The sequence below is a fragment of the Tiliqua scincoides genome, chromosome 7 (genome assembly GCF_035046505.1).
Source record: "Tiliqua scincoides isolate rTilSci1 chromosome 7, rTilSci1.hap2, whole genome shotgun sequence".
In the NCBI taxonomy this organism is placed as follows: Eukaryota; Metazoa; Chordata; class Lepidosauria; order Squamata; family Scincidae; genus Tiliqua; species Tiliqua scincoides.
Window position 1 is genome coordinate 7,252,674 of NC_089827.1, and position 144,179 is coordinate 7,396,852.

The window sequence follows — 144,179 nt, forward strand, 5'->3', positions numbered from 1 at the left end:
ACTGTGCCCTCAGGTGCCATTGCAAACTCACAGGGGTGCCATGCGATATTCCCAGTACTCTTTTCCAGGCACCACCATCTTGGATCATGTGAGTTCTTGCACAATCCAAGATGGCAGTACCCACCTTTTCGGCTCTCGTGGACACTACCATCTTGGGTCATGTGAGATCTTGCATGAGTCGCATGAGATTTTATGCAATCCAAGATGGCAGTGCCTGGGGGAGCCAGGGGCTGCTGCAGAAGAAGGGCAGCATGACTGTGATAAGGTTGGGAACCACTGACCTAGGGATTTAGGTTTGGCAATCTTAGAGCCCAGTCTTATCCGACTTTCTAGTACTTATGCAGCCATGCTAGTCAGAGATGCATTGCATTGCAGTGGGGCAGCCATGGAAGCCTCCTCAAATAAGGGAACATTTGTTCCCTTGCTGCAGGACTGCATTGGTGCTGGAAAGTGGGATAGGATTGGGCTATTAATATTGGTGCTTGTCTGAAGACACCTCTTTATAGGGTTCTTGGAGACTCTGGGCTGATCCTGGAGGGGTTGACAACCCCATGCCCAAGTCATATCTGCTGCAGTTTCTTATAGACAGAGGCTACCACACAAACCTATACGAGCTATGCATACAAGTACAAAAGCCCTGCTGGATTGTTGCCAGTATGTCAACGGGAGAATAAGTTTTGCCCAGCTGGGCTTTCTACCTAATTTGCAAAGTCAGATTCTATTTCCTGGTAGAGGAGGAAGGAAAGTGTTTGTCTTCCTTCTCCGGACAGTTAAAAAGTACTTGAAATATTTGCTGGAAGGCATTGAAAGTATATTCATTTTCAATTTGCATTTCAAACACCTTCGTTTGCGTTGCACGTGTGTGAGATGTACATTAAACAAAAATGAGCGGGGCAATATATTTTCTGCAGTGTCCCACCCCGCCACAGAATCACCAATAATCTGACCCACTGTATGTTTTCTGGTGATCTTTTCCTTATGTCTCTTGTAAACATTCCATTAAAGTAGATGGTGATACAACATTGACATGCTCAGTATTTATCCCAAAGCTGCAGCCCCAGAAGTGGAACAGGGGTGAGAACCACGGAACTCGGTCTACTTTAATTAAACATGGGCAAGACACGTGGAGCGAGGGTCACGTGTTGAAGCCAATACATAGTTTGGACCACTGTAGAAAGAAGGTCAATCAGTTCCTAGAGATGGCAGTATCAGCACAACCATTGTGGACATCTTTCCCATATTACAATCACATTGTCATCAATTTTGACATATCTGTGGGAAGCATGCATTAATGTGCCAAAAGAAAAGTTGGCTGACTCGATTCATTGTCTCGAACACAGAATGTGCTGGGAATTGAATCTAGAGCTCTTAATTCTCAAGGTTCTCAATACGGAGTTCATCCCCCATTAATCAGCTGTTTGGCCAAGAGCAAACACAGAGCAAGATCATTAGGAGAAGCAAAGCCGACCAATATAGAAAAGTTTTGCTGTAGTACAATGAGGGAGACTTACTTTATTGTGATTTATGGCAACTTCTTGAGTCTATGTAGTATCCTACGCTGGGAGATGTTTAAAAATGCCCCCCCCCAACACATTCTGTGCTCTCATTTTACAAAAAGAAAATATTTAAGGATCAATACAGGTGGTGCCTTTGTATCTGTGGGGGATCTGTTCCCAGACCCCCAACAGATACAAAAAATCTGCAGATAAAGAGGCCCCACCTATGCAGCCATAAATTGGGCCACTCACAACCGCTTGTTTGAAAACTCCTATACATCTTGTGACTTCTGCTAGAACCAATGGGAGCTTTTTTGCACTGGTAAATACTAGCCACGGGGCCCTGATCCACTTCAGGATTAAGACGAGTTAAACTGCACCTCTCCCCCCCACAAGCTCTATCAGAAAGGAGCCCAACCCAATAGTATTTACCAAAAAAAATGCTTTAGGACAAATTACACCTTTAACGTCATACCGTCTCTGGCCCTTACGCAATGGTCTTTTCCAAGATGAGACATAAACCCGATTTGCAAGCCAGGATAAAAACACCACATTTCAAATTTTTGGCCCACATTTAAGTGACACCCCCAGAACAAACCTAAACATACTGCTGTAAAGCACACGTGGAACCTCACAAGTAAGCCGCACCAGTGGTAAGGCCTGCACTTTCCTGCCAGCACTCAATCCAGGAGCACCACCCTACAATGGAGGAAAGCTCCTGCTGAAGAGTGCAGGGAGGGCAGAACAGAGGTGGGGAGGGGTATAACAGGGGAAGGCAGAGGGGGCAGTTCAAACCTGGGAAGGGGAGAATCAGCAGCACTGGCCTATGCCAAATTCTGTTCTCCCTCCCGGGCATGAAAGCCTGACATGGGGCTTCTCATACTTCACTGGCACAGATTCTAGCCCCATTAAGCAGACGGGGCTCTACATGTGGTAAAAGAAGGGTTAGGATTGGGCTGCCTATCTCCTAGCTATAAGAAGATTAAGTGTCCAAATAACCCGAATCGTTCAAGGCTGGTCAATGTTGTTACAAAGCTATAGTGATGTCAACACAAGTCCTATTCATCAAACACCCATTCATTCCTGTACCACCTCAAGGATCTCTCCCCAAGATCAGTCCATGATCATGGGGAGACCAGAGGGTTGCTGCACAAGCACCAGCAAGCCCTACCTTCACTGATGAGGGGCAACTGCCCTGCCTCATGTTGACAGCTGTGCTTTTCAGACACATGTTAACATGCACACACAGGACAAATCTTTTACATGTACTGGGACCTTGGGTAGTGGACCATGTCACAGCTCAATGGATCAGTGGGAAGACACAAATTTGGCAGGAAAATGGGGCAGGAAAAAAATTTTTTATGTGGGGATGATTTACAAATGTAGGGAAGAGGAATCAGGAACACACAAGGGATCATTGTGAAGAGGGCTATAGCAGCACTAGAAGGACAACAAACAAGGTGCTTCCTTATAAAACTGGGATAAGGAAAGACATCCAAAAGGTCACCTTCCTAGACCTTTGCTCTGATTTGTACTTCCACCTGTTACGAGTATTGTAAACACCTAAACTATGGCCAGAGTCCAAAGAAGCAATATGAGCCTGAGAAAAACCATATACTGTATATTCCTTCCCTGTCAGTTGCTGAAGAAAGGAAGCGTTTATTTTTTAAATGAACAGTGGCTTGATTCTTCAGCCATGGGATCTGCTGCTGCAGAGACAGTCACATCTCCTGCTGTAAGGACACTCCTCTTCCCCTGTGTACCTATCACTTTTTGAACTGCATCCCACATGATGCAGGAAATTTCCAGAGATGCAGTGGAGACTTTCCAGAGTTTTAGATACAGGCATTCCCTGGCATCCGCTGATCTGGTATCAAGAGCAGATGCTCTGCTTGCCATGCCAGTCTCCCAAACACCTCCCAGATCCTGGCTGCAGTAAGCAGGCGATCCACTTGCCGCCCCAGTGCAGGGGGCCCTAAAGCGCAGAGGTCGATTTTGTCCCATTGGTTAAATCAGCTTAACGCTGGCCCTGCAGCTAAACTATATATAGCCAAGCTTAAGCTGCATTATTGAAACTCAAACAGCCCACCAACCATGAAGAAGCTTGGACAAAGGACAGAATTAAACACAGCCTCTCTGTATTAAGAGCACTTAGTTGTACACACAAGGAAGTAAATAAAACCCATAAAAACACTCTCCGTGAAAGATAGAACTCCATTTAAAAGAAGCACTGTTCTAAAATAAACAAGATGATGAAGTTTACTGGACAGGCTTGCCTGTTGCTGGAAGGATATGCAAAGTGCTCAAGGGTACACCTGTTCTAGGGTTCTTGTCAGGTTCAGATTTGCAGACACTTCACATTTCATCTCCATAGACAGGGCCTCTGGGAAGAATTTTATCAGGGCCTACAAAGTTTCTTTTGGGCCCCTTCTCCATTGGATCGTAATCTCATATGATCATGCGATCATAATTTCTACAAATTATGAGATAGAAAACTAAGTAGAGCTACACAAAATGTGAATGCTAACTTCCACACAATACATGCAAACATTTTCGGGTATCCCAGGAAACTTCCCCACCTTTGAATCCCAGGTCCCCTTTTTGACCCTGCACCAAAGTTCGGTGTACCCCCTGTGCCCCCCTTTCATGGGCCCTGTCCATAGATACATAACTAGTGTACAAATTCTTCATACCTGAACCCCTGTTAGTTTCCCCAGCTACCCAAGAAAAACTAAATATACCTACTGTGCGCAGCTACAGCTATAGGGATAGCAACTGCACTGGGCAACAAGCTTTTTTGGGGGGGGGGAGAATCAACCCGAGCTTGACACTAGCGGCCAAAATTGTGAAACCCTTGGTATTTTCAAGTACCATCAAGTTATAAACCATTCAACACTGAATTTAATACAGAATGCAATGAAACAAACCGCATCACAATCTCTATTCTATCAAAAGTTATAGCCAAGTATCCAGAAAAGGAAAACATAACTGCCTTATGTCACAAAAACTGGCTTTCCTTCACTCACAACTGATCAATGAAACTGAGGGCTCAATCCTATCCTGCACTGGAACAGGCAAGCCAGGAGGCTTGCGCTGTATCCAGCGCAGGAAAGGGGCTAAAAGCAGCTCATCCAGAGGCAAGGAGAAACGTTTCCCCCTTACCGCTGGGTAAGGACCGCTGGCCCCTATGGGTCTTCTTGGACTTGCACCACCTCTTGAGGTGGTACAAGTCCGAGAGCGAAGTGGCTTTGAGTGACTCCGTTCTCCCCAGGAACAGGGGTTGGGATCCGGCATAACTGCCGGATCCCAGCCCCACCTCCTGCTCCCCGCCCACAGGGCAGCCCACCGCCTGCCCTCCCCTCTCCCAGGAACGCCTCCGTCCCACCTCCTCCCAGCCCCCCCACCTACCCCAGAACCTTGCATCAGCGCAGCCAGGCTGACAAAAGATGCTTGGAGGAAGCCACCCCTGAGGCTTGCGTCAGCCTCCGCAGGCTGGCGCTTTTCTGAGCACTGGCCTGGCTTCCTCCCAAGGAGGTGCAAACAAGCCTTACGGCACATTTGCAACCCTCCTGGCCCAGCACAAGGGACTTGTGCCAGCCCAAGTCAACAGCTGGATTGTGCCCTGACTGGCTCTTGGAACAATTAGGTGCTATTATGATACAGTAGGGAACCAATAAGTTGTGAATATGGGGGAGCCTGGTGGGAGGTGGCAGAGCAAGTGGGCAGCAAGCTGCTGGGGGGTGGGGAAGGATGTAGATTTTCCCCATTTTCACTTTTTTAAAAGCCCATGTGTGATGTCACTTCCGGGGCATCATTTTGAGCTCTACACCAGGCTACACAATCATTCACTACGCCACGGTGTGATGGGACTTGTGTGGTGGGACATACATGCTTGATTTTTCTAATGCATGTAGCACACACAGGAGAGGGATATGAATTGGGGCTGTGGTGGAAACAAAAAAGTCTTCCTCCCAAGGTCATGATTCAGATCCCAACCACACGTACTATGCTTATTAGGAAAAAGAAAAAAAAAATCAAGCATTCTTGCCCCAATTACGCAATAAGCGTTTCACCTTGTTTGGCCTGAAGTCACGCATTCTAAAGGAGCGGCACGTCCCTTAGAGCAGAACACTGCTCAAAGCGCTCACCAGCTTTCCCATTCATTCTGCTTTGCATTTCCTGCTTCTTTTCTTGCACTTTCATTCTAGCAAAAAAAACACCAGGGTAGCAGTTTGAGATCTGGATGCCTTAAGGCAGGGGTCCCCAACCATACCTGGGTCACGACAGGCCTGACAGCCTCTTCTTCCTGGCCGAGCCAGGCACCACCATCTTGGATGTCATGAGGTCCAAAATAGTGGTACCCGATGGAGCAGGTAGGAGGGAAGACCAGGGATATCCTGGTGTGTCCCTCTGAACGTGCTGTGACGCCACAAGACATCACAATATACACCTTGGGAACCCCTACCTTAAGGTCTATTGTCACCCGTGTATGCCTTCCTACATGTTCCAGTTTTCATCTAGGCCCCTTGTGCCTTCTGAGAAACAATGTGCCCATTACGAGCAGTTGCACCCAACTGTGAAACACTTACTCACCTGTAGAGCAGCAATTTTCAGCCTCTCTCATCTAAGGGCACACTGACAAGGCACTAAGTTTTCAAGGGACACCATGAGGTTGACAACTGACAAGACATACCACACTGCCAGCAGGGGGCTCAAACCCCCAATGGCCCTACTAATAAGTGACCCTCCCGTAAACCCCCACAGCACACCTGTGGATCACACTGGTTGTGAATCGCTGCTATAAAGATTCAGTAGGCCCCTATTCGTCACTCTCTCCGGTATTGTGCAACTTCTTCATTCTGCTTTGGAGGGAAACCGATGCTTCGGCTGGTTAGGTGGTTTCACTGGGACAGTCGTGGACTGCGGTTTGGTCTCAGCTGCCTTGTTAAAGTGGATTTATTTATTTATTGCTTATTGCTTTATTTAATTGGTTTGCTTTTGCTTGTGAGCCTTAAGTCACCTTTGGCAAGAAGGCAGGGTAGAAACGTTTTAAAGCAAAACTAAATCAATAAATACTAGGCATTCCTTTGTTGACATGGATGTGTGACTTGATTGGTCATCGATTCCACCGGAAGAGAAATTGCACCTTAAAATAACTAACTTTTCACTCTGGGAGAATGAGCATGCGGCAATTGTGAGCATGGGATGCCAAGTGCCCCTCCCTGGCGACCCAATGTGAATTTGCGGCCTCAGAGTACATATGATTTGCCTCCTCTGCTGCACGATTATAAATAAATACCATGACTCCAAGGCTCTGTCTTCCAGAAGTGATCAAACCTGGGTAGCCCGGCCTCTGCAACTCCTGAAGGTTGTTGGCAACCTTCAGTCCCAAAAGACTATGGTATCACACTCTGAATGGTGGTTCTGGAACAGCGTCTAGTGTGGCTGAAAAGGCCAATTCGGGAGTGACAATCCCTTCCACACTGGGAGCAAGTGCAGTCTGTCCCTGGTCTGTCTCCCTGGCCATGGGCCTTCCTTCTTTGCCTCTTAGCCTCAGACTGTTGGCCAAGTGTCTCTTCAAACTGGGAAAGGCCATGCTGCACAGCCTGCCTCCAAGCGGGCCGCTCAGAGGCCAGGGTTTCCCACCTGTTGAGGTCCACTCCTAAGGCCTTCAGATCCCTCTTGCAGATGTCCTTGTATCACAGCTGTGGTCTACCTGTAGGGCGCTTTCCTTGCACAAGTTCTCCATAGAGGAGATCCTTTGGGATCCGGCCATCATACATGGTTTGGAACTTTGGAACTCCTGATCACTTAATCACAAATATTTCTTAACACAAAGGAAAGAATAAGCTTCTTGGGAAGACATACAGTTAGGTTAGCAAGCAAAGAAGTGTGCTGCCTTCTTGAACGGAAGACATAAACACATGAAGGACCCAATCCTATCCAATTCGGTGCTGATGTAGCCATGTCAACAGGTTGTGTGCTGCATTTTGGGGGGCCTCCCACAATGTTCCCTTACTGTGGGATTGCATTGCAACTGCATTGGCACCGGAAAGTTGGATAGGATTGGGTCCAAATGGCCTTACCAGCATATAGGTATTCATTGACCATATAATAGTAGCAATAAAATATAACCATACTATAACATCAATAAATATAAATCATAATAGAACATATAATGGGCCCTGTGGGCTCAGCATCTGTGGATTTGAATATCGGCAGATGCTGACCCCGCAGCTGGAGGGCCTCAAAGGACCTCTGGGATGTGACCAGTAGTCTTCCGAGGCATGGGGAGGTCACGTGGGACCTCCTTGTGGTTCAGAAGGCTCCTTGATGCTTCTGAAAGGCACTGCCAGCACAGCAGCACCGCCTCCCAGATTTCATTATCCACAAAATTTGGTATCTGCAGGATGCTCTGGAAAGGACCCCCAAGGATACCAAAAGCCCACTGTACAAGCAAATTTGTCATTTACCCAAGGCTTCTAGGGAAGACTGACTAGTGGCTGGTTTGGGCACCACAATGCCACTTTTTCTGCGGTTATCTTCTTGCAGTTTGCAAGCAAGAGCTTGGTGTTTTTTTGCTTTGGCTGACTGGATCCAGGAAGAAATGCTTGCTTGGTAGTGACTGGTAACTATTTCTCCTCTAAATTGCTTGAGGAAGAAAGTCTAATGAATGGCAATAACTCTCCCTTTTGTGATCTATACAGGGCTAGTTTAGACAAGGAGTCATTGTTATACTGGGTTCAGAACAAAGAGGAAGTGGAGAAAAATAAATAATAAAAGGAGGCTCCCTTTATGCCTGTTTAGATGACAAAGAGGGAAATGAAATTCAGGAGGTTTGAATAGGACTGAGAGAATTCCAGCCCTACTTCCTCAGGGGTGTTTCACAGAAAGATGACAGGCACATACACACAACTGCTTTGTCATTCAAAGAGCCCAAAAAGGGCAAGTAAGGGCAATGCCAAGGAATCCTTTACCCCAGAACTAGGTGTGACTTCAGAGAGTTCAAGCCAAAGGAAATAAAAATACTTTTCCTTGGAGCTAGACAGTCGCAGGTCATCCCCAAAATATGGATCACTTGCAAAGTACAAGGCGAATGGCCAAAGGACTACGTCAGGGGCGTGGAGGGGCTCTGATGAGGTAAATTCCAATGCATATCATCACAGGTCACGTGTATTCCTTTCTCCCTCCTGGCAGGTCTGCATAGTTGCGTGTCCAATAGACACAAAAGTCAACCATGATCTCACCAGAGCTTTGATTGCATATGTTAGGCCCATTAGAAAGGGGGTGCAGGAGCAGGCCTTATTAACCCATGGCCAGTCCCCTAGGCTTTCAGGTATTTGGAGCCCGCTCCAGCACTTACATAGGTACTAGGCTGCAGTAAATAGCACTATATCGGTTTTGAGGGTCTCCCGATGAATCCTACTCATCAGTAAGCAACATGACATTAATGTACAGGTGGTGCCCGGTTATCTGTGAGGGATCCATTTTCGGACCCTGCCGTGGATAATGAAATTCATTGTTTCAACACCTTTAAACCTGCCAGAGGGTTTCCCTGGGCCTCAGAATGTCTTACAAGGGCAAAAAAAAAAAAATCACTTCTGGTTTCCAGAGAAAAAACAGAAGTTGTGATTTTTCACACTCCAGGGCTATTCTGGAGGCCACAGGTGGACATGCACAGCCTCTGTGGGCTTCAGAAAACCCTTTGGAGGGCTCAGGCGGAGCCGAGTCTGGCTCAATGTGGGTCCGGGGGATGAAAAAATCTGTGGATAAACATGCTCTACCTGTAAATAAATAGCATACGTATGAGAGTACACTTATGGAAAAATATATATGTGCACATATTGCTATGGTACAGAGTGAAAAGTGCCTTTAACCATAGGAGCCCTAGGGTGGAAGTAACAGTGCCTTAGCAAAAAAATGAAGGGCCCCTAGTCTCTGCAGGGCCTCCCTAGGCTCCAGCCTAATAAATAATACTGTCCTCTGCAGGAGGTAATTTGTTCCCAGGCCCAGGGTCAAAAATGGTGGTCCAGGAGCCAAAGTAGGGGTCCTGGAAATTTCCGGGTTTCTTTCATTTTCTGATCTCACCCAGACTCATTGCCGGCACAGGATCCTGGGGGCACTATTGTGGATGTACAGTGGCAGCTTCTGTCACAAGCCATATGTGCCAGGCCGAGGAACGCATACATGATACTCTGTAACACAGTGTCAAATCTGAAAGAAAACTGGCCTGCTGCATTAGCTCTTTTGCTTGTGGATCTGCTTCCTGTTCTGCCCGCCCCCATCACCACCCTCCGGGCCCCATTTCATCCTCTCCCTCCCCTTTCTAGGAAGGGGTTCAAACGAAACGTTGTACCTCCTGAAAAAAAATTCCTTTTGGAGGTCTCTATATGTACAGGATAGACAAGAACGAAACAAGCCTAGCTATGGGCATAAGTGATTCTTAGGGTTGCCACTTTGCCCAAGATGGCCTTCTTTCTCCATCCAAGTTTGCGTTTTTTGCAGGCTCGTGGGTAGAGGAGGTTGATCTCGGGCCATTTTTGCATGTCTGCTAGGCTCATCCTCTTCACTGCTGAGCTCTATCCTGGTACAAGTTTCTGGAGCTACAGGGTGCTAAGAAACTCCTGGAAATGGAAGATCTGTGTGTAGAGTTTATTTCGTATAGGACCAGCATTCCCTGTACATAGTGCACTGGGTGCTATTGGAGCCACTGGCATTGAGGATTTGGGGTGGGTCAATCCAACTGTGTGGGCCCTTAGCCAGTCCAACAGGGCTGATCCCCAAGGTCACCCTTGCATTATGTTTCACTGCAAAGTCCTTAGACAACCCTGCCTCAATGTCTAGTAACCGACAGGTTGGCTCAGATGCTTGTATGAACTTCAGCCCCCATTACTTTGGGACCCTAATTGCCCCCCCCTTAGGATGCTAGGTCACAATGCTGCAGTAACAGGAGAAGCCATAATTGAAGGGATCCTCTTGCCCCCTTGCCCTCCCTCAGGCTGCAGCCTTCAACTCTTCAAACTTCTTTGCAAGAAGTAACCCATTAGAGCAGGCGTGTCAAATACAACGGGGCCAAATAGCATTCATGATGCCTGCCGAGGACCAGAAGTGATGTCATTAAGCAGGTCATGAGCAGAAATAAGCAGTTTTTTTCCCCCTCACTTTAGGAACTCAGTGGCAATACACAAATCTGGATCATATTTTCAGGATATGGGACAGCCCAATCATCATGAGGGCCACCCTTTTAGCAGTGACACCTCAGCCCAGCTCAGCAGCTGTTGGTAGTCCTGGGAGAGTCCGAGTGCTGGTTAAAGAGCCTTATGTTTGACACCCCTGCTTTAGAGAGAAGGGAGCAAAAAAGAGGGCTCTCTGCTTTAGCAAGGAAAGGTCTACAGGGAGGTGCAAAGCTGAACATGGAACAACTGGGAAGAACGAGACACTATCTGGGAAATCTTGCAAGTTTAATCTTGGGAATGAAAGCAGGCTGGTGTGCAACCTGGTTATTTTTCCATTCACATGAAGACATTGCTTGGGAAAGAGTACAGCAGGGCACTTAAAAGCCCAATCCAGTGCAAATTCCCCCATGCTGATGCACGGTCCCATCTCAGAAACCTCAGGTGTTGTTTTTTTTTAATGCTTTCAATCTGGCAAGCCTACAATTAACAGTCTCCGAGACGTGCGAGGCATGATCTTGAACTGCAGCACATGATTACAGAACCCTAGATCATTTGAATACAGCGGCTTTCCGGAGGTGTTTTTATATGGCAAGAATGAACACACAGGTTACTAGGGTGAACTGTATTAAAGGTTAAGAAGCTGCTGTCTTATCAGATAGAGAGCGAACTCCCGCGTGATTCATTGGCTGTTTTATAATAACCTTTCCTCTGGCAGGGAAATCCCAGCTGAGAAGCTACTGTTTCCTCCTTAAGATAGTTCACAAGCGGGAAAGGGGGGGGAAGGGAAATCAGTATGCATTTTGGATCAATATTTTTCCATTTTCAGTATCTAGGAAATCCTCGGTTTTTATTCTCTGTAGAGCAGAATAGGGTCAAAACTCAGGCTGGTTCAACACAGACAGAACTGCCACAGGAGTGAATTGCAAGACATTGCACAAGGATATAAATTCAAATTAGGGAATTCCCCTGCAAGTCCCATTTATGAAGAGCATTAGGTAACGGAGCTAATTAACTTGCCCTAGAACTCACGTAGCTTGTTAACCACAACTTTTAAAAAGAGGCTGGATGCCAGTTTTCGCAGGTCTTATTTTAAGTTATGTGTGTCAGTTACAAAAAATGAAGACTCTGTTGAAGCAAAGGGGGTTGATGCTCAGCCCTGTGGTAAAACCACTGTAGCAGGATGGAAGGGCGCATGTTTGCATGCAGAAGGTTCAACCCCAGGTCAGTCTCCAAGTAGGGCTGTGTAGGATCCCCATTCGGATTACTGGAGATCTACTGCTGGTCAGTGTGGACATCACTGAAACAGAAGCCCCATGTTGAGTCAGACCATTGAGCCAACTTGCAGGGGTTCACATATGTTCAGAAATTGGCTGCATAATCATCTTTTTTATTCAAGATAAATTATGTGTTTAGCGTGATACCCAACCCTACTGAACAGTGGTGCTGGCACGGTGCTACTGCACCAGTGCTGGGTGTTGTAAAAACGCCGTAAAATGCTTTTTGACACTGCACAAGTAAGCAGTGCCAATGGAAGACCTGAGCCATTCCACTGACGCTGTATCCAGCCAGATGACCACTGGGGCAGGTAAGTGCTACACTGAGTGGCAGAGGGTTGGGGGTTGAATGGAGGCAAAGCGAGGGCATTTTGGGCCAGGGAGGGGGCAGTTCAGGCCCAGGAGCGGGGAAGGGCTGGCTTAGGAGGCCTCCACATCATCCTATCCGCCATCCCAGCCCTACAATGGGCTACTCGGTTCTGCTCCAACAATTTAGCCGGCACAGAACCCCCTAGACTGCGGTTCTAGACAAGATAAAGGTACAAGTGTTCCCTTACTCCGAGAAGACCCCCTCTCTGCTCAACTTCAGTGCTAGGTACAGTATGGGCCCTGAAGCGCCACCACCGGAAAGGATTGGGCTGTTGATCATTCACTAGAAATAATTGTGATTTCATCTTGATTTCTAGCTGAATAATTTCATCTAGAAATCAAAACCACAGATCATTCTAGCTTAAGAATTTCCCATTTAAGAAGAAATGGGAGATGTCTGTAGCACACAGTGTTGCCTGTCTGACATCAGTGTTGGACAAGCCAACAGCATCATTTCAGCTGTAGATGGAGGGGGAAAAAATCTGTTGATTGTTTAATGAGTGGCTTAATCATGTTGACATATATCTTACAACTGCGGACTGAAATCAAAGATGAATATCTCCCAATATTCTTCTGCCAAGGGAACCGCCCAGCATGTTATACTTGGGTGCAAAGACTGTATACCCTTAAGGTATTTTTGCACATAGCTTAAACAATTTAATTAATTTTAATTAATTAATTAATCTTCCCTGTTTTATCCCATATGTGGCAACCATAATTCAATAAAGACTCCAGACTCATGGGTGCATTTGAAGGTGGATTTACCTCAAAATTGCATTAAGTATATACCAAATACGTTTTGAGCATAGGAAGTATGACTGTAACAACACAGTCATGTCGGGATTGCAGCTCTTTGTTGAGTGTATACTTAGAGAACACACACAGATTTGCTTCTGACATGGGAAATGGTCCAAAATCCTATAATGACCTTGGGCTACAACTCTATATTCTCCTACCAGAAAATACGTGTCATTGAAATCAATGGGAGATACTTCTGAGTAGAAATGCATAGGACTGGGCTGTTCAAGCAGTTTTGCTTTGAAACAGCATTGGCCAAATGGGAATGTCCGTCCCCCCCCACCGCCCCAGATTCCATAAGTGTAGCTGTGTTTGTTGTAGCACATCAACAGAACCCTGTGATACTTTAATGCCTTATTGCAGCCTGAGCTTTCTTAGACTAGTGTACATTATCCATTGTATGTTGCCTGTTCTTTGGTTCTACATTCTCAGAAGGGGTATACTCTGCACATGTTCAGAGGCACTCTGCTTTCAATGCTATAATTTTTGAAAAGGAAAGAGAACAACCCTAGACATTATATAACATTGTTTTATCCACTAAGATACACACAGTTACATTTACAATCACTTAATTGCATTAATGGGTTCTGTGAGTTGTATCCTAAGCTTTGCCCTCCAGAGGAAGAAGGAAACCTTTCACTACAACCCTCTTTTAGCTCCAAGAAAACATTGCACTGTGCATTTTTCTTATAATATTTGCTATTGTCTGAACAAGTAAGACATATTTCACACATTCATCACTTAAGGACTTACATGTGTGAAACCGTCGAACATTACCTTGCATCACCCCAGCACAAGACTGACCAATAGAGGCAATTCACACATTCAGCTCTGAGTCATCCAGTGACAACACGTACTGGCCATGCATGTGTGAATCAGACCTTGGATGTTGCAACAGACACTTCATGCCATAAAAAGATGTTATGATATCCCATGGAGATAGTCAATTCAGGTTGCAACTCTCCCCAAAGGAATGAACTTATTGCAAATGTTAAACTATTCAGAAGTTGAGTCTTCTTTCTATAAATGTTGGTTTTACCATAACTTCTTTAGCTCAAACTGTATATCTACATGGGCCAAATCCAATATTCTGTGATAGTTGTGCAGTGTCCAATTGTCTCCTTTTGCATCCAACTTTTAAAACCTGTTTTAACCTTACAATGGATGTTGGAACAGTATTGTAATTAGCCCTTCTAAAATAGGTTTCATATGATTAATATCTTCACCACATTTTGGCATGGTCTCCATCCACTTTTTTTTTTTAAACCCCCCTCCCTTTTCACACTCACAGCTCTGGAAATCTTCACATATCTATCATTAGGTCTCCAGGGAGTAAGATCCCTTTGTACAAACAAGCTTTTCAGTAATATTTTTTCTCAAGGTGAACTCTTGTATATTTCAGAATACATTCCCAATTTGGTTGGCAACCTTCAGTCTCGAAAGACTATGGTATAAGCCTACAGCACCCAGTATTCCCAGGCGGTCTCCCATCCAAGTACTAACCAGGCCTGACCCTGCTTAGCTTCCAAGATCAGACGAGATTGGGCATGTGCAGGGTAACAGTTGCTGCAATTTGATGCTTTCTAATTTGATTAGGACACCATTTCGGTGCTGGAAAGTTTATACATGCACTGCTTTTCAACAACATCATCAAAGCATGTTATATAGCACAAGGAACTAAAAGATAGTTCACTGTCCCAAAAGGAGACACAACTTCAAAGGAAGCACAATGGAGATATAGCAAATTGCACTGGAAAAGATTCCATGCCGAGATGAAGAGGGACAGTTGCTCTCTCTCTGCTAAGTATGAGAGACATCACTCTTTGCTGTTAGCTATATCTGACCCCAGTTCACAGAGGCCATATATAGCTTACAAGCCTTCTGCAACTAGAGCAATTGTCAATGGGCTCTATGTCTCTATGATATTTAGATGTGCAATATTTCCAATCTGGAAGTTGTAAAATAGAAAGGATTGATTATTTAATAATTATTATTTATCCCTCCTTTAACAAGCCTCTTTGAGGTATTAAATAATCATAACCATTCTTGTATCACAAAGCGGTAAAATCCACAGGCTAGGGACAAACCTTAGGACATGGCTATGCTTCTAACAGTTTCCTACAGCTCATCACATTTGAACAGTATTTTCAGGCTGTATCTCATCCTTCCCGTAGTTATGCCATAATTTTGCTCATAATCAATTCCATAGCCTCAAAATGGTTTTCCACATCATTTTCTGAAATAACTCTATAGCAATATAAATATCTTCCCAATTCCCTTCTTTTAGCAATCCCCTCTCTCTTAATTGTGGTTGGACTCCCCATTGAAAGCTAACTATGACATCTCAATCATTGACTTTTTTACGACTTGACCAGGATATTTATAAGACTGCCCTCAAGTGGGAACATGAAGAAACACCATTGAAGCCTACAGACTTACTATACATTCCCACTATAGGGAAAGAGAGTTGGCAGAGTTTTTGAGAAACTCCTCTCATAGGCATGAAAAGGTCACAATTCTTTACTGACAAAAGCTACTGTCAGTTGCTTTAACCCAACACAAAAATAAGCAAATCTAAATTGATTTACTGTCCTTCTTTTGATAACCAAATGGGTTTTAATAGGTTTATCAAATAGGTTTTCATAATCAACATCTGGCATTAATTTAGAAAGTAGGAGAGGGCATTACCATTTTGCATTCTGTGACTAGACACAAAGAAATGTATGAAGTATTTCAGCAACAGTCTTTTACAAGTACTTTTTTTACAACATATACCATCAGCATAAGTGTGACTTGAACTCTGCCCTAATATAAACCTTATTATGCCACTCTCCAAGGAGCTTTCCAATTTTCTGTCTTTTATATTTGTTTTATTCTCTAAACATAACAAGACTCAATTGCCAATCCCTGAAAGTCTGTATAATAAAAGTACTATTGAATACAAAAGAGCTCTGCACCTTTCATTACAGTGCAAATCCTATGCAAGTCTGCTCAGGAGTAAGCTCCACTGTGTTCCATAAGCAATCCTAGCTACACTATCCTGGGAGAAAGTTCCCTTGATTGTAATGGAACTTAGACATGCATAGGATTTGGGCTATTACTCTCAGATAATTGTATACAGGATTTCAGTTCATAGTGCAACAAAGGTAGGAAAAAGTATGTTTGGAGCCAACAAATATCTCTGTCTCATTCAATCTCAGCACACTGCAAATTTTGATTTGCAGCTAAGAGAGAGAAATATGCTTGGAAAGAAAAAGATCAGCCAGCTTTTGTCATTCTTTTCACAGCAATGCATAGTTACATTTCATAGTTGCATGGTTGTATTTGTTATTTAGTTGTATTTCATTATTATTTCATTTACATAATCATAGGCAGCAGAGAACAGATCAAATTACAACATACCTGAGAACATACAACTCCACATTCTTCCATCCTGGGGATGAGCTGATAGCCATAAGTTCCCCAAAGCATTGCAAGGAAATGAATCTTAAATAGCATCTTTTTAATTTTTTTTTTTAAGTTGTCCCTGGAACAAAAAGTTGCTTTCTGATCTCCTTTGGGGGTTCTGGTATAATTTTAAAATAAACCACCCTTTGGCATGCCCTGTAGGAACACTCCTAATACTAACAACCCTTTCCCTCGTGAAAACTTTAAATACTATGACTAAGTCCCACCTCTCACTTCAGTGACATCAGCTGTTGCTCAAAAAAAAAAAAAAAAAAAAAAGCAGCAATTTAGAGTTGATTCTTTTTAGGTTGATTTTGTATTGTGAATCTTTAAAGGAATTTTTTAAAAAAAAGTGCTGATTTTTAGTGTTTGAAAGCAGATGACTCACAACAAGAAAATTTAAGTTTCTTATTTCCAAATAGTAGAAAATCCCCTTTCTTCTAGATTTAATAGCCTAAAATTTGAATTGGAATTACAGTCTCATCTGATCTTGGAAGCTAAGCAGGATCAGGCCTGGTTAGTACTTGGATGGGAGACCGCCTGGGAATACTGGGTGCTGTAGGCTTATGCCATAGTCTTTCGAGACTGAAGGTTGCCAACCATTTGCTCAGTTCAAGCAGTGTTTTCTGCTGTTTGGTTGTAGCATCAGTGTGTTGATTTTTCTTGCTGGTAAACCTTAAAATATTGGTATGTGCTCATGGAGAAGTTTAGGAGGTGCACCCAGGTCAATATCGTCTGAGAAAGGAGCCTGTTCACACCTTCCTTTCTGCTAGCCAATGAGGAAAGGCAATACTAAGCTTGGCACATAAGCAAAAGGAAAGTCTACACCCACCACTCGGTATTCTGAGGATGAAACTTACTGATTCCTTTATGATACTACTATATTTTCTTTCTTCCCTGGGAAGAAAGTGAGATGTGCCTCTGGAGAATACCATGAAGTCCAAGATTTTGGCAGAGCTGTGACACCACCAGTGCCTGTCTTTCCCCCTTCTCCCTCCCACCCCAACAGCAAAGACAAGACTTCAGGCTGTTTCAATTCAGGTCTCATTTCATTTTTTTTTTAAAGAACATAAGAGTTCATAACAGTTTGTTTCATTGCATTCTGCATGAAATTACACATTGATCGATGGTGGTATTAGTCCTCCAAACCGTGATTTTAGCAATTTTGGTCACAAGTGGTGTCATCCCCCCCCCTGGAGGGTGTCCCCTTACTAACACCTGATTGGTTCCATGCTGTGTCATAGTAACATTTCATGGATTGTTCGAACATTCAGTCTCACTGGTCCATTTTGAACTAAGGAAATGTACTTTTTTGTTACATAAGAGCCCAATCCTATCCACACTTTCCTGAGTGTAAGCCCCATTAAATCTAATGGGACTTGCTTCTGCATAGATGTGCATAGGATTAGGCTATAAGACAGCTGCATTTTTCTTTTCTGGTTTTTTGGCCATAACTTTTGATTAGAACTGAGATATTTCACTCTGTTTTTTCATTGCATTCTGCTGTAAGTAACACATCAAATGTTATATAACATGATGGTTTGATTCCTACAAACCGCGATTTTAGCAATTTTGGTCACTACTGGTGTCACCCCCTCTTTGCGCATCACCCCCCTTGCATGTCACCCAGTGAGGCTTGCACCCCCCCCCACACCCCCTACAAGTGATGTCACTGTTCTGAAACAGCCTACTTCTAAAACTTGGAGGTTGCACATACCCATCATGACTTGCAACCTGTGATGGACCATTCTCCAGAAATCTGTCCAATCTCCTTTTAAAGGCATCTAGACCAGATACCATCACCATATCCTGTGGCAAGGAGTTCCACAGACTAATTGCCACACTAATTGCCAAATATTTTTAAAGTGTGTGTATGTGTTTGTTTTTAAACATTTAGAAGTGCAGTTTGTTACAGGATGGTTATTGTTGGAATAGGGAATTCTGGGGTTCTAGCAAGCACAGCAGTCAGTACCCTTTTCCAATGGTAACTTCCAACATCCAGCTAGTTTACTGCTATCAATAAAGACAAAAGAGCAAGGGCAGTGAAAGTTTCAAAAGAAATAACTTTTACAGGTTGGTCCTTATATGCGGTGTTTCACTGCTGCTCTTGCATTTTTATTGTGCTTTTATTGTAATCTGTTGTTAGATTGTTTTAATGTCTTATTAAAATTATATTGTAATGTTTTAATTGTTGTTTTTTTATAAGGCTCCCTTCCATTGGGGACAGTGCACATTAGCATTGGATACTTCTCTTTTGATAACCAGGAATATAGAATATGTGAGAGGAATGGAAAGGAAGTTGCACAAAGGGGCACACCTACAGCTACCACAGGAGACAGGCAAGAGGCCCCCTAAAGTCCTGCAGGTGTAATTAGTGTGTGAACCAGCATGTAATTAGTCTGTAGAACTCCTTGCCACTGGTTGTGGTGATGTTAACTGACCTAAGGGGTTTGGACATTTTTCTAGAAGACATACCCATCACAAGTTACAAGCCGTGATGGGTATGTGCAACTTCCTGGTTTTAGAAGTAGACTGTCTCCAAATTCCAGGTGCAAGGAAGTGGCAACAGGATGCAGGTGTCTTGTCTTGTGTGCGCCCTGAAGCATCTGGTGGGCCACTGTGAGATCCAGGAAGCTGGACTAAATGAGCCTTTGGCCTGATCCAGCAAGACTCTTCTTGTGTTCTTAAGTTCATAATGTTCTTATGTTCTTGCTGATGTTGCAACCTATTCCAACATTTATAAGCCACTATTTTCTAATCACAGGATCCCAAACCTGCAATATGGGCAAAAATGGGCTCTCTTGGATACTAGCATTGCAATGGCAATTTCAAAATGCTTTAAAAAACCACACAAAGAAGAACACCAGGCAGTTTTAAAATATGAAATAAGACCTGAATTGGAAAGCGCATGCACTTTTATGTCTTTGTTGCTCTCTTTGGGTGGGGGCTGCAGAGAGAGAGCAGTGGACTTTGACGGTGTGACTGTGGCACTACTGCCTTTTGCAGCAGCATGCAAAAGAATTGTGGTGCCATGGACTGGGCTATGGCTTGGTCAGGAAGCACAGAGCTGGCATCAGGGGTTGGCATTGCCCTTCCCACACTTCAAAAGGGCCCCGTGACCAACTACCAGAATCCCTTAGTTTTTCTCTTTCCTGCCGCCGCCAATGCACTCATCCTTTCCAAGTTCTCTCTCCAGGCATGCAAGCAATGTAACAAAGCCAGAGCAGCAGACTCCACTTGCCTTACCCTCTTCTTCCAAGTAGTGGCACAGACTGGGCAGCAAAAGGAGAGGCAAGGCCTTCCTTGGAAGCTGTGGGGCCCAATGCAAAACACTTTTGTGGGGTGCAGGCCCTACGCACCAGAACGAGGGCCAATGGCATCCTGTGCAAAGCATGGCACCTGGAAGTGAGGTGATGTCACTGCTACCTGCTTCCAGGTGGGGCAATTTTGAGCTAATCAGATGCAGAGGCAGATAGGAGGGTCATCCAGCAGCAATGTTCCGTTGCCGCTCTCTCCTCAAGATGCCTCAGCATGGAAGATTCCATGCTGGAGCATCAGCTATAGAGTGAGCTGCCAGCTGTGGGCACTCCGTTCACTGTCCCAGTGCGGAGCCCCTCCAGGCATGGGGCCCAATTTGGCCAAATTGGTGAAATCGCCCTAAGGCCAGCCCTAAAATAAAGCAAGCCAACTGACAGTGGTGGTGAGATTTCAATCCACTGAGGACGAGTGGCATAGTGGTAAAATTTTAAAGTGCCGAGCAACTCCTGTTACCCCATAGCCATACTACAATGTATTATACTTCACGTAAGGATCTCACTCATTTCAGCCCAGACTCTCAAAGTATGCTGGAATAGTTTTAAAACAAGTATATAACAATTGAACAATGGAATTAAAGAAATATCCTTTATAAATATAACAAGTATTACTGTTATACTCTGGCACTCAGAATGCCAGAGTGCTAGTCTATGCCTATTTAGCCAGAAGTAAGACTCACTGGTCCCAGGTCAATTTGCATACAAGTAGTTAATTTAACATGAACTACAAACTGTCCCTGTCTTGGGACATATGTTGACCTAGACATGGACATATACCCCTAGGCAACTTCTCAGTTGATCCCCTGCTGAGCCTGATGCTTTTCAGCTAAGGTCCTTTGAAAATGAGGCTGCTGTGGATACCTGCTGAGGATGTCACTGCTTCTGCTATAGAAGTTCCAGGGCTCCACTCTATCCCCTTTAATTCTATCCTTGTTGGGGGCTTTTAGCCAAAAGCCCAACAAAACTAGCCCTGAGCCTTGGAAACAGTTTGCTGAAATGTGATCTCATTCTCTTGGCGTTAGCAAGCCTTTGCCACATCTCTACATTCCTCTCACAGGCTTTCAGGGTGGGGCAGAGTGGCACAAACCACAACTTTCAAGCCACGACTGGCCAATTGACTGATTTCAAAGTCTGCACTAACTCTTCCCAGTTCTGGTGTGGAATTTGTGTAGGAGTTCTACAAGAGCTCTGGGCACCAGGGTTCTCAAAGTGTGAGGCAGACTCCATGTGCCTGAACCTACAAGGTGCTGCAAGTGGTTTCAATTTCAGGTTTCACATACTGCATATTTTGACAGAGCAAGAGTGCAGAGTTACGGCCTCCTTCAGCATCCCAAACAGTGTAACATGGCCATTTGAGGGCTTCTCCACAGAGCTCAACTGACTGGTGAACAACACTCCTCTCCAAGGAGTCCACACTGCTGCACAGATACCGGAACCAGGGGACATCTACTAAAATTGAATGGTGAGAGAGCTAGAACAGACAAAAGAAAACCATGTAATTAGTTTGTGGAACTCCTTGCCACAGGATGTGGCAATGGCACCTGGCCTACTTGCCTTTCAAAGGGGATTGGACAGATTGATGGAGGAAAAGACCATCACAGGTTACAAGCCATGATGGATCTATGCAACCTCCTGTTTCTAGAAGTAGGCTATCTCAGAATGCCAGATGCAAGGGAGTGGCCACAGGATGCTGGTATCTTGTTGTCTTGTGTGCTTCCTGAAGCGTCTGCTGGCCACTGTGAGATACAGGAAGCTGGACTAGATGGGCCTCTGGCCTGATCCAGCAGCGTTCTTCTGATATTCTTATGACCCCTTTGGTTGCTGTGTGGCAGCTCAGCAGCATTTCCAGATGCTTGATGTTTTACTGGTTTGTCTTTGAGCTGTGCAGCTGCACAGCTGTGAAGCTTAAAGGGAACAGGGCTGGTGAAGCCAAGAGTCAAGAACATGCTTCTCAACAAGATTTTCACCTCCTTGGAAATAGTGCCAGCCATAAGCCAATTTGCCCAAACCGATGAAATTGGGCCCCACACTTTGAGGTGCCCTATGCTGGCACAGCAGCTGAATCATCCAGTGCCGTAGCTGGGATGTCAGCATTCTGGAGGCTGGCAGGGCGAGCAGAGTGTCTGTGTTTTGGGCCCACCCACTCCGTGTCTGATTGGCCTGAAATGGTCATCATGTCACTGCCAACTATTTCTGGATGCCATTCTTCACATGCAACACCACCAGTGTTCATCTCGCCGTGGCTATTTAATGAGTGGGAAGTCGTGTGGAGGGTGGGGGGCCTTGCTGGAGTACACTACATTGGGCCCTGTTGCTCCTGGGGCCAGCCTTGCCTGGAAACCTATCTGTAGGTCACCCTACCCATCAACCACCCAGGGGATGTAAAAGCACGTAATGGTGACCTGCACCCTCCATGTTTCAGATGCCCTACTCCAGGCGTGTCAAACTCGTTTCATACAGAAGGCTGAAGTCAGCATTCATGGTGCCTGCTGAGGGCAGGAAGTGGCATCATTAAGCAGAAAGTGACATCATTAAGCAGATGATGGCCAAATATAAGCACTTTGTTCTCACACAGAAACTCATTAGCTGCAAACGACAGAAGAGAAAATGCGCAAGTCTTGTTCATATTTTCAAGATAGGACTGAGCCCAATTATCAAGTTGGGAGAGCCCAATTATAACAGGGGCTGGAAAAACTGCTTCCAGGGGTCATATTCAGCCTGCAGGCCTTATATTTGACACCCCTGCCCTACTTAACTCCACAACTAGGACGAAAGCAAGTCCTACTACCCACTCATTTGTTTTCCAAATACTACACAACGCAATACACAATACGCGCACTGCTTCTCAAATACTCATTGCCGCTCCAGTTTGGCTCTACAGAGGTTTCACAGAATCATAGGATCATAGAGTTGGAAGGGACCTAAAGCTCATCTAGACTGGTGCGAGGAATTATTATATTAATGGCAATACAGCTAGGTGATCCTCATTATTTCCACAGATTCCTGCTACTGATATTTGGTAATAAATGGGATCTTTCAGCATTTTTTTTTGTTTTTGTCTTCTTCTTTTTATACAAGGAAAATTCTCAGGCTCTGTCTTAGCTTTAGGGAGTTGGCTTTAAAAAACAAAAACAAAAAACAGGTTCTCAAAGCACTTGGGATGGTTTCACAAGTATTTTGGAAGGCTGTAACTCGGGAAGCCCAGCCTGTCCTTGGTCATCTTTTCAGGAGAGGAACACGCACTCATAGGTAAGTATGAACCCCCCTGTAATACAGTTGCACAAAATGAGTTGCAGCGTTTACAAGCTTTCTCCGACCGGAAACCATCTCCACAAATGAGGCACGGAGTCTTCTTGTCTGGGCTCTGAAGACCTTTAAATGGAGAACAGACATTAACTCCCATCAACCCTGAACAGCAGAGTTTACAATGCCCCTTTTACTCAGAACCTATAAAACACTCAACAGATAAACACTGTTTGTCATCAGATCTAATCAAGACCAAGCCATGATGTTTTGGTCATCTCAACAACATACAGGGCCCCCCCCCCACCAGGTATCCACGGATCCTGTATCCTCGGATTCAGTTATCCATGGATCGGGTCCACGGAGGCCCCCGCATGTGCCCTCTGCTCTGGAGATGGGGAACAAACATTCGCCCATATCCACAATTTCATTTAATCACAGGGGGTTTCAAAATGGAACCCCAGCGGACACAGGGGTACATCTGTATTTTATAAGGCTGCTGCACCACAGAGCTACTGATAATAGACTCTCTACAGCTCTTCAGGCTGAATAAGCAACCCCACTGAAATGACAAATGAACCCCACATTTCATGAACATACACAGCCAGTTCAGATGGTACTTGGCCATAAAAACTAGCCCATTGGGATTGCCAATGTATGCACCCACGCTGTACACACATCCTGACCCCTTTCCTCATTCCCCCATGCAGTTGTACTCTCCATGCAATTAAAAACAACTCAATGAGAAGTGAAGGGAGGAGCCAAAACATGTGGTCAGTATAAGCACACATGTTGGTAATCATGTGAGGACAGTTCAGGCAGGGATGCCCAAAGTGTGCATGGTGACGCCTTAGGGCATCACAACGGTGCACTCACAGGAGTGGTGCAGGGGTGTCTCTGGAGTCCCCTCCTACCTGTTCTCCTAGGTGCTGCCATCCTGGACCTCATGAAATCTTGTGAGATCCAAGATGGCAACACCCAAATATCACAAGATTTGGCTGCCGCCACCTCGGATCTAACAAAATCCCATAGGATCCCATAGGATTTGTGTGCCACCATCTTGGATCTCATGAGCTTCTGTGAGATCCAAGATGGCGGCACCTGGTTGAGCTGGGTTGAAGAGGCTGTGGGGGCGTTGTGACTCAGATAAGTTTGGGAATCGATGTTATGGTCCAAAACAGCTCACTCACATGGTATAGATGGTGGCACATCGCATTTCTTAGATCTTGGTATCAAAAGATGTTGATCATTCTTGCCCCACTTTGCTTCTGCTTCAAAGGACTTTTGAATTTGAAGGTCTGCAGCCTCTTTCATCAACTGACACTGAACTAATAAAAGATGCAACATCATGCCTTGCTACATGGCTAGATTTCACTCATCACAGATTTAAAATATGATTTTTCAATAGTGCCTCATAGGTTTGTTTTTTTTTTTTCTGTCAAAGGGCATCTGTTGTCTTGACTGTGAAGTATGAACAATCTATGCACATTTTGGAAAGCATTCAAGCGCATCTCTAGGTACAGTCAATGGGTATTTGTTATTATTAAGAATATTTGTACAGGAGGCCTTCCTGTTTTCTCTGAGTTACCCCGGTATCATGCAGGCTTCCTGCCTGCTAGTCTGCCTAAATGTATTGTGCTCATAGACTCCTGGGAAAACAAGATAACAATTGCTTTACACAAGTGTAAACAATAAAAGTAGTGGGCATGGAGGGGCTGTGGGAGGCATAGGGGCAACTGAGGTAGGTTCCACCCTTATCTGCCATTTCTGGTATTGGCGGGGGTGGGGGGCGGGGGGCAGGAAAGTACATCTGTACATTACTTTTCAAGAAAAAAAGTTCACAAAGTGGTTTCCAAAGAAGAAAGAACAAGATGATAGTTACCTCTCCAAAGGGGACTCCTATCTTATCAAAGATATAAGGGAAACACCAGTTAAAGTGTCCAGAAACTTTGCCATGTTGGAATGAACAGGGACAGTTGTTCTCTCCCTGCTAAATGCAGGCATCCCCCTCCTATCCAGGAATTCATATCCCTGGATCTATTCCAGGGCCCGCCCACCCCCCAGCACTTCTCACACCCATTAATGTTGTTTATTTGCTTTCTGCTAAGAAAATGTTTTCTTTTGCTATTAGTATGGAGGTAGGCTGCAGGCAGCCTGACTGTTTGAAAAGACAAGATTGAACGCTAACAGGAAGCAGGAAGTGAACTGCTTGTGCTTATAGCGACCAGTAAAAAGAAGAAACATTTTCTTAGTGGGAAGCAAATAAACAACATTAATGAGTGAAGAGGCTGCAGGGACCCCCACCTGGCCTGCAGCCAGGATTCTAGGGGTGGGGGGGTGACTATTTTTTCAAGGGGAGCAATGATGTCAGGTATCTCTATTGGTGGGCAAAATGAAAGGATAAGTCTGGAGAAACATCAAATACCTGAAACTCCCCCAAATTTCATGAAGAGAAAATAATTTGGGGTGGTTTGTTTTTTTTTGAAAGATGCATTCATTATCTGTAAAGCAATGTGACAATAACTGGCATAGAATAAATGCATCTCTGCATGCCATGTAAAATGTATTGCCTACATAGAAATAACATGCAACATATCCTTTCATTTACACACCAGTGCAATACACAGGCCTGCAACCCTGCAAAAGTAAAACATATCACTGGGATGCAGATAGTATTTACTTGTAATGAAAGTGCCTATTTAACACCTTTCTAGCACCTATCTAACGCCTATCTACTGCTTATGTTATACCTATCTAGCACCTATATAGCGCCTTTCTAGCAGCTATCTAGCGCCTATCTAACATCTATATAGCGCCTATCTAGCACCTATATAGTACCTATGTAGCGCCTATCTAAGTATCTAACACCTAACACCTATATAACGCCTATCTAGTACCTATCTAGCACCTATGTAGAGCCTATATAGCACCTATCTAGCACCTAGCTAGTGTCTATCTAATGCCTATATAGCGCCAAAAAGACTATCTAGTGCCTATCTAGCGCCTATGTAGCGTCTATGTACCACCTAACTAGAGCCTATATAGCACCTATCTAGCGCTGATCTAGTGCCTACCTAACACCTATATAGCACCTATCTAGCACCTATCTAGCGTGATATATCTAGCACCTATCTAGTGCCTACCTAGCACCTATCTAGCACCTATATAGGGTCTATCTAGTGCCTACCTAACACCTATATAGCACCTATCTAGTGCCTACCTAACACCTATATAGCGCCTGTCTAGCACCATCTATCTAGCACCTATCTAACACCTATATAGCGCCTATCTAGAGCCTAGATAGCACCTGTCTAGAGCCTATATAGCACCTATCTAGTGCCTATCTAGCACCTATCTAATGCCTCTATAACACCTATCTAGCACCTATATAGCGCCTATCTAAAAACCTATCTAGTGCCTATATAGCACCTAACTAGAGCCTACTAGCACGCATTTAGCACCTGTATTGCGCCTATCTAGCACCTGTCTAGCGCCTATATAGCATCTATCTAGCACCTCTCTAACACCTATATAGTGCCTATCTAACATCTATCTAGTGCCTATATTGCGCCTATCTAGTGTCTATGTAGCGCCTATCAAACACCTATAAAGCGCCTATATAGTGCCTACCTAGCGCCTATGTAGTCCCTAGCACCTATATAGCATGCATCTAACACCTATATAGCACCTATATAGCACCTATATAGCAATCTAGCGCCTATCTATATAGCCTATCTAGCACCTATATAGCACCCATCTAATGCCTATCTAGCACCTATATAGCACCTATCTAAACACCTATATAGCGGCTATTTAGGCCTATCTAGCACCTATACAGTGCCTATATAATGCCTATCTAACACCTATATAGCGCCTCTCTAGCACCTATATAACATTTGTCGATGACACATTGCTGATGCATTGATACATATTAAAATAAAATTTATTTACTTTACATGAAAGCAAGAGGAAAGATCTGCTAGTCAAATAGTCAGGTCATTGGAACACTAGTTTGTTTTGCAATTTTCATTACTTTTAAAAAGCAAAGTACAGAAGGTTTGAGTTTATTGACTCTACCTGGTGGAGCGGAATCCTCCCAGCTTTCTGAGAGTTGAATCTCCTTAGAACTAGGGGAAGATCCAGTGTCTGTTTGGGAGGGACCATGAGCACTACCTTCAGAGCCCAGGTCAACCAGGCAGGTAGACCTGGGCTCCCGCTTGAGCTTATGGCCTCTGTGGCCATTTGCTAGGTGGGTAGACCTGGACTCCCATTTACCTGCTGTGTAGACCTGGGTTCCTGCTTATCGCTTCTGTGGACATTTGCTGGGCAGGCAGACCTGGGTCTGGGCTCCCACCTGGACTTGGAGGACTGCTTGGGTAGACCTGGGCTCCTGATTGAGCTTATGGCTTACATAAGAAGAGCCCCACTAGATCAGGCCAAGGCCCATCTAGTCCAGCTTCCTGTATCTCACAGTGGCCCACCAAATGCTTCAGGGAGCACAAAAGACAGCAAGACACAATCTGCATCCTGGTGTCTTCTCCTGCATTGAGGTAGCCTACTTCTAAAATCAGGAGCTTGCACATACCTATCATGACTTGTAACCTGTGATGGACTTTCCTCCAGAAATCTGTCCAATCCCCTCTTAAAGGCATCTAAGCAAGTTACCACTTGCCACCACTTCCTATGGCGAGGAGTTCCACAGACTAATTACACGCTGGGTAAAGAAATATTTTCTTTTGTCTGTCCTAACTCTCCCAACACTCAATTTTAGTGGCTGTCCCCTGGTTCTGGTGTTATGCGAGAGGGAAAGGAGCATCTCTCTAGCCATCCCTTGCATAATTTTATATGTCTCTATCATGTCCCCCCTCAGGCCTCTGTGGCTATTTGCTGGGTGGGTAGACCTGGCCTCCCACCTGGACTTGGAGTCCAGGTCTACCTATATACCTACCTTTTTGGATAGACCTGGGCTCCTAATTGAACTTAAAACCTCTGTGGCTGTTTGCTGGGTGGGTAGACGTGGGCTCCCATTCCAGTCAATCTCCTTGACACCTGCCCATTGGGTGTTCCCCTGACACCTGATTTTGTTCTCCATGCTGGCAGGACAGTTGGGGGGGGGGGTATGCACCCATGGCCTCCCCTGGATCCGCCCCTGCTTAGAACTTTTCCCACACTTAAGTTCTTGGTTCTCTTTCGCTCAGATTCTTTCCATGTTTTCTCCCACCAGAAAAAGGGTTTCCCCAGCCGCCAAGCAGCAGCCATTAATTTTAAAAGTATGTCTGAAAGGCAAGAACCTGCTCCCATGATATCTCCAAACAGAAACATTTCTCCCTGCCCCCCCCCACAGCAGTACCATTATAGTAATTAGCATGTTCCACAGTAGAAGAAATAGCACCCTCCCTTCCCCCAGCCAGTACAAGTAGAAATCTCTCCCAACCTTCTTGTAGTTGCTCTTGACCAGCCCCGCTCTCCATGTGCTCTGGATGGGGGGCAGGGTGACCAGAGGTCATAACTTCCAAGGAGCCCCCCCCCCAGGACCCTGTTCTACTCACTCTACACACATGCACTATTTCCTCCCCAGTCCCTGGCAGAAGCACCTTCCTGTGCACAAAAAATGTTGCAAAAAGGTCTTCAAATCACCCCCGACTGACACCAGATTAGATAAAGAGGACAGGTTTGGAAAAAATGCTGGGGGGGGGGCAGCAAACTGCTGGCTTAGGGGGGGGCAAAGCCCTTCTGGCCCCCCTAGCTACGGCCCTGACCCTCACCTCCCCAGATCAGCAGATAACTAAGACCACAGATATCTGATCCACAGATAACGGGGGAAGGGGACGCCTGTATAAGAATACCACCACTTTAAATGTGCCTCTTTAACAGGTAGCAGGTGTAGAATTCAAATGATAGGTGCATGGAATTCCCAGTAATGGCACTCTAGCAACAGGGCTCCTAGAGCACACAAAAAAATGTCAGTGTATGTAAAGAACAATGGAAAAGCCATTGTTTGTATAAACCAGAGATTTTCAACCAGTGTGCCATGGCACATTGGTTTGCTGCAAATGGTCCGCAGGGGTGCCATGGGAGTTTGGGGGAGGGCCATTTATTAAGAGGGCCATTGGGGGATGCGAATCTTCCACCGGCAGCATGGTGTGCCTTGCCAATTGTCCAAAAACCGTGCCTTCACAATTTTAGTGCCTTCTCAGTGAGATGAAAAAGGTTGAAAATAGCTGGTCTAAACAGTGAGTGCAACTATGCCATTTTAGAAAGGGCAACGACCACGGAAGGTCCTTGGGAACTTCCCCCCAGACAACTAGCTACTCATCATTAAAAGTCTTATTGAGAAAGAGGAGGGGGGGGGAATCTTAGAACATTTTCCTTAACAATGATGAATCATTATGAATTAACAGCACACGTGGCAATGATCCACCTCAATTAACACATCAGCTGATGTATCCTTGGTAGGCATTAGCTCAAGGTTATCACCAGATTAAAGATACATTAGTCAACTCGCTGCATGGATTTCAACTGATTAATCATAAGAAGGACCCTGTTTTATCAGACCAAAGGTCCATCTAGAAGCCATTTTCTACCTTTTTCATCTCATTGCACACTGACAAAGTGCTAAAATTGTCAAGGTACACCATCAGTTTTTGGACAACAGACAAGGCACACCACACTGCGGCAGGGGGCTCACATCCCCCAATGACCCTGCTAATAAACAACCTTCCTGCAAACTCCTGTGGTACACCTGTGAACCATTCATGCGTGACCATTCAGGGCCAATGTGCCCTCAACACATAAATAGTCCTTCCCTGCTTCACACATGCTTTATTTTAAAAGAACAGCATATATATATATATATATATATATATATATATATATATATATATATATATATATATATATATATAGTACAGCGATACTTGCTTCTGCGTAAATATGCATAGGTTTGTACCACAGGAATAATTAAAATAGCTCAATTGCGATCCTGGCTCCTGTGCCATCTGGGGCCAGGACCACAAAATGTCACGCCCCCTCCCCAGCCAAAAATGTTTTCAGAGAAATCCGGAAATGACATTTTTAGGCCTTCTGAGGTTCAGAGAGGCCACGCATGACCTCCCTGGCACCCAGTAGGCCTTCTGAGGCCTCTGAAAGGCCTAAAAGAAATCAGAAGTGACATTCTTTGACCTTCCAGAGACCTCAGAAGGCCTTCTGGGGGATAGGGAGGCCATGTGTAGTCCCTGAAACGGGGCCGTAAGGCCCCCTCAAAAAAGAGAAAAAGGTAACAGTGGGTTATGGTGGCGCCCCTGCCAGATGGCACCCTAGGGTATTTGCCCCCTGACCCTTCCCCCCAGGTATGCCAGTGAAATAGCTTATTCTCACAATGTCACCTGCATGGAGATTTTCTTCAATTTGTTTTAATATATACAATTTGTCAGTTGTCACGTTATATTGTATCATTGATGTAGGATGATATATTGCAGCTAGTGTACGTTGTATAGATATAGAGATAATATTCACATATTAATTTTACCTGTGCCTTTAGAGGGCTGAAGTAACGCCCAGTCTATCGCCTGCGACTTTGGGTAGGTGGTGACCGCCTGAGCTGCCTTCTGGACATTTGTCCCCTTAATTGCAGGAGTCTTCTTTTTATCAGGCACAACTTTTGTTTCTGGAATATCGATCAGGCGGGGAAAGTCAATGGTTTTGGTGGGCTTTTTGTGGGTAGGTTTCACTTTAGCATTTTTCTCCAGTGGCTTCTTGAGGGTCTTTGGCAAAGTGCAAGGAACACTATTTCCTTGTTTTACTTTTACAGTTTGCTTGTCACTTACAGGCCTTACGGAGTCTCCTTTGCTCTTTTCATTGTTGGCAGGCTGTGCTACATCCACCAGGGGTTCGAGGAAATTAAAATTACTGACATAAAACAGGTGCTTTTTCAGTCTCTTAACACCAACTCCCTCCACAAAAAGATCTGTAGGATTAAATGGTGGCAGGTCCATCATGGGCTACAGAGGAAGAAGGAAAATTGAGTGCTTTCAGCCGTTTTCTCTAATAAAAATGGACATTAAAGAGACAGGTGGGTATTCTCACATGTAGTGAAGCACAGAGGGACAAGCTCTCTTAGGTTTTCCAGATGGAAATAATTCAGACAGATTTTTCTGGACATCTGCTGGCTATCCAGTTTCTTATTCTAGAGACTGAATTATTTCCAGAAAGTGCCTGGAAAGCCCTCCTTCAACATTATGATGGTCTTCATAATATCTTCCTAATGTTTGTTCCATGGCCTGGAGAACTGATAGGAGGGGGAAATATCATTTACAGACCAATCCTATTCAAATGACCCCCACCAAAATACAGTGATGATGAAACGGCTGCCACTGCATCCCACGTGGGCAAAGAGGCAACCATTACCCCTTGTTACCCCATGTTAAGCGCCGGCAACCTCTATGGGTTTACTCAAACCTATGTCAGCTAAATTGCTGGCGCAGAATCGAGTAGCCCCATGTAGGGATTACTGACCTAGGATGAGACACAGGTCTCCTTTGACATCCCTGTCCTCCTCCCAGGCCTGAACTACCCTCCTCCTTGCCCTGAAATACCTCTCCCTGCCCCCTTTCCACCCTTCCCCTGCCTCCCTGCAGCCTGTCACAGCGTTTACCATGGTAGGCAGTCGTAGCTCAAGTGTTGATGCAGGCCTGCCGGCATAGGTCTCTCCCCTAGCAGCACTTCCTCCATGTGGAAGGAAGTCTGTTTGGGACTGCTCATGCCTCTCCTACTAGCAGGAGCCAGCATAGGACTGGGCTGTAAGCTATGTTAACATGCGAAGACTTGGCTTCAGCCTAAGAAGGCCACCCATTACTGTGACAGCGTTGAGGAGGAGAAGACAAGAATGTCAACATTGATAGAGTGACCCTCCCTAGGCACTGGGCCACCACTGGCATGCTGCCATGTAAGCATACTTAGCCCATCATCTGAAAGCATATTCAAACCCAGTATTTGGGAAAAGGACTTTCTGGACTCTTTGGGACTTACTACTGGTGGCGGATGACAGCTTTTCCTACACACCAGCAAGTAAGCATCCCTTTGAGCAGCAGTTCCCAAGCTTGTTGGGGCTGTGACGCCCAAGGAACCAGGAACTGAATGAGAATGACACAGTGATGTCACTGGCATTCACTTCCTGGCTCTGATGCCTAATGCAAGCCTCTAAACAGCGGTAAGAGGGTCAGAGCAGGTGGGATGAACTTTCGCATTACGTGGGTTTTGAAGCACATGGTTTTTGCATGCTGCAGCTGTGCTCACTGTGCTGAATCTCCTGTTGCTATATGAAGGCTTGTGCTGTGGTCTCGCTGCTGGGCAGTGGGTGGCCCAGTATGCCCTGGTAAGTGCCTTTCAATGCCCCAAGGCGTTGAATTGAATATATTGGGAACCACTGCCTTAGTTAGAGACCTGCAGTGATGGGGCCTCTGGAAAATGCTCCCATTTGTAGATGTAGGTGTCAGGGACAGCAACAGCACAGGTCTCTAAGACAACTTGTACCACTACTGCTTCCTCTATTGAGGGCTTAGCCGGGGTGAACCCTCAGTCAGTGCCCAGCTTGGCTAATCCCCGATGTCCCCCTGATTGGAATGATTAAATATTTTGAATTTCATCTGATCAGAGATAAAAAGTATGCCTACCTGTCTCCACAAAAGTTCAAAGTTTCCAATGTCACAGTTTTTGTCCAGTTTCCTGTCAATAACTACCTTGATTGTGTCTTCTTGAACCTGAGCGCAAAGATCTGATGTTATGGGAGTAGAAGGATACATGGTTGGGCTAGTATTGATTTCGATCAACCAAGGTTTAAAATCTTTCCCAAGGATAAAATCTGCCCCAAAGAGTTCAAAACTGTTCCTCCGCGGTTCAATTTGGTCCTGAGCCATCCTCATGGTGCAGATCAAGATTTTCTTCATGGATGGGTAAATGATGTTGTGCCAGACATGGCTGAGACCTTTCTTTTGCAAGTACTCTTGGAATTTGCTGCTTGTCCACATGTTGTGGTAGGGTAACTGAGAACTGCGATCTTTGGCATTCTTGTAATTTTTCTGGATGGAATTATTGCAAAGGTGAATGGAGCTGTAAAAAGGGTATGTAACAATGACTCTTAAGAGGCAGAGGGTTCAGAAATGTACAACATTAATCTTTTCTTTGTAAACTAAGCACCAGAAATGATAATTACACTTTCTTAAAAACTGAGTTCTGCTTACATCTTTAGACTTCACACATCTTGAGATAAAAATGGGAGCAAAAAAGATGCATAATCCGTTAAAATCAATAACTCCCAAATGTTTTAAAATTACTCTGCCATATAAAATGAAGGAGTAGTGAGTGGACCTAACATTTCCCAGCACCTAAATTGGTTTCTCAAAGTCTTGTTAGTTCAGTGGTCTGAAAGAGAGAGACTTTGAGTGCAATCCAAAGGTGCTCTTGGGTTGGCGCAAGTCCCCCGAGCCAGCTTGGAGGTATCGCAAAAGGGAGGTAAGGCACTTTTGTCCCACCAGGAGAGTCAGAAGCCAGATCCAGCCTCTGCAGTGCTGGTGGAAGGGTAAGTTCATGCCAGCCAGGAGAGGCCAGCGCAGGGGTATGGGGAGGGCAGGGGAGAGCAGAATGGAGGCATTCTGCGGTGGAAGAGGGCAGACAGTGGGAGTGCTGATGGGCGGACCAGGCCTGGGAGGCGGTGGTGCCAGGATCCAGCACTTAGATCAGATCTAACCCCCCCTCCTCCCTGGGCAGCCTGGCTTAATGTCAGGTTGCTTGGATCTGTGCCACCTATTTAAGTGGCGCAGATCCAAGTAGCCCCATTCAGCCTGCTGCTGCATTACTCAGCGTAAGGGGAATTACTTCCCCTTGCCCCGAGTTGTGCCTCAGCCAGCCTCAACCCTGCTCTGGATGCAGTGCAGGCCAGCTGGGCTGCCTGCTCCAGGGCAGGTTAGGATTGGGCTACCCAACCTGTAAGCCAGCCTGGGACTGAGTAACTGCAGTTAGGTCTGAAGGGTCTCCTGGACACTGCCATTTTGAATCATGCAAAATCTCACATAATCTGGACACCATCATCTTGGATTGTGTGAGCTTTCTAGTGATCCAAGATGGAGGCACCCAGCTGAGCCAGGAAGAAGCTACAGGGGCGCCATGACCCCAGTAAGTTTGGGAATGCCTGCTGTATTGTAATGGTTCTGTAATGCTAGTGTCACAACAGGCAAAACAAAGATTCTCTCACAACTATTTCAAATGGTGAAAAGTCATGCTTATGGAAAGTATTGCCTACATATACATTCCTGCTCCTCTTAAACATATCTACTCTGATGTTCATCACAGAGAATTCAATATGACTTTCTCCCAGGTAAGGGTGTATGTAAGATTGCAGCCTTCATTACCTGTGTAAATTGTCTAAGGAGAAACGTTGAGTGGAAAATCTCAGATAGCTTTCCTTGTAGAACCAGACAGTCAGAGGGTTCCAGTCTGTGACAAGAAACCACTGTCTTATATCAAACTTTGTATCGTAAATCAGCACTGGGGTTTCAATGTACTTTTGGACCACCCACTTGTGATCCTTGATGGGAAACTGATCTGTTGGTTCGACTAGTTTCAATATATCCTCCAGTCGGTTCTTGCAAACTATTTCTTAAAGACAAAAGTACATGCAAATAAACATTAAAAACACGAAACTGCTGTAAGCAGTAACACAGCACAAAACAGGCACAAAACAAACTAGGAAATTAAAGAAAGGGCGCAATCCTAAGCAACTTTCCAGCACTGACATAAAGGCAATGCAACAAACATTGCCTAAACTTGAGGAGGCCTCCATGACTGCTTCCAAACTGCAGGATGCAGTACATGCCATACTGGCACAGCTATGCCAACCAGAAACTCGGTTAGGATTGCATCCAATATCTACTAATCACAGTGAAACATATTTCTCAAGTGTCTCCCATTGTGAAAAAGTGGAACCATACAAATGCATCAAAGAATCTATTGAACCACATATGAATCCATCACTGAAGCAGTGTCTCCACAGCACTAATAGGAAGTTGTAGGAGCCAAACTTGCCTGGCAAATCTGACTGTACTCACCAAATATACTACATATTATGGTTGATTATGTGATAACCATTGGCATCACTAGGGGTTGTGGGGATGTGGATCACACTGGGTGACGTACTGGGGGGGGGCACCTCTACTGGCCAAAACAGTGAAAATCTTGGTATTTTTAAATAAAACCATTATGTAATATATCATTTGATGCATAATTTAATGCAGAATGCAATGAAACAAACCATGATGAAATTTCTATATTCTACCAAAAGTTAGGGCCAAATAACCAGAAAAGGAAAATACAAGGCCTTACATAACCAAAAGTGGATTTTCTTCACCCAAAACTTGCATGATGGGGGATTTTTGAACCAGTTATCTGTGGATACTGGATCCATAGAAATGGGGGGAAGGGATACCTGTAGTTGCTGCCAATCAGAGCTGAGACACTAGAGATCACTACAGCTCAACAGAAGGGAAGAGAGACTCGACTCATAATACTCAAACTCGAATCGCCAAATATACATTTTCTCAGACTCCTGCAGATTCGGGTCACATGCGTTTTGAAACATAAGTGACTCAGGAACTCTGACACTCACACACACATACACTGCCAGCAGCTCTGTTTCTTCTGCAGAGCCATGCCTGACTCATTTATAGAAAAGACTCTGACTCGAGTCCGAAAAGTGCTCTGGTCAAGTCACGAAGGCTGTCAATTAAGACTTGTGCATGAGTCAGGTCAAAAGGTGCAGGGACTCTGAGCTCAAGTCTTGCCACGGTGAATTGACACTTCCCTGCTCAACAGACCAGTGATCTGACTCATTACAAGGCATTCTCATGTGCAATACCATGAAGAGCCCAAGGGTCATATTTTATAGAGCCATGTTGCTGTCTTATCAGATTGGATACCAGAGCTCTGTCCCCATCCAATCCAATATTTGTCAACTGCAGGTAAAAGAACTAGGCCTTGGTGGCCAATCTGAGAACCTGGGGAGTGGCTTTTGAAACAAGGTGATCCTTCTTGTCTGTAAAGTGGTCATTTGCAATCGCTCATATGGGCAGTTCGCCCATTGAAAGAAATGTCTTTTAAATTATTTTGTTTTAAGTAACTGTTGTGTAAACAGGCAATTTTCAGTACAAAGATGTTCTGGTGCATGCCTATTCATCATTTCTAATTCTACCAAGCAATGCTGTCAACAAATTACTGGGGGCACTGGGGTAAAGGCCCTTACTGTGTCCCCCAGGATGGTGCATTGGTACCTACCACTGCTGTCAGTACTGGGGGGGGGGGTGATTCAGATGTTGGCCTTTCCAGGTGGGTCCTCTGATGGATGTGAAAAAGTAGAGAGAAAGAAATAACAGTATCCCTACCCCTGCCACGAGATTTTGCTCCAGGCTTGATAATCCAGATGTTGTGGATTCCATCAATATCATGCTGCGGGTTTGCTAACAAAATTTTTTGCAAAATGTTTTGACACTGAGCAAAATAGTTGTCTGCATTAGAAATTACTGCGCCCTCGCTGCAAACAAGAACGTATTAAAACAGCATTAGAAGAAATGTTTCAGAAACACTTTCTGCAATAGTTGTAAAGAATAATTAAAGTTGTTAAAACTACAATCCTATACATACTGAACACAATGGATCCTATTTCTGAGTAGCCATAAAACATTCTAAGAGCAGTTTACATAGCAAAAAGAAATTACAGATGAAAGGATGGTTGTTTCATTGATAACATTACTTTTACAGGAATAAAGACAGTTGTCTCTTGCAAGTCCCTTGCGCCAGCCCCGTGGTGTCGCAGAAGTGCCATAAGGCACTTTTGCTCCACCTCAGGAGTCGGGAGGCTGGTGCACTGGCCTCTGGAGGCCGACTCCCACCAGCGCAAGGCTAAGTTCATGTCAGCAGAGTCAGGCTGGCACGGCGGTTAGGGGAAGGCAAGAGGAGGGCAGAACAGAGGTGTTCCAGGGAACGGCAGGCTGCAGGCAAGCCCGTGGGCAGCCCAGGACTGGATGGGGGGTGGAGCCAGGATCTGGCACTTGGGTTAGATCCTATCCTCACTCCCAGGTGACCCAGCGCAGTGCCTAACCTCTTTAGATGACACAGATCCAAGTAGCCATGTTACCTGGGGTAAGAGAAATCTATTTCCCTTGCCCCAGTCTGAGCATCAGGCAGCCCCAACTCCACTCTGGATATGGGGCAGGCCAGCTGGAAAGTATCTGTTCCAGCATGGGTTAGGATTAGGCTGTTAATATTATAAATTTCACTGACTTTCACGCTCACTGACCCGCAGTTTGAGAAACACTGAGTTAGCACATTCTAATTCCATAGCACCACATTTCTGACTACTACTTATAGTCAGGATATGTGAGGGGGCCTATATTTGTTGGAGGGCATAGCTCAGTGGAGGAGCATATGTCCTTTATGCATAAGGTCCCCTGTTCAATTCCTGCCTTCTCCAGGCAGGACTGAGAAAGGTCCCTGTCTGAAACCCTAGAGACCTGTTCCCAATCAGAAAAGACAATATTGAGCTAAATGGACCAATTATTATCTGTTTCTGTAGAAATCAGCTTCAGTTCATTACTGAATACATCTCTTTTTTCCAAAAGTAAGAAATTAGTGGCTGCAGCTTGGGGATTAAGAGCAGTGTTTATTTGGATGTAGAAATGAAGAAGAGAGTAACTTACTGCATCCACTTACTGAATAAGAGAGTAGTAGTGCTCAATGAATTGGCTCCATTCTCGGTCAGAAAAAAGGGGAGCACTGTCTAGTTCTGTATCAATGTCAGCATGCTCTAATTGACCAAGGTAGGTTTCACACACTTTGCAAGCCATCTCAACTAGGTCCTCAGGAAGCTCCTTAACTTTCTTTCCTTCATCTGAATCTGTGAAATCCAAAGGAAATTACTGATCAGGGCTATTCCCTCTTTCTGCAGTTAAAGCTTTGTCTAGTCACCATTGCCCAAATGGAAAGGGCCATAGCTCAGCGGTAGAGCCAAGGTAAGCATAAGACCTTCCAGCTCCTGAAGCACTAGGCCAAACACTGCTCCCCTTACTTAATGATGAGCCAGCCTCTGTTCCTCCCATGCTCTCAGTTAGAAAAGGGGAATGGAGTGGAAGAGGAAGCGTGGAGGAGATGATACTACAAGTGTGCATTGCTTAGTGATGTTCTGACCAATGATGGACTGCATATAAGATGGTCTATCATTGGTTTGCCATACAGCTATATAAACTCAGCTGAAATCTCCTTACAGCTGAATTACCTTGGAGATGGTGGTGGTTGTATCATTAGGAGGTGCCATACGCCTCTTCCGGGTCACACCAGGCCTCCAGGGGAATAGCCTACAGAAGCCCATGGAAGCTACTTCTGGTTTGTGCCAGTCGTAAAATGCACTCCGCCCACCCACCAGAGAAGGTAAGTCAGTGGGAGAGGAAGGAGAGGCTGGGAGAACGTGTAGCAAGCAGCCTGCTGTCAGAGTGGTTTGTGTGATGGCATCCAAGTTCTTATTCCAGAGGTTTCCAAACTTTTTTTGACTGGCGGCTCCCTAGACTTACTGAGCCATTGACCATGGCTCCCTATTAGGGCTACAATCCTATACATTGCATAGGGTGGTGGGTTTTTTTGCAAGGATTCCGTGGCTCCCCAGCCATGACTCATAGTTTGGGAACCTCTGCCTTATTCTGACAGATCATCAGATTCATCTGCATAAAGCTACCATAGGATTGGGTCATAAGTCAGAGATCTTACTGTTTACAAACTTTCACATCCCAATCCAGGCATGTACACTAGGAGTTTTTTTTTCCCCCATTGAAAGAGAAGGGGAAAACCTAATGAGACAGGACTTCTGTGTGTGCATCAAAGACACACAGGGCTTTGACTCAGTAACAATGATTACTTTGGGTGCATTAAATGCCGTTGTACAAATCTATGATAAGGCCACACCTAGAGTATTGTGTCCAGTTCTGGTCGCCACATCTCAAAAAAGACATAGTGGAAATGGAAAAGGTGCAAAAGAGAGTGACTAAGATGATTACGGGGCTGGGGCACCTTCCTTATGAGGAAAGGCTATCAATCAACAACCTTTAATGGCATCACATGAGGAAAGGCTACGGCATTTGGGCCTCTTCAGCCTAGAAAAGAGACGCCTGAGGGGGGACATGATTGAGACATACAAAATTATGCAGGAGATGGACAGAGTGGATAGGGAGATGCTCTTTACACTCTCACATAACACCAGAACCAGGGGACATCCACTAAAATTGAGCGTTGGGAGAGTTAGAACAGACAAAAGAAAATATTTCTTTACTCAGTGTGTGGTTGGTCTATGGAACTCCTTGCCACAGGATGTGGTGATGGCGTCTAGCCTGGCCGCCTTTAAGAGGGGATTGGACAAGTTTCTGGAGGAAAAATCCATTACGGGTTACAAGCCATGATGTGTATGCGCAACCTCCTGATTTTAGAAATGGGTTATGCCAGAATGCCAGATGCAAGGGAGGGCACCAGGATGAGGTCTCTTGTTATCTGGTGTGCTCCCTGGGGCATTTGGTGGGCCACTGTGAGATACAAGAAGCTGGACTAGATGGGCCTATGGCCTGATCCAGTGGGGCTGTTCTTATGTTCTTAACACATTTGCCTCCCAAAAGGAAAAAAATCTTTGATTATCTGTGGGTTTGAGCTAGACTGCAATTTGAAGTAGGAGCGTAGAAATTCTTGATTTTTCTTTTCATCATAGCATGTTTATTAAGAATGGAAAATGCAGACTTCTTTTTTTAACTAACTCTGATGCAGACCTTTTGCATTGTCCTTTATAATATTAATAAACCTACTAACAAACCTTGAGTCTGATCTGCATCTTCTTTATCACCTTTTCCTTTAGGGCCTGCCATGGACGTTTTGTGACCAGACATGTGCAAATTGACCACCCATTTGATGATGCTGGATGCAGCTGTTTTCCTAAAGTCCTCTGAAATAAAGGACATAATGTTATTTTAGAGAGCATCTTATTAAACAATACACATGTCAAAAGACAAAACGCAGACGGATTTTAAAGGCAACTGATGAAAACATCCATAAAAATATATTAAGCCCCCCCTCCACACACACACACACACACACACACACACACACGTGATGGATTCCAATTGGAAATCTAGTCTTAAGTACCAACCACGTGGCTGTAAACTTTCTGACATCATGATATCAGAGTTACTTTGCATTATTCTTTATTCTTAAAATATGAGAGAGAGAGAGAGAGAGAGAGAGAGAGAGAGAGAGAGATCTAGTCTGTCTACATAGTCAGCAGTGAGGCTAAATGCACTTTGCATCTGCTCAGGGGAACTTTAATCTATTTTTATTTCATATAGTTCACAATCAAATCCTAACATGAAAGTCAGATGTTGGAACTGAGCCCTAGAAAGCCGTAATACAACGTAGACTCCGGTTCATTTTAGTTCTATAAAACACAGCAGGGTTTTGAGGGAACTATTAAAGGATACTGATTTTTTGAATATGTTTTAGTAATAATATCATTACTTAAAGTAAATACAGAGTGCATTTTATTTCACCACATCTGCTCAGGGGACGTTCATCTCTTTTGACTTCATATGGTTCACATTTGAATCCTGACATGAAAGCCTTTGCTGCCTTGATGGGTGTACTCAGACCTGTGCCAGCTACTTTGCTGGCACAAGTCCAAGTGAACCCAGGCACATGGATCAAGGCCAGGTAGGGGGAAAAGATATTAGTGACACCACTGCTGGCAATACCTCCTTCTTTTCCAGCCTCGATCCATCTTCCTGCCCCAGTCTCCTCCCTGTTCCTTTCCCTCCCTGTCCTGTGGCACCCATGCCACCTCCTGCCCACGCCACATCATCCCTTGCTGACTTCCCAACTTTGGGGCTCGTTGGCAGGGCTGCTGAAGCAAGTCTGCAGCTGCTCACAACTTGTGGCAGCGGCTAGGCCACACTCTATGGAGTGTCACCTTTGGTGACAGCCATAAAGTGCACTGTGCCATTGGAACAGAAGTTCCAATGGTGCAAGCAGGCCATTAAGATTGGGCCCTCAGTGTGCTAAGTTCACACCTGAAGTCAAATTCTGCAAGCATACTCATAGTCAGCCTGCAAGAGTCACTGAGCAATTTGGCCTTTGGACAGCAGAATAACAGATCACATGTTTAATAGTACATCTCAAAATATTCCCGCTTATTTCAAGCCTATAACTGTGAAACATTTCCAAGACTGAAACAGTGATCAGGCAAAACAACTTACCTATAAAAGCAGATTTCTCATCATCCATGCAAATGCCATAACATCGAGGGAAAAAAGCATCTGGGTTGGCTGACACATACCAGGGCAAATTTCTCATGTGCAAACAAAGTCCAATCTTTAAATAAAATTCACATATTTTATATTACTGGTTTGTGGTTTGCTATTTTAGCATAACATACATGAACAAAAGGCAGAATTATAGGAAGCCATGCTATTTTTCCACCAGTCATCCAGAGAATATCCTTTATTTTTCTTCATTTAATACATTGCTGGCCCAGTCCTATCCAACTTTCCAGCACCAATACAATCACAGTATTTGTTCCCCCTGGCTGACCTTGGGCCTCTCAGCCTCACCTACCTCACAGGGTTGTTATGAGGACAAAAGAAGGGAATGTACAGCACCCTGAGCTCCTTGGAGAAAATATGAAAAGTAAAATAAATGTGTATAGGATTGCAGCTTTACTCATTTATAGCTTGTCAGTGATTTTTGCCACTTAAAAAGTAAACAGTAGGAACCGCATCTTTCATCCAATTGTTAAGAATCTTGCATTGTTTCACCTGTACACTCAAAAGGTACAGATTAAGACAAGGATCATCAACGGTTAGTCCTCTCCTGATATTACTCACCCTTTCCCAACCCTTCTGTGCACCAGATGTAAGGTGCCTCTAGTTAACAGACTCCTCTCATTGGGAGATTAATATCTCAAAGGTCTCTGCAGAATCTCACACTGCGGTTGGTCTGGCCAGCATCATTTCATCATCTGATGCTAATTAGGCCATGCCTTGTTAGTGCATGCCTGGTTAACTGGCAGGCTGTGTCTCATTCAGAAATAAGAGGCCACCTTGGAGGCCTCTGTAATGATGCAAAGAAGTTTGGGCGATGTCTTCTTGTCTGATGGAAGGACTCCTGCGTGGTTATTTGGCTTAGAGGGCTGGACCAGCCAAAGTGTTCGGTGGAGTCTCATGATATGATGGTTTGGGAGAGAGCACTCTGGCTTCCCACCAGCTTGTCTTCACAAAGTCTGGCTCGCCAATCAGGTTGACCTCTGCTCTGATGACATGTCATCCTCTCCAAACAATACTTACTTTGGTTGTAAAAGAGCCAGTTCTTGCATAATGGTTGATCATCTGATCCATGTGGAGATTGTAGTAATCAACAGCATCCTTTTTGATAGTCCAGTAAAAGGAGGCTTCTTCATTTCTTACCAACCTAGACTGGCCCAAAGAAGACTGTATTATCATTCTGCCTGGGAAATATTACCTGCTTCAGCTGATCTATTTAGTCCAGGGGTGTCAAAGATACGGCCCGATACAGCCCACAGAGCCATTTGGGGCAGCCCCCGTGATCTGGGGGAGCTTTGGGACTGCCCCACCCCCGCTCGCTCCAACCGTGGTTGGAGGAAAATTCTGAAGGCTGGGATTGCAGCACGCAGCTTCCCCAACCCTCAGAGTTACGTTCTGAAGCTCCAGAACACCTTCAAGGGTCACTTCCGAGTTTTTCGGAACACCCAGAAATGAACTTTCATGGCCTTATGGGGCCCCAGAACGTCATTCCAAGGGCCGGAGGCGCCGTGTGCAGCGTCCCTGGCCCTGCAACTCCCTCTGGCCGTGGCCGGAGCTTGCCTGGGCTCCAGTTGCGGCCAGAGGAGGTCTGAGTGCAGGAGGCGCCATGCGGTGGGGGTTGGAAGCAGGGGATGCTTTGTGGTAGAATGGTGTGTGGGGTGGGGGAGGCAGGGGATACTTTGTGGTAGAATGGGGTGGGGGAGGTAGCAGAGCGAGGGGGAAGCCTCAGCTTTTTAAAGAAACAGGAAGTGATGTCAGAAGTGACATCACTTCCTGTGTTCAGGACACTTTTGGGTGCCACATTTGGAGTTCAGCCCTCAGCAGGTGCCATAAATCCAATGTGGCCCCCAGGATGAAATGAGTTTGACATCCCTGATTTAGTCGATCATTTCAAAAATTTAATGGTAAAGGATTCAGGATGGTGTAGCGGTTAAGAAGTTGGATGCAGATTTGCAAGATCCAGGTTCAAATCCCTTTTAAACCACAAAGCTTCCTGGGTGACCTTGAGCCGGTCACTCTCTCTCAGTATCACCTACCTCACAGGGTTGTTGTGAGGTCAAAAAGAGAGGAGGAACTACACACACCACCCAGAGCTCCCTGGAGGAAGAGTAATATAAAAATGTGAAAATATGTGCTGTTTGGGATGAGTATTCTATGGATTGTGCCCTAATTTTTTCAGTGAATGGCAGGTTGTTAAGTTGATCCCCCTTCCTGCTACAACCTCCCCCCTCCCCAGCACATATCCTGTCCTGTAGGGTTGCAAATTTTCCAGAAGCATGGGGCGCTGTAAAGGGATGAGAGAATAGGCAAAAATCATACTCCAGCCTTCATTCCCCCCCCCCTCCACTTGAACATAAATGCTTCCTACTTGTGAAAAAAAAATACTTGCATTACAACCCCATTTATCTTAAAAAGGCTATCTAAACAACACAATAGGAACACATCATTACCTCTGTAATCTTACCATTATATCATGGATATCATTTGCATTGTTAGCGAGACTTTCCTCTTCACGCAAGGCAGTTTTGATTTCTTCAGGAAAACCATGCAAGATAAGAGAGCCAGAATTAGGACACTGTTTTCAGGACAGGATCCAGCAAAATTTAAAAAATACAATGTTGATTATTTAACTAATTATTGTCATTATATACAACTTTTTTTTTCTGATAAAACCTGCACAAGGCAGTTTACTGCAAAAAACAGAAAATAAACATAAAATTTAAACATTAGGCCGGCCAGCAGTATAAAATCATCATGTTAACTAAAAGAAAATTACAGTTAACTACACTGCAAGGATTAACTCATGTCTATACACTTGTGTACACACAATTGAGTCTTTAAATATCTGAAAGGGCTTGAGATTGTATCCCCGTCTCAGATGGAGTCAGCAAACAGACAGAAATCAGATACAATGGTACATCGTTCTGGGTACCACATCTTGAAGGGGTGCCAACCTGCACCCCCAGTGGTGCACCAGAGGTGAAAAAGTGGTCTAAGGTCTAAGGCACTTTCTAAGATACCTGGGAGGTGTTAAAATGCAGGGGTTAAAAAATTTTGTGCCCCCAGGTGCCAGATGCCACTGGAATTTCATATGAATGCCAAAGAACATTCCATTTTGCATTTTCCTCACAGCCAAGTGTGGCAAAGGTAAGTGGAGATGTGCATGTTTCTTTTTAAGGGTTTTATGCCAGTTCCATCCAAATGAAAGACAGAAAAGGGTCTCCTAAAGAGTATGAACATCAAAGGTAGTTGTACCATTTTTGCCGGCATTGTCAGACACTGTTTCGTTTCCATCCTCCTTGTGGTCGTGGGCTTCACATTTTTGGAGATGCTTTCTTTCCACCCATCCTCTCTTCCTTAAAGCTGTACGGATGACCGGGTAAGGACCACAGATGGTAAAAATTCTCTTTTCCTAAAATCACAAATGTATGTATTTGCTGACCAAACTAGACATGATGGGGCAGATCATTCAGTTTTCCTTCCATTCCATTCATTCAACCTTCCTTTCATTATTTCATTTTTAGTTTTGGGCAGCACAATTTAGTAATAGTTTATTTGACAATAGTTTATTTGACAATCAAGGAAGTAACATGGGGGGGAAGGAGGAGGTTTGATCCTGCCTTCCTCTGCATCGGTTTTCAAGTCCAAATGCTCCCACTGAAACTGCTATTAACTCAGCTGAAGAAAGTATAAAAAAAACCCAGTTCAGATAATCAAAAAAATTATGGGACTGGGAATGCAAACCAAAGGAACACTGATCCTGAGCCTCTTCAATTTCCCGTCATCATTTCTCCTCATTGCATGCAAAAAGAAATCCTAGCTTGTTGAATCACAACTCCATGTCTTGCCTGAACCTGGGAGTAGTGGCATACCTAGCGGGGAGAGGAAGTGGTCCACCCCAGGTTCCACCCTTGGAGTGTCACGTGCAGGGGGTGCATGAGGCAAGCCAATATGCTAAATCACATCTGCCACCACCTCTTAAGAGTTTGAAAAAACACTCAGAGGAAGCAGCTTGCACTTCTTTGACTTGCCACTGCCTCTCTCCCCCATACCTCCCCCATACCTCCCCCATACCTCCCCCCTCCCGCATTTCAAAAGAACAAATCCTGGTTTCATATAACATGTGGAACTGTAGTTTAACAACCCAGAATTTTTGATACAGATATTCACCCAATCTGAAGAGTGGAGGAGGAGGAGGGAGAACATAGTCTGAGTGTTTCTTCAAGTCACGTTGTCATACATATTTAGCATTGATATAACATTCTATTTGAAATGTTATTAAAAACTTAGGGCTTTCCCTGGAGGAAGGGGTCAAAAGCCCCCTTCCCCAGAGGAGACCTCCGGCTGCTTCCCGGCACCCAGTGAATACAACAGTAGCTGTTTTGGCATCACTGCTCCAACAGACACCAGGAAGCACAGAATTGGGCTGTAAGTACCATATATTTTAGAGTCAAAGGGTAAGATAGAAATACAAGAAATAAAAAAAATGTTAATTTAAAAAAGAAAACCTGTTGCCAGTCACATGTACCCTGATTGCTTTTTCTGTTAGAAACTTTGCCAGTTTGTACTTGTCGATTCTGGGGGGAGGAGGTAATTCGTCTCCAATCTTCTGGGTTAGCTCTAAAAACATAAAGAGTAACATCATGTTGCAGAAATGGTCAAAAAAGAGCAATGGAAAACTGATTAAGCACATTACAAAACTTACTTTGCAGTTCCCATTTATGCACCCCACCACATCTATAACCTGTGCACTCACCCTGATGATTCACATTTGCGACAGGACTGCAACATTGAGCTTTGGCTTCCTTGTGTGAATAACCATCTATTACAGATCAAATCCAACGTGCTTTTCAATTGAATCAATGTACCTTTTCAATAGCAAGTCATCATTCTGTTGCCACATCTCTGTGAGTTCAATGACTTGAGGGTGTAGAATTCACCCTCCTCCAGTCTACACATTCATTTAATGCCTGAAGAATGGCCCCACACAGTGGCGTAGCTAAGAGGGACGGAGGTACATTACCCTGGGTATCGTGCCTTCAGGGGGTGCCAACCCACATCCTTGATGGCAAATACTGAGGCAGGCAAAGCCGGAGCTGGCCCACCTGCCATGTCTACCTGGCTGTGCCACAGAGGGGGTAAGAGAAGGTGAGGAGGCCTCCTTGCTGCTGCAATACTTTCTCCTGCACCTCCCCATGGACACACAGAGCTGTTGTGAGCCGATCTGAACAGCTAACTGCTTTTTCACTAAAAAAGCAGATAGCCGCTCAAAGCGACTCGCAACTGCTCTGAGTGTCATAGCTCAGAAATAACTGGGTGATGTCATCACATCACCATAATTACTTCTGGGTCAGGCATGGGGGGGTGGGTGACATGGCACAGCTGGCCCAGGGTGCCAGGGGGGCCAGTTACACCATTGGCCCCACATATACAACTGTACCTGCAAAGGATATGTCCAAGGATTAAGATGAACACACATAGATCAGGAGCAGAAGAGCAACCCTCCTCACACTCATTCACTGAACACACAGAAGAGCAAGCAGCCAGTGTCTAAAAAGGTCTCAGGGAATCAAATGAGAAATCAAGGATTAAATATACATGTATGACCTAGCCATTGGAGTATCTTGGAATGACCACTCTACATTTATGAGCTATAAAATGAAGAACTCCAATCATTTCCTTTCAGTTCCCCACTCTGCATCACAAGATACTTCTCTCTATTTTAACTGGAACCCTTTCAAGATACAGGTTGAGTATCCCTTATCCAAAATGCTTGAGACCAGAAATGTTTTGAATTTTGGATTTTATTTTTTTTTCAGATTTTGGAATATTTGCATATACATAATCTCGGGGATGGGACCCAAGTCTAGACACAAAATTCATTTATATTTCATATACCCTATATTGCCTGAAGGCACTTTTTAAAATAATTTGTGCATGAAACAAAGTTTGCTTGCATTGAATCATCAGAAAGCCAAAGTGTCACTATCTCAGCCACCCAGTTTTAGATTTTGGAGTGTCTCGGATTTCAGATTTTTTGATTAGGGATGCTCAACCTGAAATTGCTACTTTGTGCAAAAGTTGCCTGACTTCCATCTGTCCATGTACTTTAGGTTTCTCTCCAAAACTCTCCTGCCTTCTACTGCTTGATTTAGTCCAATTCTTCTTGGTACAATGTATCTGAACAAGTAGGGGAACTTAAGAGACGCTTCTGGAGGCTTCAGGTAAGTAATTGCGGAGAGCCTCTGGCGGCATTCATGTGAACCCTCTGAGTTTGCAGATGGTGATCTGTGATACAGATATGAGATCCATGGATGTGGAGGGTCCGCTGTACATTTTTATTTACATTAGCTTTTAGTGGTATTTTTTCCCCTAGCCTGTTGCTTTTATTATGTATTTATACGTTTGCTGCCTTCATATTTTTAGCTTGTTATGTGTTGCTTTTTTACTTACCACTACTTATGGGTTTTTTATTTTTTTGAAATGTTATACCATTTGCTGTGCTGGGTTTTAAGTTATGTTTTAGCTTTTAAAAGTCAATGTTTTTCAAATCTTATTTTGTATTGTATCTGTTCATCAAGTAATGTAAGCAGCCCTAAGCTTCAGGAAAGGTGGGACATCAACGTTTTAAGTAAGAAAGTAAGGGCACAATCCTAACCCACTTAACATAAGACCAATGCACCAACATAAGAGCAATGCAACTGCTAGGTAAGGAAACAGACATTCCTTTAGCTTGAGGAGGCCTCCGTGAGTGCCAGCCAACTGCAGGATGCAGCACACGTCCCATTAGTACAGCTATCCCAGTGCTGGAAAGTGGGTTAGGATATGGGCCTAAGTAAGTAAGTAAGTAAGTAAGTAAGTAAGTAAGTAAATAAATAAATAAATAAATAAAATGTACATGTACCATCTCACTTGGTTACCATCACTGCCCACACCAAGATCATTGGATCAAATTGAGTGTACACAGATAAGTAAATGAATGTACACAGATAAGTTAATGAAATGAGAATTTTAAGTTGACCATGCTCTATAGAGTTTTACACTTACTTCTGTTCTGCAGCTGTTTCAAAACAAGGTAATGTCGTGGAAGGAAAATGACATGGCATGTTTAAAGAAACCGCACTTAATCCAGACATAATGCTTTTGACCTGAATGCTATGCCTGAATTTTCAGAGCACCTAAATCATGAATCCTTCCGAATCTTATTTAAACACCCCTGAAATACATGAACTACTTAATCTGATATTTCTCCAATGAGATTATTCAAAAATAATAGCTCCGAGTGCCTGAAGAGCCAAGCCTCAGTGAGCATTTGCCTCGTGTCTGCTCAGACAGAATGAGGCTTTATGAATCACTTCCTCTCACGGAATGTTGCCACCGGAGAGAATTTGGAAACAAATGACGAACATTCTATGTGAGGAGCTGAAGAAGTACCAGGAGATGGTGCCAGAGGCTATTTCAGAAACGGTGGCTCTGGGATTGCTGTTCTCCATCAACAACTCTTCATTCCATGGTCAGCAAATCCCAGGTTATTTCAGTGACGCCTCTTGACTGACCATCTGGGGTCATTGCAGACTTATGGTGAATAGTGAACTTTGGCCTTCAGAGATGCTGATCTTAGCACTGGTTTCACCAGTCCTTTAAGAACAGAACTCCACTTTCCACGTACCTAACTATACCTGGGGTGGAGTGATGTGGTGATGAAGCAATGTCACCCCTTGCATCACCGAGTTGCCCCTGCGCCTGTGCTACACCCTCCCATGCCAGAATGACCATTTTGGTGCCAAACCCAGGAGAGGGAGGATGGGAGGGGCCAAATTTGCACCACTCACCGTTTTAAGCGATGAACGCTGTGCACACACACACTACGAGGAGAGCCTGGGAAAAACCTGGAGCACTGCAGAGGGGAGCACAGCATCCCAGTCATCCCCTTCATATGCTACTGCTTGCCCCCCCCGAACTGGTGCCCAGGGCAGATGTCCTCATTTGCCACATCCTGAATATGTTACTGGCCTCATCCTCTCACTTCCTGGTTAATTTCCCCAATCTGTTTGTCCAAACTGCCCCTCTACATGCTTTAAAAGTAGGGTTAAGCAACACATATGCAAAGGCATTTCAGGTAGACCATTCTCCATACAATTAATAGAATTAACTCACAAAGGGGACAGGGTGTGCATACAGCATGAGCATGCATGTCTCCTATTAGAAGAGTCCGGTTCTAATTTATAATCTGAACCAACCCTTAGTCACAATTTGGAAGTTTGAAATCTCTGCTCAGAACTAAATGTGATGTGAGCCCTGATCGATCACATCAGCGGAAATCAACTTTTACATATTCCATTTACTTTCCTAACAAAATGTAGAGCAATACCCCACACTTTTTACTCTAAGCGTCCTTTTCCAGAGCCAAACTGCATGTTACATCAGTGGTTCCCAAAGTTTCCCTTGGAACCCGAAAGTATGTGGCAGTGACGCAAAATGCGCCACGAGATGATGTCACCAACTGCTCATTTCCAGGTTCAGAGGTCATCACAAGACTCCAAAGAGCAGCAGGAGGGTCAGGGCACGTGGGAAGGCTTTTCATAGCATGTGATTTTTACATGCTGCAGTTCTGTTCGCTGCACTGAGCCACCAGCCGCTGCTTGGAGGCTCGTGCCACGGTCTATTTGCCGGGGCAGCGGGTGGCCTGCAACACCCTGGCAAGCGCCTTGTGATGCCCCAGGGGCTGCTCATGGATTCATTTCTGTTTATGTTGAGGGTGGGGGCACTAATATGAAATATACTATTCTTTTTCTTTCAGAAATCTAACATGTGGGATAAAGTTTGTCTTCTCAGAAAATGCACTTTGCCCTTTCTTGACAAAACATTTTTGTACAAATATAAAGTGACTTTTGATATCTTTTTTCTAGTGCTGCCATTGTTCATCAGCACCACAGAGTGGATGGGAAAGAGTTAAATATCCCCCCTCTGGATGCTGATGTTCTGATTTTTTTCCAGGCAGGCAGACTGGACTGGCAGAGGTGGCCATACACAATTGTGCTTGTGAACACACAGAGCTGCTATTTAATTTTGATAAAGTAAACCTGAAGGACCAAATTATGCATTTAACCTTCTGCGGTACTCAGTGATTTGAAGATCTTTGTTTGTAGTCAAGTCGAACCAGTAGCATAGCTAGAATAGCCATGTCGAACCAGTAGCATAGCTAGAAGTGGACCCTCCCACTCTCTACTGGAGCTATTCTGGGCACCAATGTGCAGGAGATTCTGTTTGGCATCGCTGTTGCTGCCCAGAATGGCTCTGAGAGCAAATGAGAGGGGCCACTTACAGGGTCCATTGTGGCACCTGCAATACTTACCATTTTGCCCCCCTTCTAGCTACACTACTGCTTCAAAAAGAATGCATGACACAGACTCCTTAACCTCCAAAACTACATTTCATGTAGCAGTAACAGGTCAAGTCAAGTCAACCTTTTTTAGGCATAAACATTTAGTAGGTGAAGACTCTGTATGGGAACCGTAGAGAGAATATAAACTTAAGTAATACACAGATATATGTATATGTGCACACCTATGTGTACACACAGATACAAACGTACAATACATTTTACATACAAACATGTAATATTTAAAAACAAAACAAAACAATCAGTTATTCTGCAGATACTGCCAAATATGTAATGTACTCAGTGATTACTTGCTACAGAAAGCTTGGCTCGATTCAAATTACTCAAATTTAGGAATTGTGCGACTGAGAGGGTTGTATGCTCTACATCACCTGCTAGAAGGAATTGAATTATAGCTTTCTCAGAATGCCCTGTTTTAGCATGGAGCAAGGGAGAGAGAAATTGCTGTCTTAGTGCTTGCCATCTGGGACAGTGCAACATAACGTGTGTGGATATTTCTACTTCACCTAAGTTGCAGCTACATAAACGATCTTCCCAGGAGGCATTTCTAAATCAGCCATATAAGTCATTAGAGGGCGTCACGTTACAACGTGCCAAGGTAAAGGCCCTTCTCTCCAGGGGGTGCACTAGGAGGGACAGATATTTTGGTTGTTGACCACTTGTAATTTTAAGATGAAAATTCAGAGGGGAACATTTTTTCTGTGCTGCACTTAGAATCTCTTGCCTTTCTATATCATATAGTCTGGTTTTCACAAGCCTGGTGATAACCTCAGGAGAGGGAGCTCCTTGTAGATCGACCTCAAGGCCCATCTGTTGGGTTTTTTTATAAAATAGAACTAGGCAGGGGGATAACATTGAATCAGTCAACAGCACCCTTAGCAACAAGTCGTGATCAGCCCTAAAAAAGACTTTGGCCCAGTATTTTAAAAAACTGGACCATGCATGTAACTCCAGCCTGTGTTGACATGATTCCAGGCAGAGTGCTGCGTAGGGAACGCAATGCGGTAAGCCGAGAATTTCGTAAAGAAATTTGGATTGAACCCTTTCAATTGTGTTATTTAATGCCGGCATCCATACTGGGATGCCATATAAAATTTGTGGAATGACTTTAGCATTAAAAGCTTGCAAAGCAGCTGGTACAAACCAGTTGCCCCAGAAGAAAAAGCGAGTTATGGCTTGAGCCACTGGTTTGGATGAATTAATTGCAATTGATCGATGAGAGGACCAGGAATGCTTGTAATGAAATTGAAGACCAAGGTACTGGAATTCCTTGACCTGCTGTATTAATTTTCCACTGAAAAGCCAAGATTGTGGTTTCCATGAGTTCCCAAATACCACAATTTTAGACTTTTCATAGTTTAGCTGCAAAGAGTTTGTTGTAAGATACTCAATGCAGGCTTTGACCAGTCTCTGTAAGCCTATTTTTGTACGTGAGATCAGAGCCATGTCGTCAGCATATAGAAGTAAAGGGACGTCCACCGATCCTAGTTTGGGGTAATGTGAGTCAAGCTTTGATAAGATGGGAGCCAAATCATTGATGAAAAGGATGAACAAAGTGGGTGCCAGCACACAACCCTGCTTGACCCCCTTGTTGATCAGGATTGGAGCTGAAAGGTCACCTTGTGGGGATAATTTCACTTGACAGGAGGTGTTTAGGTGTAGGACACGAATTAGTTCTAATAATTTTTTGTCAAGTCCCATCTTCTCAAGTTTTTCCCAGAGTCTGTCCCTATCAATAGAGTCAAAGGCAGCCTTTAAATCCAGGAATGCCACATAGAGTCGAGATTTCTTTTGAGTCACCTGTTTAAAAATTAAATGGGACAGTATCACACAGTGGTCAACTGTGGACTTGTTTGGTCTGAAACCTGCTTGCTCTGGACCTATGATGTTATAATCAAATATCCAGGAAGAAAGTTTTTTCAATAAGTGGGATGCGTACATTTTCCCTGCAACATCCAAAAGGCTTATTGGCCTGTAGCTAGAGGGAAGGTTCTTATTTCCTTTTTTGAAAATAGGGACCAAGATTGATCTGGTCCAGGATTCTGGAATTACTCCAAATTTATTGATTCTCGTGAATAGTTCCGCAATAATTGGTGCCCACCAGTCTGGTGCTGCTTTATAGATGTCTGAGGGAATTGCATCTGGGCCAGCTGCTTTACCCTGTTTTAGCTGGTTAATAATTGAAATGATCTCATCCACTGAGACAGCAGGCCAGTCTGGGAAGTCTGGTGGGATGGATGCCTGAACAACAGAGGACGATTTGGATTCATCAAAAAAAATTGATTTAAAGTTCGATTCCCACAGTTTGGCAGGGATTGCAGTAGTACCAATTGACTCTTTGTGAAAACAACCTGATATAATTTGCCAAAAACTCTTAGCATTTTTTGATCTAACAGCGTTAATTAGCAGTGACCATCTTGCTTCTGCAATACATTGGATCGAAACTAGAAGTAACAGTTTCCTTTTCAAATACCTGCACTGTTTCCATGTGCGATCAGAGCATACTGTGAGTACTGATTTGAACAACCCTCATATTTTTGAAATAAATACTCAAGTCTGGAAGAAAAAAGAAGGTGGAGATTTACCGGGAAACAGTCCTTGGTGGCATGAAAGTACAGGAAGGCAATTGTCCAAAGCAATTTTCAGGATTTTTTGAGGAGGGGGTTCAGCCTTTGTCAAACCTATGGGAGAGAAATGAGCATAGAGCAATCCACAACTTGAGGATCAAGGAGGAAATTACTTGAAGCATGGAATTGGGGCTAGTGCAGTGGTTCCAAAACTTTTTCAACTGGTGGCCCCCTTGACAGGACCAGCGGAGCTCAGCCCCACTGGATCCTGAGCCCTGTCGGGCCTCATATCCCAACATAGGGCTTCTTGATTCTGCACCAGCTTAAGAACCACTGCAGAATCGAATAGTCCCATTGCAGGGCTATTTCCTTTACCCAGGGGAAGGGGACGAAGGGAGCAGCTGTGGGAAATAAGCAGAGAAAATGAGCATAGAACAATCAATAACTTGAGGATCAAGGCAGACATGACTTGAAGTATGGAATTGGGGCTAGTGCAGTGGTTCCAAAATCCACTGAATCCACTGAATCTTGAGTCCCGTGTCCAGCCTCGTGGCCCGACATGGGACTGCTTGATTCTGCGCTGGTTTAAGAGCTGCTGCAGAATTGAATAGCCCCATTGCAGGGCTACTTCCTTTACCCAGGGGATGGGGACAAAATTCCCCCTCCCCTGAGGAGCCGCTGCAGGCTGCCCGGTGTGAGTTGTATGCCACAGTAGCCATTTTGGTGCCACAGTAACCTCCGGTGCCAGGCAGCTCAGGTTTGGGCTACTGGTCGGCTGTAGCAGCACTGCAAACCTGGAAGTGTCACCACCACTGCAATGCCACCCCTGTTGACAGGCCCTGTGAAAACTTAGTGGTTCCCTTACCTTTAGGTAAAGGTTGGGAACCACTGATCTATAGCTCAGTCTTTTAGCCACAATGTTGTTGCCCTCCTTGATGTCTTTGCAAGATCAACTTTATATAAAATCCAGTTCTCACCCATTCTGACCCATAGTTGGATCAATACCAAGGGTTCATTTACTCTAGCGCACTTTCCCCTACAATCTAGTAAAACGCTTACTCAGGTGTGCAACTGTGAAGAAGTGCAATGGCGCTCAGGCTGAACTGCTGTGCGTATTTGTCTGGGAGTAAGTCCTATCAGACTCAGTGGGACTTAGTTCTGAAGGAAGAATGCTGAGGGCAGGGATGTCAAACATAAGGCCCATGGACTGGATGTGGCCCCCTGGGAACTCTTTATCCAGCCTCTGTCCCAGTGCTGCCCTTTCAGTGGTACCACTTCTGCTAAGGCTCTGGGATGGAAAGACCGAAGGAGGCCTCAGAAGGTAAGGAATGCTACTGGGGAAAGGGCAGACCAAGACGTGTGTGAGAGGGAGATGCTGCAGAGGCTCTGGGAGAGACCAATTATCATGTGGGTTGCCCTTTCAGCAAAGTCACTGCTGCCAAGGCATCACTTTGCAGACCACCTCTCAGCTGCTGAGCTGTGGTGACACTGTGACAGAAGCAGTGATGCTGAAAGGGTGGTCCACGTAAAATTGGCATTGAAAGTATGATCAAGATTTGCATGTTTTCTCTTCTGTCATTTACAGCTAATGAATTTCTATGTGAGAACAAAGAATCATCTGCTTAATGACATCACTTCCTACTTAATGATGTCACTTCTGAGTCTCAGCAGGTGCCATGAAAGCTATTTGGCCTGTTAAATAAAATGAATTTGAAACCTCTGGTCTAGGATAAGGATTTTAACATCTTTGGAAATTGACTAAAGAACAACGGGACACATCATGTGTATGTTAGTGCTTTAAGTATTATAAAATGAAAAAATAAAATAAAAAGTTCACTACAAGATTTTTTAAAAATGGGCAAGTAGAAAATACAGTGGGCTTAGAATCTGGAAAGCTGAATTTTGAATTGTTTCTCATTGAGTGACCTTCATCAAGACCTGATCTCATGATGTCATAAAGGAGAAAGAAGGCAGTGCAGAGGTTACTGCCCTACCAGTGATGGAAATGGAGTTAGATCGCAAGCATCCTGCATCCTATGAACAATAATCTTAAGAAGCAGTACATTGGATCATGACATTTGTGGTTCATGTTTTAGGGAATATATAACTAAAAAAAATATTTATGGGCACCTTCTTATCCAAGACCAATTTTCAACTTTTTTCTCCTATGGCATTAACAAGACAAAAACAATTTGCAAGCACTAACAATTTTCTCCTTCATGTTTTGATTCTTCATTTATGGGTACCAGGAATGGTTTTCTTTCTACATGAAGCCGGTTCATCCTGTCATTGTTGCTTCACTGCTTTGCATTAATCCTGAAAATTAAGAACAGTGAAATAATTTAAATGGTCCACTGAGATCTTTGAGGAAGTGTCTGTGCAGTGTGCCATCACCTGCGCCTCACGAACAGCAGGACAGGGCTTTCTCCATGGTAACACCCAGACCTTGGACCTCCTACCGCCCAAGATGTTCACGCTGCATGGCATCTTCTAAATGGGTTCTGAAGATCTATTCTTTGGGATGAATGGAGGTTAGAGGCTCTCTTGTGATTGGTTTTGGCTGTTTTCATTCATTTCATTGTTATTATTGCTTAAGTTCTATATCACATAGGGCGCAATCCTAACCGCTTATGTCAGTGGTTTCCAGCACTGACATAAGGGCAATGCAGCTCTGAGGTAAGGGAACAAACATTCCCTTACTTTGAGGAGGCCTCCATGCGTTACATCTAACTGCAGGATGCAGCACATGCCCCATTGGCACTGCTATACCAGTGCTGGAAAGCACTGACATAAGGGGTTAGGATTGCACCCTGAATTTTTTAATTACTGAAAGCTGTTCTGAAAACATAAGGTGAAAACAGGATGTGTTTTTTAAATAAAATAAACTCTGCTTCTAACAAAACGTGCAGAGGTTCTGCTCATTCAAGTAAACTATGAGTATGTAGTTTTCAATTGAGTTTAAGAGTCTTACATTTCTCAAGCTATTTAACTTCATCCGTAGGAATGTTTTCTCATTGGGTCTGTTAAAAGAGGTTTCTCTTTCTGCCAGCTGGATACTTCCTATAGCTATCATTATCCTTGGGATGCAAGAGAAACCCTCTATATGTGCACAGAGGTATCTTCTTTTTTATTATGCGCTATTCCTCTGCACTGAAGTATGGGAAAATTGCTCCATGGTTAAGCACAAGGAAATCTTGGGTCAAATTAAGTCCTAGTGATTACAGCCAACTTATCTGGTGGTTCATACTTTATAAACTCAAAGCATAGCTTTCTTTCCATTCATTGAAACTCGGGTTGAAACAGCATCACAGTAGTGATACCCTGAAAACCAAAAAGAATTGAGCTATTCAGTGCTAGTCACAGCAATGAAATACATGGTCTTCTTCCCTTTGCAGCCTGACGAAGTCTGCAAAGGCCACTTCCTTACAGGAGAGAGATCTCAGAGTAAAAATCCACATGCTTGATGGCCCTAAGTGGAAATACGTTGTCACATTCTGCAAGGCACACAGCAATCTTCTTTACAAAGGCCACTTGGCTGTCAAGAGAGGTACATTTCCCGTTACTCAAGTGATCAAACACAGAGTTCAATCAGACCAGGTTTCATGTCTGGAATTCCAGTGCCACAAAATGGATTGCCTAACATCCAGTGGTGGTCCTAGTAGGAGGGGAGTCATATGAGGCAAAAGCCCCAGGTGCCACACCATTCCACGGGCAGGCACTCCAAAGCATTTGGAGGGCTCCAATCACTTAAATAGTGATTCAGCTTTTTGTCAGAAAACCGGAAGTACTGTTTAATAGCACTTCAGAAGCCTCAGAAGGCTTTCAGAGCACTTGGGAACATCACACAAGGTTCTGTATGGCTGAGTAAGTATCCTTGGAGAGGGTGGCGTATTGCAGGAGGGGTGGCATGTTGCAGTCCTGTGCCCCAGGGCAGCATGGGGGCCAGGTCCGCAACTGCCAATGTCCCATTTTCTAGGCACTGCAAAGCAGGAAGTTGCATTTTATGTTTCATCAGACTATGGATATGGATTGATGTGGGAGGCCACCAGATCCATTTATTTCTCATGAACTATCATCTTCCAAGTCATTCCCTAGTAAAATTCATAAACCCACGAAGACAGTGTCCTTCCCTTTTTCTTTTATCTGTTTCGCCAGAATGTCAGGTATTTATGTTCTATTTGGGCATTACAAACAACTTCTTGACTTAAAAAATGTGGACCCAATAACTGTTTTGGAATCCCTGACTTTTCACTTCCAAATTCCAATCTTACCCTCCTGGGAACAGCACAGTTCCTCCACTTGGTGACACTTGAGGCTCCTTATTTAATCCCTCTCCCTCACTAACTAGGAGTTGCATATCTTCCCTCCTTAACTACCATTGTGACCTTTGCAAGTAGGCAACCCTATGAATTCTGGGTAGGGTAGCTGTGATTTGAAGCAAGCATCTGTGCTAGGACTGCCATATGATCAGTTTTAAACCAGACTGTTTTTTTAAAAAAAGATTTTAAAGACTTTACTAGTCCAGACTCAGTGGTAGTCAATAGGAAAACGTAGAGCCCAATCTTATGCATGTCTACTCAGAAGTCCATTTATACTTCCCAGGTAAGTGTGAATAGGATTATAGTCTTAGTTGCATAGCTTGAATTGAATTATTCTTGGCACACACCGAATGTGAAGATAGGATGGTGATTCCAACAGAATTGTTACAGACTCAGATCAAGTACGAATGGCTTTTTTGTACATTGAAATGCCCAGTATTGTCCTGGGCATCTGTTCCAACCTTAGCCTTTTGCCTGAGTGCCTCCTTCCAGCTTCTTTGGTTGAACAGGCCTACAGGATCACTGTGATGATGACTTCCACTTTGAACATTTGGCTTACAACCTGCTGAAGATCACACATTCTGATGGAAAACATAATTTCTCTAACATTTTTATCAGTGTAGTTGGAGGAGTACATTCTTTGTAAGAAGCCTAAGGCCCCAATCCTATTCAGATGCCACACCAACAGTAGACCAAAGCCAGTGTGACATCAATCATATCATAATTCCTTCCATGCAATGCCCAGGCCAGTGCAGCCTTCCCAGTGACACTGACAGTGTCCATGGAAATCCTGACATAGCCTGCCATTCATGGAGTGGTGACCTGATGTTGGTGCATCATGGCATGACATCCAATGAGCCAATCACAACATTCACCCAACACTGGTGGCGAAAGAGGCAAACAAAGCTTTGTCCACCAGGGTGAACAAAGCAGGGAGTGGGGCTAATGATCTGCCACTGTTGGAGGGATGCCCCCCTGCCAACCAATGGAAATGAACAACACAACAACGTGCCACTATCAACCATGGGATGATGTCTCAAGGACACCACACACACAAGTGTGTGCTCAGAAGGTATGGCATGGCCTCCGCTGACAGTAAGGACACTATGTCTCTGTGCATAGATGTTGTGCAACCCATCACATTCAACATGATGACAGTCTTTTGCTAGTTGTATACGAATTGGACATTAATCCATCACCCATCATCTGATAAAAACTTTTATTTAATACAAAAGTAATATAAGATTCTTAATAACTGCAACTCTAAAAATGAAGTATATGCAAAAGCATTAATTATATCTACTACACCATTAAATAAAGCATTTAATCTGTGACAGACTGAACACAAGCAGTTGTATTAGCCTGTGAAATAAGCAAGACATACTACAAATCATGTGTACCTTTGCAGGTGGTCTTAAGTTCTAATTAACAACTTCAATGCAATAAAGTCGATTTGCAGACAAAAGTGATACAATTAGGATGTTAATAAGCTAACATCATTTGTCAATTTTATTGAAACAAGTTGCCTTACAAGCTTGAAGCTATACTAATTCCCAGACTATTGGAAAGGCTTAAGAGATGTTATTCCTTTGCACTAACCTTCTGACTAGATACTGAAAACTCCAAGACACTCTGATCTGGTCAGTGGGACGGCTATAAAATAAGCGGCTTTGTAACTGTAATTACAACTCTTGCAAAAGTAAAGGTTAACATGCCCTAATTCCAGCACATTTCCTGGTTCAGTTTCCTGCATCCAAATTACTGGGCCATCTGCACCACAACGGCTTTCCAGGCCTTTTCTTTGTCAAAATCTTTCATACCATTATTGGAGACCTAAAACAAAACAAAAAAAAAGATTGTAAACATTATGATTAAAAAATGAGAAAAATCTAGATGAGCCAAGTATGTGAGGCAGGTAAACATGAAGGTACACAGTGGCATACCTGGAGCTTGTTGCGCCCAGAGCCATCCCTTTAAATACTGCTCCCTGACCTGGAAGTAACTGCAGCAATGTGATAACTTCACCACAATTACTTCCAGTTGCACACCACTCTAAATGGACAGCTGCTTTTTTTCACTTTAAAAATGCAGAAGACGCACTCAATGTGGTGCACAACAGCTCCAAGAGTGGCTGCAAGGAGCGGACACGGGTTCTCCTAGCAGGCAGGTTGCGTGGCATGTTTGATCTCTGCAGGGGCAGCACTGCCACCCCCACCAATGGAGTGCCGCTTGGGAGCACAGTACCCCTGGAACTCCCTCAGCTAACACTACTGAATGTAAACATGCTTTTCTTAATTATGACAGTATGTACAAATATTGGACTTGAGTTAGTTTAGAATTGTATGTATCTTTTAACAGAAACACCTGATTCAAAAACAAACTTCATGTTCCACTCCTATAAATTGAATGAAACATCTTTAATATTTCTTTACATAGCAGTGTGAGCCTCATCAGGTCACACCAAGCAGGTGGCAAGAGGAGAAAGCCTTGCTGGGCAACTGGATCATGATGCACCTGGTTCCACTTAACAGCTGGGAGGCAGAGCATATGGCCCTGCTGGTCAGCTTTGTGGAGTCCCAGCCACCTGCACCAATCAGTCAGGAAGCAGCTGACTGGTGACCTGTGATGTCACCAGCTGTCACCCGCATCTGACTACAGGGTGGATGGGGCAATGAGCCACAGGTGGCCCCAGGAGTTTGGGACTGAGCTTGGTCCTATAAAGGGCTTTATAGTGAGGAGAAGGGGGAAGTGCCAGGATGAAGAGCTGGATAACACCAGATAAGAGGAAATCTTCCAGGGGAAAGGAAGAAGAGAAAAGGAGCAAGGAGAAAAAAAGGGAAGAGGGCAAAACAGAGGGTGAGAGACTCCCTTCTGGGCCAAAGAGGAGGGTAAGAACCAGATGATGCTCAAGTGGAAGTTGAGCCAAGCCCAAGGGAGCACAAGGGCCAGGGTCCCAGAAGAGTGTGAGGAAAAGGGGGAACCAGAAGACAGGGAGGTAGAAGCAGCCCAGTGGCAAGCTTCCAGTCAGAGATCCAGGGTGCAACTACTGATAGCCCACTGAAGTGCCAGCTACCCTCAGCCAACAGTAGTTTACATAAGGATCCTAAGCCCCTTCCCCAGCGGGACTGTGCAGAGAAGATACCCCCAAAAAATGTCCTGGGATCTACAGTATACCAGAAGGCCCTATCCTGGAATGCACTATAGATGATGGGCCTCCATTTAAATCTCTGTGCTCCGAGAGAGCATAGTGGCTGAAGCCAAAGCAAAAAGGGTGGAGTTAAAACCCAAAGAGGAAGTTCAACCCCTCTCCCTTTTCTTTCCCCCTGCCACTGGGCCCAATAAACCATATAACACTGCAATGGCTGTGTCTGGACTGATAGGTTGGTGAGTTTCACAAGTCCAGTGGGAGAAAAGTTCAATGGAAGTTTCACAATGCAAGGCTGAGCTCCCACAGTAGAAGAGAAAGTGGAAATGCCAGTGGTAGGGGGGAGACAGCAAAGAGGGAGGAGGAAGAAAGAAGAGTCAAGAGCACCAAGGGAAGATACGAGCTTTCAAAGAGACTCTGAAATAGAATGAAAAATTGACCTTTACCCTCCCCCTCCCCCCAAATTGGGTAGTTCTGAACCCAGTCTTGATTCACTCTTTCAGTACTTTTAAAGGAGAATATTAAATTGTTCCGTATAATATTCATTTCTAAGATTAAAAAACAGGTCCTTCACATTGTAAACTGTGATAGCAACTGAATCTAAACACTCAGAAATATTATATAACTAGGTAAATTAGAAAGTATAATGATTGCGCACCTCTGTTGGCTTGTACTCTGGTTTATTCATTTGTGGCACAGTCCACAATGAGTCGTGCATTTTCATTTTTGCCTTGAAGTTTACACACTGCACAACGGTGCCAGTGGTCAGAAAGGCTTGAATTAACAGCATCAGCATTAAAAGCAGCAGGAGAACATCATAAGACTGCTAAGAATCAATACATACACAGAACAGATTTTAAATATGCTAATTATTATGTCCATGTTGTTCCTCCAACAGAACTCATTTGCTGAAGACATTTGTAATGCAATGGTTTGCCCATTCTTTCAGTAGGAAGTATTATTCATTTCCCTAGGTTAGGGATGGCCAATTTAAGTTATCTTGAAGGCTACTCTCAAAAAATTGAATAAATCAGGGTGACCAACCTTCCAACTTCAGGGTTCCTGGGCCTTTAACAAATGTGTAGAAGAGGGAATTTCAACACAAGTAGCTTGTTATCTGTGAGATGAGAAGCTGCACTTCCTGAAATTCCCTTCTCAACATGATTGTTAAAGGTCCAGGAGCCTTAAAGGTGAAAAGCTGGCCATCACAGGAATAACCACTGGTCATCATTTTGCCACCATTTAGCAACAAAAGCTTTCTAAGAACAAAGGACAAGTACTAACTTGCAAATGTCTGTCTTGACTAATTAAATACACGTTATATTTATTTGTTTGTTTAAAAGATTTATACCCTGCTTGTCCTCTGCCAGAGCAGATGCCCAAGGCAGCTCATAATTTTAGACTTTAAACTTAAACAAATAAACACAAACACTACAATATAAGTAACAAGAATACAATAAATAAAAACAAAATAAGAGCATACAGAGGCACAGAGGACAGACAGGCAACACATCTCACGTGCACACACACACACACACACACACACACAAAACAAACAAAACGGAAACATTTTGAGCCTTTGCTGAGAAGCCGTGAGAGAGGGGATATTTCTTAGTTCCCCTGGTAGGGAATTCTGTAGTTGTGGTACCACTACAGAGAAGGCTCATCTCCCTACTGCCATCCATCTGATTTGGGATAATTTGATACTTGAAAAAGAGCCACCTCAGATGTCATAAGAGATTGGGCCGGAATGTATGGGAGACGTATTGGGCCGGAATGTATGTATTCAGACAACCTGGAACAAAACCATGAAGGGCTTTAAAGGTCAATGCCAGCACCTTGACTTGGGCCAGGAAACAAATGGGCAATATATAACAGCACGTAACATATTTAAACAGAGATGTAACATATTTGTCTTCTCCTTAAAACTGGCAAGCTTTAAACTACCTGAATCTTTGCTTTGCTTGCAAAAAAGAACTTTAATTAAGAATAAGTTATTGAAGTTCTTCAGTTTTTATATACAAAAGGAATGCCTCCCATTCACATTCTGAGTAACCTAAAAACAAGGCTTTTGTTATTCTCTATGGAAACACACTGGGTAGCCCTAGTTATGCAGCCTGTTGCATGTACATTACAGCTCTACTATAGACCCTGCACTGATTTCCCATAGGCCTGTGTCAATACCAAGAACTTTTGACCCCGCAATCCAGTCATGTGTTCTCACATTTAGCTTTAGTGCAATTTTAAGAGTGCGGCTAAAGTTTCATGGCACAATCCTAATATGCCTCTGCGCTAGCAGAGCAAGTGCTCTGCCGGTGCAGACTGTTGCAACTTTATGTGCCATAAAGCACATTGTGACAATGCTGGAGTTAGTAGGGCCAGCAGGAACGCCTGCGCCGTTCTGGCGGCACCTAGCGTGCAGCAAAGTAGGGAAGTTCCGCGCCAAGCAATGGAGGGGAGGGAAAGGGCAGGAGGGAGTGGAATAGGACAGGGGTCAGAGAGGGGATGGGCAAATAGGGCCCCCGGGGGGGGGCAGGAATGGCAGCACTGTGTCCTATCCCCTTCCTGGGCCAGACCTGTCAACATAGATCCACTCAGATTTGTGCCAGCAATTTAGCAGGCACAGGTCCAAGTAGACTTGCTGCTGGGGCTGGGACATTCCCCTGGGCAAGGGGAGAAATGTCCCCTTACTCGAGGATATTTCCAGACTGCAAAATTCCCCCATGGGATACAGCACAATCTGTGCTGGCTCTGCTGTATTGCTGCAGACAAATTTCAATATGATTGCACTGTCAGTTTCTATCTTAAAAGCATTTGCTAGTCCAGCTGAAATGTCTGCGTGACTTCCTCTTTGCCGACGATGCAGCTGTCACTACCCACTCTGCCAAAGATCTCCAGCAGCTCATGGATCGTTTTAGCAAGGCCTGCCAAGATTTTGGACTGACAATCAGCCTGAAGAAAACACAGGTCATGGTTCAGGATGTGGACTCACCTCCCTGCATTACAATCTCTGAGCATGAACTGGAGGTTGTCCATGACTTTGTGTACCTTGGCTCAACGATCTCCGACACTCATTCTCTCGATACCGAGCTAAACAAGCGCATCGGTAAAGCAGCTACCACGTTTTCCAGACTCACAAAGAGAGTCTGGTCCAACAAGAAGCTGACGGAACATACCAAGATCCAGGTCTACAGAGCTTGCGTCCTGAGTACACTTCTGTACTGCAGCGAGTCATGGACTCTTCACTCACAACAGGAGAGGAAACTGAGCGCTTTCCACATGCGCTGCCTCCGACGCATCCTCGGCATCACCTGGCAGGACAAAGTTCCAAACAACACAGTCCTGGAACGTGCTGGAATCCCTAGCATGTATTCACTGCTGAAACAGAGACGCCTGCGTTGGCTTGGTCATGTCGTGAGAATGGATGATGGCCGGATCCCAAAGGATCTCCTCTATGGAGAACTCGTGCAAGGAAAGCGCCCTACAGGTAGACCACAGTTGCGATACAAGGACATCTGCAAGAGGGATCTGAAGGCCTTAGGGATGGACCTCAACAAGTGGGAAACCCTGGCCTCTGAGCGGCCTGCTTGGAGGCAGGCTGTGCAGCATGGCCTTTCCCAGTTTGAAGAGACACTTTGCCAACAGTCTGAGGCTAAGAGGCAAAGAAGGAAGGCCCATAGCCAGGGAGACAGACCAGGGACAGACTGCACTTGCTCCCGGTGTGGAAGGGATTGTCACTCCTGGATTGGCCTTTTCAGCCACACTAGACGCTGTGCCAGAACCACCTTTCAGAGCGCGATACCATAGTCTTTCGAGACTGAAGGTTGCCAATACTGCTCTGGATCAACACCACCTAAAACCTCCTGATATTAAGTGAGGCAAGCAACTGTGTATGCTATATGTTTCCATTAGAACAGTTGTAAAAGCACTAAAACACAGTGGCAGCTTGCCTTTAAAAAAACAACATAAGAACAGCCCCACTGGATCAGGCCATAGGCCCATCTAGTCCAGCTTCCTGTATCTCACAGAGGCCCACCAAATGCCCAAGGGAGCACACCAGATAACAAGAGATCTGCATCCTGGTGCACTCCCTTGCATCTGGCATTCTGACATAGCCCATTTCTAAAATCAGGAGGTGGTACATACACATCATGGCTTGTAACCTGTAATGGATTTTTCCTCCAGAAACTTGTCCAATCCCCTTTTAAAGGCATCCAGGTCAGCTGCCGTCACCACATCCTGTGGCAAGGAGTTCCACAGACCAACCACACACCGAGTAAAGAAATATTTTCTTTTGTCTGTCCTAACTTTCCCAACACTCAATTTTAGTGGATGTCCCCTGGTTCTGGTGTTATGTGAGAGTATAAAGAGCATCTCTCTATTCACTTTATCCTTCCTATGCATAATTACATTAAATTATTCCCATGCATTAAAGCTTGAAAACTATGAAATACTGCTCTCCATATGTAATGTATGTGTTTACTATGGATAGGTACTAGTACTAGCAATAATTCTCACAGTGACTGACAGTGCAATGACAGAGATAACAGTGACTGACAGCGCAATCTTATGCATAATTATTTAGGAACATATCTCACTGAGTTGAATGGAACTTACTCTCAGATAAGTGTGTATAGAATTGCAGTTTAAAGCAACACAGACAAGAAGCCCCACTGAATACAGGGGACTTATTTCCAAGTAAACATGCATAGGATGTGCTGTAACATTCTGACATCAAGTTAAGTTCACACTAAAACACATAAGAGTAAGTACAGTGTATGCATTCAAGCCATGGAATACCATGCCAAGCATACTGTGTTTCCAAATCTCATATTTTTAAGTGAGACATTCGGTTTGGACATCTGTGGTTAGAAATACAAGCACATTTTGTTATCACGACACACTTAGTAAGCATGGCTGACAAGAAGAAACTTGTTGCGCTGCAACAAATTATTTCCTGACACTGACATCTTTGGCAGTATGCAAATTTGCAAGCAAATATTTTCACTGCTGATTGGTAAATAGACTTCAATCAACTGATAAATATCTGCAAACAACCCAAAAACTAAAAATTGCACAAGCAGCATCAGAGACATAAAGAAAAAAAGAAAAAGATTCACTAGACTTGACTTGGTTTTCACAATGCAGTCATAAAATACATTTATTAGAGTGTTTAATAACTCAAAAACAATACCTACTTTAACGGTTGGTGGATAGTTTTTAAAGATATCAACCATTCGCATGACACTGAAAGACAAGTATCCAGAAGCTGTGAATAATAATGGGGATGTGACACTGCTTATGGCAATCAGAACTTCCACCTAAAATTAAAGATAAAATTGTGATCTTGAAAAATGTATGTTAAACAGAAACAAGGATTCACAATTATATTTTTTTTAAGATATAAAATATATTATTTATACATTATACATTATTTATAGAAATGTTAATACTTAAGCTTTGCCCATAGACAAGGGAATACTGAATATGAAATACAGGTGTCTCCCTGTATCCGAAGGGGTGCGTTCCAATACCCCTCCTTGCGCGCAGATACAGAAGCCACGGGTACAAAAGGGACCCTATCTCCGCACCCGTTAACTTTGTTTTTAATCTTACCACTAGCGCCAAGATTGAACGTGTTTTGTTTTTACAGGTACTTGTTGCTATAAGCATGAAACTTATAAACAGACATGGAGGCAGAAAGACTTTCTGCTAAAGGGGACAACTCAGGGAACATTAACAGGTCCTGTTAAAAATATTCTGGATGATAGACAGTTGCTCAAAATGCAGTTAAAGAGGATTGAAAAGTGACACCAGCTAGATAAGAAACCACACAAACTAGATGTGAACATAACACAGAGTATCGAAGAGACCATTTTGTCCTACTATCATGCCTATTCTAATTGGGTTTTTGAAGCAATATAAAAACCAATGCCAATTTTTGGGCTATAGCTGTGAGATCAATGTTTACACAGGTAGTGATCCTTCTGTTATTCAGCCTTCATCAGTTCTGTGAAAATAATCATCTGTTTCAGACCTGAAGGAAGAGAGTTGGAGGTACAAGTTCTATCTAGCTGCTGCTCTACTTGCACATAGAACAAGTACCTATTTACACTACCTACTGAACCTATTTTAACTATAATAGAGAAAAACACTTGTCATGATTCCAGTCTACTCACATGCCAGCATCTGACATTTTAATAGACACTTACCAAACATTTACTTGGATATTCAGCAGCAACATGACTTGCAATTGCACTAGGGAAACACTAAAAAGGAAATCAAAGTGTAAGAAATAAATTCAGGTTCCCAGAGAGGTTTAGTTTTGGAATAACACTGCATATTAGCAAAAACGCTGATTATTTCAACTCAATTTTCATACTTTACCTTTTGTTTCCTATGAGGTGAAATTACACATCCACAAAATTAATTTAATAGGAAGATACTACATATTTCAAATTCTACTTTATGTGCTATCTTGGTATATACTTAACAAGCTAGTGGTTCCTTTCTCCGGTACATTACAGTGGGGCATTGTTATCCACAGGAGTTTTGATCTAGAAACCCCTGCTGATAACAAATTCAATGGATGCTGGAGACCCAGTGGGGGTAGGGTTGCGGTGCCACAATGACTTACCTGAAGGTCACACTGGGCTCTCCGGAAGTTGCACCAGGCTCAAAGTCCATTCCATGGGCCTCCTAGCCTCCTCGGAAGGCCCCCAGGATATGACCACTTCCGATCTCATCGTGGAAGCCGTCTGAGGAATCCATGGATGGTGGAATATGTGGGTGCCAAGCCCATAGATAAGGAGGATCCATTGTATTTCATTCCTAACACACACCCTTCTGAATTCAGTTTTGAACCAACAGAATAGTATATAGACAATTTAGGGCCCAATCCTATCCAACTTTCCAGCTCCGGTGTAGCCACAATGCAGCCCCATGGTAAGGGAACATATGTTCCCATACCTCAAGGAAGTCCAGTGACTGCCCCTCCACCGCAGGATGCAGTGCACACCCCACTGGCACAACTGCACCAGTACAGAAAAATTGGATAGGACTGGGCCCTTACCTGGCTATGAAAGATCTGAGTCCCTTTGCATGAGATTCCTGTAAACTGGAAGGAACTCCAGCCTTCCCTATTTGTAGTGTGGGAATTTTACTGCACAGTCCTATCACCTGTCACATTATAGCACGCAGCTGCGGCAATGGAGGCTGTGCTGTATGCTATTGGAGAGCAATTGGACAGTCTGCAGAAGGTAAGCAAAATACATTTTTTACAATATTTTTTACTTATCCCTCCGATAGAGTGACCAATCATCTATGGATCTCCTTGGACCTATGCCAGCTATATGGCTGGCACAAGTCTGAGGAGAACCAGGGAGGGAGCCAGACACAAAATGGTGATAAGATCTGGCGTGCACAACTGTCACAGGATCCATCCCTCCCTCTTCCAACACACCCCCAGGTTCCTCCCACAACACACCTTGTTATTCCCCCTTCTTGCCCATGCCTCACCCCCCACTGCAAACTTAACAGCATTTGCAGAGTCTTCCAGAGCCACTGCCACACATGCCACACCTCTTGCAGTTTGTGACAGTGGCCCAGTAGTGCAAGACAGAGGTCCAGCATTTACACCATAAAGGACCTTGTGCTGCTGAAGCAGTAATTCTGGCAGCACAAGGACCCAATAGGATTGGGTCCTTATACAAACAGGAAATAACAACTAAAATGCCCAGTACTTCTATACTAAAATATACTTTTAGGATACTTTAACAAAACAAACAAAATGAGTCATCTCTTATAACAAAACAAGCACACTGGTTTTATAAAAGGTTACATTTAATGCTGTAATACTTACAGCCACTAAGATCCAAAAGAAAGTCACTGAAAGATATGGACCTGAGACCAGCACATCCATATTCAAAGCAATTATTCCACCAAACACTGCAGAAATTCCAATAATCACTTCAATTACCTAAAAAATGTGAAAAAGTGTTTGGATATAATAGCAAAATCCAGAGAAAATTCAGGTACATATTAAAAACAACTAAGATTGCTTACTGAATAGGATTTCAGCATCCGTGTTGGAAATGTGACATTATTCAATGTGCTAGTACTATCATACAGAGTTGTCTAAAAGAGAAGAAAAAGAAGGTCAGAGAAAGCAAACCCCTTCTCACTAGCAGCAGAACAGGGGTGTCAAAATAAGGCCCCCAGAAGCAATTGATCCAGCTCCTGTTATAATTGGGCTCTCCCAGCTTAATAATTGGGCTCTCTCATATCTTGAAGATATGAACATGATTTGCACATCTCTTTGGTCACTAGCAGCAAATGGGTTTCTATGTGAGAACAAAGTGCTTATTTCTAGCCATCATTTGCTTAATGAAGTCACTTTCTGCTAAATGATGTCACTTCCGGCCCTCAGCAGGCACATGAGTGCTAAATTCGACCCTCTGTATGAAATGAGTTTGACATCCTTGCTGTAGAAGTTAGTCAAGAACAGAAGGAGCTATAAAATTTGGATGACTTAATAATGTGCATTTACATTAGAAAAAGATGAGCTCATCATGTCTAAAATACCACTCAAGGGGTAAGTACCTGTGAGTGTTTTACATGAGAATGACATCTTCCTCTCTGTGTATTCCACCCCTGTGCAATATATGGAAGTTGCTTGAGGATAAAGAGATGAAAGACAAGAGACAGCATATTTTTTTCTGTAACTTATACTGGCTCACCATCATGACTCATGCTAAAGTACCATAGGCATTTATAAAGAATTATTCCTGTTTGAACAGGAAGGGGGCAGGTGAGGTGTGTGTGAAGGAAATAGAATGAATCAACAGTTTGAGATCTGCAGTTTTACTCTTCTACAAAATTACAAGCAAGTTTCATCTCATCATAGCAGCAAATGTTTTGGAAAGTCCTAGATTCCTTGTGGTCCTTTCAGCATACGTTACACAGGGGACGTGATACGATTTTATTGGTTTCACATTTCTAAGTGGTGAATATCCCAGCACAACAGCATAGCTAAAGATAATATCCCATACGTAGCTGTTGTATTGTCTGAGGCTTGTAGTTTCACATGCCCTTTGAAATCACAGCATACTTATTCAGACAAAGAGCAACTTTCCTTGCACGTCGATATAATTTATATATCGGTTTAGTCTCTGAAAGAAGCAAGTGTCAGAAAAGACATTCCAGATCTTACAGCCAGATTTATATGGAAGTTTAAGTTAATTTAGGGACATGGTGGCACAGCAGGTTAAACCGCTGAACCATCAAGCTTGTTGACCACAAGTATAACAGTTTGAATCTGCTCGATGGGGTGAGCTCCCAGCTTGTCCCAGCTCCCGCCAACCTAGCAGTTCAAAAGCATGTAAATGCAAGGAGATAAATAGGTACCACCTCAGTGGGAAGGTAAGAGCGTTCTGATCACTTAGGTGTCTAGTCATGCCAGCCACATGACCACGGAAACTGGCACCAGCAGCTTAGAAACAGAGATGAGCACCCGCCAGAGTCGGACAGGACTAGGCTCAATGCCAGGGGGAAACTTTACCTTTCCTTAATTTATTTTCAATTTCAATAAGCCCATATAAAATATGGAAATAAGAAAGAAATGGTTTAACGCCTACTCAGAAGTTGCTCCCCAGCGCAAATGTTCCTGAAAGGAGAATATTCAATAGTACCCAGGGAAACAATATTTTGAATGAGTTGTTGCTATCCAGGCTACACTATATGGTAGAATGACAGTGGATATGTTTTGACTATGGCCCTATGCACCTATGAAGGAAGGTAGAGATGGTTCTGATGTAAGTAAAATATGACTCTGTAGAGCAGCCATTTTCAACCACTGTACCATGGCACACTGGTGTGCCGTGAATTGTATGCAGGTGTGCTGCAAGAGTTTGAGGGAGGGTCATTTATTAGTAGGGCCATTGTGGGATGTGAGCCCCCCACCATGGTGTGCCTTTTCAATTGTCAAAAACTGAGCCTTGACAATTTTAGTACCTTGTCAGTGTTCCGTGAGACAAAAAAGGTTGAAAATCACTGCAGAAGAGGAATAAAGCTTTTAAAAAAAACAAAAACTTACCTTCTTCCTCCTGCAGCACTCTTCATTGGACCTAGCTGAAATTATTACAGTAGTTGCCATGAAAATTTCCAGTAGAATTAGGAGAATCAAGTTGAAATTTATCTGTGCATAAAATTCATTCAGTAATTTAGATTAACATAAATAATCTGTGAATTTACAAAACAGGTATAGACAGTCCAGTGTAACCCTGCTATCGGAATTAGGCCGATTCAAACATGACATTTGCAGCACATAAGTCATTGAAAACAGAACAATATGAAGCTTAATCCTCAGGAAAACTGATCATGTGAAGTCATTTTCCACTAAGTTTGGTTCCTTTTAACCATTCCAATACAAACCTAACCCCCCACCCTATCCCACTCCTGCTCCCTGAAAAGTAGAAAATTTTCACTGGCGTTGTTATATGGCTATTGCAATGCTAAACCATATGGCTATTCAGACAAACAGCTTCTCATACGGAACAGAGTTGTGTTTATTTTCCAGTGGCTCTCATGCTACAAATTCAACTCGTACAATTTCCTCAGATCTTTTACATCTAAGGTTCGGGGAGAACATTAATTTGAGACTTTTGATTACTAAAAGTAATCTTTAAACCAAGGCCGAAGCATGATGGAAGGAGAAAGGGTAAACTTTACCAGGCTGCAGAGATCCAAGGGGGTCCAGCCCAAGCTGCAATCCCATTATCAAGTGGGGGGGGGGGGAAATGAAAGCAAAATTATAGACAGTACTTGATAATATTTATGGAAACTTATGTTCCCTGTTGTCTAGATTTTGCAAAATCTGCTGGAGACAATTAGAACAGCATTAGACCAGACTAAGCAAAATGCTGAATACTGAGCTGCTGGCACACACTCTTCTGGTGGCTGTAAATACAAAACAGGCAGCCAGGAATAGAAGGAGGTTAAACAAAAGGAAGAAGGCTAAAGTGCTTCAATTAATCACAGCTTTTTTCAAACAGACAAGTCCTTTACATGGTCTGGCTGAAGCAATAGACTAACTAGGGAAAAGCAGATGAACACAAGCAAAATGAAAAGGATCTCAATATAGAGGCTGTGTCTGTGACAACTGGTTATGAAGAAAAGGTGCCCAAAGCACCTACAGTCAAATGCCGTCAAAAACCTGTCAGGTAATATCACCATATTAGCACTACCATATTCAGAAGAAGGGATATAAAAAAGTACAAGAGAGCAGTGCTACTCTGATTCAGTGTTTTGTTTTCAAAGATCCAGGTTTATATCCTAGCTATCACCTAGCTCAGCCGCCACTGAAAATACATAGCCGAAAATACAGGGTACAGATCTGCTGGGCAGGGCAGGCTCCTGGTGGGAGAAAGGCATGGTGCGTTGCCCTGTATAGGTGGGAAGATGGGAGCTGGAAAGAGGGGACAACTGTATTTGGGTAAGAACCCAGACTGCTTTGACTTCTGAGCAGGAATGTTTGAATTCTGAGCTATGCAAAATAGCAGGAGTGTGCTGTGTAATGGGATCTTTGGCTGATCAAAGCTTAGGTTTGAAGCCTAAATTGATGATATCACTTCCAACCATGACATCACTTCTGGGGGTCCTGACAGACTGTCATTCTAAAAAATGGGTCCTGGTGCTAAAACATTTGAAAACCACTGACTTAAATGTTTTGATCCATCAAAATATTGTTGTATGTGGTGTTTTGACTTTTGAAGAAACATGGAAGCTAACAAGGCAAAGCCAAAAAATATTGGCAAGCAACACTTTCCTGACTTTCTTCTCAAACTTTCCAACAAAAGAAAAAAAGATACCAAGACACTGTCTTGTTTGGAGTGCTGCCAACCAAGTGTATACTGTTTTCCAAGACAACTCTTTTTTTCAAGCAAGAGAATGGAAATGTGTGTGGGAGGGGGCAGGTGTTACAAATTAGTACTGGGTCCCAACAAATGATGCCTCAGTTTTGTTTTCAACATGTCTTATCATCTGCAGCTTAATTTCTAAGAAACAAAAATACAGAAAGGAAAACAGAATGGAAGTTGCACATACGTGGTGCTGAAGAGGAAGGGAATGCCCAGAAGCATACCAGCATTTAAAACAGGATTTAACAGTTCAGTCCTAACCTGCACTGGAACAAGCAGGCCAGCTGGCCTGCCCCCTATCCAGCACAGGATTGGGGCTGCCTATGGCACAGCCCAGGGCAAGGGGAATCAATTCCCATTACCCTGGGTAACGCAGCAGAAGCCCCTAAGAGGTTACTCGGACCTGTACCACCTAAAGAGGTGGGGCAGATCTGAGTAGCCCAGTGCTGTGCTGGATCACCTGGGAGAAGGGTTAGGATCCAGCCAAAGTGTCAGGTCCCAGCTCCCCCTCCCCCGCCTGGACTAGGGCCCACCCACCACCTGCCCTCCCCTGGAATGCCCTCATTCTGCCCTCCCCCCACCCTTCCCAAACCCCCACGCCAGCCTGACTCAGCCAGCATGAACTTACCTTTGCACAGGCTGGAGTTGGCCTCCAGTACATGTGCGTGCACTAGCCTTCCGACTCTTGTAGTGGGACTTTGCGCCAGCCCAAGTGTGCATTAGAATAGAGTCCTAAATCACTTTCTCTTAGGAAGTCCCTTATGATTCCAAATACAGAGCTAGCCCAGCATTTTAATATTATGAAATAACACTGAAATGTTTTTGGACCTGATGCAGTAATTTCAAAGAGAAAACAAAAATCAAGGAGCCAGTTTGTTTCACACACTTGATAACCGCCATTGAAAATGGTAATCTACAAGAGCAAATAAGCCATTCAGCACTGTAGATGGGACATTAACGCCACCCAAAGTTATGTCAAATACAATGCTTTTGTTACAAACCTGTAAATATTGTTATTGAGGGCTCCTATCCAAATTTCCAGTGCTGATGCAGCCGCAATGCAGCCCTAAGGTAAGGGAACAAACATTCCCTTACCTTGAGAAGGCCTCCGTGACTGCTCTCACATTGTAGCATGCAGTACACACCCATTGGCAAAGATACATCACCGCTGGAAGATTGGATATGATTAGGTCCTCAGTAATCAAACTGTCAATCAATTTATATGCATGTGTAAACCAGCTGGGGGAAGAACCACTAGGGGTGTAGGGGATGTGGACCACACTGCTGGTCAAAATTGTGAAAATCTTGGTATTTTCAAACAGGACCAACATGTTATATGTCATTTGATGGATAAATTAATGCTGAATGCAATAAAGCCAACCATGCTGAAATATCTGTATTCTATCAAATGTTACAGGCAAATAACCAGAAAAGGAAAACACAACTGACTTATGTAACAAACAGTGGATATCTTTCACTCAAAATTGACCAATGAGACTGATTGTTCTGAGAGGCAATGAGGTGTTAATATGACACAGCAGGGAACCAATAAAGTGTTAATATGAGTCAACTCTCATTTCTATGTATCAGAGTGAATATTAGAACTCTTGTTCAGTTGTGTGAGTGTCATCTAGTTGGAAACTGGTGTTTTGTTGGTTACCAATTTGTTGGGTGACCTCTACTGTTATATATTAAAATAAATAAAGTTAATGGGGGTTACACCAAACCTCGTGATGCCACTGCATTTAGGCTGTAACACAGAACAAAGCAGCTATATACTTGATTAATGGTTGCAACTCACATTTATTGCTGTCGGATTCAAGACCAGTTTGCACCCAAACCAAACTAAACATGTTGTTGTAATTGCAAATGTAGACACAAAGAGAATTTGAAAATTGGGTATCTGTAAGACAATACAAGTATTTAGTTTCTAACTTTAATTAAAATAATTTAAGTAATTAAATGTCAACAGTAATCCCCAGCTAAAGCACTTACCACATTAATTTTGTTTCTGGCTATAGCGAAACTCACAGCTGCTGAGGGAACGCACTAGTGGAAAAGAGAAAAAAAATGAAGATGGTAATTTATAAATTAAATCAGATTTGTTTCCCGTCCCGTCCCCAAAGTTCCAGGCTTGTAACTGAAAATTATAACAGCTTCTATGCCTCAAAAAAAAATTATAGACTATAAAATTATAACAGTTTTTATCCATGAGTCAAAAAATGGTTAAATCACAATTTCAATAGTAATAAGCATTTCCCATGAGCATGATACTTATGATGGATTAGTATCTGCCTTGGCCCTTGGCGAAGCCTTATGTGCCCCTTGGCTGGTAGCACTGGGGGTTTCAGGGAACCAATCATTAGATGAGAGGTTAGCAGGTTTGGTTGGGTCTGAGAGTGGGTCCCCGAGGGGTGTCCAAGCTGGCCTTAGGAGGTTTCAGAAATAGACAGAAGGATGGGGTTGCAACACCCCAAGTTCTCTTTCCATGCCAGTCTTCCCTTCACAGGGTTCAGATAGCCTGACCTGTCTGGCCAGAGTACTGATCCTCTGCTCCTCAATATATACTAGTGCTACCTAGCTGAGCTGCCCCTTCCAATCACCCCTGACCTACCCTTTCATAGGGTCCCACCTTTTCCCATTACCCGTCCCTGTGCCCTGCCCTCCCTTGTGTCTGGTCTGGGTGGGAGTCCTACCGGGCCAGGCCAGTCTGGTGGGTCCTGTCCTGCTGGGGTGGTGGGAAGAATGCCAACTCCTGCTGCTGGTGAGGCGATGGTCCTCCACACCTTGGCATATCCAGAAGTGGCACCGGCTGGGCTAGTGCACCTGAAGGCCTTAGGCAAGGCCTGACACTGGCTGGTCTCCCAACTCAATGCTAACTTACTGGCGGCAGCCTCCATGGTCAGCTGAGGCTCATGGCCGGTCACAGGGGTTCAGGAATGCCTGCAGGAAGGGCTTACACCTCCCACAGTTAAATCAGGTTCCTGACAATTAGACAAAATGCTCAAGACAACCGTGGGAACTGTCCACTGAAATTCCATACTATTCATAAAGCCAGCAGGATGGGTTTATTCTATCTCTCAGCCTAAGCTGTCAGCAAAGTTGCTGTGATTAAAAAGAGAGACGTCCAAAAGCTACTTTAGGTGCACATAAAAGATTCAGAGCACAAGTGGGACCTAGGTTTGTTGTTTCTTTGAACACTAGTCCTCCATGACCCAGGCAACAAATGTACTCCTTTTCAAATGTTCCCAGATTTAAAACTGATTTCCCCCCCCCGGGGGGGGGGGCAGAAGCAGGCTTCCTAGTTTAATTTCCTTCTGCTTTGTATTTTTGCCATTAGGATTGTGTCTGGTGGAATGCGTCCTGCCCTGGGATGGCTTTGCTTTGGCCACTTCAGGATCAGGCAAGCTGATATATTGTCTGGACGTTAAATAGCTCCTGCTGATTTCTTCTTGGACTTTCTTCACCCTCTTTATTTCCCTCAAGTGGGGAGTCACATCCCCAAAATTCCCTAGTAACCTGTAGTGAGGACAACAAAAACTGGTGGAGACCTGTGGTGTTCCCACCTCTCTCTCTTTCTGCTTCTGGGTCAACTAGATCGACTTCTAGTCCATTAAATCCATCCCAGCCATTGTTGTTGCCTGATACAGTCAATAAAAGGAGTGGTGGATGGATGGCTTCCAGTGATATCCAATGTCCAAGATGCAGTATTTAGCCTCCAGATGTGACTTGAATTCTCCTGATGCCACAGCTTGGTCCCAGAGCCCCATTTTCTTATTGCTTTATGCCAAGCCCTCCTCATACTGACATGTCATAGATTTTGGCCCAAGTTAGTCTTGACCAAATCCCATTGCAACTAATGGGATTAGTTGTATTAAAACAAGTTACTGCTATTAGTGGAACTTAGTCATAACTAAACCCTAGCTGTTGGGCAGCCTGATCCACTACATGGACAGCACCATTCATGAGCCTGGGCAATGGCTGTCGCAAACTTGCCATAAGGCAGGTTGTGGTGGCTGGGAGGGGAGAGGTGCTAGTGGGGAGGCTTGCGCCACTCAGCGCTGGGCTGCCGCACTGGCGGCAGGAGCAACGTGAGTACCCAACAGTAAGTGTCCCGCCAAGTGGAAGGAAGGTGTTTCTGGTTGGGGTGGGGGAAAGACCTAGTGGGAGAGGGTGGGCTAGATCCATGAGGGGACAGGGAGCACGGCAGAGGGTGCCACTGAATCCTATTCTCCCTCCCGGGCCTCAGAGCACAACACAGGTCTCATTGGTTCTGTACCGGCTAAATACCTGGTACAGTTCCGAGTAAACCCATAGGGGCCGTGGGGTTGCTACATGAGATAAGGGAACCAATGTTCCCTTCCCCTGAGGAGATCTCCAGCTGTTTCTCATGTCCCTCAGGATACAGCGGCAGCTGCTTTGGTGCTGTTGTACTGTAGGACAGGCAAGCAGCATACGATTGGGCCCTAAGAGCCTTTGCATGCCTCCTCCTCACCTGCACACACGTAGAACAGAAATCACATCATCTAGAAAGCAGCTCCACTTGTACCACGGCAACTTAATTTTATGTGAGACAAAATGCACATGCCTTTTCCCCATACAGTGTTTCACTGCAGTTCATCTGAACAAAAAAAAAAATGCAATCTGACATACAAAAACTAAGCATAAATTGTCAATATTCCACCTGTTAAAAAAAGAGTTTAAATGGAAAATGCTGATAATCATTTTAAATACAATAATCTATTTGTGGCCAGTAACCAGGATTTAGACAAACAATGTATTTTCATGTTGGCCAGTTAATTCTGGCTACACTAATATATTTAAGATAAATGTTTTGAAGAATAATTTTTTTTTAAATTAAGCATCTAAACCAGTGGTTCCTAAACTCCTATGGGGGGCAGGGAGGCAACGATCGGAAACCAGAAGTGGATTCCAATGAGAGAAAAGTGCTGTTTAGAGCAGCAGGGAGGCCAGCAGAGGGGACGGTAAGCCCCCTGCGCCCCCAGGAGGCCAGCACTACTCCCCAGGTAAGTGAAAAAGCCCTTTCGTCATGATAGCTGCCATCACTGCAGGGCACTCCCCTTAAGGGGTAATGCCCTGCTTCTAGTTCCCCTGGTGGGTCGTGACCCTCTTGTTAAGGTATCACTGATCTGAGGTATATTTTTCAATACGCAATTAAAAGGAATGCTTACTGAACCTGCTGCACAGCGTAAGTAATCCATTTCAGATGGAAAAACATTCCCCAAATAAAGTGAAAATCCAGAGGTAACAAGTATGCAAGTCTGAAATAGAGAAACATGATGTAAATTAATATACTGGTAAAAATTATATGACAAAGTAACAATACAAAAGTGGGCAGATTCTTTAAAACCCACGCACACACAGGAACCTTTAACAATGGTCTCTCTGTAATACTGATACTAAAACCAAACATCAAAAGATTTAAATGTCAAAACAACATGTTTTGGTACTTCTGTGTTCTAATCTAGAACTATAATGCAATGACTTGGCAACAATATAAATAATAATAGGAAGAAATTCATATTTAACCAAGGAAGAATAGATATGTACTGAGACTGGAGGATTCACATAAGCAAGAGATTTTTCTCTCTCTCTGGGATCATGTTTTCAGGTATACAGCATGTGGAGAAACTGATTTTGAAATGTCATTGTCATCACATCTACAAAGTATACACACATATTCTTCTTAGCACCCAACAACTACACTTCATGCACAAACACTTGTAACAACAGCCCAATCAAAGAATTTGGATTTAAAAGGGGCGTGTGTCACCACTCCCTGTCTGTTCCTTCTCTACTCCAAATTGCCCTCCCCAGCCCTTTCATGTGTCTTTTGGGGAGATTTTAACCCAATGACAAACATGAATTTTGAACCCTGTAGAAGGTGGAGAAGTTTGTGAGAACAACTTGATGTGGAGACAAAGGTCAAAATAAAGGTTAGTAACCATTCGCCATCTGCTCTTCCCCACATACTCCAAACAATTCAGTATAGTGTGGCCCAGAGTTTTTCTTTATGTTAGAATACTGCTGGGTACATGCCTACACAGAACAAAACTGTAGAGAAAGAGAGGGGGGTCTTTAGCCCCCACGACAATTCAGATCCAGATCATATGCTCCCCTTGCTCTATCTTAAATAAAGGCACATCTATTGTACTTAAGGGTTCTGTTTCACACACCCTTATGTACCGTAAGTTGAATTTTCCATATGTCAGAACTGGGTTGAGCAAGAGAAGTCACTCCTGCTCACCATGCTGCAAAGTTCACTATTCGCTTTGTTCTGTCTGCTGGGATCATTCCCAGCATGCCCCACTTTCATTTAAAGAGCCTGCACAGAAAGAGGGATTGCTGCGTTCCTACTCTCTGAACACAGCAATGACCCTTCCTCGGCACAGGCTCTTTAAACAAAAGACACAATGCAGGGTGTGCTGAGAAGGACCCCAGTTTACAAAATAAAGTGAGTGGCAAGGTTTACAGAATGGTGTTTAGTGAGCATTGGTAGGTCCTCTTGCACAGTTCAGAATTTATATAAACTTGATTTTATGCAGCTATGTCCTAGGGCTTAATGGTGCCTGGGGCAAGGTGATGTGGTAAGGTGGCAATGTCTACTCCTGGGTGACCATGTTGCCGGTGCTGCACTACCTCTGCCAGAATGACTCCATTTCAGAGCCGAACAGAAGCGAGGGAGGACAGGTTGGCCCAGCTTCATAGTGCTTGCCACTCTAAGCGATGAGCACTGCATGCCCCCTGCAGATTGCCCAAGAAACACCCAGCCTCATTGCCCCTCGTGCACTAGTGGTCGGCACCCCCCTCAATTGTCACCTGAGGCAGATGTCCCCACTCATCACATCCTGGATACATCACTGAATTTATGGAAATTGAGGCTTAAATATGTCAAGGCGTTTCTGTAGAAAAAAATGCTTCTGTTAGCTCTCTCTGACCATGCAATGTAAGGACCCAATTCCAGGAGGTTCAAGTAAGATCACACGGATATTACTTTTAAATAACATAGGATCTCCCACTGCAGTGGTCACCGTTCTTTGGATGTGGAGTGGGGGGTGAAGATGACAACTCTGACCTTGATCCAGATTTCACTGTGCACAGAGGTGAAAGGAAAAAATGTATCCAAAGAGCCTACTCTCTGTATACCTAGTTTGTTGAGATTCTTCCTCTGCTTGTCATCAGAGTGGAATGCATCATTTATTCCCATAAGAACATCAGAAGAGCCTTGGCAGATCAGACCAAAGGCCCATCTAGTCTCACAGTGGCCTACCAGACACTTCAGAATGCAGGCAAGACGGCAAGATACCTGCATCCTGTTGCAATTCCCTTGCTTCTGTCATTCAGAGGTAGCCTACTACTAAAACCAGAAGGGTGCATATACCCATCATGACTTGTAACCTGTGATGGAATTTTCTTCCATAAAATTGTCCAGTCACCTTTCAAAGGCATCTAGGCCAGGTGCCATCACCACATGCTGTGGCAAGATGTTCCACACAAAGATTACACAAAAGCAATATTTTCATTTAGAAATCTCAGTGCTATACAACCTACATACTTTAGCTGAAATCAAACTTTCTTTAGAACAGGCCCTGTATGTTCTTTAAAAAAATGTGGAAGAAGAGGCAGCAGTGGTAGCAGCAAAGACTGCAAAACTGCCCCCATCACCAAGGATATCTGCTGCTGTTTCTCCAGCAGGAACTGTGTCCCTCCTCCCCTCACAGAGACCAGCAGTAACCAACAACTACCCTGGGAAGAGAAGACACTAGAGAAGCCATCAAGACAAAGGGACAAAAGGGAAAGTTCTTTTCTGTTTTAATTTGTTTAATAATTCGTTATTGTAACAGTTTTATATAAACTAACAGCTTGTTGGCAGAAGAGCAAACTGAAAATGCCTTCAGTGGTACCCTTATTACGTTTCCTCCAGTAACAGCAAGAATGCAGCAACAGATGTCAGGCAGTCAGAATTTACAGCAAAATTTAAAACCTCCCCAGAGCAGCATTTAAGAAGAAAGATTAGGTCACTAACACAGTACATTATAATTAAAGAAAATAATCTCTCTCCTGGCAACCATATTTGAAGAAGAAAAAGAACATTTAGAAGATCTAACCAAAGACAGGCAGCTTGTGGCTATGCAGTTATGCATTTGAAAGTACATTCAATCTCATCTGGACAGTGGTAGACCTGCCATTAACTAAAAGAGGCAAATGCCCCAGGCGAGGAGCCTCACACACCTCTAGGACCACACTGAAGCATCTCTGAGGGTATTATATTTTTAAATCATAATAGGCATACACTACAAAATATTTCCAAGAACTAGTTACTTTGCCTTCGTTTACATGCATATATTATACTTCCTATAAATTTCTTACGTAGCCTGAAAAACTATCAAGTATCAGCACTATAAAAATCCAACACTATGCATCTTTTGGAAGCATACTACCTCACCTACTCACACTGGTCTTTGGAGTCAACGATAAATTGGGAAAGGGTGAGGGGAATTTCACAGAATAATAATTTCATTACATTTTGCTGATGTGGGATGTTGGCACTCTCTCTGAGCCTTTGAGATACGATGAGTACAAATCTAAGTATTGATCTTCGGTTTCCTCAATGGCACTATTTCTTTCTAAAAACAACTTACAAAAATATTGGGTACGATCCAGAACATTCAAGCCCACAGCTAAACTACAAGATGTGAAAGTGAGTTGGAACAATTTCTGGAAAACATTTCATACACATTCATAACTGAACCAAGTTCTGCGTGATGGGAGTTCCAAAAAAATTAATGATCTTGTTTTAAGATTCAAAAGAATTTTGGATAACTTCATAGTAATCCAGTTTTAGTTCTTCTATCAGAAGCAGCAATTGACAAAATAAAATCAACAAAACTAATAGCTGGCACACCAGGGCCACCTCAACATAAGCAGACTAGTAGGTACAATGTGTGTATGCTGCAGCTAAGAACGTAATGAAGTTGTCATTTTAGTTCCTTCACTGCTTGCTTGAATGAAGAAATGTACTCACCTCATGTGCAAAGAATGGTGGCCTGGGCAAACAGTGAAGCAGTCAACTGCTACCTCATATGCACTTGCATACCTGGGGCCCATTTTCGTGCCCATATTTGCCTTAGAAGACCTTTAAAGGGACAGGGAGGGCCCTTGCTCCCAGAAGGCCCTCTGAGGCCTTCAAAATGCAAAAAAAAATTTGTATTTCCAGTTTTCGCTGAGAACTGGAAGTGTGGTTTTTGGAGTAGGGGGCAGTATTTTGCAGTCCTGTGCCACTGCCCCCCCCCTCGGCACTGAAGCCAGGTCTGCAATTGCTCTATGCAATTGCTCCTATGTTCAGTGGACCCTCACCTGAGCACACACACGAGTTCTGTGAATGAATTTTTTGACACAATGTGCCATAAAATTAACTTCTTGAATTTAACCCCAAAACAGATTTTGAAGTCTGTTTATTCCTACTGACAGCATTCACTGTTGTGTGATAACAAAATTCTGCACTGAAATCAGTTGAGATAAATACCCTCACCAAAACAAACAAAAACAAACAAAACCTCACAAAAGTGGCAAAGAAAAGTCAAACAAGAAAAATTACTGTTATGGTAATTAATGGTTGTTCATTATAGCTATTATGGTTTATAAACAGTGGCCCATTTCAGTCAAATAACAAACAAGATTGCTTTTTTCCCCAACTCATGTGCAGCCTAACCTAACTACATGTTAGTCTGACTGGCATTCCTGGGAACTAGGCAGAACTAATTAAGGACTCATGCTAATTAAGGGCCATTAAGGGGGAAGTAAGGCTGTAGCACTGCAAGGCATCTGAGTGTCTCCTTTCCTCCATGGTCTTGCAAATTTTATTGCTCCATCCTGGTAGATCTTTGCTGCAAACACAAGTTCTGCTATAACTGCTCCCCACTGTAGACAGAAATTATGTAATGCAGCAAGCATGTAGAATGTATGATTAAGCTCTGTAAGCTTTCTTCTTCAGAATTTGATTTAAACTGGCCCTTTTTCTTGATAATTTAAATCATGAACAACCCACCCTGAGCTACTCTACTTTAGGATCTCTAGAATCCTAATATATGAAACTGCCTAATGTAGTCAGATCATTGATTCAACTAGCTCAGTATTACAGTATAACTTCAGTGATTGGCAGCAGCTATCTAGGGTTTTAGACAAACATCTTTATTGGTCCTATCTGGAGATGCCAGACATGATGGAACCTGGAACCTCTTGAACAACAGGCATTCTACCACTGAACGATGGACCCACCCTAAACCTTCTTCTAGTCTAAACATTTAGAACGACTGCAATTGTGCCTAATGAACAGCTGTTCTATTTGTATGAAATGATCTCCTACATAAACAAAAATTATGGAGTTATGGGAAAATTAAGGTTACAAAAACCTCCACATAAAGTTTGGGTTGTGTTGTAAGCTCTGTAACAAATACTGTGATTATGATGGACAATGATGATAAAAGTAAATCAGATTTTAATTTTGCCTCAATTTCCTTTTATGAATCAGAGTTTTTAAAATATCCCATGTGTCATTCCTAACTTTTAATGAAGTAGAGGTTTTTAGCGCACTAATTAAAAGATGTTGTATTCTTTTAAAACACAACTACCATACATGTTCTGCTGTGACATGTTGATTTTCTGTGGGAATTGACAGTACTTAGCATGGAATCAGTGATGCTATCTCTCCAGATTGTTCAGGCTACACTCTCCCTCATAACTGCTAGCTGCATGAGAGGTACATGAGCGCCTTCAAATGAATAAGATCAGCTTCCCAAATTTCAGACATTTTAACCCTTCCCAAATGATACTAGTAGTTCAATTATGACATAATACCCTTCTACATAAAATTGAGAGACTTCTTAGACAATATCCTTAGATAAAGAAAGTAAGGACATTTCTTTAGCTCTAAAATTCATCTTCACTAATACAAACCTAAGCTGTTTAGGAAATTCAAATACTCTAAGAACTTACATTAACAATGATATAACAAAATAAATTAATCTGTCATCTGTGCAACACTGTCCTGACTGGGCCAGAATAACATTTCATACTTTGAGGTTATTGAGACAGTAAGGGCCTGATCCTGAACCCTCAGTGCTGGCCCTCCACCATCGCTGAGTGTTGCAAACATGCCGTAAGATATGCCCACAACACAGAGCAGGTCAGTATTGGTGCCAGCTCAATGCCAGTCCATGATAAGCCAGCATCAGCTAGAGGCCAGTCACACACCGCCTGGAGCAAGGGTCAAGCTCTGGGCTGTGGAGCAGTTTGTGGGGTGGGGTAAGGTGGGGTGGGGGAGGGAATAGAGCGGGAGGGGGTAGGACTAGCAGAACTCTGCTCACCTGATCCAGAACCCCTAGTTGGGCCTCCCGGTCCAACACATGGCTTCTCAACTCTGCACCAGTAAAATAGCTGGTGCAGACTTGAGTAGCCCCATTGCAGGGCTTGCACCTTTCCCCAAGGGAAGGGGGTAAATGTCCTCTACCCCTGGGGAGATTCTGGTGGCTGCCCAAAGCCCACTGGATGCAGCAGTAGCCATTTTGGCTCCTCTGCTCTTCTGGGCACTGGGCAGCTCAGGACTGGGTTGTAAGGCCTTTGGGGTAAGGGAACCATCTCATTCCTTTTTATATATAAACCACTTTGGGTTGTGTGTGTGTGTGTGTGTGTGTGTGTGTGTGTGTGTGCAGGATATAAAAAAAATCCTTACCCCCATCAGCAATGAATAGATCCATGTTCTATAGCTAAAACAAGGATGAAATCTCTTTGATAGCTGAAGGTCACTAGATTTCCTATCCGGAACAAAATTTCCATTCTCTTGTTTTCCACGTTCCAAAGTTGGCATCCTGTCATAACTGAATTCTTCTCTGTAAGCTTCTTCCTTTGTCATAATACTTTAAAGAAAAAACAAAGTTTAATTTTATTTCTGAATGGAGTCATTAATAAATGTTATATGGCTTCTCTGTTTTCTTAGGTATCCTGAGGGACTTTTTCATTAGAAATAAACAATCATTTTCTGCATCATGTAATTTATGCTCCGATCCCAAACATTTCAATGGAAGTTTCATAAAAGGTACTTAGAATCAAGATCTTAAGCTGAGGTCCTTAATATCATGTAATTAATACAAAATGTTTTCCCTTAACATTAGAAGGATTGCCTTTCAAATACATATGTTTAGGAGGGGAAAAATTATTTAGTAAATATAAGTCATAATTTAACTTTCAAGTTACTTCACAAGTTTATATTTTACACTTAAAGCAAAGTTAATAACTGCAACACACAACCAAATGAGCAAGTGCAGTCAATACTTTATTTAATCTGGTATCCATATAATCAGTACTTTGAGTGCTGTTCTATATAGCTAAAGCATTTCTTAACAACATACATTTTCTCAAGAGCTGATACATTGTTTCTTCATATCCATTTTCCTAACTTTCATTTAGTTATAATAATCAGCAGAAAGTGGGGAAAAAAACACACCATTAACATTACGAGCCTATATATCCCAATTCATTGAGTTTAATGGAACTTATCCACTAGAAACTTCATATAGGATTGCAGTCCTAGATACATTAAAAAAAATTGTAACACCTCTGCTGCAGCATATTAAGTGGCCAAATTTGCTCCATATCTTACTTACATATTTTTTGACCCATTTTGACTAGTTATAGAATAGATTGTTACATCTTAGTCACATATTTACTAGTAGTTTAAATCTGTCATACTTACCTTAAACTGGAAAGTTAATAGTCAACTTTGAACACTTTTATGGGTAAAGTTGCCTGTACACTTTGTTTTAGTCTCACTGCTTAGTGATTCATGCTGCCTTTGAAAAGTTTGCTCTTCCACTTTGGCTTTCAACAAGATCTATTCATACGTGGAACAAAAGCACAGCAAAAACCACAGTTAAGCCAGGGAACACAGAAATGCCAACTGAATGCTAATGAAGAGAACACACTAGAAAATTACTGTACCATATTCTCACAAGGTTGATTCCTTCATTCTCTTAGGACAAGCAAAAATTTCAAATGATAAATGGAAATTCTATACTGTCTTTGATTGTGTATTTCACGCATCATTTAATAAACCGATATACTGTATAGTGTTATTCCGTGATTAACAGGCCATTGTTGCCAAATTATTCTTTTATCCCAAAAAGTAAAGAACACTGCAAAATGTGTAATTACAGGGAAAAATGGGGGGAAGGATATACATGAACTCTGAGACTCTACTAGTAAGGCTGCAATCCTAAATAAAGTTATGTGGGAGAAAATTCCATTGAACTCAGTTGGGGCTTTCATCAGAGTAAACATAGGATTGTTCTGTTAAAACTGCAATACTATAGACCGGTTTTTAGATGCCGCTGCCGATTCAGAAATGCCATGGGGTGTGCCTATACTGGGGATTGGGGAGCAGTGCTCACCCCCAAGTAGCAGCTTGTTTAACCCTTGATGCTCAAATCCCAGTGGTTCTCACACTTTTAGCACCAAGACCCACTTTTTAGAATGAGAATCTGTCAGGACCCACCAGAAGTCATGTCATGGCCAGAAGTGACATCATCAAGCAGGAACATTTTTTACAATCCTGGGCTGCAATCCTACCCACACTTAGCCAGGAGTAAGTTCCACTTACTATCATTGTTAAAAGAATAAATGTAGAGCTTGTTAAAAGTACAGTCTGCAACGTTTCCCCAAATGCAGTCACATACTATGGTGGCAACAAGTCTAATATATTAAAAATAAAATATTGAAATGAATGGGGACCCACCTGAAATTGGCTCGCAGCCCACCTAGTGGGTCCCGACCCACAGTTTGAGAAACACTGCTATAGACACTTACCTAGGAGTAAGTTCCATTAACAGTTCTGGGTAAACATGAATAGGGCTGTTTTGTAACTTTCTGATCAGGCTAAGAATATGTTAATTAAAAAAATTTACTTCCAAGTAATGTGTTCAAAATAGAAGTACAAATTTAACTCAAATCATGAAGTTACCCTAAAATCACCCTAAAAAAGGGTGCTATTGTGTTAAAATTTTTAGAGTGCTAAAAAGGATGCACACTACTTTTTAAGGTGCTAAAACATCTTGTTAGAAATACAACAAGTGAAGTTGTACTTAAGTGAACAAGTAGAAAATACAATTTTCATTAGTGTTTTTATAAGAACATTCAGTAATGTAGCTAGAGGGGGCAGAGCAGTATGTGCTGCAGGCGCTACCACCCTGCATAAGCAGCCCCCCCCCATCAGAGCCATTCTAGGCAGTGACAGTATCACACAGGCACTCACTGAACCAAACCACGTCTCCTGTACATGGCTGTCACTGCTCAGAATGGTCACAGGGCGAGTGGGAGCTGCAGCTTTACATGGCGCATTGTGGCACCTGCAGCACTTACCTGCTGCCACCCCCTCTGGCTACGTCTCTGAGAACACGAAGGGCCCAATCCTATCCAGTTTTCCAGTGCCGGTGCAGCCATGCCAATGGCGCGTGTGCTGCATCCTCTTGTGGAGGGCAGTCACAGAGGCCTCCTCAAGGTATGGGATCTTTTGTTCCCTTAACCTGGGGCTGCATTGCGGCTGCACCGGTGCTGGAAAGTTGGATGGAAAGTTTCATTAATTAATTAAATTAGAAAGTTTCAGAACTGAGAGAACTGAAAATTGAGAAAAGCTTCTTAATCAGTCATTCAATCAGACAGTGAATTGATTGAGGTATGGTCCCAGTTTTGAAGTGAATTAATTATATTAAGAAATTATAACACTTGTTGGCAACCTTCAGTCTCGAAAGACTATGGTATCACACTCTGAATGGTGGTTCTGGAACAGAGTCTAGTGTGGCTGAAAAGGCCAATTCGGGAGTGACAATCCCTTCCACACTGGGAGCAAGTGCAGTCTGTCCTTGGTCTGTCTCCCTGGCTATGGGCCTTCCTTCTTTGCCTCTTTGCCTCAGTCTGTTGGCAAAGTGTCTCTTCAAACTGGGAGAGGCCATGCTGCACAGCCTGTCTCCAAGCGGGCCGCTCAGAGGCCAGGGTTTCCCACCTGTTGAGGTCTACTCCTAAGGCCTTCAGATCCCTCTTGCAGATGTCCTTGTATTGCAGCTGTGGTCTACCTGTAGGGCGCTTTCCTTGCACGAGTTCTCCATAGAGGAGATCCTTTGGGATCCACCCATCATCCATTCTCACAACATGACCGAGCCAACGCAGGCGTCTCTCTTTCAGCAGTGCATACATGCTAGGGATTCCAGCACGTTCCAGGACTGTGTCGTTTGGATCTTTGTCCTGCCAGGTGATGCCGAGAATGTGTCGGAGGCAGCGCATGTGGAAAGCATTCAGTTTCCTCTCCTGTTGTGAGCGAAGAGTCCATGACTCGCTGCAGTACAGAAGTGTACTCAGGACGCAAGCTCTGTAGACCTGGATCTTGGTATGTTCCATCACCTTCTTGTTGGACCAGACTCTCTTTGTGAGTCTGGAAAACGTGGTAGCTGCTTTACCGATGCGTTTAAGATGCGATAAGATGCGTTTAAGATGCAGTGAGAAATTATAATAACTATATAATTATTAGATATTATATATATATATAACTATATATTATAATATAATAATATATATTATTATATATAATATATAACTATATATATAGTTAATATAGAACTATAGAAGTTAACTATATATATAGTTAATATAGAACTATAAAAGTTAATATAAATATAGAATATATTTATATTATATTATTAATATAATATAAATATAGAAGTTGATATAGAAATATATAACTATATATTATAATTATAATATATATAGTTATTATAATTTCTTATTGCATCTTAAATGCATCTTATCGCATCTTAAACGCATCGGTAAAGCAGCTACCATGTTTTCCAGACTCACAAAGAGAGTCTGGTCCAACAAGAAGCTGACGGAACATACCAAGATCCAAGAACATACCAACATACCAAGAACATACCAAGAATTGTATAATATACAATTTTATAATTATAATAATAACAATAATTATATAATATAAAATATTTTATTTTATTAATTATATTAATTATATATTAATTATATAATATAAATTATATATAATTAATTATATTAATTATATATAATTAATTATATTAATTTATTATATTAATTAGTCTTACTAATTAATTAATTAGACTTAATTAATTAGACTTAATTAACTAGTTTCATAACTGGGACCCTGCCTCAGTCAATTAATACATTATTAAGAAGTTTTCCTCAGTTTTCAGTTTCCTCAGTTCTGAATCTAATTAATTAATAATTAATGAAATAAACATAATTAATTAATTCGCTTCAAAACTGGGACTGTTCCTTGGTCAATTCAGTCATTGTTATTATTATTATTATTATATTTTTAAATATAATTATATAATTATTTATTTTATTATATTTATATATTATTCAATAACCATCATTAATTATTATTAATTATTTTTATAATTTTGTTAATTATTTCATTAATTAATTGATGATTGATTGATTTTAGTGAATTAATTAACTAACTAATTAGTTAATTAATTATTTAACTAATTTATTTTAATTATTATTTAACTAATTAATTAACTAACATCTGAACTAATAACTGGTGTTAATTAATTACTTGACTCCTGAGCTCCCCTCAGTCCTGCAGCCAGCACTGAGGCAACCACTGAGGGAGCTCGAGGGCTGCGCCAGAAAAGGCGGGAACTTCAGCAGCGAGGCGGGGGAGAGGGGTCGCTAGCGGCAACCGGTTTCTGCGCATGCGCAGCCTGGCAGTGGCCGGCAAGCAGCTCCCGGCCCTTTCGAAAACACCTGCGGGCGCGCGCCCGGGGAGGGAGGACCCAACTGCCGCCTTCTCCTTACTGCGCGTGCGCAGCTGTCAGGGCCGGCGCCAGACCGACTACGGCGTGCGTGCCGCTCGCCCCAGGAGGGGGGCGTGGCCTCTGGGCTTCTTCCCGGGCACGCGAGGCGAACGTGGGAACGCGACAGTTCTGCGGGTTCGGCGACTCGGAGCTGGCTGGGGTTGGCAGGGAGGCTGTGGACAGGGGGCAGCGCGTCACGTCGGAATGCTCCAACTGTTGTCCAGGGCGCTCTCTTTCTTCTGGAGAAAGGCTGAGGAGGAAGGAGAGGCGCCTCAGAAAGATGGAGGTAGCAGGCTGGCTGAGGCTGCACTCCTACACGCTACCTGGGAGTAAGCCCATTGACTGTAATGGGGCTTGCATCTGTGTAGACATGCATAGGATGGGACTCTGAGGCTGCAATCCTATCCACACTTACTTGGGAGTAAACCCCATTGGAACTTGCATCTGAGTAGATATGCATAGGATTGGGCCCTAAGGCAGCATGCTTACCTGGGTGTAAGCTCCATTGACTGTAATGGGATTTGCATCTGAGTAGATGTGCATAGGATGGGGCTCTGAGGCTGCAATCATATCCATACTTACCTGGTAGTAAACCCCATTGACTATAATGGGACTGAAATGATGGATGGGGTACCTTCCTTACAATACAGCGGACTCTTCAACCTCTTAAAATTTGTCCAATCCCATTTTAAAGGTATGTAGGCCATCCCTGCATTCTGTGGCAAGGAGTTCCACAGACTAATTACTTGCTAGGTAAAGAAATATTTTCTTTTACGTGTTCTGTCTCTGCCAACACTCAATTTTAGCAAATGTCCCCTGGTTCTGATGTTGCACCAGAGGGACAAAAGCACCACTCTATCCATCTACATAATTTTGTATGTCTCAATCGTGTCGTTAACACCCCCCACACACATACCTTTCTCCAAATCCTGCTATGAGTTACTGGTACATAAGGGTATGTTTGCAATCACCTGTACAGGCATGTTGTTGGACAGAGGTGGATGAACCTTATATCCTTGTATATTAGGGATGTTCTTTCCCCTCTCACACACCAACAAAACCAGGGGACACCCACTTGATGTTGAGAGAGTTGGAACAAGCAAAAGGAAATATTTATTTACCCAGCTTGTAATTAATCTGTGGAACTCCTTGCCACAGGATGTGATTATAGCATCTAGCTTTGATGTCTTTAGAAAGGGATTAGACAGATTGATGAAGGGAAAGTCTATCACAGGTTACAAGCCATGTTGTGTATGTGCAACCTCCTAGTTCTAGAATTAGGGTACTCAGAGTGCCAGGTGCAAGGGAGGGCACCAGGATGCAGGTCTTTTTTTGTCTTGTGTGCCCCCTCCCCCAGCAGCATCTGGTGGGCCACTGTGAGATACAGGAAGATGGACCAGGTAGGCCTTTGGCCTGATCCCATGGGGCTCTTATGTTCTTAGGTCTAGGTTTGGTTCGTCTCTAAAGCTTTCAACTGAGACTCTATTTTCAATTGGCCTAAATGCCCCATGGGATAAAGCATAACTAAAGTGATTAATTGCATGATTACTTAAATCATGTATTGATAAATATCAATATTTATATTATTCAGTGCAATAATATCAATCTTACATTGTATAAGTATTTGGAATTAAGTCCCCATTGTGGTTAGTAGGCTTAATGTTGGCATCCTTCGGTCTCTGAAGACTATGGTATCGCACTCTGAATGGTGGTTCTGGAACAGAGTGTCCTCTCCAGTGCGTGCAGCCTGGGTAATGTAGATATGGAGGATAGACTGTTACCCATGCGGCAAATCCCCCCTCTCCACGTCGCTGAAATGGTCCAATGGAAAGGCAGAAGCCAATACGGTTGGTTCCAGCGGCGTCGCAGGAGTTGCCAGAACGTGACTGTGTTCAGCCATGAACTGCCTCAGGGGCTCCGGCACCGGATTTTGCCTCGAGGTTGACTCCTGAAGCCTTTTCCACACCTGGATGTAGCCACAAGGCAGTGGAGGTTTGGGATCAGTGTTTTCCTTCTCAGATGAGCTGCCTTCCCAGGCTAACGAGTCCCATCTACCCGGTGGCTGTTTAGTCGCCTCTTACGACAAGTACAGCCAAACTGAGGGCCTGTTCTTGTCCCCAGCCCCCAGGAGTCTTAGTATGCTTACTCTTAGGTAAAACATGCACAAGGTCGCTGCTTTGGTAGAGCACAGAATATTTAAAATAGTGAAGGTTTTAAAATGCAGTTGACTTGTAAGTAGCAGTAATGCAACTTTGAAAGGAAAGGGTTTTTGGTTTTTTTTTAAAAGTGAAATAGGGGGTCATTTATGAAGCTTTGGGATTCCCCCCCCCCTTAAAAAAACTTACATTCTCTATGACTTTTGATGTACAAAAGAGTATGGGGAGGAAAAATAAACTCTTGCACATATTGGCAGATGTCTGCATCTACTTGACAGGATTTATGCAATTGTGTGGCCTTTGTGCAATGCATGCCACTGTGTCTTTTATTTCTGCACATCTTAACAGATATATCCTTGGAGTCTCAGTGTGCTTGTGGATGTCTTTTAAACATGTTGAAGCACATCTGGAATAGATTAGACATCATTCTAAGCTAGTTCTTGGCTACTAAAAAGGCTTTCTAAGAACTCATTTTTAGGTGGTTCACATTTTTAGCTCATCGTCCTCGCCTGTTGCACAATTGTGATCAAATTTTGTGATGTTAACTGTGATGTTTACTGTCAGCTAGTAGTAAACAGTGAATTTCTTAGAATTGGTGTTCTGTGAAAATTTCTGCACGGGCGCCTCCCAGGGCTTCTGACATTTCAACTAACTGAGCTGGAAAACACAACTTGTTTCAAAAGTAAGATATGACTCTATTAAGAGTGCTCTATTTATTAACTGGTGCTAACTATATTGTGCTGCATTTTTAAAAGATGAGAAGTCTTATGCAACTTCTCACATCTTCCTTCCAAGACAATTTGTAGTCCGCTAGGGGTCTTCAAAGCATGGTTGGACAGAGTTGTGTTTTAAGAGTATCTGAAACTTATGCCTATAGTGTACTTCTCACCTCGCCCCCTCTTCATGCTCGAGCAATTGAAAAAAAAAAAATTTCCCTGGCAAATGTGCTGGAAACTCTATCTGTCAATCTATGTCAGTGTTTCTCAATGTTTGTCTTCCACCGTACCACTTTACATGATCCACCTATTCAAAGTACCGCATCATTGCCAGTCTGGGTTGGGAGGCCAGATGCAACTGTCTGTTTTCGAAACTAGCTGTCTCTTCAGCCACAATCCTTGTCAGTGGTGGTGATAGTGATCTGGTTATATACTGCTGGTATTGTGTTAATTAGCCTGATCTGCAATGAATTGGAATTTGTGGAAATGTTAAGAACTTTATGAGTAGAGGTGAGAAAAAATAGTTTTATTTTTTTCTCAGATTTTGGTGTTTTCCAAAGTTAGAAGTGCAGAAAGTGGTGTTGTGTTTTTATTCAAAATTTACATTGTCATATATTATAATTACTTTAAAAGTATACTAGGTAGGTGATGCAGCTGGTTTAGTGTCAGCAGATGCAGCTGCAGTTATTACCCATGCATACCCATTAAATAATAAATAAAAACCAAATAAAATGCTTTTCCTTTTTGCAGATTTTGTTTTTTTTTTAACAAAAATGAGAAGCACAGAAAGCAGTGTTACTTATTTTTACTTTGTTATTGATGTTTTCTCCCACCTGTACCAACAGGCTCTCTATATAGCCCTGAGGGGCTTCCTTGGACCTCTCAATGCCTTATCAGGCATTAAAAATGTTACTCCTGGTTTTTCCAAAAAAAACCACAAGTCACATGTTTTTCACTCTAAGGCTCAGTCTGAGTCTGGCAGAGACCATGGATGGATGTAGGTGGCCTCTGCTGGACTGAGACAACCCTCCAAAGGCATGGGGAGCAGAGGGGGTGGCATTTGCCTGTATCCACAGTCTGACTTAACCGCGGGGTTTCTGAAATGGAACCCTGCAGGTATAGGGGCACACCTGTATTTTAGTATGTTAACATGTTTATCCCATTTCTACCCAGCCCACAGATGTACGCACTTGATCCCTGTTGTGTATTTGCAATGTTGGGCAGAAATTACTTAAACATCTGTAGTAGTAAAGAAGTGTGTGAGACAGCAAAAGAAATGTTACTGTCTTCAGAAGTTCTGTAGACATTGTTTAGGAGGAGACATTCTCTATTTTGTATGCAGGCACAATCAGAATATGAAGAATGGTTACTTAATACATTTTCAGACATTGTAATAAGTACAGCAATTTTTGTGTGTATTGACTTAATATATATATATTTTCTCTTGTAGGTGGCAAGCAGGAAAAAACAATTGAAGGTGTGGTGACAAGATTTTGCCTAGACTATGGGATGATAAACGATTTGATTTGTTTCACCAGTGATGCTGTGATCAGTAATGCCCCACTGCAAGTTGGGCAGAGAGTCAGAGCTGTCGTTGAAGAGGATAAAACATCAAATGGATTAAAGGCAATCCGGGTAAGATGCAAAGGAGTGAGAACATTGTTCAAGTTAATGCAAACTTTCTTCAGAATACCATCTTCATGCTTTTTTATTTGACCAACATAATTGATCAATCTCAGAGCACAAATGTACATAGAGAAAACGAGTATGTTCAGGAAGAAATCTGAACCTGGTTGAGTCTTGGGGACACATACTCATTCCTGGGGGAAAATTAATATCTGATCTCTGGTACAGTGAACCCTTGATTTGACTCTTTATTACTCACTTCAGGAATAAAGTGCACCTGTCATCCACAGGTTTGGTACCTAAAATTTAACAGAACACAGTTGCAGACCATGTGTCTGAAGGGCTGCGAGCACTCTTAAGATGTGACTGGAAGGCACTTCTGGTCATAACTGGGAGGTCATTTGAGGGCTTTCTGCCTCTGTGGAAATTCTTTTGCCAGGGCAAACGGCCATGGTGGCTTACAAGTTTCACAAAATAGCGGTGAGTCAGACAATAAATTAAACAATGAGTAAAATCAGTTGAGTGGATTGGGAGGCGGGGGGAAAAGAAGCCGCAATATGGGAATAGCAGCAAGCATAATATAGAAACACAGGAGGTAACCACCAGTACATCCAAAGTTTATAGCTTCCCTGTGGCTAAATCTGGTCCCAAAGAAATGAACCATATTATTAGCCTACATCAGTGGTTCTCAAACTTACCTGGGTCATGAAGGCCCTGCAGCTTCTTCTGCCATGTTCATCTGGATCATGAGATCTAAGATGGCGGCACCCAAATCTCGTAAGATTTTGTGAGATCCAGATGGCAGTGCCCCATCTCTTCATATTTGGCACCGCCATCTTGGATCTCACAAAATCCAAGGGATCCAGGAGGCACCTGTCAGAACAGGTAGGAGGGATCACCAGGGACATCCCATGGTGCCCTGTGAGTGTGTCTAGATATCCTAAGGTGTCGCAATGCATATTTTGGGAACCCCTGGCCTACATGTATGATTACTGGCACAGTTAACAATAACACAGCAGACATAATGCAAAGATACTGATAAAGAGTTTCATATGGAAGGATCTAAAACTGAACAATTGAATTTACTTTTGCAGGTAGAGGTTGTATCTGATAGATGGGAAGAAAATGGCAGCATATTTCCATATGATGTAGACTCTAATCCTAAGACTTTAATTGGAAGTATTACTGCCATTGATTCACACGGTGGTTGCATCAACCATACAACCTTCTTCTTTATGAAAGCAGTTTGTGAAGGTAAGTCTTCCCTGATGTTGTGATCCACATATATTTGTTGTCACGAAACTGTTGAGAATATTTTTTAAAATAGGTGGAGATGAATCGTTAGGAAATGCTTCTGGAGTAAAATGAACTTGTTTATAGAGATTTGTAGGCAAATCTGTAAAAATATAACATTTCAGTTAGTATCAAGACATATCCTTGCTTATGAAAGGGAATGAATAATCTTGAAATAGTGTAACTTCAGCTGTGATTAAAATACAGTTTGTTGAAGCTTATAGCTCTGTTCCTCCTTGCAATTTGATATTGGAACTTCAGCATTAGGAAGAATAACTGAATTAATTTGCATTCTAATATAATAACCTCTCACCATCTAAGTATCCTTTCCTTTTGTATCATGGTTTGTTTAAAGGTGATTCAAAGCTTTAACAAACTTTCCTAATCTTCTATAACTTTACATTATTTAGGTTTTCAACCCCTTAAAGGCGACTGGGTGGAAGCTGAATATTTAATTAACCCAGTAAACTGGACCACTGATGCCATTTCTGTGAAGCCCTTGAGGTATAAGAGAATTGACAAGGTAAGTATATTTCCTGATTTTCTGCGGTACTACTTTGAACATTCTCCTAACTACTATAACGTAAAAGGAGGAAGTATAGTTAACTATATTGGGACTATCCTGGTATACCATAGATATTCTGTTAGATTTAACTTGTCCAGCGTGTAACACTTAACTTGTCTAGTGTGTAATACTTTCAGAACAGGATTCCTTAACTTAAAGGCAAGCCACACTACAAACTTAAAGTGATGTAATTATCATGGCTTCTCTTTAAGCAACTGGCAGTTGTGTTTCTGTAAGGATACTAAAGGTATCTGTCAGACTTCATCAACCCATTGAAAAAGACAAGGTGGTCCTTCAGGAAACCATGACTGACTGAATTCCTAAAAGAGCAGTTTAAGGTTTGCTATAAAATCAGTTTAGTCTCTTGGCTGTTATGCAACGCCAGCTCAGAAAATCATTTGCTGTGACTTTCCTTGAGTCTTCATCAGTCTGCCTAAGTTCTAAATTGTGTATTTCATACTTTTTTAGAAGTATTTGTTCCGATGTTAAGAACATCAGAAGAGCCTTGCTAACATCAGGCTAAAGGCCCATCTAGTCCAGCTTCCTGTCTTTCACAGTAGCCCACCAGATGCCTCAGGGAGCACACAAGACACCTGCATCCTGGTGCCCTCCCTTGCACCTGTCATTCTGAGATAGCCTAGTTCTAAAATCAGGAGGTTGCACATACGCATCATGGCTTGTAATGGACTTTTCTTCAAGAAATCTGTCCAATCCCCTTTTAAAGGCATCTAGGTGCACTGCCATCATTGCATCCTGTGGCAAGGAGTTCCACAGACCAATTCCACACTGGCTGAAGAAATACTTTCTTTTATTTTTTCTTTTTCTCCTGGAACTCAATTTGAGTGACTGTGTCCTGGTTCTGGTGTTGTGTGAGAGGGGAAAGAACATCCTTCTGTCCGCTCTTTCCATCCCCTGCATAATTTTGTATGTCTCATTTATATGGCATTCTCAACATTGCTGTGCACAATAAGATTATAAACAGGTCTGAGACATACTTGTAGTCTTGCCATGCATAGCCATGTGGGACAATCTCAGTATCACAATAAGACTGAAGACTTGTTCAAGTTTGACTGGAAGTGTCGCTGTTCACCCACAGCTGGTGATATTGGAGTGACCATTCTCTCCGTCACTCAAGTTTGTGTTCCTTGAATCATTGTCAAAGTGAAGTAGCGGGAATAGAACTTGGTTAATTTTGTTGTGTTAAATATGTTAAACATTTGGCAGTTAAAAACCAGCAGGGTGTATGTGATGTAGAGTTAAGCAGAGCATGCTAATTTTGAAGTACCTGTGTAAGAAGTAACTTGTGTATTAGTCTTGAAGAATGATTGGATAGCTTGAAATAACATGCATTTCAACTGTCTAGTAGTTTAATATGTACTTGGGTTAAAGGGCTTACTTTATTCCATCTAATGATAGCTACACTTGTTGCAGGTCCATGTTTCCGCAGTTTGTGGAAAAATTGGCGTAATAGATGACAGTGTGTTTTTCACTCTGGATTCACTGAGACTTCCAACTGGTTATTCACCCCGCAGAGGTGACCTGGTCAATGTGGTTGTTGTGGAAAGTAACCAGTCATGTTATGTTTGGCGTGCACTTTGTATGGCTCCAGCAGACAACAATGGGTAACTAAAACATAACTGATATTGCCTGTGGAGTGTAACAGTTTGTGCTTGTGAAGTTGTGTATACTGGGGGAGGGGTGTGTGTGGAGAACTAGCATGCTGATGGAATAGCAACTAGAATACAATTACTAGAAAAGTAATTGGACTGTACTCCACTATGTCTTATGGAAACTAGTTCTTTTGCGGTCTTGAGCAGCATAATATGGTGTTGATAACTTATAGCCCAGTCCTATCCACTGCCGCACAGAGGGATGCAGCGGTGCTGAAATAGCGTCCACTACATCCTCTCTGGGAAAGGAGGCTGTTGGTGGGTACCTCGCAGTAAGGCTACTTAGGCTTACACCAGCAAAATACCTGGAACACATCCAAGCAGCCTTGTGTTGGAAACTCAGGCCAGGGAAGGTGGATAGGTAGAGGTGATGTTTCCAGTGAGTAAGATACGTAGGATTACAGCCTGTCTTACTAAGCACATTGAGCTTACTTCTGAGTAAAAATAACACTGCTTTCAAACACCACTAGGGATAGGATATGGCAGAGGCCTCTGCCTCTGTCCCCACTCCCCTCTCAGGACCGATCAACCCCTCTCCCTTCCCTCCCCCAGGGAGTGCGGCTTTACTCAAAGCTTAATCTAGTCTATCGTATTTGAAAGTCCTGGCGATCTTAACTTAAAGCTGAGAAAAGAAAACTAATGCCTCAGGTGCATTGGTTTCCAACACTTCTTGAAACTACACAACACTGTTTCGAAATAGCTAAATAACATAGTTGTACTTGGGTAGCTGTGATTACAAGTTCTAATTATGTATTCTGGCAGGCCATCTTTGACCAGTGGAGTGGACTTCAATGAACCATATGAAAACTTAATGGAAGACAAAGGAGGACTTGAGGTGTCAAAAATGACAAGCTTTGGAACACTCAAACTGGGAGAGACCAAAAGCATAGAAGTCTTGATTGAGTAAAGTAGTTACTTGTGGTAGTGGTGGTGTCTTGCTATCTCTCTTAACCGTCCCAAATCTTTTTAAAGCACTTATCTCGTTTCTAAAACAGGATTCATTTTTTTTCCTCGTAGTACACTAATACTCCTGGGCTTCTAGACTTTATTAAAATATGTACATTGTAGCAGAACTTTTGAAGGTGATGATGTTGTCTAGGTCATTGATTTCAAACAACTGCTGGACATTCTAAGGGTAGCATGGAGTTATGTGACAGTCTTTTAATAAGTGATCTGACTCCTCAGATTGTAAGTGTCGTGCAACTAAATTCACATCTAGAGCTGTTTGTGTAGGTAAGTCATACCAAACAATTTCTCTCTGGCAGATATTGTCCACATAATCACTTAACTGAAAGAGGTAAAGGAAGTATCCTAGTGATGCCACAGTGACATAGATGTCATTGTATGACATTTTATCACGTTCTCCTTCATCAGTTGAAAACGAATAGAGAAAGTTGCAGTCTCAGAATGTTAGGGAGGGTCACCTTGTATACAGGAAAGCAACCTGGTATTGGCAGCATTTAATACAATGTCACAATTAGACAAGAACCTGATGTGAGAAGTGGTACATTGTGTTCCTTGCTTTTTGCTTGTGCCTGGCATGATGTGTCCCTCCCGAAGCTGCGTGCTCGATGGAAGAGGATGGCCATCCCAGATAGGAGTGTACCATTCTTTGGTCAAGGGTATATGATAGCTGCACTCCCTGCTATCAGGGAGTTCAACATTCCATAGGTATTGGCAATTGTCTGTGATTGTTTCAGTAAAACATTAATACTGTTAAATAACTTCTCATCCCTCCCCAAAAAACTGATTTCTAAACATGACTGAAGCACAGGCGTAAGATGGGCATTCAAGCTATTACACTGCCAGCATTTAGATTGTTTAATCCTTTATATTGTAAAGATGCTACAGTGTCCAATAAACCTAATATTTTGTTTTGCTGAATTAAATGTAAATGTAGTCGAAGATCCATGGATAATGTGGATTTAATATTTAAAACAATCTTCCATTGGTTATACAAGATGGATCGGTTCAGCTCTGCATTTACTTTTACCCTGAGTAGTTAAGTGTCGTATTTGTTAAGTGACATCTGATAGTTGTACAGAAATACTGCAGGCTTATTTCTTTCCATTGATTCTAGAAATATTTCTAAGAGTGATTGAATCTGAGAGGATTGGCCCACAATGTTAATTTAGCACGCAAATAAGGGTCATATTCATATTTCCATGCCATCATATTCCATTCGTATCTAACTGTAGACAATGCTAATGCAATCTCTTTCACTTGGACATGTGTAGACCCCAATACGGTCCATTTCCACAGAGACACTATTGCAGAAGTTTCTAAAATAGCCCAAGATGGAGTCCCCATTAGTGAGTTATCCTAATAGTTATCAGAGTTTAAAAGATGAGATGTAAGCTAAGATTAGGAAGCCCAACCTCTCCATTCATTAAATGATAATTGCATCCACTTAGGTGGATAATTGCGTCCATGAAATCCTCTGATGAAATCCTAGGTGGTACGGTTCCCTATAAAAATTTCCTGAACAAGGTATAAAGCTTATCTTTGTGGTATGTGTAAAAATGATGACCTAGATTGTGTGTTGCTCTGTTGAAACTGTTTCATCTTGAAACTTTATGACTCTTTGCAAATATTTCCATTGATTATCATGTGTCCTTTTTTTTTTAAGGAATAAAGGGCAGTTAGCTCATTCTTTAATTAGTTGCAAATTAGGTGGCTGGGATAAAGAGAAACAATTTTGTGTTCAAGTGCCAGCAGAAGACCTCCAGGATTCAGTGGCATCCCTATCTACTCCAGGTAAATATAAGAGTCCCTAAACTTACATAATGTTCTTGAAATAACCTGCGCATGTCATATGTGCAGCCTAATCCTCTGAACGCAGCAACCTAACTTTGAACACAGCAAGACTTACTTCCACGGAGCTTACTCCCAGGTAAGTGTGCATAAGATTGCAGCCTAAATATAATTTAAAGTAGTTTCGCTTATATTTTTTCTGTAGCTGGTAGTGAATCTCTGGATCTAAACAAAGTTGGAAGCCATGATCTTATTGAACAACCTGAGAACTTAAGCAAAGAAAAAATGGTAGAACCTAAGAGGAATATCTCTTTGCCTCCTGGTAGCAAGATTTCCATACTGATTTTATGCACTGCAAAGTAAGTATCTTATTTTCTGCTGTTTATAAACAACTTTTTGAAATAGATTTTTGTCATTGATGGTAAAAACTTTAATGGATCACTAAAAGGAATGCAATTGGCATGTATATGCTGATGTAACACTGGAGCATTTCAGAACACTGTGGTTGCTAATCCAAGCCCATATATTTCTTCCCCTCGCCACTCCGCTTACCTCTGTGTTCATTGGCATTCAGACTTATGGCTCTGCTGCTCTTATGAAGTTCGGGGCTGTGACTGAAATGAAACTAGAATTTGAAGTTGGAAACCACAGTTAAGCCACTATTCCTTGCTTCACATAAACCATGGAGCCATAGTTTAAGTAAGCCAAGATGTTGATGAGGTGTGTAGGTAACTGAGGAGGGGCCAGGGCATAGGCTTGGAAGGATCCAAAGGCATATTCAAATAGCAAAAAAATAATAGTTTCTGCCTTGTCTGAATGAACTCTGTTGTGCTGTTCCTCTGGCTTGTGTTGCAGTTGTAGCAAGTGCATATGAATGTGAATTCTTATCTTTTCAGAAGATAGCCACACTTTCTGTTTAAGAGGGGATAAGCTAAGGCAGTGATTCTGCTTTAATCCTCCTACTGACCCAGAAGCTTCAGGCTAGGGGGAGTGAGAGTTTCCTACAGTGCTGGAGTGGACCCACCTCATTAGCAATTTAGGTAATGGAGCAGTAGCTGCCACCCAGGAAGGAATTTTACCTCTCCAGGGCATGGGCCAATTATTCAGAATGGTTGCTGCATTAATCATCGCTTTTAAGCTGCTAAGCGTCTGTCTGCCTTAGCAAACCTCTTTGAGTTTTCAATTTGCACCAACATGGTTGTGCAAAGAACTTAGAATTAAATGGTTTTTCCACTTTGTTAAAGCAGTTGCATGTGTTGACTTGCTATCTGATGTCATAGGTTTTGACATCAGAACAGCTGAAGCAGTGGTAACAAAGTGATGAAGGCTGCAGAACAGGATGGTCCAATTTTCCTGCTAAGGCGGCTGCAATACCTTGTCACACACCCCACCCCCACCCCCGAGAGCACAAATTCAGAAGTAATTGATGGTGAGGTGATGATGCTGCCACCAATAATTTCAAGTTCTGAGCCGCCAAAGAAGATGTGGCAGGAGAAGGAGGCAGTGGGTGCAGTGGGACTTCTCAGGCCGCCAGAAGAGGCCTCACGGGCCGCATTCGGCCTGCAGGCTATGTATTGGACGACACTGCTGTAGAAGCTCTTTGAGGAGCGTAAGAACAAGACAGGCCTGACAAAAAGTGGCAGAGAATGAGATAGGACATAATGCAAGAGATTCAGTAAACGCTTGCTACTTATCGTTGGAGCAGGCCGTAGGCTAGAAATAGAGCTTTTCCATCAGCCACCCTGTCTAGGTTCCACTATTGACTGATGATGGCTAGCCCCAGTGTACCTTTCTGGCTCCAGTCATTTGCAGTTGGAGATGATGAGTTGTCTGTCTTCATTCCAGAAGCATGTCATATGCATATATGTGCCATTTCTGAGTTGACCTCAGCCTCTAAGCCTGCTACCCAGAGAACAATACTGCTCAGACCTTCTTCACTTGGCCCACTTGTTCATATCCATGGGGGTTCTGTTTTTCAGTCATAATGTTAATTTTTTTCTTGTATGTTTCTTGTCTGTTAGTGCTCTTATGACATTCTTAATCTTGATTCTACTCCATTAAAGAAACCCTGGCCACTGCAAAGAACTTCTGTTGCTCTGTTTTTATAATTGTGTCATTGGTCGCTACCTTGAAGCAACTGTAACAGCCAAAGAGGAGTCTCTAATAGCAGCCACTGAGCCTTTTTGCCGCAAACAACAGCAGGTTACTTCTGAACCACAGTGCACAAAGGCAACGGTGATTTTGCCAGAAATGAAAAGGTACTGTGTTGCATCAGTGTCATTGTCTTTATGAAACAATTTGGGGGAAGTGAGGGAACTGTGGCTTGCATGTAACTGTCTATACAAGTCTCACTCATTTTCGTTTCTTAGAGAGATGGGTACATCTACTGAAAAAACACACATTTAACAGCAGAGGGAGGTGAGGTTATATTGGAACCATGGGTGTGTGTGGGGAGGGGGGCGAATGTTCCCCAGAAAAAACATAAACTTTTACCTTAGTAATTTATATTGCACTTTTTGTGTGTTGTAGTCTTTAAATAAAAACAAAATATGAGTCAGTAACTCATATGATGGACAGCTTGATGTTTAAAAAATCTTGCTCTGGCATTTGATCTTACCAGAATCTTAAAATTAGTCAGTATGTTTCTAACCCTCAATGGTCTAGTTGGCATTTAGTCCCGATGCATCTTGCTGTATTATATATTTGAACAGCTTTCATAGTTTTTTCAGAAACTCAGATATGTGAGAATTGTTTTTTGAATTCTAAAAAATAAGTACTGCAATTTTTTTTAATCTCTTAGAATTATTAGAAGACAGTTACCAAGTTTCATTCCCCAGTACCCTATTCCAGACCGGTTAAGGCAATGTGTGGAAAAGAAACTGGACATCTTGGTTTTTCAGCCGCATCTTGGAGAGGTATGATGCTGTTGCAGTAATAAAGAGTCCTAACAAACTAAGCAAATAGCACAACTTGCATTCAACTGCAATGTTATTTAGGGCCCAATCCTATCAAACTTTCTAGCAGCAGTGCAGCTGCAGTGTAGCCTAGAGGCAAGGAAACAAATGTTCCCTTGTGGAGGCCTCCATAATTAACCTCCCACCACAGGATGCAGCACACACCCCATTGGCACAGCTATACCAGGGCTGGAAAGTTGGATATGATTTGGCCCTTACTTGGCTTCAGTGGCTGTGGAATTTCATAAGGTTTGGAGAAGACAAATTGAGGATTACAAGAATAACGAAAACCCTTTTTCAATAAAGATCACATTGCACACAACAAAGAGCTCAGTCCTAACAAAATTTCCCAGCCTTCCAATGCACCCACACCACAGGGGGGGGGGAGGCCTTCGTTCCCATATATCAGTGTTTCTGAATATTTTTCCTCTGTACTACTTCACATGGTCCACCAATCTGAAGTATCACCTGAAGAAACTTGTGATGTCATCATTGACAGTTACTTCTGGGTTGGGAGACCAGTTACTGCATGACAAAGAGGCTCAGAGTGGACAGGAGGGCATTTTGAAGTGTGGAAAAGTATACTTTGGATCTGTCCACCGACCCTTCTGCTGCTGTTCGTTGTGTCATGTTCCTGGTCTTGCTGCAGCAGGGGTTCAGCGAGTTCCACTTGACACCACCTCAGGTACCACTAGTGGTACCGTACCACTGGTTGAGAAACACTCCCTTAGCCTCTTCTACTCCAGCGGGTCTCCTTTGTGTCTAATGCCTGTCCTACGAACATGTGGATTGCTAATTTAAAAAAAAAAAAGCAAACACATGCCACTTGTGTTGTAACAACTGCAATTTGCCAGTTTATTAAGCAAATTGCACAACTTATTTTAAATTGGGAAGCAAAGCAGCAAATGTCCTCTTCTCGCATACAGCAGGAGTACATAAACCATACTAGCATAGTTGGCCCTTGGTATCTGCAGGGGAATTTGTTCCTGGACTTCTGTCTTTTATTTGGTAGCTGTTCTGCGAGGATATCACCTTTTTTTTCTAACTAAAAATGGCTGGGATTGCTTATTCCTCTCTGTTCTTTGATCTCCTTGCTCCTGGACACAAACATTATCAATCCTGAATACATTGTTCATAGTGGAGAGACTCCACACAACAGTTGATTGTGCACATTGAGAAATGCTCACAGGTATTGTGAGGACCTGATGTACATTTAAGTCCTGAATGTGATGTCATTGTGTTAGGATCATGAAGCTGTTTACTCATAATTGTTTTCCTCTGAGTCCTACAGGTTTCCTAATTTGAACTATATGATAAAATCCCTCTTCATTTCAGGGCTTGACTCTTGCTAACTATAAAGCAAATTTTTCTACTCTGCTGTGGCTGGAGGAGGTTCATCAAGAGATGGAATTGAAGGATTTTGCCATGTGTGGAGTCACCTTGAAAAAGAATGGAAACCTCCTGGTACTTGAGGTGCCAGGGGTTACCGAGGGTCGCCCTCCTTTGTGTCAAGGTGCAGATTTTCAAAAATTGTAAATAGTGCTGCTGTTGTACAGTTGGGATTAGTAGTCTGTCCATATTAACAGTGTTAACCGATTCCGCTAAGCACATTTTGATTAAGAGCCGAACTTGTAAAAAAATGGTTTGCCTGCATTTTCCAGCCTAAAGCATAATAGGGTTTTCAACTTATACTTGCACCATTTTTTCATTTTATTCCATCTAGTTATATTAAAGTCCCATATAAGCAGAATAAATATTGCCTATGTCTGATTTTTTTTTCCTGTTTCCTGAGAGATGACATGGTTTAAAAAAACCTATAACAAACCTATGGTATGGCTTTTAAAAATACTAAAATGTGTGAAGAGGCCTAATACATTAAAACCAGACTAGGAGGATGGTTTTGTTTTGTGGTCTTGGTGCATTTCACATCCAGTGATGTAATGGGGGGGGCAGGCAGGCTGTGCCAGGTGCATGGTGTAAAGTGGTGCCAGTATACCTGTCCCTTTGAATGCCAGGTAGACCTGGTCGCCTTTGGGGTGGGGAAGGAACCCAAGATGGTGGCACAGTCTAGCCAGCATTTGATTACTCGTTGTCCCAAGGGATCTTGAAGCAAAGGCCAGGTCTATGTGCTTTTTCAAATGCCAAATAGACCTGGCTGGGGGTGGAAGATTTTTGAGGAGGCGAGGTCTACCCATGGCTTTGAGCAGTCAAGGGCAGGGTAGTGGGAGCAGTCGGCCCCAGGTAACAGTGGTGCAAGTATCTCTTCACACCATTGGGTTTCTGGGCCTGCACAGTCTGGTTTGAGCTTGTTCACAAAGATCTTGGAATGAACCACATCCCACTCTGATGAACCAAGCATGTTCAAGTAGACATGATTTACACCCACATCCTTGAGTCTTCTTTGACAGCCACCACCGCAGCATTGGAACGAACAGTCTGTCCTTCTGCATAGCAGAAGTAATTGGTCTGCTTTCAATTGTATATTCCTTTGGGAAGGGGGGACTTTTCTTCTATACAATTTGTATTTTTTTTTTTAGTTTGTGTTCCATTCCCACGGCTTTAGACTGTGGACCAATGGCTCAGCACAATTCCTTTTAAAAACAAAAAACAAAAAAACCTGTAATTTATGGTGGTAAGTTACCCTCTACAGACAGACAAATACTTTTTCATTTCCAAACTTAACTCCCATCCTTATGGCTTACATTTTTATCAATTGAACATGAAGAAATTGTTCTTGTCTTTGTGTTCTCCTGGGGGAGTGGAGTACTTCAGCTTCAAGGGTTTTTTACTATGCTTTTCTTCCTCTCAGAATCCCATTCTGGTAGGTTCCTGTGCTCTTTCCAGCACATCTTATGGCTCTGTGAACCTTACCTTTAAATTGTGCTTTTTAGCAGCCAGCCTAGGAGACTGCATTGGATCCAGTGGTCTCATTGCTGCCAATCCTGTTGGTGGCTAGTCCAGTCATTGTTCACAACCGTCCTGCAACTCTCTCAGGAGGAATACATCCTCCTTCTGACAGATAACATGTTGACTGAAGATGGTGGCAGCATTCTTTATCCAAGCAACTGATATAATCCTCCATTGACAGTGTGGAGCATTTGTACTGGAAGTCTGAACCATCTCACCTGTTTGTCTTTGGAGGAGCTATCCCTGCCTGCCTGCCTCTCTCTCTCTCTCGGCCACTTGAAAACTATTTTCATTTTATGTCCACTAAGCTACTCTCATTGCAGAAGGTTCCTCATTGGTTTCTCTGCTACTCTGGACTGCAGAAAGGACTGCACATCTTTTCTCACTGACTCATAAGATTACATCTATCTATTTATTTATTTATTGCCTTTAACTTGCTTGCAGTTCCCCTCCAGGGCCAGTTATAGCTCATTCTACATGACCTGTGGCCATGTCAGCAGACTTCAGCAGGGGACCAGCAATTTTATACCTCTGACTGCCTAGCAGCAGTCCATTTCCATCCCTCAAAGCTCATTTGATGGTCAACTCTAGGCGCTTGTTCCAGAGCAGATACCAAACTTCAGTAATGCTATTCGGCTGCCTGCTGCTCACACATGCAGGTGTAATATAGTAGGGTAAGTCTCCAGGTAACATAGCTTGCTAGTCTCCCACTGGTCTCCTATCCATAGAGTCCAAAGATGAAAAGGTTACTTAGTTGTAACTGCTATTCTTTATGTAGTTCTCTCATTCTATCTTCCTGTTTATGGTTGTTGCTGTGGCTTGTGTCTGTTTGAACTGAGGTAGAGGGCAAAAGCCATGCCTACTTGAGCATGTTCAGCCCATCTGAGTGGGGAATGGCTTGTACTAAAATCTTTGATGCTAAGTTGTTGGAGGTTTTGAACAAGGCTCCATGCAACCACAGAACCCCACTGAGATGATTGAGATCACTCAACAGATAGGCAGTGACAAGTAAGAAACCTGGTCTTCTGGAGCTCCATATCCCAATTTAATTCCTAGTGTTTTTCCTGTGGAAGACATTACTTTCCAGCAATAGTGTACTGGTCATTCTTGTCTGTGGTACAGTACTTTGCATAAATCTTTGTTCAGTTACATAAGTAGAGAATGGCCACCTACTTACCGTAACTTGTACAAAAACACAAAAAAGTAATGCTTCTTTTCTAAATTAGGTGACAGAGTGATATTAAAGACACAAGACTATTCAGAGATGGTAGTCCAATATGTTGCATGTGTTGCTGAGGTAAGCTAGCTAATGGCTTTTGTTTTATTTGACTTTTGTATATCTTTCGTTTTTCAAAACTTAGAAATTTATCTTTAATCTTGGCAGGTAGCCTTTTGAACAGTCTTATTAAATGCACGCTACTATGTTCAGTGCTTCTGACCTCTACGAATATTGACACTTAAATGCAATTTACCTTGTATTAAAGATTTTCTATAGAACCATAACTTGTTAGCATACTCGTTGTTAAGAGATCTGAAATAACAGTGCAAATGCTAATAGTTGATCCTCTTCTGTATAACAGATTCATGATGAAGAAGTTACTCTCAGGCTTAACCCAGAGTTTGAAAAGACTTATAATTCAGAACCAATGGATGTGGAATTTACTTCTAGCAGGTATTGTCTATAGACTTGGAAGGCTACAGATGTGTTTTTCTGCCTTGTGTATGTATAATAATCTCTTGCTGCAGAAAGATGGATAAGTGGTCTTGAGCTGGTTGCTCCTTTCAACCCCTAATGCACAAAGTGGACATAGTGACTCTGCCTTGCAAGTTAGCTGGGTAGATGGATCACATGTAAAAGAATCCAGTGCATCCACCTGTGAAAGTAGTGTTGAATGTCACTCTTTATTTTGATTGGCCTACAAGCAACATTTTACATCATGAAGAAAAATGAATACTGAAGAAAGTGTTTCCTGTTGGCTTTTAGAGAACTTATGTCATCTTGCAATTTTGAGAAAATGTTTAAAAAGCTTTTTGAATAATATTTCCTAATGTGAAACAGGTAGTAAATGGCTGGTTTTAAAGCTAATCTTTATATGTCTATGTAACTTCAGTAACTCTGAAATGAGTATGATTGCGGTTCCTGTAAATATTCAGAGTTAGGGTTTATTCTTATTGGTTGACAGGGTTACCAGCCGGAGATGCCATTTTGCAGTAGAACAAGGTATCCACTTGGGAGAAAAAGGTAAGATCTGTTTCTTTCCATCTAATGAATGTTGTGATGTTACTAAGGAATTCAGACATATTTTCAAGCTAACTAGGATTTTTATAAAGTTATCATTCAAATGCTATTTGATAGTAGCATATCTAGGTGTTCTAGCGTAATTCCAACATATTTGAGTCACTTTGAGAGCCTTTGTGAGAAAAGTGGGAGAAAAATTGAATATGTCCTTGAATTTTAAGGTAATGATACCATTGAAAGATTTCTGTTTTGGCATGGCATGTATGCAGAACTAAATAGTTTGAATGGGAGTCATGGAGGATATTCTGAATACCTCTGGAACTACTGGCTTGCCTATTGATATGTGAATTAGAATATGACTGAATTAGACCCACGGCTTAACATTTTGATGTATTCGTCAACATACCAGGTGCCAAGGTCTGATAACATAGTGCTAAAGTCTTATTCTGGGATGCTAGGAACAAAGCAGTACCTTTTTGTTAAAAAAAACAAAAACCAAAAAAACTTAAATCAGCTGAAAAACCTATCTTTTCCATGAAGTTGGCTGGCTCCCTTGCCCTTGTATTCTGTTGTAATTCAGCCTAAGTATGTCTACATGAAATCAATTGCTTATTTTCCTCCAGCTTATTCTTGGCTCCTGGGCCTTGTGCTGTCACAAAGTCCTTTATAGCATTTTTGTGACAGCATGCCCTGGCAGAATGCATGTTTTACCAACTCAGACCCTCAATGAGATTAAGCTATTGGTCTCCCTCTGCCCTAATTTTTGGGTGGTTCTCCTCCCCACCATTTAGATTATGCTCTGGTGATTTTCCTTATCTGTATCAAAGTCATTCCAGACTTCCCAGAGCACTATATTCCATTTGGTGGGCAGTCTAATTCCTGATGCACTCTCACAGTCATATCTGCTAAGTTATTGTAGGAAAGGTTGGACATTTCAGCTGCTTCTCCCTATCTACAAACGACCAATTCACTAGTTTCTGGTAAAGGAAACCCACTAGAAGCATGTTTCAGCTGAGAAGGAATTTGACTAAAATGTGACAAGAGCTCCTAGGGAACTGGAGAAAGTGCTAGCATGTGTTGGTTTTTTTTCCCATGGACTACATAAACAGGCACGTGCTTAAGGAGGCTCCTGTTGCAGCCTCAATCCTCTTTGAACTGTATTTTTATTAATAATAATAACTGTACTTTTATACCGCTTTTCAATGAAAAGTTCACAAAGTAGTTTACAGAGAAAATCAAATAACTAATGGCTCCCTATCCCAAAAGGTCATACAATTTAAAAAGATGTAAAAGAACATCAGCAGACAGTCACTAGAAAAGACACTGCTGGGGTGAAGAGGGCCAGTTACTCTCCCCTTGCTATATAAAAGAGGAGGATCCACTTTAAAAAGTGCCTCTTATCCAGTTAGCAGGCAGAATAAACATTTTGGAACCTTAGAACATTGTTTTGTATCTAAAGACTAATCGGTTTGTGTAGTTCTTGTTCAAATGTTTCTGAACACCATTCATGTTTCTTCCGCCTTCTGCCCAAAGTTTTATTTCCAGAAAGCCTTACTGTACAGTCTCCACAAGTTGTCAAGCAGTGGCATGATTCAGAATGTTCTATCAGTGCTGAAAAACAAAGCGTCACAAAAGAAAAGGTAAACCACAACATCCGTCTACAACCAGCTTTACATGGAACAATTAGCCATTAAATATTGCAGCATTCTAGAGATGAACCTATTAGTCGGTAATGTACCATAGCCATTTTTGTTTCTTTGCTCCTGTAGACACTAACGTTTTTTCCTTGTGAAAATTTCATTGTACTAGGATGCAACGTAATAGTCGATAGCTTGATCTAACCGTAGCACATTTAATTGTGCCTTCCATGTGGTATTTTTGTTCCTATATTACTTTCATGATTGTTTGCCTATTGACATGGTACTGAATAATATCCCTGCAAAAGGAAGCTGGTACAAACTACTCTTGGGCAAATGCAATTTTTGCTATTTGCTTTGGCCCAAGGCTTTCATTCTAGCAGACTTTTTGCACTGTACAACCAGGTTTGCAAAGTTCCTTGTGCAGAGGCAGCAGGTATTGGGGCAGTTTGTACAAACAGAAGGAAAGCAAGGAGTCTGAAAATCCCCATAGGCTAATGTACAGGCTGTTGTAGGGTGAGCTCTTCTAGACCCATTATTTTGTATCTTGGTGGTCCATCCCTGGTACGAGGAGATTATATTCTATATTGTGCTCTTACAGAGGGTGTTCTGGAGGTTTGCGCCTCAATTAACTTACAGTTCATCTTTGAATTTGCAATGAAGTTGTTGCAGTGAACCTTCAACTAAGGTTGAAGGTGCTGCTTTTGTGACCATTAATGCCCTTGTTTACCTCAACATTGGGAAGCTCCTAGGTTACAGCTTTGTCTACATATGAGTTTGCTGAGCGCGCAAAGTGCTACTAGTCCTGAGGTGTTCCAAACACAAGGTTGTCCTAAGCCAGCCAGTGAGAAGGGGCAGGGGGTCACTCTAATGAACCAACATTTGGCCTTCTCCCCAAAGTTCTATGCAACTGAATGCTTCCTTGCCATCAGCCCAAGCAAAACATTGCAAGAGGAGTTGTACTCCTCTGGCATGCACCCAGCACTGTATGCATGTGTACATATCAGGCAGCCACAGTAGCTTGACTTGTCTTCCTCCCCACTCCATCCTTTCTCCCATTTAGGTTAGTGGAAAAATGAGAGGCAGTATAGGTAGGAGAAGCACAGGCTATCTGCTCACTAGTTAAGCACTGAGGATTTTAAGAACTCCAGTGCTATAATCTGAAACTTTTTTCCAAGCAATTTGAGGGTTCCTTAGAATGTACAGGTGAATAAGTTCTGCACGTGGTTAAGTCATGACTTGCATACCTGTTGTCAAATGTAAAATGCAAACTATTTAAATACAGTGTATTCCATAAAAATACAGTTGTTACATTTTCTTCTTTATGCTACTTTGTGAATGAAAAGGTGCAAAATGGTAATGAAGAGAAGTTCCTAAATGAGAAAAGTGCAGATGTGATATCTGAGATGGCAACTGTTGCTACACAGACAAGTGAGTATAATTAAATGCTTGCTTTATTAAGTAATTCCTATTGATGCAGCTTAGAAGTTCCTCTGTATGCTTTCTGTATTTTAGGATGCTGCTTCTGTATTTTGAAGGTGCTTCTTAGATAGAATATGCCTAATTAAAAAAAAAAACTAGAAAAATATTTGAATGCACTTCATGTTAAACGATTTTTTAAAATACATTATTTTGAATGCAGTGAGCCAAAGTGCAGTTTCGAAACATAGAGATGGAGATTTTTTCAACCATCTGCTGAATGAGCATCAGAAATTAGCAGTGAAAAGGATACTTAGCGGTGAATGTCGTCCAATGCCCTATATTCTATTTGGACCACCAGGAACTGGCAAAACTGTAACAATAATTGAAGTGATCTTGCAGGTAATTAATCAATTATGATATCAAGAACCAATTGTGATATCACTGCCATCATCATTTAATAAATTTATAATTATAAAAAAAGGTTGTTTTTGTAAGCTGTTAATGTAGATAGTGTTTATGAGAACTTTTTGGTGGACCAAAGTAAAGAACCTTGATGCATAATTGATAGAGAGTGAGATTCTAAGGGAAAACTTTCCTGTCTGGATCACCAATAGTTCAATCTCTGTTCCTAAGGAATTTTGAAAAGAAAGTGTATTTTGTAACTTCACGAGAAGCATTGTAAATGTTCATTTTTAAAAAAAATTGAATTATGAAGAAAGAATTCTGGCTGGGATGTGTGTTAACATGTCATTACTTGGTATATTAAAGTGGTTGCCAAACTGAGTATTGTGGTGCACTCACAGGGGCGACATGGAATATCCCTGGTTGCCCCTTCTTCCGGCTCAACTGGGCACCACCATCTTGGAACTTGCAAGATCCAAGATGGCGCTGCCCTGTTGAGCTGGAAAGAAATGCCTATGGGGGGGCATTGACTCCACTACATTTGGGAAATTATATTAAGAACATCTGAAAAATAATGCTGTGCATTTTTTATAAAAACTTAGGTGCATTACAGTTTACCAGATAGCCGTATACTGGTCTGTGCACCATCAAACAGTGCAGCAGATCTAGTTTGTTCACGACTCCATGACAGCAACATGCTAAAGCCAGGAGTTATGGTCAGAGTTAATGCTACCAGCAGAAATGAAGAGGTAACTTTTTATCTTAAAGCATGTCTTTCATTGATTTCATTCCACTTTGACAGTATGCTTTTTACCTACTTAATCACTAATGGGAAGTTGAAGTATGTCTTTGAAACTTGAAAAGAGCTGGCTGTATTCAGTTAAACTTGTTTCATGGTATTCTACAATGCTGCTTTTTTTCGCCTACTTACATTGCATGCTGAGCATTCCAGATTACTATTTGTCCCTTCTAAATGGTACTTCTACTGATCTTGGAACTTCTGGATTATTATTTATTTATTTATTTAAGTAATTTATATCCCACCTTTTCACCCCACTTAAGGGTCCTCAAGGTAGTTTGCAAAATATTTGAATAGATAGATAGTTCAATAGATAAAGCAATGGTAAAACATTAATTAAAACAATTAAAACCATAAAACAGTAAGACACAGTTGGATCGTTAAAAGATGTTTCATAAAAAGCACCAGCCCCCCCCCCCAGTATCTGCTTTTAAAAGCTTCCCTAAATAAAAAGTCTTGAGTCCCTGCCAAAAGGATTCTAAAGAGGGAGTTGTTCTAGAGAGGGAGTTGTTCTCAATTAGAGGGGGAGGGAATTCCATAGTCAGGGCATCATCACTGAGAAGGCCCTATTTCTTGCAGCCATCCCCTCACCTCTACAGGTGGCAGCACAGTTAAAAGGGCCCCTGAGAGGATGATCTGAGAGGATGGGTAGGATTATATGGAAGGTGGTCCCTTAAATACCCTGGACCTGAGCCATAAAGGACTTTAAAAGTCAAAACTAGCACTTTGAATTCAGCCTGGAAACGAACCGGCAGCCAATGTAGTTGATAAAGCAGTGGCTCAACTCAGTCGAACTGGCAAACCCCAGCAACCACACAGGCAGTTAGTGATCTAATTTCTGGGAGAGCTGAAGCCAAGAGAGTAAGGAACCAGACATGGGTCCATTTCACAGTGACCTCTGTCACCGGAGTACTGTAGTAATAGTTGGACATTGTCAAGCATGTGATAACTTCCTGAGAGCAAATAACAGTCAACCTGTTTCCCCCAATTATCTAAAATCATTTGTTGATATTCTGCCATCTGTATACATGACATACTGATGGTTTAGCATGTGACCAGTATTTTATTTTTAGTTACTGGTTTCTGTTGACAGAATTTGAGTGATGTAATAAAACTTTACTGCAAAGATGGCGAAAACATTCTGAAGGCATCTCGGTTCCGGATAATTATTGTGACTTGCAGCAGCGCAGCAATGTTCTACCAGATAGGACTAAGGTACTATGCATGCACATTTGGCTGAAATGCTTGGGGCAAGCCGGGATGTAAATCATGGAAGAGACAGACCCACCCAAATGAGCTGTCTTTCAAAGTCACTACCTGAAGCTCCTGTGGAAATTGTGTGAGACTTTAAGACTGAGTTAAATATGTTCCAAAGTTAAGCAGAGCATACACTGAATCATTTTTTTAACCTGTAAAGGAGTGCCTTGACTGCATCAGTTTGGTTCACTGTTATTTCATTACAAGAACTGTGCCAATTTTTCACAAGTTGTTTGCTTCAGCATTGCCACAGGGTGGCAGAGCACACCATAAGTAGATTGTTTTCAATTTCCTCTAGGCTTGGACACTTCACTCATGTGTTTGTGGATGAAGCAGGGCAGGCTAGTGAACCAGAATGCCTAATCCCCATAGGACTTGTCTCGGAAATCAGTGGCCAGGTATGTACGTTCCTCATAAAACCAAATCAAGCAGAATCCTTCAGGTTTCTCTACTACACTGGCATAGATGATAGTGCTCTAGATCAGGGTGGTCGAACACACGGCCCACAAGGCCCCTTTTGGCACCGCTCAAGAATTCTGCCACACCCTCCTCCTGCTTCTTTGGCTTTGGAACAGCATGGCAGGGAGACCAAAAAGGGCAGTTCTGCCACTCAGCTCAGAATCCAGAAATAATTGGCGATAGGATCATCATGTTGCCGCCAATTACTTCCACATTTATGCCCTCGAGTGGGGGGGGGTGTGGAACCAGCATACTGCGTCCCCTTTAACAGTAAAAGTGGAACCACTCTGGTCTAGATGGACAAATGATCTGATTTGGTTTAGAGCAATTTCATATATTGCATTCCTTTATCATATTTCATTTCTCACCATCAAACTGTAGATTTTTTTTTTTTCAATATACTGTTCTCTAAAGGATGCTATGGTAAAGATATTTCTATGAACAAGAATGGATGGTAGTTGTGGACTTAGTTCATTTTGTGAAATCAAACTCTGGCACACTTGGTGAAAATTCAGTTTTAGTGCATTCTATTTTTATCTTAAATTTCAATTAAAATAACTCTATTCTTGCAGGTAGTCCTGGCAGGTGATCCAATGCAACTGGGCCCTGTCATAAAATCTCAGCTTGCTTCAATTTATGGATTAAGCGTGTCCTTGTTGGATAGACTACTGTCTCGTTCTCTGTATCTGAGAGATGAATATGCTTTTGGTGCTTGCGGATCATATAATCCTCTGTTGGTAATTGAAGAATATAGTTAACTGTTTTAGTTTTTATATTAAAATACTTTGAACTGACTTTTTGTATTATATGAAGAAGGGAGTCTACATTTCAGTTCCTTGTCTCATATAGTCCTTTTTATCTGCCCCATGTTTTAAGTGCAGCAAATCTCATCTTTGTTGATCATGTAATGTGTGTAAGCTAGGGCTTCTTGATTTAAATGCAGAATAACTAACCTCTACGACCTGTTAGATTGTGGAACTATTGGCTTATTTAAAAGCTGGTAAACCAGCTTCAGCGTGGTTTTTAAATGAGCAGTCGCCAAGTCCACACCAGAGCCTTAAGTCTCCAGGCACTTAGATCTTTACACTGCTAAATCCATGTTATAATATACATGGGAATATACAGTTGGGAACGTGAGTGCAGTCTACTTGGAGGAAATGTGCATTCCTCCAGGACACACTCCTTGGAAGTCAGCAATATGGCCAGCATAGCTGCAGTTCCAGTTGGATCATCCCATGGTAATCCCCCAAAAGAAACCTATTGTCAAGCTACCAGGAGTTCAATAAATGGCACTTTTCAAATTTCACTAAATTGATCTCTCTTTATAATAGAATGTGTTTCAAAGAATACATGGGTAATTCCATATTATGGACTTCTGTCCTATTTGCAGATCACAAAACTTGTGAAGAATTACCGATCCCATGATTTATTACTTGCATTGCCATCTAGACTCTTTTACCATAAGGAGCTAGAAGCCTGCGCTGATCCTTCTGTGGTAAACTCTTTGTTGGGATGGGAGAAGCTGCCAAGAAAAGGCTTTCCGCTGATTTTTCATGGGATGAGGGTATGTAAACAGTTTTTTATCCAAAGCAATTTTTGATAAATAGACTTCATGTACAACTCTCAGGGATGCAAGTTGACACATGAATGTTCCTGCAGAATTATACGGAAACACCTTTTTTATGAAAACTTGGTTTTCTGAAAAGGAGGAAGCACACATTATGTTTATTCACCCCTGAAAAAGGACATATGAGGCTGGCTGCATCAAATCAGCATCAAATCCACTAGTCCATTATCAAAAAATTTCAAATGTTTTTCAGAACACCAGTTCAGTTAGCAACCACAATGAAGTCACCCATCTTCAGGTGCTAGCTGCCTTAAAGGATTATATAATCCAGAGATGGAAATGGGATAATATGGGAAGTCCCATATTCCTCCTTGCATTTTCAAGGACGGTAGAGCCCACACACTGACTGTGCTGGCAATATCTTGCGTGAGACCCATTGATCAGTGTTGGGAATGAGAAATATTGGGTTGTTTATAAGCTCCACCACCTTTTTTCTCAGTAGATGGGTGACAGGATGTTAAAACTACAATTTATTTTTACAGGAGTGCCTCTTGGCAGTTGGCGTTGGGAATGCTAGTGCACCACATCAGTCTCCCTTATCCTCAGTTTATTTCCAGGCTAGACCTGGAGGTAAAAGTGTTTTTTTTCCCCATGTGTTTGTCATCTGAGCAGTTAGGCTGCTTGTAAAAGTGTTTGGAAACTGCAATTGTTCCAGAACATGGTGAACAGAGTATTAATGAGACCTGGCTATGGGGAACATAGTACACCTGTTGTCAAACAACTATATTTGTTACCAATTTGTGTTGGAGCACAACTCTTGAGTGCTACACTTGAGCTATACAGTTGGGACCAGGGTTCCCTCTCTCTCTCTCTCTCTCTCTCTCACACACACACACACACACACACACACCACCCTGTGTTAAGATTGTTAAAGGAGGTCCTGACTTCGGGCAAGGCAGGTGGCAATGAGGAATAGCACCTTCTCTGTGGTGGTTACAGGTGTACTCTATTTCCACAGGATACACAGCTGTTTTAGAAAGCTTTTTTGTTAGCATTTTTATAGGGTGATCTAACTGTCTTGGCGGACTTATTTGGGGGATGTAGTAGTAGTAGTTTCTATTGTGAGTATATATTGTAATTAAACCTCCTTAGGATTATAGAGGTGGCTGTAACTTAAAATTGTATACAGTATTGTCAGGGCAGGAGGTCTGGTCTAGAGGGTTGAGCCTCCATTTGCCTGAAGATAACATCCGAAGGTCGCCAGTTCGAGGCCACCAGCACCGTGCGACCTTGAAGCAGCTGACAAGCTGAGCCAAGCTATTCCATCTGCTCTGAGCATGGCAGGATGGAGGCCAGAATGTGCGACCAGATCAAGAAAGAAACATCTGAATGTTGTGGTTTCTTGAAAGATAGAAACCTTCTTTCAAATTGTAAAAATCCCTATGGGGATTTAATTAGCCTGCCTATGTAAACCGCCTTGAATAAAGTCTGAGGAGAAATCTGAGGACCTAGAAAGGCGGTATATAAATACCTGTATTATATTATATTGCAGCTAATAGGTTTTTCCTATCTTTCTAATGAAGGGTACTGAAACCCGTGAAGGCAAAAATCCGTCTTGGTTCAATCCTACAGAAGCAGTTCAGATCATGCGTTATTGTTGCTGCCTTACGAAAAGCATCAACCATACAGTGTCAGAGAAAGACATTGGAGTGATTACACCTTATCGAAAGCAGGTAGGGTTTGATGCTGTGGAGTTCTGCTGCAGTAGTGCTACCTCCTGATAGTTGGTTTTTTGTTTGGAAAAATCTTTGGACAAACTTACAAAACCCATGTGTTTGAGATAGAACACAAGCAGTCAAGAAAGTTTGAACTGCAGTTGGAGTCTCGGTATCTGTTCCCAGACCCCCTCCCCCCACACACACACACAGATAACAAAACTCGCAGATAATGAAATCTGGTTCCGACTCACAGGGACTATGAACGCAACCAGAACTGTGTTTCATTCGTGTTCAGAGCCTTTCTGAGGTCTGTAGAGGCTGCATGCAGCCTCTGTGAGCCTCAGGAAGGGTTCTGGACACCACCGGAGATAATATCTGGTGTTGTCTGGGAGGTCAGGTCCGGATTCCACCCTGAATTCTGAATCTGCAGTTAGGAATTCTGCACCTGTACTGACAAGTTGGGGTACATGGATGAACCTGCTGAAGGGAAAAGCCAAATAACACTTTCAGAGGACTCTAAAGGTGCTTCCAAATACTTTCTTCTGCACTCTTACTGCTTGGTTTCTAGTGATTCTCATAACAATTACCTGTAAACCAAGCATAAGCCATGCTAACCACTGTTAATCCAATTGTGCGAGCAGAGTCAGTACTGTGGGGATGGCAAACATCAGTGCCAGGCAGTGATGATGGCTTCAGACTACCATGATAATGGGTACCTTCCTTATAATTTTATTGTATTCAACTGTTCTTTCTGGGAAAGTTGTATATCTTAAAGATGGAGGTGGGCCTCCCTAAGAGAGGAGAGCCCTGTTGTTCCTGGTGCCCTGCTTACAATTTGTCGTGCACCTTGATAGAACTGAAAATGCTGACTTTTGTATTGCCATAGGGAGGCTTCAGCAGTTTCTTGAGTTTAAAAATGCATTATTTTTGAGTGTGTGTTTGCATGTACCTCTTCTGATGTTTACTTCATACATTTATAGAATGTAAATATATAGCTTTAAAGTTATTTACACTCTGTTCTGAAAGATACTAAGAATGTGTGATTTAACAAAATTCAGTATGGCAAATAACAGTATGGCTTGTTTAGATGGGAGGTTTATTGAAAACTTATTGGGAAATACAGAGTGTCCTGTGATATCCATGGAGGTTCCATTCCAGAACACCCCCCCCCCCAGCAGATAAGGAAACTTGCAAATGATGAAATCCACAGGTTTTGGAGGCCCTGTAATCCTCTGGAGGCAACCGGAGCACAGTTCCAATCACTTCTGCAGGGTCTATGTGGGTCCCACCCATGGGTTCAGGGACCTGGGATAATGAAATCTGTCAGTCTCGAATCCATGGATACAGCGGGTCCACTGTAGATTACTCTGACAGCATGAGGACTTTGAAAATGTGTTCAGGTTCAACCCTTGATCTCTTTTCTCCTGTGATACTCTCATGCTTAAATCCGAGTTGTAGATATCAAAAAGTGATCTTAATGTGTTATCCTCTTTAGGTGGAGAAAATAAGAATTCTCTTGCACAGTGTGAATCTAATGGACATCAAAGTTGGCTCTGTAGAGGAGTTTCAAGGGCAGGAATTCCTTGTCATCATCATATCAACAGTAGGTAGCCAGGCACTATTTGTGTGTAGGATTCCAGGTGTACACTCTGAAAAATTGCAAAAGGAAGCCGGTGGAAGGAAAAAACTATAGGAATGTTTCTCTCTCAGTGACCACTCTAAAGCTTAGGCATGCATGTTGATTTATTGTATGATTGCAAAGATGCTTTAGTTTCATTTTAAAAAGAAAACAAATGTTTAGCTGACTTGATTGGTACTGGCTTCAGTTTACAGTTCTTAAAGTTGATCTGATACTATTTGGAAAAATACTGTGGTGCAATTGATAGAGATGGGTAAAAACAATTGCTTTCTGTACTTCTCATTTTTGAGTAAAAAAAAACCCATTGTATTTGGTTTTTTATATTTAATGGGGGTACATGAGTAATGACTACAGCTGCATCTTCTGACACTATATCACCTACCTAGTATACTTTTAAAGTGATTATAATTATATGTAATAAAAACCCATAACACCGGTTTCTGCATTTCTAACTTTGGAAAGCACTGAAATCCACACACAAACTGTTTTTCCCACCTTTAGCAATTGACGTTGTAGGTCCATATCCATAAATGCTGTGTTTCCAATGCAGCAATGTTTCCCCTCCTAGACCTCCCGGCCCCGCTATAGTGGTTGTCAGTGAAATAGGACACTGAGGTCTTTGGAGCCTCTGTCAGGAAACACTTAAAACTCCTCCAACTAGTCTTTGCCACTTCTGATGTTTCTCAGCCCTGTGCTATGTGCTACTGCATCCTTATGTATGTGGGATTTGACACATTTTGGTTGTTTGCCTTACACATGATGCTGCAGTGGCGCTTGATCATATGGGGCAGAGTGTATATGTGAGTGGCATTATTATTTATAGAATTCCATCCACAATATTTTTGTGGGATTTAATGTTGCTGTTTGTTCCAGGTTCGTTCAGATGAAACCTTATATCTTGATGAAAGACACTATTTGGGTTTCCTTGCTAATTCGAAGCGTTTTAATGTGGCAATTACCAGAGCCAAGGCAATGCTTATCGTAGTGGGGAATCCTCATGTGCTTGCTAAAGTAAGGCTTATTTACTCTTTTGGTGATGTGAAATGTCCTCAGTATTAAACTACTTGTTTCATATGATGTGAGAACCTAAATGGATCCACAGGGTTCATGCCACAATGATTAATCCTACAAGAACTAACCACACTTCTAACAACTGCAGTAAATTATCCTCACATTATCTGCTAAACCTTTTCTTTTACTTATGCCTCTCATATATAACCACCCTAACCCAAATTGGTTGATGTTTAAAAAATATGAATTGAATTATTATACAGTTGCAGTCTTTATTATTATTTTTTTTGTCAGGATCCTTGCTTTAATGCTTTCTTGGAATATAGTGTAACAAACGGAGTTTACGTTGGCTGTGACTTACCAAGAGAACTGGAAAATCTAAAGCAGTGAGTGGTTCTTCAGTATTATTGGGGAGGGAAAAAGAAAATAAATTTGTAGTGGCTATTGTAAAAATTCACTTCTAAAGAGTGTAAGGAACACTTACTTCTGGGATTATAGTAGAAAACAAAGCATACGTGTTTAGGAATTGAGTTTAAAGCATTTGACTTTGAACTTTTACAGTGCATATTTTTGACAACCTGGGAAAAGCAATTAAAATATTGCTTGCATTTACCAAGAACAGATGAGCTTAAGACCATATTGACATATGTAAGGTTACTGACTTCTTGAGGTGTGAAAAAACAGGCTTTTGTATATTGAAGGTTTGACTTCTTAAGATCTTTGGAGGGTCAGAAATGTTGGTAGCGGATATAATGAATGATTAAATTATAAACAGGCATGCAGTACAAACTTTTACAGGCTTATATGCCAGTTAAACCATCCTAGATTTTTCCCCCCAAAATCCTGGAAATCAATCTAGTGAGGGTGCTGAGAATTGTTATTGTCCTAGGAAAACTCCATCACAGAACTACAGCTCCCAGAAATCTCCTGTGGGAAGAAGAAATCCTCAAATCTATAGGGAAAATGTCACATATCTTCACTGTTCAGTTCTCTGGGCTTGATAAAGTAATATTTCCAGTGGCTGTTGGTGCTACTTTATCATTTGTTTTGTCAATCAACAGGTGTGACTAGTGAACAAGAATTGCAGTACTCCCTGGCAATTCTCCCTGCTACACCATCTTCTGCCAAAGGTTTGATCCAGAGGCTGGCAATCGCTTGGTTGATTGAGAACTTATTTTTGTCCTAAATTGTTTAAAGGGGGATATACCATAAAATATAATATTTTGTTAAACCAGAATTATGACTTCAAAGTTGCTGTATTTTTATGGTGTTAAATTAAAGATGTTTTCTGCATTAAAGTTTCTGGCATGTTGTCGTCCCACTTGCACTTGTAAGATATACTCATAATCATAAACTACTAGATTGTAATATCTTTTTAAAAAGCAGAAAATGGAAATCGTAAACCAGAGGGTGTAATGTAGTCTGCGCCTTCAACTTCAAGCATATGTTGGTGGCAAATCTTGATCACTCTCCTCTTTTTGAAAAGCACAAGCTCCCCCCTAACTAATCCCTTCTCCCAAGGAAATCCCCACATTTGACTAACAAATGTCCATTTCTGTCCATTTTGCCTTGTTAAAAAAGTAACAATAGATTAAGAAGGTTGACAACCCAATCCAAAATTAAAGTGGCACAGCTGGGCTGAATGGCCTCCACTTTATCCAGCACAGTTTAGGATCAGGCTGGAGGTCTCCTCAGGGTAAGGGGATATTTTTTCCCTTCACCCTGAGTAATGCTCCAGCCTGCCCAATTGGCTATTCTATATTTTTCCCAGTTCTACCGTATCCTTTTTGAGATGCAGTGACCAGAACTGGACACAACACTACAATTGTGGCCTTACCTTACCAATGCTTGCACCATTATGTACTCCCTGAATGGCTGCATGCTGTATTTTGCTTCCCCTGCTTTGTTGCACCTTTCTGCACATGACTCAATTCCCTGCTAAATGACTGAGCTGTACCATTGGCCTCACATGGTGTTCTTCATGTGTGCATGTTACATGTGTTTGAATGCACATTGGATAGGTCTAGAGTTGCATGTTGTGATGCTGGAGGCTGTACTTCAGTTGAATTTTGTAAACACCTGTGTACCTCTATTCCTGCAAATTCGACCATTACCTGTTGCATGACTCTGGGAACAGCAGGACTTAAAAAGCCCAGCTGCTGGATAGTGCAGGCACAAGAGCAAAATAATAAGAGGACAGACAGGTTTGAAAATGTAGATGGCGGGGGGGGGGGGGAGAGCTGGAACTCAAGAAAGCTCCCAACAAGCCCTTTTTATTCATTCTCAAAACACATGATGCAAAGCTATACAATAGGGAAAATTACTGAAGGTTGCTGAAATTCACACTGGCTGTAACCAGCTAGCTCTTTAGCTAACCACAACATTCCCTTGACTAAGATAAGAAGCGCTTCTCCATAACATCTTCAAGGCTAGCTCATCTTGTTTACTTGCACTGGGCCTCAGTCTTCGTAACTGGCCCACCCTGGTTTACCTGAGTGGGGGGGCAGCAGGTTTGCCTGCCTGCCGGTTGCCATGTTACTAAGGCTAAGCTCAGCGCCTGTGCATATAATTACCACAATTACCTAAGCAATTCTTCCACTTCACTGGCTTCATCTGCGTCATTCAGTGACTTGAGAGCCATACACCTTCTGTTTACAATCCCATTAAGAAATTTGGTACAGTTTTTCTGTTGTAGCTTTTGCATAAAGAAAAAGAAATCCAAGACATCAAAATAAGATACACAGCAATAGAAGTCCTGGCCTGATATTGGTTTTGCAGATATTTTTAATGCCACTGAATAGAACAAGGTTTTGCCATTTACATCAATATTTTAAATATGTATAGTCTGCCTTTTCCCTCCCCATCAGGCGGAGTCCAAGAAGGCTTACAGTGGTTTTTCCCCTCTGTCACTGTAGTAGTAGTAGTTCTGTCCCCAAGGGGCTCACAGTGTTAAAGGAAAAAAAATTGGTATGGGGGACAAAATCTCAGATGTAAGGATATAATAGCATTCAGTGATGGGATCAGTTTTTGAATTTTCCTAGGACATTGTTTCTTGGAGATCTAGCAATGGTCAGAGGCAAAATTTGGGATCTTGAAGAAGTGGTAACCAACTGCAGATTAGGTGAAGCGGGATCTTGGGTTAACAGCACCTATTTTATTTCAGTATGTATATGCCGCCTTTCTCATAGACTCAAGGCAGTTTACATAGGCAGGCTGACCATAAACTTCCTCCCAATTGGGTTTTTACAAGTGTTATATGAGAATACCATAGATTAGAACCCTCTGCTTCTCCAGAATTCCCTTCACTTCCTTCCTTTATGTGCTTCATGAAATTGCTATAAGAAGTAGTGCTAGCAAAATGCAGTTATTTCTGCATTTGTCTGGTGGTGCTTCTTGTACTGTTTGAATACGCAGTTGGAAACTTGGAAGACTATGGTACTGTTGGAGATTGGAGTAGGAGATATGACACCCTAGTAATGTTGAAATTACAAAGGCCTAAGCCTCAGACCAAGACAATGGTGGCGACACTGCCCTGACCCACTTCTAGACTCCGACCCACCAGGTGAACAGTGAAGGCCTTTGCTCAGAATCCCCTGCTGCTGGGCTATTCATTCAATCATGATGCATCTGCCTTGGCACTTAGCAGACATCCCTACCACCATGGCAACATGCATTTTGAAAAGACCCCTTCTGAGCTCCTATGCGAGCTGCTTCCCTGCCCCCAAGTTCAACAGGTCTCTCTGGCTTCCACCAACCCAGTCATCTTCATCCAGGGATGAAATGGTTACAGGGGCATCCCCGGATGCAAGCAGTCCTGCGCACAGGGGTAATGGCACGTGGGAATCAGTCTCCCTGAACTTTGTGGGCCCAATCCAGCTGCACCACTGGCTGACTGAACCTGGTATTAGAGGAAGCCTTGGAGGTGCAGGTCCCAAGTCCCCATTGGGTGCACAGTGGCCCTGTGCCACTGTGCCTTCCTGAGCTGTTTTTTCCACCCAGCCTCCGCGCTCTGCCAGCTTCCAGCCGGGTGCAGAGGCGGGTTTCCTAGCCAACCTTTAGCTCCTCCAGGGAAGCTTCATCAGGGGATCTACAAGGCCAGGCTTCAACCCAAGCACAGCAGCAGCAGGCAGGAAGATGATCAGGCCCAGCCAGCCGGCCACTGCTGTGACTCTTTAATCGAAAGGCATTGAGTGGGGTGACTGGACAGCTCCTTTTGCATCTGCAGATGATGCCTGCAGCGGCTGCATGCACCCCCCTTCCCAGCCCCCCTCCTTTCCCAGTGCAGCACCCCCACCCTTCTCCTCCCTGCTTAACCCAGTCCAGATGTTCTCGAAGACCTTAAAGGACCTCTCCAGGCTGCATTCAGCCCACGCACACTGAATGCAAGGGGGGGGGGCTACGCTGTTTCTGCTGCAGCTGCAAACCCCCCCCCCTCCTCGGAATTGCTTTGCAGGCACCAGAATCATTGATCGGAGCCACCACAGCATCTCCTCCCTCCCTCCCTCCTGATTTTGGGATGCTGAGCGCATCATCCCGGAGAGGCGCAGGCTCCTCTTTGGACCAAGGGGAGATGCCTGCGCTCAGAGCCTGCTCCATCCAGCCAGCGCATCGGCGGCTCCTCTTTTCTGCCGAGTCATCCTTTGGCTCCAGCCGGGGACCCGCAGAGCAGCTTCCCCCGCCCTGGAACAAACTCCATTAAGGTCTCTGGGAACACAAACTCTCCAGTTCTCCAACCAGAAGCTCTTCTTCTTTCTCGCCTCCTGATTCTGATTGGCTTTGAAGTGCCCCATCCTAGCCATGTCTACTCAGAAGTAAGCTTCACTGTAGTCAAGCGGGCTTACTCCCAGGTAAGTGTAGATCAGATTGTGTCCTGGCAGAGCGGCTATTGCCGTGTTAAACGCTTTTCCACTCCTCCCTAGGCAATGTGCTCCGTGCTAGGCATCTCTACTCAGAAGTAAGTCCCATTGTAGTCAATGGGGCTTACTGCCAGGTAAGTGTGGGTTGGATCGTGGCCTGGCAGAGTTGCAGTTGCCAAGTTTGCCATCTTTCCACCCCTCCCTAGCCAATGTCCTAGGCATGTCTACTCGGAAGTAAGCTCCTTTATAGTCAATGGGGCTTGCTCCCAGGGAAGTGTGGATTGGATTGTGACCTGGCAGAGCTGCTGACTGCCTTTCCACCCCTCCCTAGGCAATGTGCCCAGTCCTAAGCATATCTACTCAGAAGTAAGTCCCACTGTAGCCAGTGGGGCTTCCTCCCAGGGAAGTGTGGATCAGATGGTGGCCTGGCAGAGCTGTGATTCCATATTGAACTCCTTTCCATTCCTCCCTCCCTCCCCTAGCTGAACCAAATTTCCACTGCAAGCTCCTTCTGGCTGCTTTGCACAAGCCTCTGGGATTGCTCCTGCCTGCAGAGCTGGCCCCCTGCACCCCCTGTGCCCTTGATCACATCTGCACTGAAGTTCAGTTGGCTGCAGGAAGGGTGGGGGGAGCGGGGTGGGCATTCAGTGTGGCAGAGGAGGTGCCGCAGTCTCACAGGAGACTGGTGGTGCTTTTGCAGAAGATGGTGCCTCTGGCAGATCTCCTCCCCATGTGCGCTCCCATTGGACTGGTGTGTTTCTCTTGTCCCTGCAGGTTGGGTTTGCCCACAGCTCAGGGTCCCTGGCAAGGTGACGAGGAGGCTTCCCCCACTGCTGCAGCTGCTGCCTGGTGATTGTGGTCCTCCTTCTCCGCCCAGCCACCGCTTATGCAACACATCATCGAGAACCACCCGGACATGGCCACGGCACTGCTGGCAGGTGAGAAACTCAAGGAGCTGATCCTGCCTGGGCAGCAGGACGACAAAGCGGGTTCGCTGGCGGCGCTGCTGCTGCAGCTCAAGCTGGAGCTGCCCTTCGACCGTGTGGTCACCATCGGCACTGTCCTGATCCCCATCCTGCTGGTCACACTGGTCTTCACCAAGAACTTTGCCGGTAAGTCAAAGGACAGCGGTGCACCCCACACATACAGCTGGCCACCTGCTGGGCCACCAAGGGTTGCTGCTTCTTTCAGGAGATGGCAAAGCAAATTGGTCTCAGACAGGCAGACATCCAGTGAGTGAAGCTTTCCCCCCCATCTCAAAATTGGGAACAGCTTCACCTGTTGAAAGTCAACCTGCCACGCCAGTGGTCAAGTGCAACCCCTGTGCCATGGCACATTAGTGGACCATGAACGGTCCACAGGTAGACCATGGGAGTTTGGGGGAGGGTCATTATTAGTAGGGCCATTAGGGGATGTGAGCCCCCCCTACCAGCAATGCAGTGTGCCTTAATTGTTTGAAAACTGATAGTGTGCCCTGAAAATTTTAGTGCCTTGTCAGTGTGCTGTGAGATGCAAAAGTTTGAAAATCGCTGACCTAGAGTGCCCAGTTTTATTTACATGCGCTCAAGTGCACAGAGTAGTAGTGGGTAGAGGTAACAAACTGGCAGAGGGAACCCCGGCCAGCTGCCTGACTTGCATGGGGGGAGGCTTACCTCTTCTACCAGAGTCTTACATGGGGGGGGGGGGAGAGAGACCTCTTCTGCCAATGCCACCACCACTGTAATTTTTTTTTCCTGAGCACTCAAAAAAGTGTCTCTGCTTCTTGTAAAGTGCCATGTTGGAGAGGAACAGGATCCTTCTGGCAATTTACAAGAAACCTCATTGGTGGTGAAGAGGTTTGGCTACCATGAGGCATGTGTGCTGACTGGCTCGAGGGGACCAGCCACTGTTACAGATAACAGATCAGCTTGGGCCCCCCCTACACACACCTTTTTCAGAGCAGTGGAATGAATGAAGCCAAGGTAAGGGGGGAGGCAGCCTTCCTGGAGGAAAGCCCCAAGCGGATCTGCTCCCTAAAACAGTGACTGATCCTTCCCCCCCACCCCGCATGTGCCAGCAGCCCCATCACATACGCACACCATGCTAGTACTCACAGCTTGTCATCTCACAGATGAGAAGCTGCACCTGCTGAAATTCCCTCTTCTACACAATTGTTACAGGTCCAGGGGCCCTTAAGTTGAAAGGTTGGCCACCCTTGATCTTATAGTATCAGCTTAATAATGTTGACCTACCTTATAGGGTTGTTGTTGTTGTATGATTTGTAACATATATGAAGTATCTTGAACACTGTGTTAATGATGATTATGATGCCTATAAGGATCTGAATGGAGACGAGAATGACAGCATGCCTACAAGGTGGAATAGGAAAAGAGAGAATTGAAGGAAAGACCTAGCATTGGTGTGGTTCATTTTGAAAAAGTAGGTGAAATTGCAGCCACCTATCACTTCGGGTCAGTGATGTCAATGACTAGTGCCACCTAGTAAGTAAGCCACTTGGGAGAGAAGTTAGGATGTTACTCTCTATAATCACTATATTATTTACTGAAATGCCATGGGACCTTTTATAAAAACAGTGCTCCTTGCTAAGTGAACAATAAGGCACCTTTAAAAGTGGTACCCTCTTATATTTAGCGGGGGGGGGGGGGGAGTAATTGTCCACCCCAGTGTGGCATCTTTTCAGTGGCTGTTGCTGGTGTGTGTCTTGCATCTTTTTTAGATTGTGAGCCCTTTGGGGACAGGAAGGCATTCATTTATTTAGTTGTTTGGCTGTAGTTCATTTTGTGAACTACTTTTTGTTGAGAAGTGGTATTTTAATATTCTTAATAATACGTAATAATTTTTTAAAATACATAAGCCCCCAAAACAAGAGCATTTGTGTATTTATGTTTTTAGAAAAACTCCATCCATGTACACTAAACTAAATACATCTTAGTTTTTTAGGTATGATAATCGGATAACCTTCCCTTATCTGCGGAAATTGTCTGCTTCTGAGAAATGCAGGTGATGTTATAGGAATCTGTATTTCAAAGAAAGTCAGGATGAGGTAGTGGTTTGGGAATTTGTCTTCGACCTGGATGATCCAGGTTCAAATCCTTGCTCAGCCCTGAAGCTCCTGAGTGACTTTGGGTCAGTCACTATTTCTCTCAGCCTTACCTACCTCACAGGGTTGTTGCGAGAACAAAAGGAGGGAAAGAACCATGTATACCACCCTGAGGTCCTTGGAGGAAGGGTGGTATAGAAGTGTGAAAAATAAATATAGGTGTCTTGAGTTAGTTTGACCATAACATCTTCTTCAAAGCCTTTAGAAAGTGAATTATTCATACTGCCCATTGGAAAATGCCTCCCCCCCCCCATACATAGTTAGGATTTGCTATGAAGCCATTCAGGTGTTTTTATTAATACAGCATTTAATTGATGTATTTGTCCTGAAAAAGTAGGATGGGGACGGGGGAAGAAGTAACAAGAAGTAAGGTAGGTCCTTCTACAATATTAATAATTTGTGGAATAGTTTTTGGAAGAGGAGCTTATTAGGCTACAACTTCACCAGTGGCTAGAGACTTTAGCCAGCAAACACAATCTAAATGGGGGGGAAATGGTTTCCACATACACAGCACCTGTGCCAGATTGTCCCACGTGTAATTGACACATTCAGTTACCCCATAAGGACTACTTGTGTGCATACTTGTGTGTTAAGAGTAGCTTGTATACAAACCAATGCACTAAGCACCATTTCTCTGTGGGCTCTGCTGTTTGCACACACAGCCTTCTGCTGCCTCAAAGAGAATCAGGTTGTCTGGGTGGGAAAAATCAGTGATTCAGTTTCAAATATAGATACAAAGTCTTGACTCAGAAACTGGGGTGGTTTCAGCAATTGCGTTGACACTTGCTGCTGCTCACAATCATCTAGCCACAGTTGAACACTTTTCAACAGCCCAATCCTATACTCCTCCCCTCCCCCCAACTGGTCTGGCCATGTCAAAAATGGGTACACTTTATTCAGCAGGTGTGGGGTGGATCAGGAAATTTTAGCAGGGAGAGAGAATTTAAGGTGACAGTACCACTGCATCCTGGACAACTGTGTCACAGTCAAATGAGTCCCAGTCATTAGCATCCCTGGACATTTGCACCTTGGTTTTTTGTTTTTGTTTTTTTGCATCCTGCACGCTTGAGTCCCAATGTATGTATATTTAAATTAGATGTACTTTTTATTTTTAAAATACAAAGGTAGGGTTAGGGCTGGGATAAGAGGCTTAACATTTATACATAGCATGGAGTTTGTTGCCCAGTATAGTGGGACACACACAAAAAAAACAGAGGCCCATGCCATATCATAGCCTTTCCATGCCCAATCTCATCTGATCTTGGAAGCTAAGCAGGGTCAGGCCTGGTTAGTACTTGGATGGGAGACCGCTTGGGAATACCGGGTGCTGTAGGCTTATACCATAGTCTTTCAAGACTGAAGGTTGCCAACCATCTCCCTATACTGAACACTATCTCCTGATCTTGTCTGATCTCGGAAGCTAAGCAGGGTCAGGCCTGGTTAGTACTTGGATGGGAGACCGCTTGGGAATACAAGGTGCTGTAGACTTATACCATAGTCTTTCCAGACTGAAGGTTGCCAACCATATGCCAATAAGTTTGTGCCAGCTAAAGCTGGATGGGAGAGGGGGGTGAGACGGAATGGGTGTTTTGGGGCGGGAAGAAGGCAGATTGGACTCAGGAAGGGAGTGGACCAGCTGCGGCAGTGCATGCCAAATCCCAACCCCCATCCCTGGTCTGGGCAGTGTTACATGGGCTGCTCAGATTTTCACCTGCGAAATCACAGGTGCAGATCCAAATACCCTCATAGATGTGACTGGGGTGTGACATGGGGTAAGTGGGAAATTATCCCCTTGCCCTTGAGCTAGCACCTACCTTGCACTGGGTATAGCACAGACAACTCGGCCTGCCTGTTCCAGCATAAGTCAGGATTGCGTCCTAAGAAATGTTCTTATGACTCATATATTTATTATATTTAAAGCCCCTTCATTAGGCAAACACTTTCCACATGCGCTGCCTCCGATGCATTCTCAGCATCACCTGGCAGGACAAAGTTCCAAACAACACAGTCCTGGAACGTGCTGGAATCCCTAGCATGTATGCACTGCTGAAACAGAGACGCCTGCGTTGGCTCGGTCATGTCGTGAGAATGGATGATGGCCGGATCCCAAAGGATCTCCTCTATGGAGAACTCGTGCAAGGAAAGCGCCCTACAGGTAGACCACAGCTGCGATACAAGCACATCTGCAAGAGGGATCTGAAGGCCTTAGGAGTGGACCTCAACAAGTGGGAAACCCTGGCCTCTGAGCGGCCTGCTTGGAGGCAGGCTGAGCAGCATGGCCTTTCCCAGTTTGAAGAGACACTTGGCCAACAGACTGAGGCTAAGAGGCAAAGAAGGAAGGCCCATAGCCAGGGAGACAGATCAAGGACAGACTGCACTTGCTCCCAGTGTGGAAGGGATTGTCATTCCCGAATTGGCCTTTTCAGCCACACTAGACGCTGTTCCAGAACCACCATTCAGAGCGCGATACCAGAGTCTTTCGAGACTGAAGGTTGCCAACATTAGGCAAACACTGGCAATCAGCAAAATCTCCTGATTATTCAGATTTTCTCTGCACCCCCCATTATCGTTCCATCTGTATACAGGGTGCCTTGCAAAGAAGAGTTTTCTGCTCCCAAAAGATTTACAAGCTAAAAGAGAGGAAAACAGAGATGGGAGGGAAGCGGAAAGAGGGATAAATTGGGAAAAATATGATATTCCTATATTCCATGTTAAATGTGAACATGCCTTAGTTGCAGTGTATCCATTTCTCATGATCATAATCATGAACCAAATCAGTGCAAGGCAAGATTTTATTTCCTGAAGTTCTGACATTTGAATGAAATGGAAGGACAGGTTATGTGAGCTGCACCAGGTCTAGTAATTTGGAATTAAGTTACCCTAAAAGAAGCTTAAGGGTAGATCCTCGACAGCTTATATAAGAGGGGGATGTGTGTGCGTCCAAAGTGATGATGTATTTGACCAGCAGCAAAGACTGCACAGGCATTTCCCTAATACAGATCCTTTTCTCTTCCCAGATGTTCCTATTATTAAAGAAAGCAGATAAGTCAGGCAGCGTACAGTTGCAGCCAAGCCACATGTTTTGACCTCCACTTCCTCATTAGTTTATTTGAAATGACTTCATGATGCCCAACTAAGCTCACGAGTCCTATACAGAAGGCAAAGCCTGTCATAGTGACTGAGCCCTTTACTACTCCTCTGTTAGACAATTCTCATCAGCAAGTAGTGGAGAAGATAATAAGTTATATGACTGATGGGTCAGTTCAGGCTTTTTGCTTTGGCATTTCCACTGTGTAGTAAAGGGGCCTCCAAACCCCAGCCCTCAGGCCAGAGCCAGCAACCCAGAATTACCCATCTGGGTGTAGCAGTGGCAAAGGCTTTCTGTTCTGCAATGCAGCCTCCAGTTTTCACAGCCGATCTTTGCAGTAACTTTGCACTGGGCAGCCACTTCCCCCTGGACCCTCATACATTGTGGAAGGGCCCAGTGCAGCACCACAATTACTTACCTAGAGATCACACCTGGCCCTCTGAAGGTTGCACAAGACCTCCCCTGCCTCAGGACACCTCCAGACGCTACATAGTCACTGGTGCGAACCAAAAGTGACTTCCATTCACATCCTGGAGGCCCTCTGGCCACAGTGTCCACATCCACAGATACTAAAATCATTTAATGTTCCTAGGTTCCTATATGTCATTCTTGTGGAATTTCAGTGCAGATGGCATTTCTGTATCAGTTATGTGGTGGTTCTGGGATGTCTGGCATCTGTGAACAGACAATAAAGGTTAGCAGCATATGACGCTACCTAATATTGATTCAAATTATTGACCCATTTATATCAGTATTGTCAGCAATGGTTGGCAGTGGCTCTCTGGGGTTCCATGCAGGCTTCTCTTCCAACCCTACCTGAAGATATCAGGGATTGAACTTGGGACATTTCACATGGAAAGCAAGCACTCTGCCACTGTCCTGCAGCCCCTTCCATCACTTAGGTGTGTATAAACACTTGCATTTATTCCTAAATTATCATTCCATATACTGCTACCCAGAAGTGTAGCTAGAGAGGGGCAGCACAGTAAATATGGCAGCGCTGCAACACACTGTATGAGCAGCCCCTCCCCCTTGCCATCAGAGCCATTGGGGCGGCAGCAGCAATGCCAGTGCTGCCCCAAGTTGCTCTGATGGCAAGGGGATGGGGTCTCTTGGACAGCGCATTACGGCACCTGCTGTACATACAGCGCCATCCCCCTCTACCTACACTTTTGCTGCAACCTTTCTTTTTCTAAACAAGAGGAAGGTTGGGCCTGGTAGCATGAAGAGTCAGGATATTTAGAAATAAAAGACTTTCTGATTGGAAGAGGAGCTGTGGAAGGACTGCAATTGGATCAAAGTTACATACAGGTGCAACCTATTTATCCACATATTTTTTATCTTCAGATTTAGCTGAGTGGGTGGGGGGAACTGAAAGTCGAACATACCTTTGCCTCCTTTGCCCTTCTCTGGAGTCTAGCTCCATTTCCAGGCAGCCCAAAACACTGCAAAAAGGCTCCACCTCTCTCCCTCCCTCCCTCCTCACCTCCAGGCAGGGAAATAGCCCTGGAGCCATGGAATAGATTCCCCTTGCAAAAGAACAGTAAGACTCCTGGAGTCCCTGAGCCAGCCAAGGCTGAGGAGGGGGACGCAGAAAACCTCTGTAGCCAGAGCACAAGAAGCAAGGTGGAGCGCTCTCTCTCTCTCTCTCTCTCTCTCTCACACACACACACACACACACACACACACACACACACACACAGGGAGAGGTTCAGTAGCAACAGAGGGAATTGTTTTTAAAAAAACCCAATCCCCCCCCCCTTCAAACTGAGATGATGCAGGTTCTCTGTGCTCCAGCATACGGAAACAAAACAGCCCAGCAAGCAAGTCTTCCCAGCAAGCCAAAGCATGAGATTTAGGCTACAATCTGATCCACACTTTCCTGGGAGTAAGCCGCATTGACTAGAATGGGACTTACTTCTGAGTAGAAACACATAGGACTGGACTCTTAAAAGCTCAGCATCCCACCTCTGAAAGAAGCAGGGACAGCTGGCAACAGGGAGGGCTGAGTACGGAGCTGATGAAGAGGAGGCGAAGGAGCGGAGGGGAGGGGATTGATATCTGCCTTAGTTTCCTTCCAGCCCCAAGTGTCAGGCTGCAGCGTATTTGCAGAACTCTGTGGAATTTAGCACAACGTGTTTTTCTTAATCACGGGTCTGGGTGACGGAACAGAACTCACGTGAATAAATAGGCTCCACCTGTAGTTAGATTTGGGGCTCTGCCATGCTGAATGATGGCTGTCGCTTTGATATACACTAAAATTTGGATCTATGCAACTGCTAATTTTCTTTAAAAGACAGGAAGTTAAGCATATCCTGTCTTCTTTCTCAACAAAGAAAAGGTCAGAAAGAATTTCAGATAGTTGAAATATACTATTTTGGTGTTTTTTTAAAATATTTTTTTTATCCCTATCTTTTTCTTTTCTTTTTTAATACTGTCAGGATAGCAAGAAAACTAGAGATCACATAGGTTTTCCTTTTTTTAATACGTTCCATTTCATTCCATTTTTAATACATTCCTGACTAGTGCTTCTAGCTCCATGAAGCGCCTTCCTGAATGCCTAGGGTCCCTTGAGGAGAAAGGCAGGATATAAATAGAGTAAATAATAATAAATAATAGGGACCCCTTGCATGAGTGGGGCAAGCTTCCATTTATGGGGAATTTCAGTTCATGTGGGAGCACCCAGCGATAGAAGCGGTAGTTAGGGTGCTACCCCATAATTGTTGCTGCTTGGACAATCAGTCTTTATAAAAGCCTTGTAGAAAATAATTTCATATAAACAGTTTGCTTTAGTGTTTGTGCTATAGCATAGTCTGGGATGCACAGAGCCACACCAATGATTGCAGGTGTGACAAATTTCAGGATTGCAGCAATCAGGCAAGATCCCATAGTTGGCCCCAAGTATTTATCAGCATGCAAGGTTGTCACAATTCTTGAACCCCAGCTTACTAGGTGTAGCTTCACAAGCCATGCCTTTGTGCCTAAGCAATGGAGCAAGGAGTGATCCTTAAATGTGGCACCAAAATTCTCATTTTTGTCACTTATTGGTCATTAATCATTGTTGCTCAAGGACTCCCATTGTTTTAGCTAAATAAATCTAAAATTTTAATTTTAGCTGAATAGAGGATTGATAAAAGATTCTTTACCTGGCAAAGTGAGGAGAGGAAAAAAAACTGATGTGATCTTTTTGTGGCAAACGAGTACAAGTTGTACTTAATGATTTTAATTGTTATAACTTGTTTTCCAGAAAGAGGAGGATCCAAGACTTGGTTTTGTCTTTTATATCTGTTCACAGGAATAATGAAACACCTGCTTTTCATTCACTAAAAGGTCATATCATTCACATGTTTTGGTATATTTTTTTTAATTGGCAATTCATGCACCCAGCCTAAAAAAACTGCAAAAAAACTTACAGTATCTCTGCTCGCATGTCTCTAACATTGTGCAACGTGGGTAGAATCTGGCAGGTGTGACCTCTTTGCCCAGTTCTCATTCATTGCAATAGGACTTGTTCACAAAAGACTGTAGATGGACTGAAAACTACATACAACATTCTTTGGTTGTTTACAAGTCCTGTTATTCTTGTACAACAGCTTTCCTTATTTGCCAAGTTCCAGGTGCTTGTTTGTTCTTTTTTCATGCTAAGATCTATTGTGGCAAAGATCAAAGATCCAACTTTTCAGTACTACCTGATGCCATTGTATATGCTTAAATCTGAGTCATGAATACCTGCTTACCGTGACTCCTTGCTCTTTAAACCTTTGTTTTAAGGTTTGTTTTATCCTTTGACACTTTGTTTTATCCTCGCTTTTATTCTTTTTAATGAATTACTAATTCTACTGTTTTAATATATTTATATTATTAGTATACTGTCTATAGGTGGGGGCCTTGATATCTGCAGGGAATCTATTCTTGGACACCCCTTGGTGGATGCTGAAATTCATGGATAATCAAATCTACGATTGGCCCCTTTAAACCCTTCAAAGGGGACCGGAGCTATGCTCCTCTGGAAACCAGAAGTGGGTTTGTTTGTTTTTTGCCTCCACGGGCCAGTCCAAAGCCCAAAAAGGCAGTAGGCAGACACATGCTACCTCTGTGGGCTTCAGAAACCCCTCCAGAGCCCAGCTGGAGCTGTGTGGAGCCAGATTCGTGGATGCAGAATCCATGGATATAGAGGCCCCACCTGTATGTTTATATTAGTTTTTTAACTATTCTGTAAGCCTCCTTGAATTATCCATTATGAAATTACCCATTACAGAAAAGCAGAATATAAATACTGCAAATGATCATAATCATACTCAGTTTTTGTACTCAAAATCGTACTCAATTTTTAAACAGCTTGAAATCAACCAAAGAGGAGTCCTATATTTAGGAACAAATTCTTAAATAATTCCAGTGATGTTGTTGTAGCTGCTGTTTACAAAATATTTCATAAGCATTAGTTAGTTTTTTTCCCTAGAATCCACATTTAGTCCGTCATACATTTTCTGGCTTTACCTTTTAAAGCAGGGGTCGGCAACTTACAGCCTGTAGGCTGGATCCAGCCCACGAACCAAAGACCAGCCCGTGCAAAGCTCAGATTGGGAGGCAAAGTATGCCATGTGTTGGATCTTTGTGATAGCAGAACACAGTTTTTGTGGTTGTAAATGTCCATACAGAGCCTCTTGGGGTGGATATCAGTTGCAACAGCTGCATCATTCTCCTCCTCTCCATTTTGGCTCCGAACACACTCCCTCGCCTCTCCTCAAGTGCCAGCTAAAGAGCAGGTGCAGATCCAACTAGACCCATTGGGGCCCATGCAGGAGCAGAATAAGGTAAGTAAATGAAATGTTTACCTACGTCTCCACTCCTGCATGGTCTCTGGCTACTGGCAGGACGCAGCCGAACCAGTGCCTGTGTCGCTGCACCCTGCAAACTGCTTTTAGTTGTCTGGGTTCTTGATATATCTCATAGGCCATCCCCCCAAAGAAAATTCTAATAGCATTATTTTAGGAGATTCTCATCAGGACACTGGGTAATTTAGTCTATTCAGTGAAGGAGCTTCGTCATCTGTTATGCACCCAGAATAGTCTCATCTAAGTGATATTCAGCCCCAAACCATTATCGTGTCATTATCATGTAGCTTACTAGTAATTTCTTCTGAAGATTAGAAAACATTTTGAGTACAGACGTTGCAAAAATCTTTCATTGTAAATATTCAGATGCAGATGTAATTATTCATAGTGTATTATTGGTGCAAACTGAATTGTATTTGAACTGAAATTGATTGAAAAGAGAAACCCAAATGAAACAAAACAAAAATCAACCCAAGTTATAATTATATCATTGGCATCCTTCAGTCTCGGAAGACTATGGTATCGCGCTCTGAAAAGTGGTTCTGGGACAGCGTCTGGTGTGGCTGAAAAGGCCAATTCGGGAGTGACAATCCCTGCCACACTGGGAGCAAATGTAGTCTGTCCCTGGTGTGTCTCCCAGGATGGCAAAGTTGGAGTGTCCTCTCCAGTACACGAAGCCTGGGTAAAGAAGGTATGGAGGATAGGCTGTTGTTACCCATGCAGCAAATCCCCCCTCTCCACGTCGCTGAAATGGCCCAATGGAAAGGCAGAGGCCCATACGGTTGGTTCCAGCGGCGTTGCAGGAGTTGCCAGAGCATGACTGTGTTCAGCCGTGAACTGTCTCAGGGACTCCGGCTCTGGATTTTGCCTCGGGTTTGACTCCTGAAGCCTTTTCCATAACCGGATGTAGCCACAAGGCAGTGGAGGTTTGGGATCAGAGTTTTCCTTCTCTTAGATGAGCTGCCTTCCCAGGCTAACGAGTCCCACCTACCCGGTGGCTGTTTATAATTATAGATGACTAGCAAAATGCCCGTAATTTTGACTGTGTGTGAGACTCACACAGAGGGAGAGTCTTCTGTATTGCAGGGTTGTTGGTAGAATCATTTTGCCCCTATGTGCTCTGTATATAGAGATGCATTGACCCTTTCCCCTTACACTGCCCCTGTCAGTGAGGTCTGAGCTACCAAGTGCAATGGCATAGCTGTACAGTGGGGCAGGCCAGCTCAGGTTCCACCCTGGAGCATTAAGGGAGCTAAGAAGGCGGCTGTGGCCTCTTAGAGGGGGCGGCAGTGAGATCGCACCCACCACCACCACCTTTATTTGAAGAAATACCTCCAGCTGCTTACCCTGAAGTAAGTGGTGGTGACATGGTGACATCATGTCATAAGAACATAAGAACAGCCCGACTGGATCAGGCCATAGACCCATCTAGTCCAGCTTCCTGTACCTCACAGCGGCCCACCAAATGCCCCAGGGAGCAACCCAGATAACAAGAAGACCTGCAAGGCCTCCTGGGAATTGTAGTTTAAGAACATAAGAACAGCCCCACTGGATCAGGCCATAGGCCCATCTAGTCCAGCTTCCTGTATCTCACAGCGGCCCACCAAATGCCCCAGGGAGCACACCAGATAACAAGAGACCTGCATCCTGATGCCCTCCCTTGCATCTGGAATTCTGACAGCCCATTTCTAAAATCAGGAGGTTGCACATACACATCATGGCTTGTACCCCGTAATGGATTTTTCCTCCAGAAACTTGTCCAATCCCCTTTTAAAGGCGTCCAGGCCAGATGCCATCACCACATCCTGTGGCAAGGAGTTCCACAAACCGACCACACGCTGAGTAAAGAAATATTTTCTTTTGTCTGTTCTAACTCTCCCAACACTCAATTTTAGTGGATATTCCCTGGTTCTGGTGTTATGTGAGAGTGTAAAGAGCATCTCTGTCCATTCGCTATATAATTTTGTATGTCTCAATCATGTCCCCTCTCAGGCGCCTCTTTTCTAGGCTGAAGAGGCCCAAACGCCGTAGCCTTTCCTCATAAGGAAGGTGCCCCAGCCCCGTAATCATCTTAGTCGCCCTCTTTTGCACCTTTTCCATTTCCACTCTGTCTTTTTTGAGATGCGGCGACCAGAACTGGACACAATACTCCAGGTGTGGCCTTACCATAGATTTGTACAACGGCATTATAATATTAGCCGTTTTGTTCTCAATACCTTTTCTAATGATCCCAAGCTTAGAAATGGCCTTCTTCACTGCTGCCGCGCATTGGGTCGACACTTTCATCGACCTGTCCACCACCACCCCAAGATCTCTCTCCTGATCTGTCACAGACAGTTCAGAACCCATCAGCCTATATGTAAAGTTTTGATCTTTTGCCCCAATGTGCATGACTTTACACTTACTGACATTGAAGCGCATCTGCCATTTTGCTGCCCATTCTGCCAGTCTGGAGAGATCCTTCTGGAGCTCCTCACAATCACTTCTGGTCTTTACCACTCGGAAAAGTTTGGTGTCATCTGCAAACTTAGCCACCTCACTGCTCACCCCTGTCTCCAGGTCATTTATGAAGAGGTTGAAGAGCACCGGTCCCAGGACAGATCCTTGGGGCACACCGCTTTTCATCTCTCTCCACTGTGAAAATTGCCCATTGACACCCACTCTCTGCTTCCTGGCCTCCAACCAGTTCTCAATCCACGAGAGGACCTGTCCTCTAATTCCCTGACTGTGGAGTTTTTTCAGTAGCCTTTGGTGAGGGACCGTGTCAAACGCCTTCTGAAAGTCCAGATATATAATGTCCACGGGTTCTCCCGCATCCACATGCCTGTTGACCTTTTCAAAGAATTCTATAAGGTTCGTGAGGCGAGACTTACCCTTACACAAGCCATGCTGATTCTCCCTCAGCAAGGCCTGTTCGTCTATGTGTTTTGAGATCCCATCTTTGATGAGGCATTCCACCATCTTACCCAGTATGGATGTTAGGCTGACCGGCCTATAGTTTCCCGGGTCCCCCCTCTTTCCCTTTTTAAAGATAGGCGTGACATTTGCTATTCTCCAATCTTCTGGCACCATGGCCGTTTTGAGGGACAAGTTGCATACCTTAGTCAAGAGATCTGCAACTTCATTCTTCAATTCCTTAATAACCCTTGGGTGGATGCCATCAGGGCCCGGTGACTTATTGATCTTTAATTTATCAATGAGGTCTGAAACATCTCTTTTAACTGCTATCTGACTTAATTCCTTGGTCAGGAGGAATGTTTGCAGGTTGATAAAATTAAGCATTGTGGACCACATTATTGATCTGCTTTTAAAACAAGGTCCCATTTATGTGGATCAGATCAAGTCCATTCTCTTTCACCACTGTATTCCGGGTCCTTCACAATATGGACATGGCCCTAATTCTGCTCCCGTGTGACGAGAACACACCGTTAATCTTAATAATATGTTACACTCATATGAATAATTATGAAAGCCTATGGGACATAATTTGTGATTAGTTACGGCTATTATGGCCGCTGAATCCGAAGGAAGATTACGGACACTTCGGCATAAAAATTATCTGATGGTATTAACACTGTAACCTAATACACATAAAAGAGAACTTGAAAGAAATACTATTATATTTATTTATTTATTTATTTGTTTGTTTGTTTATTTATTTATTTATTTATTTATTTATAGTAAATACACAATTAATAATAATTAGGGTTCTATGGTCCTGAGGATGGTAAACACCTTTTATATATATATATAGTGTGTGTGTGTGTGTGTGTGTGTGTGTGTGTGTGTGAATTAGTCTGCGGAACTACTTGTGACGTGGATGTGGTCAGGATGTGGTGGTGGCAAAGGGCCTAGATGCCTTTAGGTGGGGATTGGAAAAATTCCTGGAGGAAAAGTTCATCATGGGTTACAAATCATGGTAGGTATGCGCAGGCTCCTTGTTTTAGAGGCAGGCTACTTCAGATGGCCAGATGCGGGGGAGGGCACCAGGACGCAGGTTGTGTGATGCCACTCCTGAAGCATTTGGTGGGCCCCTGTGAGATACAGGAAGCTGGACTAGACGGGCCCTTGGCCTGATCCAGCGGGTGTCTTCTTATGTTCTTCAGAGGACCTTTTCATCCATGACTGAGATGAGATGGGCACGGCAAGCAGGAAATCTTCTCTGTTGCATCAAACATCTGACATCCCTGGAAGGAAGACACAGAAAAGCAGGGTGAGGTGGGGGGGTCGTGGTCATCCACAAGCATCACCCAGGGACATCCACCGGCTTCTGCCGCCCAGCCTTCCTGACTTCCGCTTGCCAACTTCCACCACCTTCCACCCACGGATATCCACCAGTTATTCCTTTCATCCATCCCATTCACACGCAATGCCTGGAAGTTGGCTTTAGAAGTCAGCTTCCAAGGCAAAGCACCATTCGCCTCGACCACATTCACCGCCACACACGCACACAATCACACACACAATCACGCACACAATCACACAAAGCTGGCAATGCTCTAGCAGCAAGACCAACCACCATTCACTCTCCATTCGCGCCACACACTCCCCAGTTTCCATCCGCAGATATCCAGTGGCTTCCGCCAGCTAGCTTCAGTGGACAGACTTCCACCAGTTTTCATCTGCTAACATCCACCCGATTTCTCGCGACTGACGCGACAAATCAGGCATCCGAAAGCAGCTGGCCACCAGCTTCTGTCTGTTCACATCCACCAGCTTCCACCAGGTCAGCTGGTTGACGTCCACCGGCTTCAGGCCCCGGATAGCCGCCTGCTTCAGGCCACTTCCTTACCCCTCCCCCGCAAGCTCAAGCATGAACTTGCCTTCTCTCCCTCGTCCCTTCTCAGATGTCACTCCAGCTGCTTCCTCTTCTCCACGTGGCCTCCACCTTCTGGCAGACTTGGCAGAGACACCACTGAGCATCCCTGTGCTCAAGCAGATCAGCTTGGTGACCTTGGTTCCATGATGTCATAAAGCTGATCATGTCATAGAGGCACCAGCTTGCAGGAGGGGAGACTACCTGGCCTTGCCACCCCACCTCCACACCTAGTATATTCAAAAACTTTTCACTACCCACCAAAAATCAACTTTGGACCCACTGGTGGGCCCCGATCCACAGTTTCGCAAACACTGCCTTATGCTGTGTAGAGCTCCAGCAGCCCCAAAAGGTCTGCTTGAATCTGTGCCCGCTATTCGGTCGGCGCAGAACTGAAGAGCTGTGTTGGGCTCTGCCACCCTCCCTGCCCTTTCCTGGGCCTGACCCACCCACCCTCCTCCCAATTTCACCCCTCCCTGCCTTCCTCCTGCCCAGAAGATGCCCCCCTGCCACTCAATGGGGAGCTTAGCACACACCACTCTCACTGGTCCTGCCGCCAGTGGGAAGCCCAGTGGTGCAAGCCTCCCTACCGGTGCCACTCATCTGACGGCTGGCACAACATGCCGTATAGCACATTTGTGGCAGCCATTGCCTGGGCTCCACGTGAACGACATTGCCCAGGCTCAGGATCAACTTGTTCCTGAACACAATGGGTTTACTTCTGAGTAAAATAAATAATATCCTTTTCAAACAGCTCTACTTTTGCCCTTGGAACGTCCTGGGTTCTAGAAGCAACCTTGGAAAGAAAATCATCTTCTCATTCGATCTTTAATTGGAGACACCTGCTCCAAGAAGGATGACAATATAATGCCGTGGTTTGTCCTGCCTAACCAGAATGGAAAATAAAAACATCAGAACAGCCCCACGGGATCAGGCCATAGGCCCATCTAGTCCAGCTTCCTGTATCTCACAGCGGCCCACCAAATGCCCCAGAGAGCACACCAGACAACAACCGACCTCATCCTGGTGCCCTCCCTTGCATTGGCATTCTGACATAGCCCATTTCTAAAATCAGGAGGTTGCGCATACACATCATGGCTTGTAACCCGTAATGGATTTTTCCTCCAGAAACTTTTCCAATCCCCTTTTAAAGGCATCCAGGCCAGATGCCATCACCACATCCTGTGGCAAGGAGTTCCACAGACCGACCACACGCTGAGTAAAGAAATATTTTCTTTTGTCTGTCCTAACTCTCCCAACACTCAATTTTAGTGGATGTCCCCTGGTTCTGGTGTTCTGTGAGAGTGTAAAGAGCATCTCCCTATCCACTCTGTCCATCCCCTGCATCATTTTGTATGTCTCAATCACCTGAGTCCTGATGTGAGTCCTGATGTCACCACCGATCATCTCCGTATCTGCAGTAGGGTGACATAAGGACTCACCACCCTGGCAGCAGCGATGCTACCAACCTAGTGTTAGGGTTAAATATTGGCTTTGCCCTCACAACAACAACCTGAAATTCAGTTCTTTATGTTTCTCTATAGAGTGAATGGCAGCCATTCATTGACAGCTAAAGGTATTTGCCTGAATCTGCTCCAAACCTCTGGTGACCCCAGCAAGTAAGAATTAAGCATCATCCTATCTGAATAGTTGTACATCTCTTTAGTTCCATCTTGGGTTTGGTTTCTTGATCATCTAAAGCAGGGCAGTCCATCTTTTAATAGCAAGAGGGCCACACGACCTTGGCATCCTTTCTCCCTCCAAGTGCTCAAATGCAGAAGTAATTGGTGGTGATGTGATGTGATTGCCAGTTACTTCTGGGTTCTAAGCCTCTGAAGCAGGTGAAGGAGGAGGAGACAGTGGGGTATGGTGGCACTTTTCAATCTCCCTGCTGCACAGTTCTGGCTTCTCCAAAGGAGAAGCTAGCATGGTGTGGCAGGAAGAGCAAAAAGCCATTGAAGCAGGAGGGGTTGGCGGGGGGCTTTTTGAGGGCCACCAAAAAAGTCTTTGCAGGCCACATGCAATTCATGGGCCTCATGTTGGATGACCCTGATCTTAAGGAAACTGGCTTTATTAGCTAGGTAGTTGCATCAGTTTGTAGACAGAGAGCACAATATAGCCTGGCTCGTCTTGGGTATATGAAAGAGTGCTTTCTCTCATATATATCTTGACCTAAGGTCTACAGAGAAGATCCCATTGTTCACATTTTCTTCTTCAGAAGTATGATTCTAAAACAAATGTATCGAGAGCAGCAGTTCCCAAACTGTGGAGCCATGACCCACCAGTAGGTCCATGACCCAATTTTTGGTAGATTAAGCTATGCGCGCCAAGGGTTAAACAGCCTGCTACTTGGGGAGGGGGGCAGCAGTGATACCTAATCACCATTATAGCCACAGAGGCTTGAGCGACTGGTAAAGTGTAACTTTTTTTTAGGTGGGGAAAAAGTTTTAGGAAGCACTGATCTAGAGCCTTGTCTTCAGTTGTGTTGTAGTGATGGAATCTCCTCCCCTGGGAGGCCTGCTTATCTCGGAGGTCTTTGGGTTCCTAAGCTTCCTGCTGGAATACTGCTTAATTCTGTTAATGTTTTGTTTCCCTTTTAAGCATATGGTTGTGATATTCCAAGCAACTGGAACATCAGTTCATTTAGGAACACTGGAGGTCAGAAAGTTTACTGGTTTCGCTTTCCCTTCTCTGCTTCTTACAGTGGTGCCATGAATTAGGAAAAATAAAACTGTATCACATGAATACTGAATTGCTTCATAGCTCCTAGGGCAGAGGTGTCCAAAGTTTTGGGCAGGGGGGCCACATCATCTCTCTGACACTGTGTCAGGGGCCGGGGAAAAAAATAATTAATTTACATTTAAAATTTGAACAAATTTACATAAGTTTACAGAAATGGATATATTAAAGATGAACTTCTATGAATGAATGAAGGTCTTGCAA

At 43.3% G+C, this 144,179-nt stretch overlaps 4 protein-coding genes and 2 pseudogenes across 9 annotated transcripts in view; 3 read left to right on the forward strand and 3 right to left on the reverse strand.

Annotated features, from left to right (window-relative positions):
- Window positions 1-14,567: 14,567 nt before the first annotated feature.
- LOC136657855 (5S ribosomal RNA) lies at window positions 14,568-14,687 on the reverse strand (annotated as a pseudogene).
- An 8,353-nt stretch (window positions 14,688-23,040) lies between these two features.
- TTLL8 (tubulin tyrosine ligase like 8) lies at window positions 23,041-55,755 on the reverse strand. Its single transcript, XM_066633648.1, has 14 exons — window positions 55,680-55,755; window positions 53,492-53,587; window positions 46,032-46,123; window positions 44,759-44,915; window positions 43,968-44,035; window positions 42,527-42,655; window positions 41,441-41,555; window positions 40,009-40,137; window positions 37,875-38,058; window positions 36,548-36,696; window positions 34,523-34,769; window positions 32,789-33,224; window positions 30,646-31,117; window positions 23,041-23,246 (listed from the first exon to the last, which is right to left on the reverse strand). Exons 1-14 carry the CDS (start codon window positions 55,753-55,755, stop codon window positions 23,041-23,043), a joined length of 2,556 nt encoding a protein of 851 aa, XP_066489745.1.
- A 3,795-nt stretch (window positions 55,756-59,550) lies between these two features.
- On the reverse strand, window positions 59,551-84,784 carry MLC1 (modulator of VRAC current 1). 5 transcript variants are annotated; one of them, XM_066634216.1, is made up of 11 exons: window positions 84,605-84,784; window positions 78,045-78,134; window positions 74,848-74,901; window positions 74,654-74,755; window positions 71,031-71,132; window positions 69,002-69,073; window positions 68,799-68,915; window positions 67,150-67,206; window positions 66,136-66,258; window positions 61,596-61,763; window positions 59,551-59,625 (listed from the first exon to the last, which is right to left on the reverse strand). In XM_066634216.1, exons 1-11 carry the CDS (start codon window positions 84,782-84,784, stop codon window positions 59,551-59,553), a joined length of 1,140 nt encoding a protein of 379 aa, XP_066490313.1. The 5 variants fall into 5 exon arrangements, with proteins under 5 accessions (XP_066490313.1, XP_066490315.1, XP_066490316.1 ...); XM_066634218.1 differs by lacking the exon at window positions 78,045-78,134; XM_066634219.1 differs by lacking the exon at window positions 74,654-74,755.
- Window positions 84,785-89,927: 5,143 nt separating this feature from the next.
- On the forward strand, window positions 89,928-121,778 carry MOV10L1 (Mov10 like RNA helicase 1). 2 transcript variants are annotated; one of them, XM_066633536.1, is made up of 27 exons: window positions 89,928-90,036; window positions 94,073-94,257; window positions 95,343-95,502; window positions 95,952-96,064; window positions 97,538-97,728; window positions 98,539-98,679; window positions 100,406-100,533; window positions 100,736-100,889; window positions 102,594-102,788; window positions 103,331-103,445; window positions 104,820-104,997; window positions 107,618-107,688; window positions 107,972-108,063; window positions 108,575-108,633; window positions 110,164-110,270; window positions 111,614-111,698; window positions 111,910-112,088; window positions 112,694-112,840; window positions 113,984-114,105; window positions 114,446-114,545; window positions 115,179-115,343; window positions 115,997-116,170; window positions 117,757-117,906; window positions 119,387-119,494; window positions 120,404-120,541; window positions 120,836-120,927; window positions 121,603-121,778. In XM_066633536.1, the coding sequence occupies exons 1-27, from the start codon at window positions 89,955-89,957 to the stop codon at window positions 121,610-121,612; spliced, it is 3,441 nt and encodes a 1,146-aa protein (XP_066489633.1). In that variant the 5' UTR covers window positions 89,928-89,954; the 3' UTR covers window positions 121,613-121,778. The 2 variants fall into 2 exon arrangements, with proteins under 2 accessions (XP_066489633.1, XP_066489634.1); XM_066633537.1 differs by lacking the exon at window positions 89,928-90,036 and adding an exon at window positions 92,563-92,588.
- Window positions 121,779-126,283: 4,505 nt separating this feature from the next.
- Window positions 126,284-144,179, forward strand: part of PANX2 (pannexin 2) — a 25,609-nt gene continuing 7,713 nt past the window's right edge. Inside the window, exon 1 of the mRNA XM_066634358.1 lies at window positions 126,284-126,509. Within this exon, the coding sequence (XP_066490455.1) occupies window positions 126,284-126,509 (226 nt within the window). The remainder of the gene's footprint in view (window positions 126,510-144,179) is intronic.
- LOC136657686 (5S ribosomal RNA) lies at window positions 129,714-129,833 on the forward strand (annotated as a pseudogene).

Coding starts and splice junctions, on each gene's coding strand:
- TTLL8 (XM_066633648.1), bottom strand. CDS start 55,755: ATGAACCGGCTTCATGTAGAAAGAAAACCATTCCTGGTACCCATAAAT. Junction 38,059..40,008: donor AGATGCAGATCAGACTCAAG/GTTTGTTAGTAG, acceptor TGGATTTCACAG/ATTCAGATGAAGGAAAGAAA. Junction 34,770..36,547: donor AGCAAAATCTCGTGGCAGGG/GTAGGGATACTG, acceptor TTTGTCTTTAAG/AAATAGTTTGCAAGAACCGA.
- MLC1 (XM_066634216.1), bottom strand. CDS start 84,784: ATGACAAAGGAAGAAGCTTACAGAGAAGAATTCAGTTATGACAGGATG. Junction 67,207..68,798: donor TCTTTTGGATCTTAGTGGCT/GTAAGTATTACA, acceptor TTTCCTTTTTAG/TGTTTCCCTAGTGCAATTGC. Junction 66,259..67,149: donor AATATCCAAGTAAATGTTTG/GTAAGTGTCTAT, acceptor CTTTAATTTTAG/GTGGAAGTTCTGATTGCCAT.
- MOV10L1 (XM_066633536.1), top strand. CDS start 89,955: ATGCTCCAACTGTTGTCCAGGGCGCTCTCTTTCTTCTGGAGAAAGGCT. Junction 103,446..104,819: donor TTCAGCCGCATCTTGGAGAG/GTATGATGCTGT, acceptor TCTTCATTTCAG/GGCTTGACTCTTGCTAACTA. Junction 117,907..119,386: donor TTACACCTTATCGAAAGCAG/GTAGGGTTTGAT, acceptor TATCCTCTTTAG/GTGGAGAAAATAAGAATTCT.